The sequence below is a fragment of the Schistocerca piceifrons genome, chromosome 2 (assembly GCF_021461385.2).
Source record: "Schistocerca piceifrons isolate TAMUIC-IGC-003096 chromosome 2, iqSchPice1.1, whole genome shotgun sequence".
NCBI lineage: Eukaryota > Metazoa > Arthropoda > Insecta > Orthoptera > Acrididae > Schistocerca > Schistocerca piceifrons.
Window position 1 is genome coordinate 1078771609 of NC_060139.1, and position 144179 is coordinate 1078915787.

Here is a 144179-nt window from a genome sequence, read left to right on the forward strand (position 1 = left end):
ATCACTTCATATCAGTTTATCCCTCAGAATTGACTGATTCTGAATAGCTTTGTAAATGCATTCCCCTACACTTCATTTTTATGTGACTAGTGGAGGGAACAGAAGAGGAGAGTGTTTCAGGATTCAACAAGGGAGACGATTAGGGAGCTGCAATCATAAATATGAGCTTATTCGTTTTCGACAAATGGGGAAACTGCAACTTTAAATAAGTCTGAGGAAGATACTGAGCTCCAGGTGAGTAATAATGATGATGATGCTCTGACTAATACTCACAGTATGATTCAATTATTCGTGAACGTGCCTGTAGCTAAATGGAAGAAACAGGTAGAAATATTAAGGTGTTACGTTGATCTATTTTAAAAACACCTCGGCTGATCAGATGTTGCACTTGTTGAACTGTAGTTAAGAATCATGAGTCATTCCATAGCACATTGTATCCAGTACCCTTGCCCTAGAAAGCAGTAGTTAATAAAGTAATTAAGGGTAAGTTGGAGAATCAGGTAATTTAACACTCAGATATTGAATGTTCTAATCCAATCCACACTGTAGAAAAAAGGGATTTCAGTGTGCATTTACTAACTGATGCTTATGGTGCAGTGATGTGGTTTACTGTAAAACGAGATCAACTGGAAAATGAAGGTATAGCTGGAAAAATACAGACTTTCTGTTGAATGGAAGATGTTACCTGTTTAAATGAATACCCTTCAGTCTGTCAGGATCATCAGCGGCCTTTATAACAGAACTTACAGAAGTTCTAAGAGAAGAATTTTTAACACACTCAGCATTATGTAGGTGATATTCTAATTAGTGCTGCCTTTAAGGAGAACATTTAGACATGCTATTTAATTTAAGCATTTAGTGGAGCATTTTGTTTTTGTTTTGTTTTTTGTTTTGGTTTTAGGGCGCAAAACTGCTATGGTCATTAGCGCCCAGTCCGTGAGTTAGGAAACAGTAAAAAACCGAAAATGGAAACCAGCAGCAATGGGAACGAAAGTCATAAAATTGGAGAAACTAAAAGCAGAAGGAAGGCTTAAAAATCCACTACAGAAAGGGGTTGGTTGTCTGCAAAAAAAGCTTCAAATGACTGACGTCATTTCACTGGCACTAATAAAATCGAGAACGCGATCGGCTGAGCGCGTGTCATCTGCTAAAATCGACGATATATCAGGCGATAACTGTAGACGGGAGCGTAACTGATTAAAATAGGGGCACTCAATTAAAAGGTGTCTTACCATCCACAGCTGAGAGCAGTGGGGACAGAGTGGGGGAGGATCGCCGCTTAAAAGATGTCGATGGCTAAAAAGACAGTGCCCTATCCGTAGTCTAGTTAAAATTACCTCCTCCCGACGACGCGTTCGGGAGGAAGAGGTCCAAGCACACGGAAGAGCTTTCACGTCCCGCAATTTATTACGGGGAAGCATCAACCAATGAGCGTGCCATAAATGTACAAAACGATGACATAAAACGCTCCATAGATCGGCGAAGGGAATTGATTGAATAGCTGGCCGAAGAAGGGAGACCGCAGCCTTGGCTGCAATATCAGCCACCTCATTTCCACAGATACCAACGTGTCCCGGAAGCCAGAGGAATGCCACCGAGACACCCCCCAGGTGGAGCAAGCACAGACAGTCCTGAATCCGGTGGACCAGAGGGTGCACAGGGTAAAGAGCTTGGAGACTGAGGAGAGAGCTGAGAGAATCTGAGCAGATAACGTACTGTATCTGCTGATGGTGGCGGATGTAGTGGACAGCCTGGAGAACAGCGTAAAGCTCCGCAGTATAAACCGAACATTGGTCGGGAAGCCGAAAGTGATTTGGGGTGTCGCCAACAATATAGGCACTCCCTACACCTAACGATGTTTTCGAGCCATCAGTGTAAATAAATGTGGCTTCCTTCATTTGTGCACATAGAGCAGCAAACGCCCGGCGATAAACAAGTGATGGGGTACCATCCTTGGGATATTGACAAAGGTCACGGAGCAGGCAGATCCGGGGACGGACCCAAGGCGGTGCTGTACCCCAAGTTGTCAAGAAGGTTTTAGCAAAGCGGAAGGAAAGAGAATGGAGCAGTTGACGGAAGTGGACTCCCGGTTTAGTGGAGCATGAGTCACATTACAGATGGATAAATAAGAATTCACCAAGTCACAAAACAATTTCCTTGGGCACATTTCTTTGTGCAGAATCAAATCTGATCTGACAAAAATAGAACCAGAGAAATATTTTGCTGCACCAAAATATTGTAGACAACTAAAAGTCACACAGTAATTTTAATTTATATCACAGTTTTCAACCTCGAAATTGTTTATCTTCACAAGTCTATCTCCATTTGGAAACGGAATAAGAAATATCAAGAAGCATTTAAGTTAATTAAAAACCAGCTGCGTGAGGCACTGATACTTCATCATCCTGATTTAAGCAAAATTTCTATGTTGGCTCTGATTTTGTTTATTTTCCCTTGGTGCAGAAAAGTATGAGGGTAACTGAGTCATTGAAAATTTTACTGTAGCATTCACAATTAGTGTACTCACTAACTCACTCACATACTCACTGGGAGAGGTAGTACATAGGTACTGAAAGAGATGCACTTTCCACGGGAAAGTGTTGCTGTATCTGGTATGTCATTGTTACACATAATAGAACACTTTGATTCTTACTAAATTGGTAACTACTAACCAGCAGACCAAACCCATTGAGAGTTAGCATTTGAAGGTTGAGATTTTTAAATTCAGTGTATACCAGTGCAACGAAAATAATATCTCAGCAAAACCAAGTGATAATTCTTGTTGAGATAGATTTAGGAGGTGAGCATCTTACAGAAAATTTTTTTATGTAATATCAGATGGGAGCAGGTGGTTGTTGAAATTCTTAAGAGGAATAATAAAAATATGGTGATCCTGATGCAGAAAACGCTTTTAATTCAAGCATTATATTGTTGTTGTACAAAAAAAAAAAGAAAAAATTTGTGCTCAATTATAGTAGAAGAGTAGGAGAGTAGGAGCTTTCAAAATGTGGCTGAACATTTTACGTCAACTGCATTCACAACCACACCCCCCTCCCCAAACAATGAAGTGTGGGAGCCTAATTAGCAAATGTAAAACACAAAAAGTTTAGCTCTCACCTCCTCTCATTTTGAAACCTGGAAGAAGTAGTAGCATTTATTTCCCATCTCTATGGTGTTGACCTGTGTCACTACCGTGCGCAGGTCACTGGCAGTACCTCCATTATTTACCAAATTTAACATGTTTTTGCTTTTATATTCATTCAATAAGAAATTTTTGGATTAACATTTAAAGAAAGATAAATGAATAAAACAAGAGAAGAGTAAAAATTATCTATAGAGCAGATATCAAATTTTCAGTTCATGCAGAATATAAAATGTAACAATATGTACCTACAAAGAAATGGTGTTCAGTTACTACTACCTGAACAACTGTGTTCCTCACATTTGCAAATATTTGAAAATCCATATGAAATTTGGAATGGTGGTCAGGCATGTGCTGAGTGTGGATGAAGGATGTCATTGACAAGATAGTTGATGAGGGAGCAGGTCGAGGACGTATCGTCGTCGTCTTTTGGTCGCTGTTCTTGCCTGGGTAATGTATTAACAGCTTCAGCGTATGATGTGTCATCTGTGTGCTGAAGTGTTCAGTGCATCAGTTTGGAACTTGGTAATGTGTATTCATTCTGAATACTTATTTTTGGTACTGAATAGCAATTCAGCAATAATTATTACAAGTGATGAATTTCTCCTGTCAACGTTGTGCCACACAGCACAAGCACACTGGTGTACATTCAATGCTGCCTGTGCATGCTCTGCTTCTTCTGACTGCACTGATATTTCAAATTACATTTATTACACTATCTATAATATTAGCCTCTGTAGTTGTCAGTACATCCCTGTCCTAATAGCCTGTTACCATATCATCCAGTTTAATGTTTGACATTTATTGGTGTTTTGCAATTTGGTCATTGACTTTCCCTTGCGATTCTAATATTTCTTTAGAGCACAATGCAAGGTTACACAACCAGACACCTACATTAGTAGTGGAAACACTAAAGCAACATAATTTACTCGAGTGGAACTATATAGTTCCAGAGGCCTCAAACACAAATTATATATACATGGAGACTGAAAAGAATGAAAATTAAATATGAAAGGCAGGATTTGAACCCAGGCCTCCTGCTCATTAGGCAGATGTGCTAACCACTATAGTTAATAAGACTTCAAAGTGGTTTTGCATAACCTCACCAATTATCTTCCATGCTTCACTCCTCAATCGGAACTCCCATTCATGCCACAGCCCACTTGGTATTGCTCATAAAGTAACAGCATTTCATAGATTCCCAGTATGCAGTTCATTACTATAAAATCACTGGAGAACACAGAAACAATTGTGGTTTCATTTGCTTATTTTCACTTTACAATTTTGTTACTATGAACAAAAGAATTAGGTTTCACAGTAACCTGACAAATGCCAAAAGATGAATGAGATATGGACAACAGGTGTCACAGCTGCTGGCTCCTTGTCAGATCTTACTGCTGCAGCAGGTAAGCCCTCTAGTGCTCCAGTACTTTAAAGTAATTAAAGAGAAATAACAGGTGTGACCTCAGGAGAATGCTACCCCATGATGATTCCAGGGGTACCAAATCCCCCAAGCCATCAGAATCAGAACCCAATTTCATCAACATTCTTCTAATTCAAATGATGGAGGTCGAACAAAATTTTGGTCATCAACAGAGGATAGTACAACAGTAGCAAACAATGGAGGGTGCCATAATGAACAACATGACTCCCAACATTATGACAAGCTCCTATGGGTACGATCTTTTTCAGATTCAATATATTCATCATACAATTTGAGAGATCACAAAAAACTTGCATGTAACAGACTTCAATGGTTTTCAGTTCAAACTCTTCTTTTCTTGCCTGGAAATTTCAGGTATTTTGGAATGCTGGTAGTAATATCCACCTGAACACTTTGATAGAGCAGTTTGATTCCTCACTGTCTCTCTTGTGCCCTACCTGTCACAAGCTCAAGTTTGATGTGCAGGTCCTTAGAAGGGGAATTTAGTATCAGAATCTGGCCTCTTCCATACAAGTCACATGTCCTGTCATGTGTTCCTTTTGACATACTGATTACAACCAGTATAAGCTGATATCAAACAACATCATGCCCAGAAATTTCCAACATTATGGCTTTTTAGAAGTCTTGCCCATTTCCTCAGATACATGGTTCCAAAGAAATAATAGTTTCTGACAATCCATGTAGTCCTGCAAAACTGGTTATCACATATTTGACAAAGTTACTTGTAAGGCTAAGACACATGATACCAGAAAACCATTGCATGGGTGATATTTAAGCATTCCAAACCTTTCTACATGAACCATAATTTGTTAAATTGGGTTCCTGAGTGATAACATCAAGTAGCTACGGAGGGCACTCAAATATCTTGCTTCAGCCATACAGACCAAATAACTGAATCTCACTCGGTTATGATATTTATATACCATCCAATTGCCACACACATTGGCTCTTGTATCCCCACAAAGGAATAAAAACAAGTATGTCAGTTAAGTTCAGCAAAAACAGCTGTAACTATGTCCGTGTACATACCTTGTAAGTAAATTTTTGAATGTCTCGTCTACAGTTGATGCATATTATACAAGCAAGCTATTGTAAGGATAATATTTAAGCATTTCAAAGGTTTCTACAAGAACTGGAGTATTACAACTTGAATTTTTGATATTGATTCTTCGGTCACTGATGGAAGCTAGAGGTGTTGCCACAGCCATACATTTTTTTTTTTTTTTTTGGGGGGGTTTAAGGGCGCTCAACTGCTGAGGTCATTGGCGCCCAGTCACTGTTGTTAGAGCACATGGAATCTGTTACAACTCAAGGGGATGGGGGGACACCAGAAGGACCTGACAAAGATGCAGATAAAATAAGTAAAAAGGTTAAATGTCTTTGGACAAGCCAGTTAAAGTTAGAAAACGCAGAATACGAGCAGCTGCTCGAGCGTGATCAGCTAAAACATCCGGTAAAGTAGATGGCAGGGACAGGACAACACGAAATTGACTAAAATGGGGACACGACAATAAAACATGGCGCACTGTTAATGCCTGACCACAAGGGCACTGCGGGGCTGGGTCACCGGAGAGCAGGTAGTGGTGGCTAAACCGCCAATGCCCAATCCGCAACCTGGTCAGAAGGACCTCCTCGCGCCGAGATGGTCGGGAGGATGTTGTCCATACAGTTGGGAGCGGTTTTACTGCCCGGAGCTTGTTTCCTGGGAGGGATGACCAAGCATCCCACCACAACGACACAAGCCTCTTACATACATCCCCACGAACGTCAGATGACGGGACACAATGGGAGGCTGGTCGAGGCAGGAGGACTGCAGCCTTGGCTGCAGCATCCGCAGCCTCATTCCCAGGCACTCCTACATGTCCAGGAACCCACAGAAAGCTGACAGAACCACCATTATCAGCGAAAGAATGGAGGGACTGCTGTATCCGTTGAATCAAGGGATGGACCGGATAGGGAGCTCCAAGGCTCTGAAGAGCACTGAGTGAGTCAGAGCAGAGTACGTACGATGAATGGCAGTGGCGGCGGGCATACTGAACGGCCTGATGGAGAGCAAAAAGCTCGGCCGTAAAGCTGGAACATTGGTCGAGGAGCCGGTATTTAAAGGTGGCGGCCCCGACGACAAAGGCACAGCCGACAGCATCGTCAGTTTTGGAGCCATCGGTGTAAATAAAGGTGTGACCGGCAAGGCGAGCACGAAGTTCGACAAACCATGAGCAATACACTGCAGCCGGAGTACCCTCCTTCGGGACTGAGCTGAGGTCGAGATAAATATGAACCGGAGCCTGGAGCCAAGGTGGTGTCGAGCTCTCACCCTCTCTGAAGGTGGTAGGGAGGGCAAAATCCAATTGTCGAAGCAGGCAACGGAAGCGGACTCCAGGGGGCAGCAGGGCAGACACAACCCCTACTGACGGTCGAGAGAATCAGCGAAGAAGGACTGGTAAGAGGGGTGGTCGGGCATAGACAACAGCCGGCAGGCATACCGACACAGCAGTACGTCGCGCCGGTAGGTCAATGGTAACTCTGCAGCTTCAGCATAAAGACTCTCAACAGGACTAGTGTAGAAGGCTCCGGTCGCAAGACGTATCCCCCGATAGAGGATGGAGTTGAGCCGGCGTAAGAGGGATGGCCGAGCGGACGAGTAGACGAAGCTCCCATAATCCAGCTTCGATCGGACTATGGACCGATACAAGCAAAGCAGGACAGTGCGATCCGCTCCCCAAGACGAACCGCTAAGAACTCTGAGGACATTAAGGGAACGTGTACAACGGGCCGCCAAATAAGAGACGTGGAGACCAACACAGTTTCCTGTCCAACGTGAGCCCTAGAAACTTAGTTGTGTCCACGAATGGGAGAACAACGGGACCGAGATGTAAGGATGGCGGTAGGAACGCTTTATATGGCCAAAAGTTGATACAAACCGTCTTCTCTTCAGAGAACTGGAAGCCATTTGCCACACTCCATGAGTAGAGGCTGTCTAGACAACGCTGAAGGCAGCGCTCCAGGAGGCATGTTCACTGGGCACTGCAGTAGATCACGAAGTCATCGACAATGAGAGAGCCTGAGACATTAGGTGGAATGCAATCCGTAATTGGATTGATCGCGATGGCAAAAAGGGCTACACTCAAGACGGAGCCCTGAGGCACTCTGTTCTCCTGGAGGAAGACGTCGGACAATACGGAACCCACATGTACCCTAACTTTCGATCCGTTAAAAAGGAATCAATAAAAAGGGGCAGGCGATCGCGTAGGCCCCACCTGTGCATAGTGCGGAGGATACCTCCTCTCCAACAGGTATCATAAGCCTTCTCCAAGTCGAAGAACACGGCTACCATTTGGCGCCTTCGCAAAAAGTTGTTCATGATGAATGTCGACTAGGTCACAAGGTGGTCAACAGCGGAGCGGCAGCGTCGAAAGCCGCATTGGACATTAGTAAGTAGTCGTCGAGATTCAAGAATCCAGACTAACCGAGCATTAACCATGTGCTCCATCACCTTACAGACACAGCTTGTAAGAGAAATGGGGCGGTAACTAGAAGGAAGGTGTCTATCCTTCCCGGGTTTGGGTATAGGAACAACAACAGCGTCATGCCAACGCCTGGGGCTTGACCTTCGGTCCAGACGCGATTGTAGGTACGAAGAAGGAAGCTTTTGCCCGCAGGAGAAAGGTGAGGCAGCATCTGAACGTGAATGGCATCTGGCCCCGGAGCAGAGGATCGGGACAGTGCAAGTGCACGTTTGAGTTCCCGCATAGTAAAGGGGGCATTATAAGTTTCCAGATTCAGCGAGTGGAAGGAAGGTCGCCGAGCCTCTTCTGCCTCTTTCCTGGGAAGGAAGGCAGGGTGGTAATGGGCGGAGCTTGAAACCTCCGCGAAAAAGCGGCCAAAGGCGTTGGAGACAGCCACAGGATCAACAAAGACCTCATTACCTGAGGTCAGGCCAGGTACCGAGGAGTGGGCCTTAATGCCCGACAGCCGGCGCAGGCTACCCCAAACGACGGAAGAGGGAGTAAAACTGTTAAAGGAGCTGGTGAAAGAGGCCCAACAAACTTTTCTGCTGTCTGATGATTCTACGGCATTGCGCTCGGAGTCGTTTGTATTCAATACAATTCGCCAACGTAGGATGGCGGCGAAAGGTGCGTAAAGCACGTCGTCGAGCACGGATAGCGTCCCTACAAGCCTCGTTCCACCAGGGGACGGAAACGCGACGTGAAGAAGAAGTAGTACGAGGAATGGAACGTTCGGCAGCATTGATGATAACAGCCGTGAGGTATTCGACCTGACTGTCACAACTGGGAAAATCGTGGTCCGGAAAGGTCGCCAGGGAGGAGTAAAGTCCCCAGTCAGCTTTCAGTATGTTCCAGCTCGAAGGACGTGGGGATGGGGTGTGGTGCAGGAGACGAACGACACAGGGGAAGTGGTCGCTTGAATAAGTGTCAGAAAGGACATACCACTCGAACCGACGGGCAGGAGTGGTAGAACAGATCGAGAGGTCCAAGTGGGAGTAGGTATGAGTAGAGTCCGAGAGGAAAGTCGGGGCGCCGGTATTGAGGCAGACAAGATTGAGATGGTTGAAGACATCCGCCAAGAGTGAGCCTCTTTGACAGGAGGCAGGAGAGCCCCAAAGGGGATGATGGGCATTGAAGTCGCCAAACAATAAGAACGGCGGGGGAAGCTGAACGATCAGGTGCATCATGTCAGCCCGACTAACAGCAGATGACGGTGGAGTGTAGATGGTACAAACTGAAAAAGTAAAAGCAGAAAGAGTAATGCGGACAGCTATTGCTTGGAGTGGGGTGGTCAATGGGATGGGACGGTAATAGACATCGTCCCGAACGAGCAACATGACCCCACCATGAGCTGGGATACCGTCCACAGGGGTGAGGTCATACCGCTCCGAGGTATAGTGGGTAAAGGCAATATGGTTAGTCGGGCGCAACTTGGTTTCCTGGAGACCGAGGATGAGCGGACAGTGCAGGCGGAGGTGCAGTTGTAATTCCTCCCGATTAGATTGAATACCTCTTATGTTCCAATGAAACAACGCCATCGCTAGTCAAAAAGTTGGGGGAACGAGACGGGGGAAGAGCTGGTCACCTCGACGGCTGCGGAGGGCCAGGTTGCGAGGGAACAACGCTACAACCGACGGAAGGCGGATCCGGTTCCATCGACTCATCGCCAGCTGTGGCCACTGTCCCTGGTTGTGTAGAAGAGGCCGCATCATTTGCCAACGAAAGGCCGGCGGAGCGCCTGGCAGCAGAGCGTCACGGCGAAACTGAGGACGGCCGGGAGCAGCGACTCACGGATGAAGCATCAGACGAAACGCGCCGGGGTGGAGAGGGGGGATAGTGACTTCTTCTTGGAGGCCTTCTTGGAAGGCCGAGGAGGCACAGGGATGGTGGGCTGGACCCGAAGAAGGTCCTCACGCGCGGGGTCCGTTTTGGAGCGCCGGACCTCGGAAGCTGGGGTCCGGAACGTTTCCCCGATGGACGCCTGAGAAGAGGATCGCTTCTCAGGTGGCGTGGGGGGAGGGGGAGGGGGAGGAGGAGGAGGAGGAGGAGGAGGAGGAGGAGGAGGAAGGGTGGCCCCTGGGGCAGAGGGGGTGGGGGCCACGGGGGAGGAGGATTTGGAAGGGAGGGATTTGGGAGGCGTGGGCAGAGCCCCCTGATGGGCGGAAGAGGCGGAGGGGGGGACAGGATAGGGGTGAGGATACCGCGGAAGGAGTGGACACAACTGAGGCAAACGAAGTGGTCAATGGCACGGGATGAAGGCGGTCATACTTCTTCCTGGCCTCAGAATAAGAGAGCCGATCCAAAGTTCTGATTTCTTGTATCTTCTTCTCCTTCTGATAGGCGGGGCAGTCTGAGGATCTAGGCGAGTGGACGCCAGGACAATTAATGCACCGAGGTGGTGGGGTGCATGTATGTTCCTCACGAAGAGAACGTCCACAATTGCCACAAAGGGGCTCAGCCTCACACCGTGACGACATGTGCCCAAAGCGCAAACACCTAAAACAGCGCATAGGAGGCGGGACGTAAGGTCGCACGTCACACATCACACGTCACACCGGTAGCACATCACCTTTACCTTCTCCGGGAGAACGTCCCCCTCGAAGGCGAGGATGAAGGCCCCGGTGTCGATGCGACGGTCTTTGGGGCCGCGCTGGACTCGCCGGATGAAATGCATGCCTCGGCGCTCGAGGTTGGCCCTGAGCTCCTCATCAGATTGTAGCAGGAGGTCACGATGAAAAATAACCCCCTGCGTCCTATTTAGTGCCAGATGTGGGACAATGGATACTGGGATGTCCCCTAGGCAGTCGCATGCCTGGAGCGCCGCTGACTGTGTGGCGGAGGTGGTCTTGATAAGTACGGACCCTGAATGCATCTTGCCGAGAGCCTCGATTTCCCCGAAGATGTCCTCAATGTGCTGAACAAAGAACATGGGCTTGGAGGCGGCGAATGTCCCCCCATCGGTTCGAGAACAGACCAAATAGCGGGGGAAGTACTTCGCCCCAAGCCGGCGGGCCTGTCCCTCCTCCCATGGAGTGGCCAAGGGGGAAAGGGCAGGAGAACCAGGACTAGAAACGGTACCTTTTCTTTTGAAAGACTCGGCCGCAGAGCGACCTGATACATGTTGACGTTTCATCTGCGAAACGTCCGCCCCGATACCACCCAATCCGACCAGGGGCTCTCCCCACGGGCGCCACCCAGCCGCAGCAAGGGCCACCTGGCAGGATGACCATTGCCGGGAGTCCTGATGCCCCAAGGTGACGGGCATTTACCCCTTGGCTGAGGGTGCAGCTCAGGTATCGGCAGTATGATCCCTGTGTTGTCAGGGGGCTACAACCTAGAGGGTACATGACGACCCCACCACAACGGGCTGGCTACCGTGCTGGATTTCTGGTGCCATGGAAAGTCCATCATGATTGCTGGGGCAGATGGAGATGCACTATGGGCGTAACTTGGACAACCCATCAGGCGTTTAGGTCCAATTTGAGGAATAGTGGGTATGGTTACAACGCCGGTACAATACTGAGTGCCAAGGTCTTAGTGCACTTAGGACCAGTGGTACACCACGTAAGGTGTCCTTCCCCAAAAGGCTCATACTTCTGTAGAATTTTGAAAAATGGAGGTCAAACCCCAAAGGGGACCATCACATGGAAGGCCGAAACGGTTGAAACTCCTTTTATTCACCTCGTACGACAGGCAGGAATACCTCGGGCCTATTCTTACCCCGGACCCGCAGGAGGACAGCCATACAGACCAAATAACTGGAAATCAAAGATGAAGATTCCCAAATGAGTATGATTCAGAGAACAGTAGCCTCAGAACCCACAAATGCACAATAACAACAATTATGGCAATATGTTCAGTAGAAACAGCAATGAGTAAAAAAAATTTGTCGAGATTGGATCTGCAGAATGAGGAAATAATCCTATTGGAGACAGTACCTCATAACAACAAAAGCAACAACAATTACAATGATGATGGAACAGATGATAGCCTAGTCAAAAGTAAGGGGAGAACACATGATGATGATGATGATGATGATCATTATGATGATTTGTTTGTGTGGTGCTCAACTGGGCAGTTATCAGTGCCTGTACAAATCCTTAAATTTAATCAGTCCAATCTCACCACTTTCATGAATGATGAAATGATGAGAACTATACAAATGCTTATTCCACATGTGGGGAAAATACCCAACTGTCCAAAGAATCGAACCCAGGACCCTGTGATCCAGAGGCAGCACTATTAGCCACTAGATGGGTTAAACAGAACAGACTTAGGAGCAATCACTTTTTACATCATGATGGTATAAGGGATGGTATCTGATATATGTTGATTCATTTTGTATACATCTACACCTACATAAATACTCTGCAAGCCACGGTATAGCGCATGGTTGAAAGTAGCCCAGAACTCTAGTAGTCATTTCCATTTCTGTTCCATTTGCAAACAGAACAAGGGGAAAATAATTATCTGAATCGCTCCATTCAAGCCCTAATTTCTCTCTCTCATCTTATGTGAAATGTATGTTGCCAGCAGTAGGATTGTTGTGCCGTCAGCTTCAAAAGCTGGTTCTCTAAATTTTTTCAACAGTGTTCCACAAAAAGGAAGTCTCCTTCCCTCCAGGGATTCTCATTCAACTTCCCGACCTATAATACTTGCATGCTGTTCAAACCTACACATAAAATATCTTGCAGCCTGCTTCTGAATCTTTCTTCAATCTGACCTGGTATATATCCCGCAAAGTCATTCACCCGGGGATTATTTTTGTAGGTGAGGTCTTGCTGTTTTGCATGAAGTGGTGTTCTGGTTATCAGCAATATCACATGTGGTAAGTGTGAAGATGTGAAACCCCACTAATTCAATCATAAAAAGGAATTGACACTATGGACACAATTGTGGAGAAAGAAGTTTGAATTGTGGGAAGGAGAAAAATTCACTGCTAATTAGGTTCGCCCAGACATACCAAGGACATAAGCTCTCACATACATAGTTGTAGAAGAGGATCTATAAAATTAACACCAAGCAGTATTGAATTTCAGTGGTGCAAAAACAGAGCTGAGTTTAAATGGAATTTGTGTGTTATTAAGAGCAGCTGCATCAAACCCCTATTTGCACTGAAGCCCACAACAAGAAAATGGTTTGAAATCTGTGTTTTGGGAAAATATATCTGAATGGAAAGACTGAGGTTTCTCACTCCATCTAGATCATGAACTGAACCAGGATTCTTTGACAGGGGTAGAGGTGAGATCTAAATGTCATCAGGTTGAAAGTTCTTCAGATTCAGGTAGACTGTAACTGGTTGATATTTTGTGGTTCCAACATCATGAGAAATGGAGGTAGAGAAAGAACCGGCACTAAAAGGATGCAACATATTATTGGTGGAGGTAATGAATCCATCCAAATTTAAATGCCAACCTGGTATCCTGGTAGATTTCTTACATTTACCACTGGAGGGCATACCAGTAGGTCGGCACTGTGGTGTTCATGAAATGTATTCATTGTTTCAAATATGACCAGCCATCAGTTGTATAATGGAATGATAATCATGAAAATTTCTGCCGTACCAGGACTAACCCAGATTTCTCCATATTGCGCAAGGTAGCCTTACCATTAGTCTATCCAAGCACAATTCATGGGGAAACCCAAACTTCCACTTATTGTCAACCATGTGTCTTCAACTCCCTCTTACATTCATTATGTATACTCCTGTATGGGTGAAATATTTTGACTGAAGCGCACATTTTGATTCAAATGTCACTTACCTGGTGTCAGGGGAGAGAGATGCTCTATGTTGTTAAGAAGTACAGTCCAATGTTCCTTCGGACAGGCATGCATGTCCAAAGCAACAGTGCATCATACTTCTGAGCATCACAAGCACTGCATTACCCCTCTCCAGTGATCAGATTGCCACACTTCACACATTGTATAAGGAACCACAGGTTATTATGATTACTGTACAGTTATGACTAGCAGTTTTCTTCTGACTTCAATCAAGGCTGTCAAAGAATGTGCAACAATTTTTGTAGTTATGACATAATATATATGTGTAAAAAATATTCAGGTATGTGTTGATACAAAAACAACATTTTCTTAACCAAGACCAGGGGCTTTTTCTTCAATGTCACATCTGTGAAAGTTGTTGCGGAGTCATTTCACAGATAGAGGTATTGTGCTATGCAATGGACTGAAATTAAGAAGTTTCTGTACCATTTTCTTCATAACTAATCAAAAGAGTTACCTCATTAATGCAGTTTTTTAATGTTAGGTCAAACTTTAGTCTAACTGGTTGAGCAAGGCAGGATGTAGGGATGACATCATGCCTATTTTCATGATTAACAGTTCAGTCCTTGAAGTGTGTTCTATGCAAAGACACTAATGGTTACTCTACTGAAGTCATTAATGACATATTTTATGTACTGAACAACAGAATCCCAAAAGATAAAGGTTTACCTCTATTCAACGGACTTGCAGTCCGTCTCACAATTCAGGATAATACCATAAAAATTACTCTATGTCACATATTGACAACATATTGACTGGTACATTGTTAAGCTGAAGGCCATTGGAAGTCAGCTTTGGAACTAGAGGATAGGAAATCAGACACACAAAGCAGATAGCAGGCAGAGTGACAGTATTTAAAATAACATAGATAAATAGTATTCCTTGAGTTGTCCAAATAGCAGGCACTTTAACTGTCCCAGGGTAGAATGTTCTCTTCAGGAAATTAAATGGCAACTCCAGGGTTAACAGTGCTGCGACATCACTCCCCACTCACGAGATGCCTCAGGGTAGTGCCAAGTGACATAGAACATGGTTGTGGCTAGTCTTAATAGGAAGTGCAGTGACATTCAGCTTTCGTTGTTACAAAACTTGGAGTTAATTTAATGGCCAGATCACCACAACCTACACAGTAGGAGAAGAGAAAGGATACAAACTCGTTAGCCAGAGACACCAGGGAAGTACAAAGCCACAACGCACAATGCATGTAGTATCAGTGGATTGTTTGTCCAACTACAGGTAAGGAGAAATAGTGTGCTACCACTATCCCTTAAACACTTGCAGTTTTTTATTCAGGGCAAGTTCTCAATCTGACCATTGGGGCCGCAACTCCTTGACATTCATAGCCAGCCTCTACTTCTACATCTTAAACTAAATCTGTACTCTCCAAATCCACCGTGATGTGCATGGCAGAGGGTATGTCCCATTCTAATAGTTAGCGTTTCTTCTTTTACCATTCATATATGGAGTGTGGGAAGGATAACTGACTGAACGCCTCTGTGCATGCAATAATTTTTCTAAACTTACTCTCACAATCCCTATGTGTGGGTTATGTAAGGGGTTGTAGAATATCCCTGGAGTAAACATTTAAAGCCATTCCATGAAACAGACTTTCTAGGGACAGTTTACATTGAAGGAGTGATTTGTAGGCAATCATTTTTGTAGATTGATTGCACTTCTCCGGTATTCTACCAATAAAGTGAAGTCTACCATTTGCTTTACCCATGGCTGAACCTATGTTCTCATTCAGTTTCCAGTGACTCATTGATACAATAGTCTAAGAACATTCCATTCATTCATTCATTCATTCATTCATTCATTCATTCATTCATTTTGTGGAGTGCCAAATTTTCCATTTATGAACATTAAGAGCATTTGTCCAGGCTCTGCACCATGTAGGATTCGTATCAAGGTCTGATTGAATATTTATCAAGCTTCTCTCATGTATTACTTCATTATATGTAACTGCATCATTTGAAAGAAGTCATTAATACACAACATGAAAAGCAGGAGTTCCAACACACTTTCTTGAGGCACACCCAACATTACTTCTATATCTGAAGAAGACCCTCCATCCGATGTAACATGCTGTGTGGTCCCTACAAAAAGCTTCAGGTAAGCTTCAACAAATCTATTTTCTCACTTGGAGTGGTGCCCTCATTGAAGTTTGCCCTTTACAGTGCTGCAAGTGTGATACAGTCATTCACTGTAACCCTGCAGGCAGGAACACTGTCTTCCGTCATGCAGCCAGTTGCATCCTTTGCTTTTCTTAAGGTCTACAATTACACTTCAGTGTAATAATAAGTCTCAATTCAAATTGTGTTATTCAGACAGATGGGCTCCTAGAATTCCTGCAGCTAGTAGCCTTTAGAATTCGAAAACCTGTGCTGCTCATATATGCCCTGAGGCCATTTGATGCTGATGAAAGTAATAAACCCTGCTGTCACTCAAAGTTTGTCTTTCTGTATTTGCTTCCAATAGCTTGGGAACTGCAGACTGACCTATGACGCATGCCTTCCTTCTATCTGATGTTACGACAACAAACTATGGTGGTTGGTGATAAAGTGTTGCAGTTTCAAAAATGTTTCATTGCGTCAATAAAACTTTACTTTTAAGGGTTTAGAACACCAAAGAATATACATCAACTACATATTGAACTGTAAACTAAATCAAGATAGTTTTTTTTAATTGCATGTGGGAATGGTGTAATTTTGATAAAAATTACACAATTTGGTTTAAGGAATAGGGTGGTGTCTACACTAGTTCCACAGACTGGTAAGGTCACCCTATGATCTTGTTTGATACCTCAATATTGCCAATGTATCTCCTGTTCATTTATCATTTTGCTCCATCATTTGATCAGCTGACACCCACAAATGCTATGAACAACAGATTTAATTAAAATTTTAAGCTTTACCTTCTGGCCTATTCAGATAATTTGGTCAATGCTGTTTATGAGAACCATTTAACTAATGCTGCCAAGAACACATCAGTATGGACATATGGCAATGAAACAACTAAGGGCAAATTTCCATCCAGGGCTTGCACATCTAAATGACATAGTTCAATCCAGAAACTTCAATACAGTGTGAGTTTATGAGAAATTACCTGAGCTCATTATCTGCATACATAGACGTGTAAAGTCTGCTGTGCCACTTTGATTTCATTGGTGGACTGACTGATCTCTATTTTGGTGAAAAAATTACAAGATTTGAGTTAGGTGAGACAACGGCATTGCTCCAGCAGATTGCCACAACTTTGGATCTCTTCTTATTATATTGGCCACAGTAGTGGAGAGGGGATGGCCCACTTCAAATACAAGTGGTGGAAATTTGGGTCTCCATACCTGTACTGAGGGATTGCCGATCAATGCCCAAGTTTTGTGAAAAAATTCTCTCTTGTTTTTCAAGCACGTGAATTGTCTCAATTATGAACCTTGCATGAATGCCAGGATTATTGGCTTATCCCAAGTACACAATATCAAGTACTGATACTGCCTGGTCTCCATCATCACCCCTCTCACCAGACATTCAAAACTTTTCATATGCACACTAACATCCAATGGAAATTACAATGGGTTTATTACTCAAGTTTAATGAGAAGCAATCATATGACAAACTAATTTCCACTAGAAAAAAATCATATGCTGCCAGCTGACCCAATCTAGCACTTCTACAAGCATATTTGATAATGACCCGCCAGTAAGTTTTATTTTTTCATCCTATGCAGTATCATTTAATTCAGCGCAAGATGGTATGTGCAAACTTGCAACCAATGAGATCTGAACCTGAGCATATTTGACAGAGTTGTCAAGACCTAATGGTCTGTCTTATATCTATGACGTGTATCTTAGGTGGCTTTCCGTACCTTCACTTCTGCAAGATACCAAACAGCAACCCTCCAGCATCACGGAACGGTAGAAAGTTTAACATAAATTATCATTGTTCAGTTGGAAAAAGAAGCGTCTCCTTGACTGAAGTAATCTCTAGTTGTTAATCCATATGCCCAATCAAACTGAAGAGCCAATAACTCCATTGACACTAAGACCTGAAATAATAAGGAGAACAAGGTTATTTTATCACATCTCCTACACACGGATCAGCCAAACAGTACAGGTACAAGGCTGTAGACATTTTAAATACTAAAATTGAATGACAGTTGCATTACCCCGTACTTGGTTCTTAATAACTAATACCTGGTACAGATACTTGTCTGTAAATGCACCTGTTCTGATGAGAGAATTTTTTTCTACCCAGTCTCACAAGCTATTAAAAAGATTTCTCTAATAATTTTTTTCTGTTTTTATAGCTTTTTGGCACTAATATTGCAGATATGATTGTATCCCTTACTACCAAATATACTGACAACCCTGAAACAAACTAAAAATGTACAAGAGATTGTATAGTCATGGATAGGCATGAAATTATGGCACTAATTGGCATTTTGCATTTGACAGGTACAGAGAAAGGTCAGCATGTAAATGTAGAAGAATTTTGGGAGTCAGGCAGTACACGTATGAATATCCTGAATGCCATAATGAGCTAGGAGAGATTTCTGCTTGTAGTACATTGTCTGAGATTTGCTGACATTTCCACTCCAAATGAAAGGAAAAAACTTGACAGTATAAGTAATGTCAGAAAGTGTCCACATTCCTTTGCAGTCAACCTGAAGTGATTCTATAATCCTGCTGATTATGTGACAATTGATGAAATGTTGACTTGGTTTAGAGGCCACTAGTCCTGGACCCTATATATACCACACAAACCCACAAAATATTAAAATGAAATATGTGCCATGAGTGACTGAAAAAAGCTTTATACAAGTAATATTGAAGTGTATGTAGGAAAGCAGCTAGATGGACCATTTCTAGTATCAAACAGCCCAGCAATAATTGTAGGAAGGCTTGTCAGTAACAAAGGTACACACAGACATGTCATCATTGACAATTGGTACACAAGCTGCCAGTAGTGGAAGACATGTTGGAGAGAAAAGTGACAATTCTACGCACTCTTCACAAGAAGGAAAGGGAGATACCTCCTGAATTTTGCATCTAAGAGACCAATCTGTGAAGTTTCAAAATTTTGCTTCCAAGCTAATAAATTTCTTATTTGTACCCAATGAAAAGTAATTGTTCGCTGATACTCCTGTCCACAATGCATGATATAGATGATATCGAGCCCAAAACAGGGAAACCAATTATCATTATTGATTACATTCACACTGAAGGAGTAGTGGATACTGTAGATAAAATGATTACAGGTTATTCTGTTTCCAAAACAGTATAGTATGCTAAACGTATCTGAGATAAATTCGCAAATTTTTTATTCACTTTCAAAACCAAAAGGAACCATAAAAATTTGATGTAATTTCCTGAAGAATTTAGCGTTTACATTGGCAAATGAACACGTTGCAAAATAAATACAAAATAATATCACTGAGGACCGATGTCCGAATTGTTGTAGAAGGAAACTCCCTTCAGAAGCTGTCATTGACACACCAGTGAAGATGAAGAATGGGCATTACTGTGTGTGTGAAAGGAAAATCAAGGAAACCCCATGATGAAAGTTTCTATTAAGTGCAGTAAGTTTACTTGTCAAGCACATCTGACTACAGAGCCTGTGTGAGTTGCGTGTCATGAAATGGAGACTGCCTGGATGTGTTGTGTCAGTTGTGCAACAACACTCTTGTCAGTGGTCATGTTAATATTGTCACACCCATTGCATGGTTGGTTGGTTGATTTATTTGGAGGAAGGGACCAAACAACGAGGTCATTGGTTCTACTGGATTAGGCAATGATGGGGAAGAAAATCAGCCATACCCCATCAGAGGAACCATCCCAACATTTACCTGAAGTGTTTTAGGGCAATCACGGAAAACCTAAATCAGGATGGCTGGATGCAGGTTTGAACCGTCATCTCCTGAATGTGAGTCCAACACTAAACATTGCACCACCTCACTCGGATTGTCACTCACATGAAAGAGATCGTGGACCTACACACAGCACAGACATCTGTCTGGACAGACACATGGTAAGGGCAATAGTGGAAGATAGTACAGCTACCACAGCATAGGTAAGAGGGCTTGCCAGCCAAGATGTGCCAACATGAACCATTGCAAACTGGTTATTAGTAGTGGGGCTAGCCTATCTTCCACCCACGGCACAGCGTCGACATGCACTATTCATGCTATCAGAGGATCATTTGGAAGACAGAATGGTGTGTCACAGACTTCAACAATGAAAGCAGATTCTGCCTGTGAGCAAGTGATGCTCATTTGCGTGTATGACATGTACTGGTGAGTGATATCTCAAAGTCATTTCATTCAAGGCACACTGGTCTCACCACCGGTCTTACGGTCGGGGTTGCGATAGGCTACAACTCTCATTTATCTTTGCATTTCTGAAAGGGACATGAACCATTGCTCTGTCCGGGCAGAATGTTGTTGGCCTAGTTGTTTTGCCATTCTTGCAGCAGGAAATTAATGTGTCATCCCAACAGGTTAACACTAGCCCACACAGTGCCCATAGAACTCAACATGTCCTGCAAGATGTGCAGACTCTTCTCTGGCCAGCACTTTCTACACACTTGTCCCCAATGGAGCTGAGCAGGAGATGATTACTGCAATTAATCTGTATATTTTAAAAATTTTTTTTGTCCCATAGTAATTCTGAAAAATTAAGAAAATACTATAGCAAGAGTAAGTTTTTGTTAAGTGTAGTTTATCTATTTAAAATAACCTCTCTGACATACGTGGAATAAATGTATTAAAACACATTTTGTAAATAATTATGTAATATTTCAAGTTCAACTGTAATTAATTAGGTCAATTATGTATGTATATGTTGTCATTCTATTGTAGGTGGTTCATACTTAGGGTTTTTGTAAGCAGAAGTGTAAATTGAAAAGGTGTAGGGATCATAGGTAGAACGGAACTCCATTCTGTGGTGGAATGGAAAAGGTGGTGGGGCGTGCAATTGAGATTTTAGCGTTGAAGTGGCTGATACAGTCGGTAGCTGCACAGCAAGTAGTGAACACGCATTACGTTAGTCAAGCACTAGAGTCCCCGAATTTAACTGCAAGACTGGGTTTTGGCCTCTGACATGTTCTACATGGCTGGCACTGTAAGGCAATAAATTAATAGCTCAGAAATTTGCAATTTTATCATCGCCACCAAGAGGAAGACGGAGTATGTACATCAAGAGCCGTATACACTCCTGGAAATTGAAATAAGAACACCGTGAATTCATTGTCCCAGGAAGGGGAAACTTTATTGACACATTCCTGGGGTCAGATACATCACATGATCACACTGACAGAACCACAGGCACATAGACACAGGCAACAGAGCATGCACAATGTCGGCACTAGTACAGTGTATATCCACCTTTCGCAGCAATGCAGGCTGCTATTCTCCCATGGAGACGATCGTAGAGATGCTGGATGTAGTCCTGTGGAACGGCTTGCCATGCCATTTCCACCTGGCGCCTCAGTTGGACCAGCGTTCATGCTGGATGTGCAGATCGCGTGAGACGACGCTTCATCCAGTCCCAAACATGCTCAATGGGGGACAGATCCGGAGATCTTGCTGGCCAGGGTAGTTGACTTACACCTTCTAGAGCACGTTGGGTGGCACGGGATACATGTGGACGTGCATTGTCCTGTTGGAACAGCAAGTTCCCTTGCCGGTCTAGGAATGGCAGAACGATGGGTTCGATGACGGTTTGGATGTACCGTGCACTATTCAGTGCCCCCTCGACGATCACCAGTGGTGTACAGCCAGTGTAGGAGATCGCTCCCCACACCATGATGCCGGGTGTTGGCCCTGTGTGCCTCGGTCGTATGCAGTCCTGATTGTGGCGCTCACCTGCACGGCGCCAAACACGCATACGACCATCATTGGCACCAAGGCAGAAGCGACTCATCGCTGAAGACGACACGTCTCCATTCGTCCCTCCATTCACGCCTGTCGCGACACCACTGGAGGCGGGCTGCACGATGTTGGGGCGTGAGCGGAAGACGGCCTAACGGTGTGCGGGACCGTAGCCCAGCTTCATGGAGCCGGTTGCGAATGGTCCTCGCCGATACCCCAGGAGCAACAGTGTCCCTAATTTGCTGGGAAGTGGCGGTGCGGTCCCCTACGGCACTGCGTAGGATCCTACGGTCTTGGCGTGCATCCGTGCGTCGCTGCGGTCCGGTCCCAGGTCGACGGGCACGTGCACCTTCCGCCGACCACTGGCGACAACATCGATGTACTGTGGAGACCTCACGCCCCACGTGTTGAGCAATTCGGCGGTACGTCCACCCGGCCTCCCGCATGCCCACTATACGCCCTCGCTCAAAGTCCGTCAACCGCACATACGTTTCACGTCCACGCTGTCGCGGCATGCTACCAGTGTTAAAGACTGCGATGGAGCTCCGTATGCCACGGCAAACTGGCTGACACTGACGGTGGCGGTGCACAAATGCTGCACAGCTAGCGCCATTCGACGGCCAACACCGCGGTTCCTGGTGTGTCCGCTGTGCCGTGCGTGTGATCATTGCTTGTACAGTCCTCTCGCAGTGTCCGGAGCAAGTATGGTGGGTCTGACACACCGGTGTCAATGTGTTCTTTTTTCCATTTCCAGGACTGTATGTGCAATGTTACTACGCAGCACCACCTCATGCCACCGTCAACATCAGTAACAGGCAAAGTAATTTATTTAGAAGATTATCACAGTATGAACCATCCATCTTCAATCAGTGGAACATAAGTGTTAAATGTACCTCTATGTTTAACTGTAATTTTCCTATTTCATTTACCTCAGTACGGTCCTTACCTAAACAAATTTATTCTGAGTATCCTGATGTTTACTGAAGCTTGAATAATAGTAAATAACTGGCAGTAGTACTGTTTTGGTAGTAAATTCTGATAATCATTATTAAATTCTGAAGTTTGCACATATCACTTTCAGGGCCACCGCTTTGCGTGACCTAGCGGATAAGTTTTCAATAGTATTTGTGAAAGTAAAGTAACATAACTGTTTAACTGCAACAATCTTAACAGTAATTGGTCGTGTTGCTTCTCCATGTCAAAGAAAGCCAGACAAATATTGGTTTTAGTAAAACATTAACAAATAAGAGTCCTAAAGAAATGAAATTTAGTCGTGTTAAGTAATGGTTTTGGTCATATGAATTGTAGCTATAAGTTTTTTTTTTTTTTTTTGTTGAAACGTGTGTCTTCTTTAAATAATTACTGAAGTATAGTGATAAATTCCGTAAGTAGGAGAAAGTGGGATTAATAATACTTACTGCCAAGTGACAGCAGTAAGTGAAAGTAGTTATTTATTCAGTGTCAAAAATTGACTTCATCTTTTGTGTAGACACTGTGCCTGATTTGGGCTGGCAGCCATTTTATTAAGTAAAACAGTTTATTGTTATAACAGGCTTTGTGTGATAAAAGGTTTCCAAAAGTAATTATTCTCACTGCCTTTCCCCAAACTGTACGATTCGGAGAAAAATAGTTGATGGTTTGGAGCATTAGTGCTGCGTGATTTTGTGGTGGTGTTCCTGCCGCTACTTACTGCAGAGTTCTGACATTCCAAATTGCGGATCTTCCAGCTTTAAAGTGGTAGAACTTAAACGTTCTGGTACCGTACCAACGAGAACGTGAAAGTAATGTTGCAAAACCAACACAGTTGCTCTCTCAGCAGCATAATACATAATACACATTTTAAGTTTATGCAGCTATGTGTAGGGACAATAACACTTTGTCTCAAAACATTGACAGCATCATGTAAGGCTGATGTTAACAGGGACATTATGCAACTAATGCCGACGTCCACATCTTTCCAGTGTTGAAGATGATGCTGGGAGGATGGTTAAATGAACTTACATTGCAAACTCTGAGAATCATAATAACCAGGTAGGGAAGTATGAGGAGCCACCCCACATATGATTAGCGAACCAGAGGTTCAATCAGCTATCTATTACTTTACTCAAGTGTCTTGCACCTGTATGTGATACTCTAGTGACAAATGGTCTACTGAATCTACAATGAAGGACCTGTCCCCACAGATTGGGGCTCCTGCATTAACTCAATGGAATAACAGTGCTTGTTCGACACGGATGACTGGATAATTCTAATGTAATTTGAGTCTCATGTGAGGAATCCTTAGAGGAGCAAAGCATCTGCTTTCTGGATGAAAAGCCAATATTGGCTGAAGCTGGCAAAATTCCTTGGAAATCAGTGAAAGAACTATGGTAGAACAGTTTAGCCTGTTCAAAGAAAGTCAACCTCAAATTATGGGCTAATCAATGTAATTTTAGTTTCAGATTCACATAGTAAATGATAAGAAGTAAAAAATGACATTTGTCAGAAGAAAACTATCAGGTTTTGAAAATATAATGCAACTGAATAGATGAAAGATCTACTCACTAACACTCATATAGAGGGTATTACAGTTTGCAAGCTTTGGGAGCCAGTGGCTCTTCTCTTGGCAGAGGGGTTGAAGGGGAAGGAAGAGAGGTGATGGAGAAGGCCTGTTGAGGTGAACAAAAAGTGGTACAATTTGCAAAGACGTCCAAAGCAAGGGGGACCATTTGCGGCATTAAGAGTTCCAGCTTCTCCCAACTCCACCCCTTTTTTTCTAAACCTCACCAGTTCTTTTCCTTGGCCTCACTTTCTTTCCCTTCAACCTTTCTTCCACAAGGAAGGCCCATTGGCTACCTAAGCTTGCCAACTTAAAGACTTTCTATATAGTAGATCTTTTTATGTATCCAATTGCATTATAAATTATTAGAAGAGTAAGTCAAATGAGGACAGAAAATCAAGATGGACATTCAACACAGTGAAGATGGGACATTGGATGCATTCTGAGCATCATACAACCAAGAAATACCTTGGCCCAATTGAATTATGGCTCCTCCTCTTGAACACCCTCCCCATTCTGTTGTTACCTTCTTATGAGACTATACAACCACAACCTTAATTTATCCTGTTTCTTCTCTGTTTAAGTCAGCTCAACTCATCACCATTCCCTTACTCCAAAACGACCTGCTCTTTCACCAAAGTTCTACTCCAATTGCTCTCCTTACCTCGTTATGCAGAATTTAACATATTGGAATGCAGTTGCTCATAATTCATTTCAGACACTGATACCTTACTCCCAGAACAGTCTGGATTCCTCAACGAGTGTTTCACAGTCTACCAGCCCCTGCGATCAGCAGAGTGGATCTGCACAGCAAAACATCAGTGATAGAGCATCAGCAGAGTGTTCCTCAATACAGAGAGAGCATCCAACTGCATTTCTTGTGGGACCTTAAATATTTAACTTATTTGTCATATGCCAGTGAGGGTATTTGCTCATAATGACATTAGTTTCTCAAGATGAGGTGACTGTTTGGATTGCAAACATTGCAGCAGCATAAATCTGATTTACAGTTGTAATGGTGTAAGTTTCAGTTCAGGAACAAACTCACTGTAATATCTACAAAAAAACATCCCCAAATATGTGGGAAGGGATATTGCCCAGGGATACATGCCACAAAACTGGAAATAAATGCAATAAATGCTGTACTTCAGAATGTACAAAAACTGCAACCCTTATGACAAGTTTTATGAGACACCAAAAGAGAAAAAAAAAAAAAAATTCATGACACTGTTTATGGAGCACTGCTACAACTGGAGAGACAGTGCATAAAGATGCACTGACAAGTCAAGAATCTTCAGCTGGGTCGTCTGAGAGGAAGCACAGAGGTGTTTTCTAGAGCCCCAATAGGACATACCCTATACATACAGGAGCACCTAGAAATGTTTACCCACAAAAACACAGCTCCACAAACCAAGTCGAATGAAAATAATGAATTTAGCCCTAATGGGTTTTCCAACACACAGTCTGTGGCATGCTCTGCTGCTGTTCACTGGGCCACACCTCACCCCACACCTGCTGGTGGTCACACAGCCAATGACATACCTGGGAAAGCGAGTTGTTGCCTCTTCTGCACAATCGAGGGACTTCAAAAATATTTGAATTTAATACTAGAGTAGTTCTGGTTTTTTATAAAATATTCTTACATGTCTGTATCTTTTAGTGTATTCTTTGCTGAAGTTTTAGTTCATGAGGCACAGTGGTTTTTTTTCTTGCCAAATTGTAGAGGCAAAAACTACTTTTACAATCAAACTTCCCATTAAAGTGAAAGGTATTTAATCCGTAAGTTTCATGTGGGTACCATACAGGTATTATGGAATAGGCTAATAATATCTACAAAGCAAACTGCTAACAAGTTCTTGTTCTCAAGTTTGGGTATACTGTACATCGAATAAATAAACCATCCAAGGAGTTGCTGCAATTAGTATGCAATTTTATTCATTTTAATTGTGCTTTATAACACAACTAAACATTTTTAATTTGAATTGTGTGTGTCTTTTTATAATTAGAAATAACAGGGGGAAAATATAACATTAATAATAACAAGTAAAATCTAAAGACAGTGTTCCCCACTGCAGTTCCAAGTGTCAACTGAAGCTACATCTTAGTGTAATTCTTAAATCCGTTTTCAGTTAACACCTCAATAAGATGTAAATTTTAACATGGACACTGAACCTCACTTCACAAGTACAAATTTTTTGCTGAGTGATCCTCTCAAATTAGGTATTTTTTTATATTTTGGGAACTAGACTTATTAATAGAATGTATTATTTTCTTTGAAATTTTCATTGGAGTAGAAGCACGATTGTTGTACCTTCATTTCTACTAAAATGTACTCTTTGTGGAATTTTCCATTACAAATGAGAAAATATGAAAATCCAATGCAAAAGAGAACAGTGTCAATATGTGCAATTTACTTACAATGCATTTAAATCTTGCAGTCCAAACACAGATTTCTGAGCAGGAACAGAAAAATATGAGTACACAGATCATGGGGTGATGTGAATCATATGGAATGAAATCGTATATGAAGTCCATAGAAACCCAGGCATCACTACACCTCCACCACCACTATCGCTCATTTGAGTAGTGCCCTGTTCACCTGCTCTGGTTCCCAGACAGAGGCCACTGATCTCGAGCCTGCACCTCTATTGCCTGCAGCCGAAAGACAGCTCTCTCTGTTGGGCAAATGCTTCTCATACAGCCACCTACCTTGTACTTAAGCTGACACATCCTTACTCAATAACTAGAATGTATCTAACAGTCGCGCCTTTTATTGTGTTCAGAGTTAGACAACACGTGGAAACAAGTAGAAATTTCAACCACTAAGTTCCTGTGACTGTTTCTTCTTGTATGTCACCTATGAATGTGGTACCTCTACCACTTGTGTGGCAGCAGCAATTTACTATAACCACCTCAGAAAAACTAGTGGCTACACTGATGGTTCAGGTTCCACCAACAAAGGTGCACCAACCATGGTTTATGTCAGTCATACGATGACTATGCTGAAGAAGCGAAATTTGTGAAAAATGGCTACACCAACACCTCATTGAATTCAGGATAATGGACAAAGAGTCTTAAGTGTTTGTTGGGGATTCCTGCCATGTGTGCAACAATGGCTGTGCTTTAAATAAACTGGCCTCACACTTTTGATGAAATGTGTAGTTTGTCGTCATCTCATAGTCATGAGTGCATCCACATCAGTGTTGCCCGTGTAGAGTTTTACCAGTAACACAGGCAGTCACATCAGTTATCAGGATTAGATAACAGAGCTGAAGGGTTTGAGGGCTGTAAATGTCACTTTGTTACTAAAAGCTCCAAAGAATCTTATGCAGACTTTATAGTTCACAACGTGAATGTCTCGCTAATGCCTGATAAGGAAATTCATCAGAAAACCCTGCAATGTGAGGATTTGTCCTCAGAGGAAGTTTTACCATTGGTCACTCTCTTTAAGTAACCTCCCAAATCGAAGCGCCAGGCGACATCACCATCATACACAGTGAACTGCTTCAGCACATGGCACCAATTCACCAGATGTTGTGGAAGTCACTGCCCCTCAAACCGAAAGCCTAGCTGAGATGGATAAACTTGTTGATGATGATGAGAAGGAGACCCTGTGGCACTATGGACAAATCCCTCTCACTTCGTGCAGCATGAGGCGGCTCCATGCCCCAAATGGTGAGTTGTGGCATAACAAAATCCACATGGCTTCTATTTGTCACACACAGCCTTCCTTGATATAAATGGACCTTGACATTCATTCTATTTCATTATTGTCTGCAGGTTAAAATGATTTTTTTTATTGAAGTGTTTGTGCTGCAGAAACCATTATCTCCAAAACTGAACACCAGATCAACCGTTTCACTCCTCTGCTCTCAGACCCACACACAGATCGGCTCCCACCATCAGCAACCATCAAATGCCATGTGGTAAGCTACAAACAAACAGCATATTCCAATTCTCACTCAGTTTCTGTCCACCAGAGCTTACATGGTTGAATGTACTGCAGATGTTTATTTGGTTGTTAAAGGTACTGACACTGAAGATTTAATTGGGTTGCATGCTTTTGTTACCTTTGAATTTTTTATTAATGAAAATATGTATCTTTTGTCAGATATGGTTCCTTATCAAGACCTACATTAATTGCGTTCTGAAACTTCGGATTTGTTTTCTGTGGGATTACGGTGTGAACAACTTCACAGCACATATCAATCTAACAATTTGGTTTGGCTGCATATTTTCACGTCCTTACATGAATGAGCACAACTGAATCTGTTGAGTCACCAGGCATAATTCGACTGCTTTAGACAAATGGGTGGGCTATTCCATTAATGATCATCAAAAACACAGGTGTGTCACCTCCAAATTTGTGGGGACATCAAATATATCAGAGTCCTGTTGTTGACACATACCTTCTGCTATGAGCTGATGAGTTACTTGCAAAAATTGCACTAATCCTATTCCCAAACTAACTGGGTACGGTGTCCCTTGCAGGTTCCATTAAAAGACACAGTGAAACAATTTCACAAAGTAAGTGCACATTTTGGTCTTAGTTGATATGAACATTAAATATTTGGAGTACCTAGCCCACAGCAAAATTTCAATGCTCACCAGAGCAACATATGGTCGATGTTGCTCACTGCATCATCTGTTCCCACAATATTGCAGTAACAGGCACTTCAACTAAAGAACAGTTACATAAGCTTCATTCTCTCTAACATTTTTTACAGCATCTGAAGTGTAATTATACTGACCCACATTTTCTCCTTCCTCTGCTGTATATCTTGGACACAAAATTTCCATAAACAGTGTCCAAGCCCCAAACAGCGTGACACTGCTCTACAGTTCTGACCAATTTGCGAGAACTACAGGCATTCCTCAGAAGGAAAGCATTCCATCACCAGTTTATTTCAGGTGCAGCCACTCTGGGACACCCTCTGCACCAGTTTCTTTATAAAGTTTTTTTCTTTTAAGCAGTCTCTCACTTGTGATCACACCTTTGTGGAACTTTGTAACACATTATGCTCTAACCATTTGTTGGGTTTCTAATCCTGATAACATGTAAGCTTTCACGACCGGCGTCTTCATTAATTAAGACTTCTGGGCTGAATTGCCATGGTTGATATATAAAACTGCTTCTTCTTCCTGACATTTCGTTGCTTACTGCGGGCAACATCTTGTGAGATGAGTCACCTCAGAAGATCTTTCCCACAGTAGGCAATGAAACATTAGGAATGAGAAGCAGTTTTATATATGGACCACGGAAATTCAGCCCGGAAGTTTTAATTAATGACAATATGCTCTGTTCCTCACCTTGCGACTTTCCATCCTGCTAAATCTATAGTCTTGCCCAGAGGCACATCTTACTATGGGGTGGTGGCTGTTCTGCCCTATTGCCATGCAAACGGCTCTGAGCAACCCATCATTTAAGCATCCAAAACACCTAACATAGCACAGCATCACTATTCGCAACTCAAAAAAGATGCCCTTATAGTAGTTTATGCACCAAAAAAATTTCACATATTCTAATATGGCAATGAAGTTCCACTTAGCCACATGTCAATCTTTCAGTTTCCTTGTTTAACCCATCATCTGCTTTATCTGACACATCCACTCATCGCCTTTCACTATCAGGGATTGCTTTTGTCAATAAGAAATTTCCACCTCACATCACAGGATGCAAATGCTGATACATTGCCTTGAGTGCCCGTTAGGGCTCCATACATCCTTTGATTGGCAAGATTTGTTGGGTTTCCAGCTATAGACAGATGCATGATAGTTACCCTGTACGAGCTCCAGGACTGCACCTGCAGTAGCTGTGGAGCCAGGGCTTAAACAAGTTGTGTGCACGTATGACAAGGGCAGATTGACTGTCTGCCAGGACACCTGTCTGGCCGTTTTTGGATCTTGTACAATTTCAATCATCATCTTTCTCTGTTAGATTGTGTCATTCTCTTCTTAATGGAAGAGGGTACTACCCTCGACATGATTCTTACAACGTTACTTAGGGAGGACCTCAACCTGTTACTCAGAGGTCATCATCAGAAAGGCCACCAAACTAAACACTTGGCACATCTGCACAAGTTCTGGACAGCTATCAATCATGAAGTAGATTGCCCAGTCATGGCATGACAAAAGTGTTCAAATTGACAGGGGGCACCGTGAACTGGAGCCTCTCTGGATGCTGACTTACAATTCAGAATGTGTGTCAATGTCACAATGCCTGTCACAACAGATCAGGCCATTGGACAAATTACATAAAATGGTTGTAACATCAGCAGCTGCTGCCAAAAAAACACATTCCCTGTTTTTTTTCTGATCACACTTCATATCACCAGAGGATTGGGTGGATAGTGTAGAGGATCAAAGTTGGAGGGAGCACAGAATTGCTGTAAACAAGGTTCTCTACAGTGTCTTGCATGGCTGGTGTCAGTGAGATGCCTAGAAAAAAACTGTTTCCACTGCAAAGAATAAGTGAAGGAAAGAAGGTCTTTCAAAGGTCCAGCATGGTTAACATTAGTATTGGAGCAAGATGAGGTCTTCAGAAAGTACTGAGACTTCTGCAGAGATCAGAGCTGCAGCAGAAAGATTGGCAAGAATGTTACAGATTGAGTGTTCAGGAGTAATGTGTTTCATGGAGGGTGAAGGAACTTTTTGTCGATATGGAAGATGGAGTAAGACAGCAAGGCACTGTTGAGGAGCTACAAGAAGTTGATGTGAGTCTCAGATCACATTTTAAAGCTTTTTATTGGCTTTAGGAAGTCACACAGAGGCCTAAGACAAATGGGGAATGCTTTTCCAACAGTTTGAGTGAAAGAGTTTCTATTACACTGATGCCATTCTAGAAGTTGGGGTCACTGAGTAAAACGATGTTTTGAAAATAGTAGAGGGCTGTCAAGTATAGTTCAAGCTGTGCATCACTGCAAAGGACCTGACTGCTGAGGGTGAGGGACTGATGGAATTGGAAAAGGTGAAGGCTCTTACAGTAGGATGGGTAAAATCTTTAGGTATCAACTTTCATGGTTAGCCCATTAAGTGGGATACTATGTGCTAACACAATTTTAGAAAGCAAATGTGTGAATTTTAATTTCCAGGAATTTCCACTTCTAATCTGATGACACCTTCCTTTCCTAAATTGGTCTCAGCGAGTCCAACATCAGTCCACTGCAGCACACAGCAGTTCATAACTTGAAAACCAATCTGAAACTTATCATACTTCCCACAGACTAAGGATTTGAAATCTCAGTGACCCTGGCTCAGGGTCTCTCTCAGCTTTCTGAAATCTCAGTACACAAACCCAACAATCATGATCCTAGTCTAGAAGTCCTACAAGACCTCCAGCAGGTTTTTGAGGCTTTAGTTTCATCCCAAAACCAGACACCTGAATCCACCTCCCTCCTCACACCAGTGACTCCACGAACACCACAAACACAATCCCATAGATCTCCTTACTTGTCACCCATTGTGGCTGAGTGCAGTGCTACTATAGAATAAACTTGTTTCTCTGTTGACTAACACCTCCACATTATATAAGCAACCTACTATCCTACATTCAAGACAATGATCACATCCTTCACTGCCACTCCACAGTTCCTGTCCCTTTACAACCAGACCCTTTGCCGGTCACTGTTGATGTGACTTTCTTTTACACTGACATCTCCCTGCCAATGGCCATTCAACCATGGAACACTATCATTCCCAATGTCTTCCTGACACAAAGCCTACTACTCTTTCCTATTCCTTTTAGACAACCACATCCTTACCCACAATTATTTCACTTTCAAAGGCCAAATCAACAAACAAATCCATGCGACTGCCATAGGTACTCTGCATGGCACCATCGTATGTTATCTTATCTCTGGGCATTCTGGAGGAATCTTTCTCATCTAGTCAACAGATAAAACCTCTTGTCTGGTTCAGATTCAGTAATGGCATTTTCATGATCGACTCACATCAGAGGACAATCTTTCCTCTTTCCTCCATAAACTTAACACCTATTCCCAGGCCAAAACAAAACAAATTCTAAAATACCTTCAGCCATCTATATTTCAGATTTTATTTTACTTATGTGACCAATTTCGCCATTTCAGTACACCAATTTCAAGCCTCCTGATCAACATGTAAGAAGGATCCAACCTCTGGTCCAATCAAAATAGGAGACACCATTCAGCAACTGGTATCCCCAGACTACCTTTGTAACATTTTGATTGTCTATCAATGTGTAATTGACTATTGTGCATGAATCTGTGATTGAACAATGAAGGGATCACATTGTTAAAAAAGTAGTCTACAGATACTAATTACAGAATGCTGGCCTCTATTTCGATTGCACATGAGGTCAGATTCTTCACACACGTCAGCCAGGCAGCATGTAGATGGTATAGTGAAATGCCGGAACTGATTGCATAATTAAAATATAATCTGAAATATAGACAGCTGAAGGTGTTTTCAGTCTGAGACTTTATACTGAAGAGGTACGGGGAGATGGATTCTGGTGTCTGAATTTGGAATCTAAGGCCTTGAGGAGCTGCAGGAGTTCCTCAGCAATCCTGTATAAAGATGGACTTGAGACAGTTTGAAAGTTTTCTTCATGCGGTCCACCTCAAATAACAGCCTCACTGTCCGAGATGTGGATCTCGACTTCTCACTCTGCTCCATAATTAAGTCCATCAGTATCGAGTGCACCAACCACTAACACTTCCTCCAATTTGACAGTTGCCAACCATTCTACGTCAAAAACCTCTTTTGTACAGCCCCACCATCTGTGGATGCCACATCAGTAATGGGACAGGGCCATGTGTAAAAAGCAGCCACATACATGGGCACAACAGGTCTACTCACAACTGTCTACTTAGATAGATGGCTGTGGCTACCACCAAACTGTGGAATACTGCAAATTGATCATCCAGCTGCCAAATGTTCACATTGCGACACAAATGACTTCAACAACTGCTTCATTATATGGGCCATTTGGATACTCCCTTACGGCACACATTTCTATGAACTATTCAGTTGTAGTCCAGTGAATGGGTGCTCAAAAGGAGTGTAGAGTGTACAGAATATACAACAAATCTTTACTTACTGACTGTTAGGGACAGTTAGGAGGTAAGCATACAAGTTCCCACCCTTGGGAGGTGAGCTAGAAGTGAGAATTTTTTTTCTTTTTCGTCTCGCAAACAGTGAATTGTAAAAAAAAAAGTGTTCAAACATGAAAGCTAATTAAATTTACTATGAGATATATGTGTTTGTCAGATTCCCAATGGTTTCTGACATATGTTACTGAAAATCTATTTTCAAAAGAAATCATTTTTACCTCTTTCTTTTTGTCAATAATTTGTTTGTAGTGCCTCCCAAGATGGTTTCTCAGAAAGATTGTCATGGACAAAGTATTAGAGCATAAAATTTCATTCAATTTCATATAAACACTTGCAATTTTGTCTTCAACAAAGACAAATTACTGAAATTCCATGCTGTATGCTCAAGTTCGATGCCCCTCTGCAAGCGAGCATGTGGCATTTTAACTGCTGTAACTTGTGATCATGATGAATAATATCACTTTTACAATGGACAAAATGTTATTCCACTTGAAACAACTTCTTTTAAATTTATAGCTTTTACTATATCATTAGGAATCATATACTGAAAGTGACTTTTCATAGAATGAGTGTTTAAATGGACCAATAGTAATTCACAAATGGAAGAAAATATGCATTCAAGACGACATATTGGTTTTTTGAGGTGCAAGATTCGAGGCACATTGCTTTTCATCAGCAATGGAGATGCTGTCAAAGTTGCCCATACCTCAAGCATGGGAATACATTAACAATGGGGAGGCCCTTCACGGAACAACAAATGCCAACCACATGGCTTCTTCTGGGAGACTGTGTGAAGCGGAGTGGGGTTCTCACTCACTCCATTTATCTTCAGTTCACTTCAAATGTTCACTGTTGAGAGTTGAGAATGTCTGTTTTGTTTAATTGTCATACATCTGTTGTTCTATAAATATTTTAATTTACGCAAATGTTGACAGTGTAGAGCATGTTACATTTACTAGGTTCTTTTTGTGTAATGAAACAATTTATGGAGCAGGTAATGGTGTTTCCACAGTGACAAAGAAGGAATATTATCACTCACTGAAGTGAATAGAGTTAGAAGAGATGGAAATGCCCTTCTCATTCATACTCAACGTAAACAAATAAATAAAAAAATTAAAAGGACCTCACACCAGACCATCAATGCCCATTTGAACAGACAGGATCTTTCAATGTCCTCTGAATCATCTTAGCCTGCAAGTTTGAGAGCCAAACAATTAAAATTCAGTTCCAAAACAATGTGTCTTTTGTGCCAAAGGTGCTAATGGTGAGCAAAAGAAGCTCAGAGAGGCATAAGAGATATTTTCAGTTACTAACATCACAAAAGGACACAACAAAGCCAACATTCAAGTAATGAATATGGATGCTGCTGAAGCTAGACACAGTCAAAGGGGAGACAAAATGATGGATTGTCTTTTCTCCCTAAATTATTTAGTTGCAGAATGAGGCTGCATGTCATGATGAATGCTAGTCAGACTTTCTGAAACCATTATACCAGAGACTGTAAACATCCACAAATGAAGATTCTGTTTCAAATGCAATTGAAATGGTTGGTTAGTTACTGGAGGGGAATACTGCTACTCAGTTTATAGTAAACAAAATTATGTGCACCATTACTGACGTGAGTGGAGAAATATCATAACTGAACTGTTGAGGAGATATGAGGATCACACTCACTATCACGGGGTTCAACAGATTCAAGGTAGCAATGATTTGATGTAGAAACACTGGGTACATATTGTTAACCAACATTTTATATTATAATGAAAATGATGGAGCAGAACATGTCAAGATCAACTGAAAAGCTTCCAAGACAACAAGGCAAGGTATTCAGAATGAGGAGTCCAATTACAACACTTAGCCACCAAGAGAACTTCTTGAAGGATGTAGATTCTCTCCCCCAATCCCTCCAAAACTTTCTCAAGGCGATTACATTGGGGCAGGGGGTGGGGACTTAGTGATCAAGGAAGAAGTCTTGTTTTGTGTATATACTTGGGTAAGAAGAAAAATTTCCTGGATTTCCAAGGTGAAAATACAATACTTCCAGTGTGAAAATACACTTTATGTTAAATGACAGTACATTTTCCCCAGAGATGTAAAACTCACCAATCCTTTCAATGATGGACAATTTATACACTGTCAAAGAACTTCCTGGCACTTTAGAAAATGAAACAGGGAAAAAATATGTTTTAGGAAAATCTTTGATGCACAGCATCATGTACATTGTGTATTTTCTTATTGGCTCTGAGCACTATGGGACTTCTGAGGTAATCAGTCCCCTGATTTTCTTTTTATGAAAGGATAAATACACATTCTGCCACATACAGCACATTAGTTTGCGAATCACTGAAATTGAGATTGCAATGTGCTTTCATCAGCCAATCATAGCTCATGTTATGTGATCTCGCCAGCCTATGACAGCAGATATGAAGAGCATAGGTTATGTGATGTAGTTAGCCAGTAGCAACGCCATTGTTAGGTAACACTAACACACAAAAAGTTAAAACTAATTGTTTAAATTAATACACATACAGCATAGCTGAAAGCATAGCTAAGCTTTTCCACAGAATATGGGCCCTTTTTCATGTGTGTTACCCTTTAAAATGTATCAAACATAAATGTGCCAGTAAAATATTAAATAATGACAGAAATGGTTGGCACTCTGGGCCTCAAATTTTCCTAAGTGATAGGTCCTCAAAGTGAATAAGATGCAAATGAGATTTAAGAAATTCATCCCACATTCTCACATGTAACATGGTTCATCTTGCATAAAAGGAAATTTACTTTGAAAGTAATGCTCCTCAAATCACAATTAGCAATATTTTGCCACAACCTGTTAGAAATAGGTCCATCTGAACAGTTGACAGAGTGTACTAGAAGACAAGCATTACTATGCATGCACAGTCATTGTCATGAAGGGAGGCCTGCTTGGTGTGCACCTTTCATCGCATTTCGTCATATGATTTGGCCATACTGTTATCTATCACTTCCAATCAAGTATGCATTCACACAGCACAGAAAAAAGCTAATTAGAAAGAATTCAAATTTCTTTGGGGGGTGGCGGAGGGTAGGGGCATGGGGGGTAGGGACAGTTTATATTCTACTCCAAGAGTAAAAATAAAGCCTTGTGGGAAATTACAATGATAAAACATGATGGTGTGCTGCCAGTCTATAAGCCTAGAGGTGGTACTAGACAAGTGTTGAAACATTTGTGGTCTAAAAACAGTGTGCTTCACAGAAGGCTCATTTCTAAAATTCTGCTAAAGCTGTCAATATATTTAAAACCTAAAATTTTATTCAATACTACTGACCAATTCCACCTGCTTAGTGATCTTCACATGAACATTTATGTATGTTTGTATGTAACAGATCTTACAGTATTTCATAACAGAATAAGGACATCAGGAAACTCCAAAAGCATCAGAATTTTGTAAACCATACTGAAGTGCATAATTTGGCTTAAAGTGCAAATTTGTATGTCCAGTTTCATCTGAAGTAGGCCCCAACCTAGCATTTACGTTCTCAGTGCAGTTGTAGGAATGCGTATTTTTGGAGTACCAGTACTGTATTTCCTAAGGGTTGGACCTTTATGAAGGCATTATGCCATACTTGCCAGTAAATGGAAACATGCACATGAAATTCAACAAACAGTTCAAACTAGGCTATAGTGAGGGATGAAACACTTCATTACAAATAAGTTGATTGCCTCTGCAGAAAGGTTCATGAAAGCTACATTTCTTTATCAAATCAACAAAAAGGTTCGTTGTCCTGCAAGATAATGGTAAAAAAAAAAAAGTCTTCCATGACTACGTGAATGTGTTTTAATTCACATCATATCTACAAGCCAATGTGAGAGCTGCAAACAAAAAGCAAACAGCAAAAATGAAAAATAAACAGAAGTCATGTTGCGACTATGTACGCCCCACCCCCTCCCCCCACAAACACCAACCCTTCACCCACCCATAACAACTCTGACTGTGTTGTAACAGAGACCATTCCAGTTGCCGTGTTGCTATGAATGGAAGCATGGTGGGACTGAATGGGAGTGGCCCACAAACAAACAAGATGGACAAATGGGAAAGTGATGTGTGCACATCGTCCTAGCGGTTATTGATCCAATCTGGCATAAAGTTTGCCTATATAGCATGTGCCTCAGGTGAGGAATGAAGAGAGAGTGAACATGGAGGTGCTAGGAGGCATGAGTCTTGCATCCACTGTGTTTGGAAGCACACTGGGTGGCAGTATAAGCTGGCAACGCATAGAACTGAGACTGTTGGTACTGGTGTTGGTGATTCTGACATTCATTGGTGGATGGGACTGAGTGGACAGCCTTGTTTCTGCTCATGATGGCATTGGAACCATGGTGTTTTTTTTTTTTTATTATTTGGAAACAATGTGATTTATGTAATGCTTCCTCTTGTTGTCTCATTTGAAATTCTTGTCAGCTACTTCACTCTCTCCTATGGATAGTTGCCAACTGCCAGTCCTGAATGATTTCCTTAGTACTGAAATGCCATGTTTTGATGGTTTATCAAGTGTGATTAATTTTTTTTTTATTTTATTTACTGTACCAATTGGTTGCTTGAAGTTTTACAGGCCATTCTCATTATTGTCTGGCCTGTATTCCCTGAAGCACGTACGGACATGTTTTTGAGGCTTGTTGAATTAACACCGTCTGTTTGTGTGTTTTATAAGTTTGTCTGTTTTCTGTCCCATGTATACAATGACCTGCCTCAGGAGATGGGAGAGGTGGGCCATTTGATTGTTGTAGAGTAAAAGGGCTCATACCAAGATTGGCAGTTCATGTGTAATGAAGGGAAAGATGTGTAACTCTGCTTGGAGTACACGCCTCCAATTATAATCACTATCTCTTGATGCTTTTGTGGTTGCATGAGTGGTGGCTTAATTTTAAAACCTGCAATTTGCTTAATGTTATTTAATGAACCTGTGTTTAATTATTCCAGAAGTTAACTCTTACGTCATTTACTTGTCATCTTTAATTTCTTTTAGAGATTTCTGTATTTAACTACAGTAACGTTTTTATGAGAAACACTGAAACTTTTTCTGCTCTGTGTTTTATTTTTCTTTTCAATTGTGAGCTCATTGATAGATGCTGCATTGGAGTAAGACCAAAACTTATATTCTGGTCCAGTTATTTTTCTAGTTGAAGTATCAGGCTTATTGGAGTCTGATTGCTTTGGTAGTGGTTGTTTAAATATTAAAGCTTGGTAAAATATACTTTAGTCTTATTATTTTAATAGCTTACCTAAAATTTGGGCATGTGCTGAAGTGCATAAGGGCTCACTTGTGCAAACTAAAGCAGACATTGGGATCCCAGAAGCTTAGTGACAGTAAGACCCTTGGAGGAAGCAATTAATAGATTGCAGAGGTATTATGCGTGTGCAATTAGGCAAAATACAAGAAGCATTGAGAATATGAGGAGAGCAGTATAGGCATCATTTTTCATACTGCATCAACAAATGAGCACCCACAACATGCACTGTGCTTCACAGGTGATGGCTCATGGTGTAAGTACCAATCAGGAAAGGAATATGCCCATAGAAACTGTTTGCCAAATGCTGTAATTGATGTAATTAAGCCCATATTTAGAGATTTATCACAGCCAAGTTTATTGTAAGAGTGTTTACATGAGAAAACAGAAAATCCAAATGAAAGTGTAAATAATTTAATTTGGATTACGATTCCCAAAGAATGTTTGCACAAATACAAACATTGCATTTTGGAGTGTATGATGCAGTGGCAACATACAATGAAACAAACATTATCAAATGTGATGTGCTGAAACTTTTAGGATTCCAACCATGACACAACACCATTTCCACAAAGCACCTAATTGATGAAGAAAGACTAAGAGGTGCAAGAAGAAGAGACAAAAGCCTACAACATGCAGCCATAGGGAAGAAAAGACCAGTGAAAAGGAAACACTGGAAAAGGAAGAGGACGCTGATAATCCATCATATGAGGCAGGAATTAATTAAAAAGCTTTGGAAGCCATTTCCCGTAAATTTAAAATTTTCATCTTTGAGGAACATTTCCTCAAAAACTGCTAACAGTATATCAATGAAATTTATACACAATATTGTTTACTTCTTTTCCTTCATTTTTATAACAAATTGTAAAAAAATATTGTATAATTGAAAAGTTAAGGAAGACAAAGTGCAAAATCTTAAAGAAAAAAAAATCAGCATCTGTTTAAAAAACTGTAAAACAAAAACCAATAAATATGTCATAACATGGCATTATAACTTTCTAGATAAATATTCACTGAAGATGTAGTCCAAATTTAAGAGCAATATGTTTAATGGTTTCAGAAAAAATGTAGCTTATATTTGCTAAAATTAACATGGAGGAGATGGATCCTTCTGGCTCCCCTTAAGAAGTTAAAATTAAGTGATTATTGGTCCAGATATACACTTTTGTACACACCAGTTTTCAGCAAAATTATGTCCCAGGACTGTTTTTGTCTACTTCTGAGAATGTTACACTTCAGTGATAACTCTGAGTACTAGAGGTGACAGTCTATATAAAATTAAAACGACTGTTGACAATGTTCGTAAGACGTTTCATAATTCATTTCACCCAAATCACAAACTTTGTAGAGATGAAAGTCTGATGAAAGAAATATGTACTGTATGACTGTCAGATAGAGTATATTTCAGATTTTATTGTATATGCAGGCACGACAACAGAAATTGGGTTCCACAATTTGGGAAAAACTGGCAACGTAGTGGCAACTCTTATGGGACCATTTTTGGAACAGGGTCATACCCTATATGTCAATAACTCGTTCTGCAGCCCAGACATGTTCCTCTGACTTCACAACCATGGAATAGCCACATGTGGCACTGTTCGCAAGAATAGGGTCAACATGCCAAAACTGAAGAAGAAATTAAAACGAGGAGAAACCGAGTTTAGGACCACTGAAAGATTCTTTCAACCAAGTGGTGTGATAAGAGAGAGGTGTACATGTTGACCACAAGTCACACAACACAAATGGTTGAAACAGAGAAGACTGGCGAAGAAATAAGGAAACCGATATGTATTGTGGATTACAATTCGAGTATGGGTGCAGTTGACCGTTGTGACATGTTACTGAGCTCAGTGGGATCAGTGCATAAGACTGTGAATTTGTATCAGAAATATTTTTTTTCACATTCTGGATTTGTGCATTCTAAATGCTCATGCTCTCCACCAGTCGGTAACAGAGCAAAAATGGCACTCGCAGAGTTTCACCTATCTCTCGTAAGGGAGACTGTAGAAAAATATAATACAGAACGGAGAAAAGATGGTAGGCAAAGGCACTACAATGACAAGAATCCTCTGTGATTCACAGGGAGACATTTTATGGCTGTTATTGTGAGTAAACATTCACAGAATAGTACACTAATGCACAGATGCACAGTTTGCACGAAACAGAAAGCGTGCCGGGAAACTAGATACCAATGTAAAACTTGCAATGTTCCATTATGTGTTGCACCCTGCTTTGAGACCTATCATACAAATAAGCATTGCTAATCACTAAATCTGAGAAAATTTATTGACCCTTCTGAATGAATTACTAAAAAAAGGCAAATATGTAAAAAATAATATATAAATCTATATTTAACTTCACCAGTGTCTTTCCAATGCCCAGATCAAAGAGGTGGATGGGAAATAGATGCAATAGATGTAAAATTATATGAACAAAGCCTGACTTCTTCATATGAAGCAGTTTACTGGCAAATGAATGGATTGGTGATTGAGATGGCACAATATCTGTACAGTATGGCAAAAGTAATTACGCTAAGCACATTGCTCCAGTATAACAAAACCCATACATTAATCTGCATATGATACATTTAAATTATTAACACATAACATGGACAGTTATATTCTTTTATCCTTAGTAGCACAATTGTAGACCACACTATCAAATTGTATGAAACATGTTTTCCATAACTGATTTAAATGCCTTTGATCAATGAGAAACAACTTGCCAAAATTAAAACTCTCTTCTCCTTGTGACTTTTCTTGCTACTTTGCCTCTGTTGTTAGCCAATATTGAAAATTGAACTCATTGTTGTGGTGTGGGTGGAAGGGGGGGGGGGCGGGGGGGGGGGGGGGCTAAAAATCTGTTGTTCTAATGAGACTGGCTTTGAAGCATTAATAGAAAACGGTATTTGAAAAAGAAGTATTGAATACACACTGGTTTCATCTTTTCTTCAAAATCAACATCTTTTGAACCAATTTGTAGATTATTGAAAAATAGTAGGGGAATAAAAATTTTTATTCCTTATAGTTATGCAGTCAATCTAATGCACCCTAAATTTTAATTTTCATCATGCGTACACACTATTACACATGCTAACCCAAAGTTTACATTGTTTTCAGGCCTGATTTCTGTGCCCAACTTCCATTCCAGTTGTACAGCTTGGTACGTTCCATGGATCATAGTTTTTTAGCAAAATCAGAACAAAAATACCGCGTTTTTATGTTTTTACAAAATCTTCAATTTTGTGCTTAATCCATTCAATACTGGAAAGTGCTATGGAAAGAAATATTATATTTAAGAATCTTGTGTTAGGTTACTACACGCCAATTTTTACATTTGTCATAGCATTAATTCAAGAGATGGAACAAGCCGAAGTTCAAAATGTTTTTGGGCGCCTATGTTTTGGTTGATTTACCTACAATTTTCTGGCTCAATATGGCCCGTAAAATTATTTTCACATTATTATTCTTAAGGAAACACATAAAATTGTACAATTTTATTTCTTTACAAAAGCTATTGCCCAAGATATTACAGCTCAAAGCTGCCAAAAATTCATGCTTGCTCTGCGCGAGTCGTATTCAGCCAAGAAATATTCAGCACAGGGTGGGTTGAGCAACGTGGGCCAATTCAGTCCCAGTGGTGGCTCCAAGAGACAGGCATGCAGAGCAGGTCGATGGAATATGCCGCAGTCCATGGCGACTCAGCGAGATAAGCAGTCAAAAGATTAAATATGCGGACAACCCACTCTGCCGTGCCAGACGAGGAAGGGTGGAAAGGCGGGCTACAGATATGTTTGATACCGTTGGCCCAACAGAAGTCATGGAAGGAGGATGCCTTGAATTGAGGGCGATTATCAGAGACCAATGTGTGAAGTAGGCCCTCAATTGTGAGAAAATGTGCCACATCCATGAGTGTGGAATCTGTGGTGGTGGACACCATGTGGACGACATATGAGTGTTTGGAATAGGCATCAACAACAAGTAGCCACATCGACCCCAAAAACGGGCCTGCAAAATTGAGATGGATGCAATCCCAGGGCCGCGAGGCATGAGCCAAGGTGCAAACAACTGAGGGGGTCTTGCCTGGTGACACGCTCACATGTTGCACCCGCAGACCAGGCAGTCAATATTGCAATTGATGCTGGGTAATACACATGCCAATGAGCCAAAACCTTCATGTTGGGCATACCCCAGTGCCCGTAATGTAACAAACTGAGTACTTGATGCCTCAAATCCAGAGGGATGACCACCTGATGGGCATCTGACTCCATGGCCAACAGGAGGGCGTCATCGACCACAGAGAGCCTGTGGGACAGGTGGTGCCAGTGGCTGAAGTCAGTCCACATCTGCCAAGTAATATAAGAGGCCGACCCGTGGACCCTGTGGCGGAGAACCTGCTGCAAGATAGGTTCTCGGTGGGTAGCTACGACAATGTGAGCAGCCATAAGAAACAGACCATCCAGCACATCCCAGCGGGCAGAGTCAGTGTGAGAACAGAGGCCCTCCTGCTGGTCAAATGCAGGATCAGAGCCTGCTGGGAGATGTGACAGAGCGTCCGTGTTAGCATGGTGGCTGGTGGGCTAATACCGGATGGTGTAAGCTTATTCCGTAAGAATAATGCCCGTGCTGGAGACATTGAACTGTCTGCTCTGGAAGGTGAGAGTTGGGTCCTAAAAGTGTAACTAAGAATTTATGGTCTGTCAGAAGGGTGAACTTTGCCCCAAAGAGATAGGTGTGAAATTACAGCACAACAAGTGCCGAGGCCTCTAGTGGTAATCGAGGTCCATGCCATCTGGTGCGGATTCGAAACCCGTGGTGCTTGGTACCAGAGACTGCTCTGTGCATACACAAATCTGGCAGCCTGAACACACTACAGAATTTTTTTCAGATATCATCTGACTGCTTGCTGCTACTGCTTATAAATTAACAGCCACACTAAAAACTAATGTTAACAATTGTGACATCACACTCATCAGAAGCAATTTGTTGTTATTAAGTTACATTGGAGAGCCAGGGATATTGGTGCAGCTGCCACAAATACATCACACTCTGAGCTGCCTAATTGTGTTACATGTCTCAGCAGATTTCATCTGCTATTGTCAATACTGGGTTGTGTGGGGTACCTGATGATTCGAGCTGGTTTGAATGATGCTCTATGCGCTATAAATGCTCCATTATCAGTGGACAATTTCTGAAAGGGCACATCTTTGCCAGAGCAGTGTGGGGTCATTTTCTTCTTGAAAATATCTTCTCAAACACGCTATTAGACAATGCGAAACTCTCTGAGGAAGAGCAAATATGCATCACAATCTTCACATCACATATCCTCTTCATGCTTCACTCACTAAATTCTTTGAACAAAAACAAACTACTTGAATAAGTTGCTTCCAAATTTGTAAAAGTGATGTACATGGTCAGGAACATGGACCCACTGCAATGTTATGAATCCAATACTTCAGAATGGTGAATTTGATGAAGGAGTACATCCATGCAGAGTTCCTTGCTCATCTGAACTACTGTAAGTGAATGATAACCTATTTTCATGCTGCTGGAGGTTTCCTGTGTATCAAGTCTTCACATTTGTATGTACAGGATACAGAAAGACTCTGTGCTCTACTTACAACAGAGGAGTATGAGAAGTTTGTGAACAAACACTACTTCACTATGAGAAATAATGACCAGCTCTGGTCAGGCATGTGGCCAGACATGACATTGAGACAATTTTGGTCTGGCCATTCTCAAGCCATGGTTGCATGACCCATGGTAGTGGTATGACAGACAGTGCTCCCAGTAAAAGGATAATTTGGGTGACTACAATTCAAGACGTATGTGCTACACATTAAGAATATTGTAGTGTGTTGTTTTCATGAAGTGGGCAGCACAATAATTTTTGAGAATCTCACCAAAGTTAAGATGAAAATGACATTGGCAAGCTTACACATTAATTTCATAATCACCCTCATTTTCTGAGTACCAAGAAAATTGTGATAATAGTGACAGGAGTAATGAGAGATGATACAATCTTATGCCATGATGCACTTACAATTGCCAAAACAAGCAATGACAAAAATGGGAAACCAGCCATTCACAAGTATCAAACTGTCACAGAAGGCTCACACACTTCAGCTCTCCCAAGCAAATTCAACAATAGAGATTGACAATGAAACTTATCATCAATTCTTGCTGTTTCAGCAAATCTCCATTATCAAGAAATCAGATGAGTATTTGAAGAATTACATGCAATATGAACTGGCTCCCTAGCCCCAGCTTTCTTCAATGAAACTGGAATGAGGAAGTTCAAAAACTCAGCACTACACGCATGGGTTAAGCAAACTGATGAGGATATTCCATTGACTTTATTGTTTATTAAGCATTACTAGTCCACAAAGAGAGAACTGTATCAACCTTTTGTGATGCTTACATTAGGTTTCTGAAGACGCGTTATTAAGGGAGAGGTTGTACAGCAGTTTTTGATGGGTACACTGGCAGTTCAGTAAGCACAAAGGCACCAGAACAATGTTAACATTGGTCCCAGAGAGGAGATGGAGGTTGTCCCGCATGATGCACGAGGGAGTGAAACTGTTGAAAGAGGGAAATCCTGTTAGCTCTTTTGCTATCCTGAAGAATGCAACAAAACTGTGCATGCACTCTTTACAAAGAATGCAGTTCACCATCATAGAATGGAGGTTAAAAACATGAAAAGCACATCTCGATGCATGATTCGTGTCGTGGCATGCCTCAGCCCATTACAGGACTGGAACATGTTGCAATAAAGAAGTAGTGAAAGACATTGATATTCTGTGGCAGAAGGATAACATTCATAAGGAACTCTACCCAGTCACCACAGCTGGAAAAAATAATGTTCACTGGAGGTCACCAGGGAGGGGTGAAGCCTCCCGTCAGCCTTAGGAAGTCCTCACCTGCATTTACACGTAGGCGGGTAGGAGTCAGCAAACTGATAGTGCATGGGATATGGTCTCCTGAGAACATGTCAGAGAGAACAGAAAACTTGAGACTAAGAGCAAACTGGGCAGTGCAGAATGAGAGGTCCAAATGGAATTACGCACATGTAGAGTCTGAAAGGAACACGGGTGCTCCAGCATTACGACGATGAGACTGAGTTGATTGAGAAGGTCAGCCAAAATGGAACCTCTCTGACAGGTTCTCAAAGAGCCCCAAAGGGGATGACAGGCATTAAAGTCACTGAGCAGCAAAAAGGGGTGAGATGAGGGAGCTAGCCAACCAACTGGAGTAAGTCTGCCCTGGTGACAACATTGATGCTGGGGTGTAGAAATTACAAAGAGAAAAGGTGAAAATAGGAAAGAAAATGGGGACTACAACAGCTTGCAGCCTATGTGCAACACGAGTCTTCTGGGGCAAGGTCAAAGTGGACTGGAAGGAAACACAAGAGCTCAAAGTGGGCTGGAGGATGCAATTTCATTTCCCGGAGGCAGAGAACAACTGTATGCTGCGATTCCAAGTGCCAGACGATTAAACGCCAGGCCTTTGGCTAGCCAACAACTTGCGAGGAACAGAGTAGGGTACTTTCTCCTTCACATGGTGCCCTGGTCAGCCTGCTCATCATGATACATTGGGCACTCACAGGGTGAGGTGACAAGGTCACCATTACAGATGGTACAGTGGGGAGAGGGAGGGAGGGAGGCAGGCAGGCAGGCAATCACCCTGATGAGCATCCCTGCAAGTAACACATTTGATGGTGTTTTGACAGAACATGATATCATCGTTATAACGTTGACACTGGTAGAAATGCATTGAGTCTAGAATGTACAGCTGGGCTGTGATGATTTCATAGCCTGCCTTTATCTGCAATGGAAGCACTATTTGAACAAATGTGAGGAAAAGAGTGCTTGTAGGCATGAGAGTTTGCCTCAATCTTTTTCATTACCTGATGGATCACAGTGATGGCCTGATCGGAGATAATTTTGGCTTTGTCCCTTGGTAAGACCATCAAGCAGGTGAATGTAAATATCATTATGCAACATACTCACTATACTGTGTGGGAATTATTGAACTATATGAAATAAAATTATTATGACTTCTGAACAATTTGTGGTAGTACATTCAAAATGCACAGTTGGCTTAAGCACATGATGTGAATTATTATGAGCATGGTTTGGTTTGGTTTTGAAGACCACTTTCACTTGGATAAGTTAGTCGCTAAGTGAAATTGAAGCATTTGGGGGACTTGATAATGTGCATTTCGCAAGTGAGAAATCCCTTCACCCTCAACAGATGACTGGGGAGTGCAATGCCTAGTCACAAAATGATCTGTGTGATATTCCTTGATGGCACAGTGGCTATTGAATGATACATGAAGGTTTTGGAAGAGCATTTCATCCCCATTATCCAAAATGACCGATTTTGACAAGATGTGGTTCATTCAAGGCAAAGCTTGACCCCATCAAAGCAGAAGAGTGCTTGATGTCCTTGAGGGGCACTTTAGGGGCAGCAATCTGGCTCTGGGAACCAAGAGGCCACTGGCATGGGCCTTAATTGGCTGCCATATTCTCCAGATCTGAACACATGCTACTCCTTTTTGTGGGACTACAATAAAGACAAGGTGTGCACAAATAAACCTGTAAGTTCTGTTCACACACACACAAATTACTACACAACCACCAACACTGAACATACAACACTATATACACACACAATATGTTTCCAAGAGTAAGTCCGATATCTCAGTGTCTGGATGAACCAGAAACTTGCATGGGTTTACCACATCGAATATGTTGCCAACAGTGTGCACGTGAGGCTCAAACAACTTTACCCAATGCTCAAAAGGGACAGTACACTGAAAAGGAGGGTGTTGAGGTCCATATATATGACACTGGTTAGACCTCTGATGTTCGCAGCGCCTGTCTGGGGAAAAGTAGCTTCTACACACCTGCGCCGCCTACAGATCATACAGAACGAAGTGCTACACATCATTAGCAACACTCCACACTACACACACACTGTGGATCTTTGCAATGAATACTGCTTTGAAACCCTCAAGGATGTATTCAGGAAACACATCACACAGCTATACAGTAACTGAAGACACACTAACAATCATTTCATCTTTATTCTGGGAAACTATGATCACAACTGTAGGTGGAAGCACATACAGCCAAAGACACTAGTATGTAGGGCATATCCACCTAGGGCAAGCTAACGTACACCCACAAGTGGCAAATGTCAGCAAGACCCTGCATATAAGCAAGGTTGACTGGATATGACAGCTGCTATTAAAGCCGACCAACAAGCTACAGCATGGAGACCAACAAGCTCACTCACTCCTTTGCAAACAAATCACCAACATTATCTTACACTCTGAATCTGATATATGACCTATCAGACACAAAATGATGATGAACCCAACTGTTACAGGTATGCTATTGCTGACTAAGAAATCTACACTGACATCCAGCAGCAGCCTCCGAGTAACAGCACCACACAATGTCAAAGGTATAGATCTGAATGGTACCCACTAATAACAAAAGCCACCCTTGTATGACCTGCCTCAGTCTGCAAGGAAACTGCTATTGCTCTTACAACCCAACTCAACCCAACTATCACAGCAGTTTTTTTCCCCTTGGCTCTTGCCTTGGCACATTTTTCCCCTCTGCCCATCAAACCACTACACTTCATTCAACTTTTGACCCAAACTATCTCCAGATTAGTGCCTATTAATGGTTAACATTAAACAGACATATGCAAACATTACAGCACCCACATCCTGTGAGACCTGACTCATGGCAATAGACCTTTTGTGTTGGCTATCAGTTTGGTGTGGGCATTCATGGGCTCCACCTATTGTGTAAAAATCATATTGCTCAGCTGAAGGCAGCAATTCAGGAGGTCATTGACAGCATCAATGTTCTGACACTTCAGCAGATCATGCAGAATTTTGCTATTCGTCTGTGCCAAGGATGGCAGGTGTATCAAACATGTCATAACCTAAATACAAATATCCATAATGATGTTTACATGTTGAATAAAGTGTGAGCATACTGTAGCTCATAACTAATTAAAATGTTTTTCCATCTAGTTCAATAATGGTCACCCTATACGGAAGCCTCGACACAAACAGGATAGCCATGGAGAAACAAAGCCGTAAGCAGTTGTCGGGCTTGAAAATCACAACTGGTCTTGAGAAGCCATTTCCCATTATGTAAGTGAGAGTAGAACTTCACAGGGCACAAAAAATCATTCACACCTTTCTGAATAATAAACAGATCAAATGAAGCAAAAGACTGACATCCTTTGGTATGCAAGACCACGAGGACCTGAGGTGTACCTTTGAGAGTCACAGAATCTTTAGCTGTACATCATTTACATTTAATAGACCTAGACTGGGGCGAAGATGATTGACTCATCACAAAAACATCCACCACGATAGCCAGTGTCACCTAAGGTCACATCTCCCAAACTCCAGACAGAGGGACCAATTGGATATTGGGAAGGTAACAGCTAAGCAAATCACCCCTCCCTGGGCCTGGCCTGTACCGAGGATATGTTTGAAACCCACCTGCTGACATGGAGCTCGGAGTTCAAAACTTTGTGTTTTCCAGTCTCCAGACATGTAGCAAATGCATGGGCTAACCTTCAGGAGTACACAGAGAGGAAGAAGGAACAACAAGAAATCTCTAACACAAGTAGAGAGAGGAGAAGAGATGGAAAAAGAAAGGAAGGCAAAGGACTGTACAGATGCCAGACTACTGCAACTTCAGAATGCATTCCCGAATATATGCAAAACATGTTCCTCCAGGAAGGGGAAAAATAATAGCAGGAGGATAGACATTCAGCACAGAAAGGGAAGAGGTACTCCCAAGACTGGGGCCCTGTGGTGGGCAAGCATGTATTCAGGAAAGAGATGTGAGCCCCACGGGAGGAGCTTTGAAGGTGGTGCAGTGATTGCCAATTTGCCTAAGTGTTCAAAAAGGTAACATTGTGCACTTCACGAAGTGATAAAGCACAGTACACTATGAATATAGTACTAGTGAGACAGAGCTTGAATCTGTGAACTCATACAAATACGTGGGTGTGCTCAAGAAAGTTTACTGATAAAGTTTCAAGAAACAGCTTTAAATCATTCCTATATGAATATACAACAAACCCCCACAAATCACTCCAATAAGGTTCCTGTGGATAAGATTAGAGTAATTACAGAACACACAGAGCCATTTAAACAATTATTTTTCCCACACTCCATATAGGAACAGAACAGATAAAAGCGCTAATAATAGGTACAGTTACATAACTGGTGCACTTCACAGTGGTTTCCAGAATGAAAATGCAGACTGTGCTGTGTCATAAGCATGGGTTTTGTTCACCATAACAAATAATGTCCATCCAATCCAGTAAATGGCCAATAACACCTGGTGAATACAATAATCACATGTCTACAATGTATTAGAAGGTGATAAAATATGTGCTAGATGACCCGAGCATGCCACAGAGACAACAGGTGGTGAACGCGCACGATTTCAGCAATGATACAACTCAGCATTGCTGATTCCAGAGATGCTGCATTAGTGACTTGATGCAGCTGGCCGCTACCCATGTTACTCGATGGGCAAAAGGAATAATAATTTCAGTGTCAAAATTTGGTGTGGTGTTACCTGTTTGTTCACGTAAATGCTTCCCATTGTATGGCATCAGAAAATAGTGAGTTTCCCAGTAGACCTCTTACCGATAAAGTCAGAGAAAGGAAACAAATAATAATAATAATAATAATAATAATAATAATAATAAATAGTAGTAGTAGTAGTAGTAGTAGTAGTAGTTACCGATTCACTGCTGCCACTGCTGTGTCGAAATCTTCCAGATCTGTGGCATTCCAGCCCAGAGATGTTCCAGTATGTCTGGTGGTACATCTGAAAATTAAGAAAAATAAAAATATGTATCAAATATCTCCTCAAGGACTGCCACCTAACTGTGGCAAGGAAATCTGTGCACTCCGCTATGATGCAGATAGCTATATTGAGGGAGTGCAAGCTACTGGCAGGGCCACCCTAGCGGGACAGGTCTTATGGTTATGAATCAGATGAAGACCAGTCCACAATGTAGGAGTGGTGGGCAGGGGGAGACAGGTTGTCTTAGGCATAGAGAAACAGACCCTCCTAGAGGGGTCAACCTTGATTAATAACAGGGAAGGAGTCCCTCCAAAACCTGGAGAGATGAAGCCATAGCTGTAGTGAAGGCAGCCATCTAAGGAGAGAGAACCCCAGAGAAAAAGCAGGTGTACTAGGACACATAAATGTGGCAGCCCTGCCACCAGGCTACAGGTCTGTATCTTTTAATGGGGAATTACAAAACTACTGACAAAAATCAAGTAGCAAAAAACACTTATGACAATGACCAGTGAGGAAAAAATAATATAGAGAGTGGGAAAAATAAGGAAAACAACAACATGGAATGTTAGAGGAATAAGCAGTAATGAACAACAAATAATGAGGGAATTAAACATTTCAAAAACTGATATAGTTGTAATATCAGAAACAAAGAAGGAACTACAAATCTCTAAAGAAATTAGTTGTTATATTATGAAATATACCAGAGTAAGTAGAACTGAACAGGCAAGAGCTGGAGTTGCAGTTACAATCAAATTGGTTAAATCCATATATTTCCATAAATTAAGGATTGATATACTTAAGGTTTAAGACACTGGGATAAGTTGGTGAATATTATTGGTGAGAATACAGCCTACAAATGCATATACGACAATGATTGGTAGAATACCTAAAGCATATTATTTAATAATTGCTGGAGATTTCAATGCAAAGTAGATAAATCTGCCATTAAAGGCATAGTGGGGCCACATGGAGAACATACTAAAAACAATAATGTATATCAGCCAAGAGATTTTTTCTGCCTTTAAACAACTTAAGAATTACAATCAATACAACCCCTCTCCCCTTAAATAGAGATATTCATAAAATTACATAGAGTACTAGGGGTACTAGATCTATAACAGAGTATGTTATTGCACATAAAGCCATCCCACTTATAGAAGACACCATAGTCTAAAGAGGATATAATGTTACAACTGATCATTTTTTCGTAATATAGAGGGGCATTCTTAGCTATGACAGTAATAAAAACACAATAAAAAGCAGACACAAGGAGAAATCTATACAATACATTTGCAACAAGATCAAAGCATTACATGGTTATAGAAAAAATGTTTCAATGAAGTACTGAAACATCTGCAAACAGCATTATCCCATTATTAAATCAAAGGAGATCACTGAAAATGTGACAATTATTGAGATATTAGTCTTCTTAACTCTGCATACAAGATATACGCACAAACAGTAACAAACAGACTGAGGTACTGTTGGAAATATTTTTTACTGAAGAACAGAAGGGTACTAAAATGGTACAGTATTTTTCCAGTCTGCCAAATTACTGAGAAACACAAGAGAATATGTGGTGAAATAACATCTCTGACTGTGTAAACGAGGGTTGCTTCATATGAGGCAGCAGGAATTGGTATGCTTTGTACACTCCTAACACTTACGCATGTTGCATATATGTACTACTAATAAATAGGATGGAAATCTGGTCTACAACACCAGACCACTATTCTGCTATCATATTGCCGGCACCCCATCTCCCATAGATGTGACCCCAAACTCCCACAATGGGCCACTGTTTTGCTGTTAAGCTGTAAATATGCTGTGCTATTTATGCGATTGGGAATGCTACCATAACAAATGGTACAACTTCACTGTTCCTACAGTGAAGTCAACAATATCTCCAACAAGAGCTCATATATTCCATGAACATCCCGTGTACAAAATCGGTAACATCCACCAGGGCTTGGACGATAGTAGAGTGGCAAATGACATAGCAACTTCGCCATCATCATTGTTTGACACATCTTCAGACAAACTTCACATCACTGCCAATGCCAAGCACAAACTGTGCCATAACAAGTATAAAATTTATCTAGTGACTCCATAATAAACATTCCACATTTGATACCGAGAGAATCCATCCCTTGTATTTCATACAATACTGCAGCAGGCAGTCACAATAAACAATAGCTCGTTTCTCCGTAATGAATGTTAATCTAAGTGGCTTCAAATATCATGCAGGGCAAAACATCAATTGCTGCAGTACTAGTGATTACGAGCATTATGACACTCACATTGACAACCTGAACCAGACTTCTCCCACAGTGCCATTACAAACAATGGCCCACACCACACCACTACTTCATTCTGTTTCCATCACCTATCTGCCAACAGACTGCGGGATCCAGGTTTACATCACATTTCAGTACCTAGGCTTTCCAATTTTCCAAATCCTATGCCAATCATTGTGACTAAACATGAGTTCCGCGAGAGATACTATGTCACTCATATCCCAGCCACACTGGGCCTCACAACCATCTCACTTCTGATCCAGCAGTGTGCTTTCCATTTGAACCATCCACAACCAGCACTGAAAGCAACTACATCCTCCGAAAATACATTTCTCGTGACCTTGTCTCGGCAAGGTCAGATAGCTCTGGCTCCCTGTTCGGGTTATGTCACACCCACAGCAGCCACACCATGAATGACTGCACACCTGCACAAATGCAAAAACTCCATGAGACACACACAGTGCTGCTGGATACTAAATGGGCTACACGAGGATATCATGCGCACTCTGACACACATTTCCCACTGTCTCAGACACCGGACATTAGGAAAGTCTTATCTACCAACTTAGCCCCAGAATTTCACTGACACGTGCAAATACTCTTCTAACAACCATGTGAGTTCTAGACAAATTGCTTTGTGATGCTGACACTATCTGCACTGACGCATGATCCACCTCATTATTTACAGTCCTATGTAAAGCCACATTTCTTGCCTGCTGCACACACCGACAATCCTCCAAATGCAGCATCGCGCCGTGCCCATCTCACTGTGGTGCCTTACACTGTAACCACTGACAACCATCATATCATCCACCACCATCCTAAACTATCTTTCTCCTGCAAGGTGTTTTGCCCTCCGTGAGCATTTGATGTCAGCCAGTGTCATCATTGCAGATGATGAGAAGTTCACCACATGCCTTAACCACTTGAAAAAATGTGCAGATCTTAGTAGCGACTTGCTTTGGGACATTCTGGCCCCTCACACATACAAATCTGCTAAGACACTAGTTCTATACAGACTAACACACACCCAAGAGCAGCTGCAACATTTCCTGATCAAAGAGACAACTTAGTCAATAGCACACCATCTTTGTCCTAGCACCACATGCAAATTCGATATAACCCAACACTCCTACCTGTTCATGTCTTATGGACACTTAGGCTCCTAAATCTCCCACAGAACATCCAAGCAGCAGTGGTAGTAGTGCATGATGAGGCACCACTGGAGCTTCAACTTTCACTGGCTGACAAAATGAGGGCACTATCACAACACTGCATTCTAATTTTTTTTATTTGTTTTGGTTTTAGGGCACAAAACTGCTATGGTCATTAGCGCCCGGGAATGAAAGTCATAAAATTGGAGAAACTAAAAGCAGAAGGAAGGCTTAAAAATTCACTACAGAAAGCGGTTGGTTGTCCCCCAAAAAAGCTTCAAATGACTGACGTCATTTCACTGGCACTAATAAACTTGAGAACACGGTCGTCTGAGCACGTGTCATCTGCTAAAAATCGATGATATATCAGGCGATAGCTGTAGACGGGAGCGTAACGGATTAAAATAGGGGTACTCAATTAAAAGGTGTCTTACCGTCCACAGCTGAGAGCAGTGGGGACAGAGTGGGGGAGGATTGCCGCTTAAAAGATGTCGATGGCTAAAAAGACACTGCCCTATCCAGAGTCTAGTTAAAATTACCTCCTCCCGATGATGCATTCTGGAGGAAGAGGTCCAAGCACAAGGAAGTGCTTTCACGTCCCGCAATTTATTATGGGGAAGTGTCAACCAATGCGTGTACCATAAATGAACAACACGACGACATAAAACACTCAGTAGATCGGCGAAGGGAATCGATTGAATAGCTGGCCGAAGAAGAGAGACTGCAGCCTTGGCTGCAATATCGGCTGCCTCATTTCCACAGATACCAACGTGTCCCTGAAGCCAGAGGAACGCCACCGAGACGCCCCCAGGTGGAGCAAGCGCAGACAGTCCTTAATCCAGTGGACCAGAGGGTGCACAGGATAAAGAGCTTGGAGACTGAGGAGAGAGCTGAGAGAATCTGAGCAGATAACGTACTGTATCCACTGATGGCGGCCGATGTAGTGGACAGCCTGGAGAACAGCCTAAAGCTCCGCAGTATACACCGAACACTAGTCGGGAAGCCGAAAGTGATTTGGGCACTCCCTACACCTAACGATGTTTTCGAGCCGTCTGTGTAAATAAATGTGGCGTCTATCATTTTTGCACATAGAGCAGCAAATGCCCGACGATAAACAAGTGAAGGGGTACCATCCTTGGGAAATCGACAAAGGTCACGGAGCAGGCAGATCCATGGACGGAGCCAAGGCAGAGCTGTACCCCAAGTTGTCAAGAAGGTTTTAGGAAAGCGGAAGGTAAGAGAATGGAGCAGTTGACGGAAGCGGACTCCTGGTGGTAGTAAGGAGGAGGGGCGGCCTGCATACCCTACATCAAAGGAGGCATCGAAAAAAATGTCATGAGCTGGATTAGCAGGCATGGAAGACAGATGGCTAGCATAACGACTCAGAAGGATTGCTCGCCGACTGGACAGCGGAGGCTCAGCAGTCTCAGCATAAAGTCTTTCCACAGGGCTGGTGTAAAAAGCTCCAGACACTAAACGTAATCCACGGTGGTGGATAGAGTCGAGACGCCGAAGAATAGACGGCCGAGCAGAGGAGTAGACTGTGCTTCCGTAGTCCAATTTCAAGCGCACTAAGGCGCGATAGAGGCGGAGAAGGACCACTCGGTCCGTTCCCCAGGAAGTACCATTCAGGACACGGAGGGTGTTAAGGTATCGCAGACAGCGAGCCGAAAGATAGGAAACGTGGGAGGACCAGCACAGTTTTCTGTCAAACATAAGACCCAAGAATTTAGCGACGTCGGAGAACGGAAGGTTGACAGGACCTAGATGTAAGGAGGGCGGAAGAAACTCCTTACGTCGCCAAAAATTAACACAAACGGTCTTACTGGGAGAAAAACGGAAGACGGTTTCGATGCTCCATGACTGGAGGCGATCGAGAGAGCCTTGAAGACGTCGTTCAAGAAGACTGGTCCGTTGAGAGCTGTAGTAGATCGCAAAATCGTCCACAAAGAGGGCTCCCGAGAAATCAGGAAGGAGACAATCCCTAATTGGATTGATGGCAATGGCAAACAGGACAACAGTCAGCATGGAGCCCTGGGGTACCCCGTTTTCTTGGGAGAAAGAACGGGAGAGAGTAGTGTTCACCCGCACCCTAAATGTGCGCTCTGCCATAAATTTGCGAAGAAGAAGGAGCAGCCGACCTCGAAAGCCCCAAGAGAACAGTGTGCGGAGGATGCCTGTCCTCCAACAGGTATCGTATGCTCTCTCCAGATCAAAAAATATTGCTACCGTTTGGCGTTTCCGGAGAAAATTATTCATGATATAAGTGGAGAGAGCAACAAGATGGTCAACTGCAGAATGATGCTTTCGGAATCCGCATTGGGCAGGTGTTAAAAGACTACGGGATTCCAGCCACCAAGCTAAACGGTAATTCACCATACGCTCCAAAACCTTACAGACAGTACTCGTGAGAGAAATGTAGCGATAGCTAGAGGGGATTTTTGTCCTTTCCAGGTTTCGGAACAGGAACGACGATAGCTCCCCGCCATCGTCTGGGAAAAGTACTGTCGGTCCAAATGCGATTATAAAGGCGAAGGAGGTAACGCAGACTATGGGTTGATAAATGCAGCAACATTTGGACGTGGATACCATCCGGTCCTGGGGCGGAGGAGCGAGAAGAAGAGAGTGCATGTTGGAGATCCTGCATGGAGAAAACAGTATTGTAGCTTTCGCGATTTTGAGAGGGGAAAGCAAGATGTCGCACTTCCGCTGCACGTTTCTTCGGGAGAAACGCTGGCGGGTAATTTGAAAAGCTCGAAATCTCAGCAAAGTGCTGACCCAATGAGTTAGAAATTGCGACGGGGTCCACTAATGTATCATGCGCGACTGTGAGCCCAGAGACCAGGGAGTAACTAGGCATGCCTGAGAACCGTCGAAGCCGACTCCAAACTTCCGAGGAGGGAGTGAAGGTGTTAAATGAGCTAATAAAGAATTTCCAGCTTGCCTTCTTGCTACCGCGGATGACACGACGGCATCGCGCACGGAACTGCTTATAGCGGATACAGTTGGCCAAAGTAGGTTGGTGGCGGAAAACGCGAAGAGCACGTCGCCGCTCACGTATTGCGTCACGGCATGCTTCATTCCACCAAGGAACTGGGGGGGCGCCGGGGCAATTCGGAGGTGCGTGGTATTGAATGTTCCACAGCTGTAAGAATAAAGTCGGTAATATGTGTGACCTCATCATCGACGCTGGGAAAGTGACGGTCATCGAATGTCGCTAGAGACGAAAAAAGTGTCCAATCAGCTTGGGCAAACTTCCAGCGTCACGGGCGCATGTATGGCAGTTGAGGCTGCAGTCTAAAGACACATGGAAAGTGGTCACTCGAGTGAGTATCATCAAGGGTGAACCATTCAAAGCACCGAGCTAGGTGGAACAGTACCGACCGCAAGGTCCAAATGAGATAAATTTGTCGTGGAGGCAGACAAAAACGTAGGGACACCAGTGTTGAGGCAAACTAGATCCGCTTGGAGGAAGATGTCTAGCAATAGTGAGCCATGCGGACAAGGATGTGGAGATCCCCAAAGTGGGTGGTGGGCATTGAAGTCTCCAACCAGCAAATAGGGGGGTGGAAGCTGACCAAGAAGATGAAGGAGATCAGCTCGTGCCATTGGTGTGGACGATGGAATGTATATAGTACAAAGAGAGAACGTATATCCGGAAAGGGAAAGACGGACGGCGACAGCTTGGAAGGAAGTGTTTAAATGGAATGGGTGATAATGGAGAGTATCATGGAGAAGAATCATGAGTCCTCCATGTGCTGGAGTGCCTTCAACAGAGGGGAGATCAAATCGGACGGACTGAAAATGGGGGAGAACAAAGTGGTCATTGGGACGCAGCTTTGTTTCCTGATGACAGAAGATGACCGGCGAGTAGGATCGCAAGAGGATCGACAATTCACCCCGATTGGCTCGAATACCGCTGATATTCCAGTGGATAATGGACATAGGGTGAACAGAAAATGGAGGAATGTGACCAAGGTCGCTGTCAACTCAACGACTGCTCAGAGCTTGCGACCGACAGCATGGAATGGCATTCAGTCGAAGGCAGAAGATCCTGATCCATAGGTTGGTCAGGAGCGGCTCCTGCCACCAGCGATCGGCCGCCTGCAGTGCGCCTCGGCGACACAGAAGACTGCCGAGGGCGAGTCCCGCCAGGTGGTGCTGTAGGTGGGACACACCTTGGCAGAGAACGAGAGGAACTGGGTTTCTTTGTAGCCTTCTTGGCAGTATGATGTTTAGATGAAGGAGGAACCGATGGTTGGGAAGTTGCGGAACGTAAAATCTCTTCATGAGTAAGTTCTTTTTTCGAAGTCTTGATGTCTGACTTTTGGGCTCGAGATTTAGCAGAACCCGACGAAGGGTGAGCCAGAGAGTGGGCAGGCGAATGTGGTGAGGTTGAACGGGCGATCTTTGCACTGGCCGATCTGACGACCGTGGTACTAAAGGTGAGGTTGCAAGTCTGCGTGGCCGCCTCCTTTGTTGGCCAAGGAGAAGCAAGGACAGTGCTGTATATTCCTGTCTGAGGCACGGTGGCTGTCTACTGGCGAATAATTTTCGTGCAGCAAAGGTCGACACCTTTTCCTTCACTCTTATTTCGTGGATGAGCTTTTCGTCCCTAAAAACGGGACAATCTCGAGAGGAAGCAGCGTGGTCACCCATACAGTTGATGCAGCGAGGGGATGGAGGTGGACAAGCACCCTCATGGGCATCCTTTCCACACGTAACACATTTGGCCGAATTGGAACAGGACTGGCTGGTGTGACTGAACTGCAACACAGATAGCAACGCATAGGGTTTGGGACGTAAGGGCGAACGGAAATTCTCATAGCCTGCTTTGATTTTCGATGGAGTTGAACTTTGTCAAATGTCAAGAAGACAGTGCGGGTTGGAATGATGTTCGTGTCAACCATTTTCATAACCCTATGAACAGGGGTTATGCCCTGGTCAGACAGGTAGTGCTGAATTTCTTCGTCAGACAATCCATCGAGGGAGCATGTATAAACGACTCCACACGAGGAATTTAAAGTACGATGCGGTTCCACCCGGATAGGAAAGGTGTGTAGTAGTGAGGTACGCAGCAATTTTTGTGCCTGGAGGGCACTGACTGTTCCGAACAACAGGGTGCCATTCTGTAATCTGGAACAAGACTTTACAGGACCTGCAATTGCGTCGACACCTTTCTGAATATTGAAAGGGTTGACGGTGGAAGAGTCTTGACCTTCGTCAGACCAAGAAACAACAAGGAACTGTGGCAACGATGGAAGAACTGTCTGTGGCTGAGACTCCGTGAACTTACACTTGTGAGCAGACATAGTGGAAGGTGAGGAAACCATTGCGGAAGAATCCCCCATGATTACCGGCGTCTCCAATGGCGTGCTCCTCCCTTGTGGGGGCCCTCTCTGAGGGCACTCCCGCCTTAGGTGATTGTTCACACCTCAGGTCACACCTCCTGACAAACGGACGGAGGGACCAATCGGCACTTTCGGAAGGTATCAGCTTGGGTAATCACCCCTCCCTGGGCCTGGCCGTTACCAGGGGGTACGTACGTGTCCTACCTGTCTACCCAGGGCAGGGAATTACACGTTACCCCATCACCGGCTACGCATGAAAGTGCGTGGATTGGCCTTCAGACATGCACAGGGAGGAAAAAAGAGAAAGGGAAAGGAAAGAAGAAGGGTCTCAAATGCCACAGCGGAGAAAAGTGCAAAGAGAAGAGGGAAGGAAAAGAGAAGGACACAGGAAGGATGAAGACTTGCAAGTATTGAAAGCAAGGAACTTGTAACAGTTTTGAGCGTAGGCACAAACCATACCCCCAGAGGGGGAGAAAGGGAAGGAAAGAGCCAGTGGTGAGGTGCTGTCCATTTCAGATATAGAATTTTATCATCTCATAACATACCGTAAATGTCAAACCATTGATTTACTATACAGGAGACCCTTCAAGCTTGTAAGTGTAATATGTTGTACATGGAATACAACATTTACTAGAACTATAAAAATCTGAATACATATACTTTTAATTTTTATTCTGCTCGAATCGTCAGAGCATCACAAAAAATTCATTAGTCGAGAAATAGCATTTTTATTTCAGAGCACTATATGATTTTCTTTGTACTAATCAGTTTCAGCCTTTTGAATATTTGTCTTTTTAACCAATTGTGTATTTTCATCTTTAAATGTTGTGGAGTCTGTGCAAAAAATTTGAGTCTATGTGCAGGAAGCATGAAACTAACTTTGTTTCTAGTTTCATATCCATACTGGAAGTTGTTTGGAGCAAACAATTTCAGATTATTATTTGTGAAAATAAATATTTCATATAAATACAGTGATTGAACACTTAGCATGTTTAGGTCTCTTAACAATGGCTGACAAGAATCTCTTGACTTTGCACTGCCTATGTTCCATATAATCTTTTCCTTTAAAATTAATATCAAATTGCTAGCATCTCCCCAAAACAAAATGCCGTATCTCACCATTGCCTCAGAGCAGCTAAGGTAAACTACATTTTTTGTGTCTATGACAATGACACTGGCCAAGACTGACATAGCAAATGCCAGGCGGTTCAGTCTGTTTTTTAAATAGTTTATCAGTAAGCAACAATGACAGATATCTGTCCAACTGCATTCCTATGAATTTACCACATAGTGCATCACTTAGCTCCAGACTTCCTTGCATAATGTGAATGTAATTTATTTTCGATTGTTTTGTCTTAAACCACATAAGCTGTGTTTCTGAAAGATTTTGTTTTGCCCATTTAGGTGGAACCAAACATCTGGATTTTCTGGAGTTTTTCTGATATTTTCAGGAATTTCTCCTGTATTATCATTTTCTATCAGTACTGATGGGTCATCAGTGAATAAACCTGGATGATAATTTCTATTGAAAGGTAAGTCATGTATGTAAAAAGGAAAAGTATAGGTCCTAGAATGAATCCTTGTGGTACACCCTGTGATGTATTTCTCCATTTTGAGGAGTATTTTCCTTTGATGTTTTGACCTCCCTTTGCTGTCTCTGTCAAATATGACTTACACCACTATAAGGCACTGCCCGTAATTCCGTATTTTTGCATTTTACGTGTAATAATAATAGTAGTTCACACAGCCCAACTCTATGCCTCAGTACCAAAAGATTCCTGGAGCTTTTTGAGATTTATTTAAGGTGGAGCTACCTTTATTTATGAATTTGTTAATTGCATAAATTATACTTTTGCCATTTTGGAAGCCAAATTAATTTTTTGAGATTAAATTAATCTTATGACAAAATTTTTGAATATTTAGTTAAACAATCAGTTCCAATAACTTAGAACACACAGGAAGAAGGGGAAATTGGATGGTAATTTCCCATATCTTCTTTTTTAAATAATTGTTTCACTTCCACCCTTTTCAGGGCATCTGAAAAGTAATCGTCTTAAAGTTATTTATTAATTATTTCAGACAGTGGGTGTGGTATTATATTGGAGGCTGCTTTGGTAACTATGGCACAAATTTCATCCCATCCCACACAGTTTTTATTTTTTAGGTTTAATATAGTGTTTTCTACATATTTTATTGTTACTTTGTCAAATTTAATTAGACTGATTGTCACTAAGTTTATGCAAATAAATGTAGATTCTCTTGATAAGAGTCTACAACTACAACATCAGACCTCCTACAGTTATAAATTTTTTTTACAATTTTCTAATATTTGAACAGGATTTACAATCTTACATTGGTCGCCTTTTGTTACAAGAAGTAAATAGGATCTGTTTGTGCATATTAATAACTGTGGCATCTCCTGTCATCAACCAGTGCCGTGACATGCACGGGTGTTTGGAAGTACAGTGGTGCGAAACTTTCCCGGTGGGCCTCAGAGATGCTATACACAAGCAAAATTTGCTCTGTGTTTTATTCTTTTGTTGTTTATTTCTGATTCCACATTCTACTCTGTGGTGGAAGCATGAATCCAGATGTGTCAGATATGGAATAATTTACTGTACCGTACCGTACGGTACTCACACATTTGCACGAGTTATAGGTTGCAGTGTAATATAGTCTGTTATGACCACAGGGTTTTGTAAAAAAAATTATTCCATCAAGCTGAGACGAGTCTACTTCTCTTATTCAGCCTACAAGCACACGCATATGTTAAACCGTCGATTGCGGTAATTCAAACCAGTACCGACAGGGTGGTGACCCCGATGTGATCTCCTGCATGCATGCTGAATTTGCGACATGTCTTTGCAAGAAATTCAGATGGTGAATCCACCAGAGCTGACAAATACTTCTGTTTCACATCTAGTGGTTCAACTACCACCCTTCTGGCTGCACAATCCATCCATGTGGTTTGCACAACTTGAAGGAAATTTTTCCTATGCGTGTATCACGGTTGACGCCACGAAATTCACGCTGGTGGTCAGCCAACTAGATCACCAGTATGCTGCTGAGGTTCAGAACATCATAATTAGCCCACTAGTAACAAACAGTATGACTGATTGAAGGCAGAACTAATTCGGTGTGTTTCCGCTTCACAAGAAAGACTAATCTGGCAGGTGCTTATCCAAGAGGACATCGGCAAAAAGAAACCTTCACAGTATCTAGGTCATCTGCAGAGTAAAGTAGATGCAGGTACAGTCGCAGATAGCTTGCTGCACATGATCTGGAGCAGCCGGTAACCACTACCAGTGAAGGAAATCGTGGTGTCACAGACTGATGCGTCTTTAGATGCAGTGGCCAATTTAGCTGATACGATCCAAGAGACAATGATGCCGTCATAGTTAGCTAGGCCACTGCAGAGTGCGCCTGCATGGCGACAACTGTCTTGCACACTGACTATGATGTTCTTGTTAACAAAGTGGACTTATTATCACGGCAAATCAGCAAGTTGTTACACTGCCACGAGATGGACAGCAGGAGAAGACATCAATTCTGTCATCGCTCACGCAGCCTTTCATCGGCAGCTTCATCTATGACAGGGACAGAAGAAAACAGCCTGTTGGTACCATCGCAAGTTTGGCGAGCAAGCACATAAGTGTACCATGCCCTGCACCTACCCAAACAGCAGCAGCGATCGCAAGTGAGCACCTCCTAAAGTTGCTGTCCGACTTCCAGGTGCCTGTTCGTAAGAGGCTGAGGTTCAACCTGCAAGTACTTAGTAGACACTGGTTCCGATTTGTCAATATTTCCTCGCACCATGCTACAACAAAAGGGACCGTCTATGCCCATATGCCTCACAGCTGCTAATAAATCCCAGATTATGGTATATGACACGATGTGCTTGGAACTCTACCTCTGGTTGCGGCATGCTTTCGCATGGGACTTTACCGTCGCAGACGTTGCCTAACAAATCATCGGAGCCGACTTCCTTGCCAACTACAACCTGCTGCCTGACATAAGTAACTCTTGTCTGGTAGACAATACCACCGGCCTAACAACTTCCGAATTCCATTGAGGTGTCACTGTCCACACTGCTAAGGTAATTCAGGTAGCGGATGGTGAGTACATGGAGCTGCTGCAAGGATTTCTAGCCCTGATGTGACCATCCGGTGCACCTACGGAGGTACGACATGATACTGTCCATTATATTGAGACTGCTGATGGACCCTCTACCTCTTGTAGGCTGCAAAGTTTAGCCCCAGATCACTTCAAAATAGCAAAGGCAGAATTTAACTGCATGTTGCATGAAGGTGTAATCCGGCCTTCCAACAGCCCTTGTACATCACCATTACATCTAGTGCCATAGATGTAGGGTGCATGGAGACTGTGTAGCGATTATGGAGCCCTGAACGCCTGGACAATACCAGATTGTTATCCCGCACCCTTGTTGTGCGATTACAATTACGCGTTGAGTGGCTCAGTAGTGTTCACTGTGTTAGACTGTGCAAAGACCTACACACAGATACCTATAGCCAAACGTGACATTCCAAAAACAGCCATTGTCACTCCTTTTGGTTTCTTCAAGAGCATGTTCATGACTTTAGACTGAGGAGTGCCGCACAGATATGGCAGTGCTTCATGGATTCTGCACTACAGGGTTTACCTTTTGCTTTTACATACCTGGACGACGTTTTGGTTTTTTTGTCGTCACCTGAGGAACATCGCCACCATCTAAGTGAAGTATTGAAGCAATTGGAACACTACAGAATTGTGCTCAATACATGAAAATGTGTGTTTGGTCAACCTGAAGTAGACTTTCTCGGACATAGAATTTCTGCGGCAGGATCGATACCCCTACCTGAGAAGATGAAAGCCATTTCGGCATTCCGAGAACCGCTAGAGCCAAAGAACTACAGCGTTTCCTCAGGATGTTAAATCTTTACCACCGCCATTTGCCACACTCTTCTGAGCTACAGGAATCTTTAGTTGCTGCGCTAACTGGTCGAAAGCCAAGGGTAACGCGCAGTAACTTGGACTCACGAAATGACTGTCGCATTTGAAGTGGCCAAGAAAAGCATCGCCAAAGCAGCCCTGCTGGCACATCCAGATCCTACCACCACATTAACACTGGTAGTCGACGCTAGCCAGACTGCCGTCGGCGTTGTGTTGCAACAACAATGCAGTCACATGTGGCAACCACTCGCATTTTTTTCGACGCAAGTTGACAACCTCACAAAGACTTTGGAGTGCATACGACTGAGAACTTCTGGCCATTTACAAATCTGTCAAGTACTTCATACCGCAACTAGAAGCATGTGACTTCATTATCTTTATGGATCACAAGCCACTACAGGGACAAGAAAAATAAAATTCCCAGATAATTCCCGGATTTCTCCCGGATATCCCATTTAAAAAATATGCGTTTTCCTGGGTGAAAATACTCTTTTTTCATGCTAAATGACAGTAGGTTTTCCATAGATTTTCGTTCGGAACTGTAAAACTTATCAATCCTTTAAACGGTTAACATTTTATACAATCGCGTAGAACTTCCCTGAAATAGAAGAAATGATGGGTCAGAGAAGGTTTTGGAGAGACTTTTTGATGTGTCGGCAGCTGGGCCAACACCTTGTAGATCGAGAAGGCTGAAAATGCACGCTAGACTAACGCAGACGGGCGTGAAGTACGGAACAGGCTACGTAATTAATGCTATGAAGAAAAGTACGTAGCTGGATTAATACTTATCTTTAATCAATCATTGTGGTACATCGCTCTTGACTATACACAGGAGACTTTAATTACAATCACTGTAAGGCTAAGGGCGCCTTGCTAGTTCGTAGCCATTAACTTAGCTGAAGGCTATTCTGTCTCTCGGCTAATGAGAGAGAAAGGCTTTGTACATCTAGTCGCTAGCTAGGTCGTCCGTACAACTGGGGCGAGTGCTTGTTCGTATCACGAGACCTGCCTTGTGGTGGCGCTAGTTCTGCGATCACACAGTGGTGACACGTGGGTCCGACAGCCTGCCAACTATCCACCCTGCCAGCTATCCACCCTGCCAGCTATCCACCCTGCCAGCTATCCACCCTGCCAGCTATCCACCCTGCCAGCTATCCACCCTGCCAGCTATCCACCCTGCCAGCTATCCACCCTCCAAAGCACATTCAAGCCAGACCTGGATACTTCTTCAAGCGAATTGGTTTATAGTGAAGCATTGTGCCTGCAGGGAGAATTCGTAGCTACCGACATTCTGCCGAACCCTACTGGTGACTAGCTGGCATTTCTCCACCAACTGTGACAACTTGTGGCTCGCCTCCATCCACAGCAACCTCACGAACATGGGACTCTTGCCATGTTTGTCCATCATGATCTCTCCTCCTGCACACACGTCAAGTTATGAAGGGAAAGTATTAAACCCTCGCTCCAACCACCATATTCCGGCCCACATCGTGTCTTAACTAGAGGAAGCAAGACTTTGGACATCTAGATCAATGGGAAACGGACTACAGTCTCGTTTGACCGCGTGAAACCAGCGTGCATCTTTCAGGGAGCAACGAGGCCTTACCTACCACAACTTCCAGCCCACTCAGCAATAACTCCATCAATGTCGTCGCCGATGCAGCCAGGTTTCATCGCAGATCAACCAACACGCACCTCAAGATACGGACGACATGTCAAATTTCCAGCACGCTATTTGGGATGATGCTCCACTTCCACCATGAAATCAGATGTGGCGTCTGCTGTCATCATCCAGTGCCATGACATGCACGGGTGTTTGGAAGTACAATGCTGCAAAACTTTCCCGCTGGATGTCAGACATTATACACAAGCAATATTTGTTCTGTGTTTTATTCTTTGGTTGTTGATTTCTGGTTCCACGTACTACTCCATGGTGAAAGTGTGAATTCAAGTGTGTCATATTGGATAATTTACCGTACTGAACTTTTCTCACACATTCACACGAGTTATCGGTTGCAGTATAATATTGTCTGTTCCGACTGCAGGGTTTCGTAAATAAATTATTCCATCAAGCTGAGACGAGCCTACTTCTCTTATTCATCCTACAATCACACACAGATGTTAAACCATCCATCACAGTAATTCAAATCGGTACCGACAATAATCATTGCCTGAGAAGGGAATCTAACCCACATACTATGTATACAGGCCTACTGTTGACACATCAGACCACCAAACACCACACAGCCTGGCAATAATCATTTGGTAATGGAGTTACACTGTAACGGATGAGAGTTCTGACTCCCTAATTCCTTGCAGTGGATTTATGGTTCATTCCCTTGTTTGATCAAATCACAGTTACCCAGCTGGCATAGCGACCCAATATGTAAATTTGACTTGATTTTGTAATAACTGAAATAATATTACATAATGACCAGCTACACAAAGTGCTGACACTGCAGAATGCAGAAACTTTCGCACAAATTATGCCTTCCACTTTATCTACTCTGCTGAACTATCTGCATCTGCTAAATGTTGGACACTACAGAGGTCTAGCTGTGTTACTACCCCATTTTTTCTGTGATTTAGTAGACCAAATCTCATCTGTCTCCAAACAGTATCAATCTATTGGAAATTCAGATAAAATTTACTTAATTTTCTAACCTAACAGTAATAATAAAACCATGGAAAACATTTCTGAGAAAGAACTCATTGCGCCTGTCCTGATGAGAATAATTTCTATGCCACTGGACACTCACTGGATTCAGCCCAGATGATCACACTGCATCATGCCTTGCAGCTATAATCTGGAGTGGACATTTCTGCACTCACATGGACAAGCATCATATTATTTAATATTTTCAGCATGGATCACCAAAAATATCAAAAAGGATGTAGTAGGATAATTCTCTGTCACTTCAAGGTTGACAGGCACATTCTACAGTGTTGCCATGTAACAATCAACATGCTGCTGGAGGAATTAAGTTTCCACAACCACTGCATTTCTTGAATGGCCTAACAATCTAGAAATGCAGATTTTATTTTGACAATGCAGTGTAAGAGTTGCCAAATTGACAGAAGCCTTAAATATGACAGGTGTAAGAAAATGTGAATAAGCCACCCTAAAACCACAAATTGGAAGCAGGGAAATTAACTGGATGGTCCTCCTCCTCATAGCTATCATTGTTTTACTTTTGTTTCAGTTTCTACATTATTAGCATATTTATATGAGACATATCAAGGAGTGGTTGCTAGAATAGACTGTTAGGCATAAATAAGAAAATAACTAATCATTCTAATGCAGGGCTCAAAGACCTCAAGTTCTTATTTAAAAAGGAATTCAACCCCCCTACGATGAAACTGCAGGTTACCTCGTTTTTATAATTTTATCAGGAACTTCAACTGCTAGGTATACTTGGGAACTGAAGAAACTCACTCACTATTCTCTGCCCCCTCCCCCCCGCCACCCCAAAAAAATAAATAAATAAATAAATAACCCCCCCCCCCACACACACACACACGTTATTATTATTATTATTATTATTATTATTATTATTATTATTATTATTAGTGATCTTCCTAATATTGTAACTAATTATTTTGAGTATTTTGAGCTTTAAAAGCTATATAAATATACGTTTATATGTCATGTCCTTTGTTATAGGAGGTTTTCACTAATAAAAATGTATAGTGGAACATAATTTAAAAAACAATCTTATGTTGTCAGTCACATTTCAATTCAAATCTAATTTCTGTCATCTAAATAATTGCTCAACAGTGTGTGAACAGCATTGTCAACACTGTACCCTCCACACACCATACAACTCCATCCCATTCTAATTAACCACAACAACAAACCTAATGCTTCCATCTCTTTGCAGCCACTATGTGAATATGTTCATAGCAGACAGTCACCTCATTTTGGAAGTGATGAACAAGGGTACCCAACTATCACACCATCATACACCTAACACAGCACCAGTACCCCACATCCATCCCCAACCTCCATAGTGGAATTCTCTAACTATAATACCACACACAGAAACATATGTGAATTCTTGTGGTCTATCCACTCTAAATAAGATCAACATCTCTGTTTGAAGCTCAAATGTGTCTTGGAACATTAGCATACCATTACACAATTTCCATATCCTTCATCCCTCTGGGTCCTAAGGTCTCTTTTCTATTCCCTGTGAGGTATAACCATCAACTCCTGGATTACCTAAGTTTAAAACAGCTCCTACATTTGTTTAGGATCTATGCATTATTGCCAATCAATCACTCCAGTGGGTATAATGTTATTGTCATCTTGTATCACCCAGAGACCATTGCCCCTAGAAGCACTTCTCTGCAAACCTCAAATAATCTCCTCATTGTGGATATTAGAACAGTTCACTTGACATCATGGGGAACCCTCACATTAACTTTAGGACAGGTGACAAGTGTAGTGTTTTATGATTAACTGCTCTATACAAATGTAGGCAGGCAGCTTGTGTACCCTCAGCTCAAAGCTTGCTTAATTCATTTAAGCTCTCACAACCTGTTCCACTGTTAAGAGCAGTCACTTATAAACTATGAACAATAAACTAATTAGGAGGCATTCCTTTTCCACCCACTCATTACTGTAGGCATGTAGACAAAATCTTAGGCAGTATCTTGATATTTAAACTTCTTGGCAGATTAAGAATGAATATTAGACTGAGACTTGACCTTAGGACATATGCCTGCCCTGGCAAAAATAAAGCTCGTGAGTTGTGCTTGGCTAGCTCTGTCAGTAGAGCATTTGCCCATGAAAGGCAAGTTCAAGCCTTTGTCCGGCACACAGTTTACATGTTCTAGGAAGTTTCATACCAGCACACACATTGATGTAGAGTGCAAATTTCGTTCTGGTAGCTCAATATTCCCAACAGAATCAACTACAGCTACTTACACAATACCCTACATCATGCTTTCCATAGGACTTGTGAACTGTTGTCAGTTTTATATGTTACACAAGTAACTGTTAGTTGTAACACTGTAGTTTTGGCCCAAAAACAGTGCACACTCAGTATTTCAACATTTTTCGACTCCATTCCAAATCTTTCAGAATTCCAGTGTCATGAAACTGTTCTGCCATTTACAGTTAATTCAGTGGGTATAAGATATGAAACAACAGAAAACCATTCTAGGCTACTTGGGACTGCACATTCATGGCTTCCTAGTGGTAGTTGCATATTTACTCATTCTATAATTGTTTACCTATTCTAGCATGTACTGCTTTATCATTAAAGTGATAAATCACCAGAAATGGTTGCAGATTTCTACTTAATGTTATCAGCTGTTCTAACATGTTCTCCTCCTCCTCCTCTGAAAATTACATGAACAGCACATGACAGAAAATGCTTCCAGCCTTCCAACTCACTGTTAAAGAAGGTGAAAGTAATTGACAAAGAAGTTTCTGAGAACTAACATAACAACATCACTATTGTCATAGTACTAACTACAGAATTTTGGTGCATACCACTGTTCACCTGTTGAGTATCAAAAGTTGCCTTATTAGTCTGTACAAAACAGAGCAAACTCTCATATTTTCTTAAGATTGTGTTACCTAATTTCATTCTGGATCTTTTGATTTGCACTAGCAAAGAGGAAAACAATTGGCATTACATATACCACTTTTGCAGATGTATTTGGCCTTATGGCAACAGTTTAATTCATATTAACAAGCATGATATCACAGAGCTACTGAGATATCAATACTAGAAACATTTTCTCACTGTTGTAGAAGCAGTTATGGTTGAAGAATAACAGTTTGCTAACAAAATGAAAGATGAGAGAAATTCTTATAAATTATGAGTAAAATGATATCCTTTCATGCGAAATAATAAATTCTCTTACTGTCACTTATTATGCAAAAATTGCTCAGAAAATGTCACCAAGTTTACAGAAGTAGCTAATTAATTTGGAAGAATGATTCACCTCCAGTCTCAAAAGTAAGTCAACAATAACTGACTTGCCAAACAACTTAGAGATGTTTCCAAAGTCTCAGCTTTTCCAATGGCAGGAACGTATTGTAGTATGATTGTATGGTTAGTTGGTTAGTTGGTCAGTTGGTCGCTTAAAGAGACCTGCATACTAGGTCTTCAGGCCATTTTCCTCAAACAGGATGACAGATTTTTTTTGCACGCATTCTATTTAGTGACGAAGCGTCATTCACCAACAGTGGTAATGTAACCTGGCATAATATGCACTATTGGGCAACAGATAATCCACGATGGCTGCGACAAGTGGAGCATCAGGGACCTTGGCGGTTTAATGTATGGTGCGTCATAATGGGAGGAAGGATAATTGGCCTCCATTTTGTCGATGGCAACCTAAATGGTGCAATGTATGCTGATTTCCAAAGTAATGTTCTACCAATGTTACTTCAAGTAGTTTCACTGCACGACAGAATGGCAATGTACTTCCAGCATGATGGATATCTGGCACATAGCTCATGTGCGATTGAAGCGGTATTGAATAGCATATATGATGACAGGTGGATTGGTCATCTAAGCACCATAACATGGCCTGCACGTTCACTGGATCAGACCTCCACAGATATCTTTATGTGGGGAAAGTTGAAGGATATTTGCTATTGTGATCTACCGAAAACTTCTGACAACATGCGTCAGCGAATTGTCAATTCATGTGCGAACATTACGGAAGGTGAACTACTCGCTGTTGAGAGTAATGTCGTTGCACGTATTGCCAAATGCAATGAGATTGATGGACATCATTTTCAGCATTTATTGCATTAATATGCTATTTACAGGTAATCAAGCTGGAACAGCATGCATTCTCAGAAATGATAAGTTCGTAAAGGTACATGTATCACAGTGGAACAACCGAAATAAAATGTTCAAACTTACCTATTTTCTATATTTTAATTTAGAAAACCTACCTATTACTAACTGTTCATCTAAAATTGTGAGCCATATGTTTGTGACTATTACAGCACCATCTATCACAAAGTGAAAAAAGTGGTCCAAATAAAACATTCATATTTCTCTATGTACAACATGAATATGTAATAAAAATGGAGGTTCCTATTTAAAAAACGCAGTTGATATCCGTTTGACCTATGGCAGTGCCATCTAGTGGGCCAACCATTGTGCCATCTGGTTTCCCCCTTCAAGCTAGACAATTTCTGTTATCTGTAGCTCTTTTATTTGACACTTATTTCGTGAGATATTTGGCCCAGTCACGATGAATGGACCACCCTGCATATATGTAAGATAAACAAGGTGAATGGACCACCAGACAAATTTGGCTGGGTGTCAACAAGACATTCTAGTGTGGTTGAAACAATGACACTGGTAGCAGTGCATTGGGTTTAGAATAAATGGATGGGCAGTGATAATTTTATAGCCTGCTTTCAGCTTGGATGGAAGCACCACTCTATCAAATGTGAGAAAGAATGCAGTTGGGCACTAAGGATAAATCTATCTTTTTCAGGGGGCAGGGGGATGATGGAGAGGGAGAGGGAGAGGGGGGGACTGGGGGAGATTGGGGGGGAGGGAGAGGGGAAGATGATGGGGGGATTGGGGGATGATGGGGGGATTGGGGGATGATGGGGGGGATTGGGGGGATGGGGGGGGCAGGGGGAGGGGGATGGGTATAGTTCTATGGGTCTCGACACGAACAGGGTAACTGTGGAGAAGTGAGGCAGCAAGCAGTAGTTGTGCTTGAGAATCAGCAGTGATCTCCAAAAGCAAAGGGGGAGATGGGGATGGGGATGGGGATGAAGATGGTGGGGCGTTGAGGTAGAGCAGGATTCCACAAGATCCACAATTGAAAGACACTGGTAGGACTTTGGGGCATACAGATTTGTGTCACGTGGTTGTGTTGTGGCAGCAAGTCTCTTGCCTGAGACGCACCACAGGGGAGTGTTTCTGGGAGGGAGCCTCATTACCGGCAGTTGCCAAAGAAGGGGCCACTACTTCAGCTGGGGTTAGGAAGAGGAGAGAGTAAAGGGCGACAATTGGGGGGCAAGGAAGAGGGAGGCGAGGAAAGGATGTAACTGTGTCAAAAGTAGATGTCATTGACACTGAATGATGATCAAATTTCTGATGAGCCTCAGTGTAAGGAACAGTCCAGCAACTTATCTCCTTTTCTTTCTTGTACGCCGGGGAATCAGGTGGGTGTGAAGACTGATGGTCCTGACAACACACACAGCTGGTGGAATTCAGGCTCCCCTCATGAGGTGGGTGCCCTCTGTCACCACATGGACAATCTGCTATACATCAAGAAGACGTGTGCCCAGAAAGCAAGCACACAAAGGACTTCAGGGGTGGGGAATGTATGGCGTCACATCACACCAGTAACACATAACTTTGACTTGCTCTGGGAGGGTATCTCCCTCAAATGCCAGAAGAAAGGAGGTGATTGGTGTGATTGTCCTTATGACCTTCGTGCACAAAATGAATGCCCTGACATTCAAGATTGCCCCAGAGTTCCTTACCAGTCGGAACGATAATGTCCATATGAGAAACGACTTTCTGAACCATATTCAGAGACTGCTGATGTTTCCAAGATGATAACAAGCATGAAGAGCTGCAGACTGAGCAGCAGTAGTAGTATTGATCGACAGTGAACTTAACTGCACTGTACTGAGAAATTCCAGTTCGCCAATCTTGTCTCCAATATTACCTCAAACGATAATGTCTTTGTGGTGGTGGGTGCATCATTGTCCTTCCTAATGCAGATCAGGTATTGGGGAAAGTGTGTCACCACAACTCAGCGAACCTGGCCCCCCTCACAGAGTGTAGCCAGGGAATTTAAGGCTGCAGAGTGTTATGAAGTAGTGGTCAATGATCTTTTACCTCTACAAGAGACAGCCACAGGAGAATGGCCAGAGTTTTGGAGCTTGATATGTTTCATATGGATATCATCTGCCCTGATACCACCCTATGATCAGGGGCCCTCCCCATTGGCACCACCCAGGCACACAGTGGCCTTTGCTGGAAGTTCTGATGCACCAGAATGACAAGCAACCACTCCTATGCACACACAGAGAGGCAAAAGCTCTGGTATCACAAGTGTAATCCCTGTGTACTCAGGTGAGTACATAACAGCCCTACCACACAGGCTGACTGCACATACTTGTGACCTAGGGAGTGGAGGGGTGCTGTGGCAAGGAAGGAAGAGGTGAAGGACGGGTGGAGAGGAATCCAGACTATAGACTCAAGGGAGGGAGTTGTTCCAAATGGTTCACACTACAGACAGAAAATTTAGAAGTCAAGGTCAAACTCCCAAAGAGGGACCAAAAAGGGAGGATGAAAATGAAGGGGCAAGGGAAATAAAACAAGAAATACAAGAATCAATTGAACACCCAGATCAACATAACGAACAGCTCAGAGGATAGGCAAAGGCGCTGGTGAAGGAGCAAGGATAGCAGCATCAGCAGCCTTGTTTCCAGTCAGACTGACTTGACCAAGGACCCAGTTAATTGTCACAGTGCCTCCCTCAAGACTGAGCAACTGGACTCTTTCTTGGACCTGTTGAACTGTGTACAACATATGTAGGTTTGGAAGGGCACAGAGAGAATACGAACAGATGATAATTGAAAAGCCTGTGTTGCCGGATGTACAGCATGGCCTGATACAGGACCAAGAGCATGGTTGCAAACACTAAGCATTGCTTTGGAAGCCAATACCAAAAATCTTCAGTGCCAATGATGAAGGCACACCTGAAACACAGTCAGAGTCATCATGTACACATACATTCTTTCATTAAGTTCCCAGGGATGTTCGAGAGACTTACATCAATATATATAGAATTTGGATTAGTTTCTTTAGAAAGCCAATGAAGTCCAAGGTGAACTTGGACCACCACATGAAGTGAAGGTGGTGAATGGTTCACATCCATCAGAAAATTGGAGGGTAGCATGAAGTTAAGCTGCCAGAGTGAAAGTGAACTGCAGAGGGTAACAGAAGAGAGATGCTCACCAAACTGGCCATCAAAGGAGTCATTGAAGGAGGCATAGAAAGAGTGGCAGAGCATGGAAAACAAATGGCATGTGTGTCTGCTGACTAGAGCATCATGCCAGTATGACAGCAGTAGTTTGGCAGCTTCTTCATAGGTACTTTCAACCAGGCTAGTTTAAAATGCACCAATGACTGAATGGATTCCATGATGGTGGATTGTATTTAGATGACATAAGGTCAGTAGTCTGCGAGGAATGGTAAGAATGGTACTGTAAGTGCCATAAGGTAAAACACAGGGCTTTCAACTAGCCAACAACCTGTTAGCAACACGGTAAGGTACATTTTCCTTCATGTGGATTTCCTGGAGAGCCTGCTCATCAAGAGGCACAGGACATTCTTGTGACAAGGCGGCATCATCTCCATTACAATTGATACAGTGGGGAGGAGGAGGTGGGTAATCATCCTCCTGAGCATCCCTTCAACAAGTAAAGCATTTTACAGTGTTTTTACAGGAGATTAGAGTGTGGTTTTAATGTTGACATTAGTAGCAAAGCATCACATTTCAAATGTATGATCAGACTGTGGTAACTTCAAAACCTGCTTTGATCTTTGATGGAAGCACAACTTTATCAAAAGTGCATAGAAGTAATGTAGCATTAACCATTTATGTTACCTGATGCACTGCAGTGATGCCCTGATCAGAGAGGTAAGTATGGATTTCTCCCTCGGTCAGACCATCAAGTATTCGAGTGCAAAGAACAACTCAAGAAGAATTGTGTGTTTGGTGGTGCTCAACATGAACAGTATAACGATGAAGGAGAGAAGCTTTATGCAGTTGTTGGGCTTTAAAATCACTATTGGTTTCAAGAAACAAAATATCATTACGTAGACAAAAATCAAGATTTCACAGGGTCAGCAATTACACCAAAACCTTCTTGAATAATGAATGGACTAACGGCAGCAAAAAAATGACCACATTCAGTACATGATATCATGAGAAGCCAAATTGCAACTCAGAGTGCCTTATTTTTCAGCCTCATACCATTCATGTTACATAGAATGAAACTGAGATGAAGGTAAGTGGCACATTGTGAAAAAATTGCCAATGGCTGCCAGCATCTCTGATGGCGAGCTCATTCCAACCAAGCAGAACAACATTTTTGGTTCTGTGTCTGATGTCTACTTTTATGGAAGTTGCAACTAATGAATTTCGTCATTCAGATCTATTTTGAAGCTAGACAAATTTTCTCATAAATTCTGACCTTAGAATGGAGGGCAGTATAGGTAAATTAAGATAAGGCAGTATATGACTCAAATTTAGTCAGAAATGACTCAATCTCTGCATCCAGTTTTAAAAAAAATGTTGAATGAGCTGTCAGCATAAGGCAGCTAACACTTATGAATTTCGATAGTTACCTTAGGTTCTGATTTTACCTACTGATGTTCCTACTTTCTTTACACATTATTAAACAGCCTTTAATATTTTCTGAGCCCAGACTCTCACCATTTTATTTTCCACACACCAAACAGTGTGAAACATCTGTGGGAAAACAGATGTGATTGTAATATTATTGAAATCAATAAGGCAGGACTGAATGTTTTTAAATAAATTATGTAAAGCTCTTACACACTAGTACAACTCAAGTCAGCATGCACTATATGTAAGCCCCATATCCCAAAGTCCTTAAATGCAGGACCCTCTGGATTACCCTAGACTGTGAGCTCCACGGACACCTAACAACTTTTCTTTTCCATTTTAGCTTAGACTAGCATGCATCTACCTCAAATCCAATATTCTTTTAGTGCAATTTTTTTCCAAAAACACTGAAGTAAGACAGCTGCTCTGAATCTCACCCAACACTAATCCAAAAATGGAAACAAAACTGTACAAATAGATCAAACTCAGTCACTACCATGTCACAGGCGCCAACATTATCCTACAGTTGTTTGGTTAAAAATGCCTTAGTCTGAACATGATACTGTAATTTATTTTTGACTTAAAGATGCATTTTGGAGGCAACGTTACTGTCTGGGAATGCACTTGGTAAGAGATAAACGAGCTGCCAATGTTCCCAGAAGATAGGTGGTTCACAACAGCTAGACACAAATGTATCTCTGCCTCCATCACAGCACCCTCTGCAAGTAATGTAGCATCATTGACCGTTGGCCAGAAGTTCCTGCAGTAGGTGCTCAATGTCACTACTTCAGGGTAGTATCTACATAGTTGCTAGGACACACCGCAACTGTATGATACACTCCCTGCATGCACAACAGTAGGTGAATTAGAAATACTACTTTTCTTTACTGAAATTAGTAATGTCACACTACCTGCAATTCTTTCTTTCCATTTCTTATGAGCCACTTACAACCCACCCACTTTTTTTACGTATCTCCTTGACAGGGTCCAAAGACAGGCAATATAATTTTCCGTATGTACGTGTAATTGAAAGTGGTTTATGACGACTCACATCAACATTGGAAGTGTTAGCCAGTCAGTACAGAAATGATGCAAGGAGTTCCCACATAGTCCCATAGTCATCACTCACGCTGTGGCCACCTGAATTTCACCGTTGCTGGAATGGGCTTTAGCTCAATGTTAACTAAACCAACAACCTTATGCCAAAGACCAGTAACTGCTTGACATTGTTCTAATTACACTATTTTATTCCTACCACTGAAGAGCTATAATCACTTATTCATACACAATGCTATCAGAATTATTGCTTTTGGCATGTACAGCAGTAATTTTTTAATATATATCCAAAACAATGTACTGTGTGCATTCCTAGCACACCCTGAAATTGCTGGTTCAAAAGAAATTGATATGAATAGCCCACAAATTCCCCAAAAACAAAACGTTTGTGTGATTAAATTATATTAGCAAACAAGGTAATACATTTGGATGTATGTGAATACAAACAGCACCATATATTCCTGAATGTAAACATCGAATATTCATCACAACTCCTAGTCAGTCAAATCATGCTGCAAAAGCACAAGCACTAGTGTAACTGAGGCCACACTGCAGCGACAGGCATGCAATCCATTCCATATCAACAACAAACCTCCACACAGCTTGTCTGCATTCAGCCAGCCCAGACTCCCCAACTTAGCAACTGCTGTGGACTGCATGGGCGGGAGAAGTTGGGGAATGCCAAAGTCCCGACGGATGGTGGTTGCGAAGCACCGATGTGAGTGCGAACAGCGAGAGCAGCGAGAGCAGCACTGCATTGAGAAAAGCAGGGGGGGCAAGCGAATGCCTCTGCTCCAAGAAGCAAATCAAATACTGTGCCTTTTTAGGTAAAATGCAATCATTACTTGAGTTTCCCCAAGTTTCCCCACAACAACAAAAATTCTGGAGTCTTCCCTTTTTTCCAGGATGCTGGACACCCTGTTATCAGACAATGAAAGTGCCTCTTTGTGTGCTACCACTTGCAAAAACGTCATTTCAACATCTTGAACTGTTTATTAAGTATGACCTATGCTACTACCTAACAATTCACAATGCACACAAGAGAAACTGTCCTCCAGATATGAAAAATGGATGAGTTGCCATTCTGTTCTCCATTTCATGTGAAATATGATATCTACATTTCATACACACAGATTTAATCAGTCCTCTATTGAGCAAAGTTAGACCAACAGCCCAAAATCAAATTTTTTCACTGAACAGCTTTCTTAAAATCGGACGACAAGTAATTGGTAGCAGCGGGAGTGGCATGTCAGTAGAGGTGGCAGCATTACGTGAGCAATACAGTAACAATGAAGCCATGGTCAGCACAGATTGCAGCGATACACCTGTAGCAGTCTGAGGTTTAAAGCATTGGGATTTGTCAGCTGAATGATGAACAGTTGTATCTGCTTAATTAAAACAACTAAGAACAACAAATCAATACAGGAGATGAAAATTAACTGGTATATAAACTAGCAATAAGTGAAAATAGTTTTATAGGCTTTAGGAAGGAGTACAGATAACTTCTTACGACACTGTTGTGCAGCAGAGTATTATTTTTAGTGCGGTTAGAAAAACTTTAAAGTTGTTCCCCATGCAATGCCAGAAGCCGAGCAGATGTGCCACAGGGCAGGCAGAATTTCAGCAAAAGAGACAGTGCGACCAGTATCACAGAAGCTATCGTAAACCCGAATGGACGTATTGCTCAAGCAAGAGCTGTAGTAAAATGACAACATGGAAACAGAGGCTTATGTCATAATGGTGACTGCACAATATGTTGCAAGAAAGCTTAAACTGGACAAGATACTGGACATTTAGTTGCTGACAGCACATAAAGAGCATCTGCAATGTGAATTGGTCAAGCACTGAAGCAACTGAGATAGCCGATCAAATGAAAACACCAGAACAAATCGTGTCATTTATGCCTGACAAGAGCAGAACACACATGCCCATCCTGCACCAATCCTACCACTAATGAGACAGAGATCTGTTCAATCCCTGCTGTCCTGTTTAGACCAGAGACTTATGTCAGTAGATCACCTCATCTGGTCACCTACGCTCATCTACGTAGCAGCCAGTTCCGTCAGGAGCAGCTCGGTCACTGTGAGGTGCAGTAACTACCGAATCGAAACTGGCAGGTTTCTGTGATTGCCATCACCTGGAAGGCGTAACTGTCAGAGCCGGGATGAAGATGATCATTCGCCACCACGTGGGCGAGCCACTGCCACTGTTTGGTTCTGTTCCCATGGCGTACTCTTTCGCTACCGGTCTGTCTCTCCCATCTGGAGGCCACAGCAGTTCTTTTAAAGGTGTCCAGTATTCCAGGCAGCACTGTAGACACTTTCTCCATTTACAGTCAGTGGTAGGGTCATGGCTGCTCTTGCCACTGTCTCTCAGAAGACACATGCAGCTGGAGTCAGCACAGTTGTGGCCGAGTGCTGACACAGACCAGACGACCAGCCCCATAATGTCACAACTGCCGAGCCGACCCACTACAGACTGTGTGCCGACTGCTGACTAGTATATTCCACAGTGCTGTGCTTCCACCTGCCCTGCTCACACCAGCTGCCCCATCGATGAAGCTTCTGAGGTCCTATTTTGTGGACAATAGATATTCAACATTGTATTACTGTTTCACTTATCTACCACCTGAGTTGCCGAATACATCTACCTGAGGTGACATGTCCGTCTACATTCTGAGCTCCACACTGTTCAACGTTGCAACTCCTGCTACACCTAGCAGTGGTGCTAATGGTTGGTGACTGCATCTTTGGTAGGCTTTCATTTTGTGTGCTGTGGTCACAAATATAAGGAGATTCAATCAGACAAATTTGGAAGGAACTTCTGTAAAACCACAGGAGACTTCTCACCTGTCCCATTTTGAGAGCAAACCTGAGGGATGAAACTTACAGGCTGTAAGATGCCACTATTTTACAATGTATCTGGGCACATGCTGCCTGTACAAAGGCAGTGTCACTTACATGTAGGGTTAGCCATGAACCAAAGCAATGTACCTAATCTAGGTGGGCCATTATAAGGCGCAAAGTTTAGTTTACCAAATGCCTACAGCTGTGTACTTGCAGCACTATGCCTTCCTAATTTTTGTATATGTCAGATGGAGGCTACATAAATGGCAGAAACAATTGCAGCAATGAGGCATGAAGTAGTTTAGGTCTTTAAGTGGTAATTAGCCACATTGTTGGAAAGTTATGTCACATTACAGAGATGGATACCTTACAAACCAGTGGTAGTTGAGCACAATCCAAGTTGAAGGAGGCAAAAACACTTTTGAATGTACCTATCACTTCTGTAAACCCAGTATGAGATAGTCTCTTGACTTTTTCCAGAGGAAGCAACTGAGGATGTGTATGTATTTACTAATGAACAGCTCAACTGTCTGCTGTGCTCTGATAGACTGTGGACCTCCAGAGACTGTTTTCATTTAATCAAATTATGTTTTATGTTGTTTTCAGACTGCAACACCATCCAAGCATTTCATGCAAATTAACACCATATAAGTACAGTCTTTTCAGAACGTACTTTTTATCGAAAGTCATTTCTGGTAGCTCGAGTCTGAAGATTTGTTGATCATGCTTTTTCCATATGAACTTTCATTATGTATCAGCTATTTCTTCATATCTAACCCAGAACTCTAATACCAATTTTCATAAACTTAGCCTTAATTATTTTCATCCCCTATTTCACACCCTTAGGAGTGGAATTTCAGCCAATCTTCTCTTAAGCAATGCCTACAGTGCAAGATCCACACCTCCTTCAAATTTAAAGTTTCCATCCTTAGTGGTCTGGGCTGGACAATGATTCAGTCCGCTCACTCTGCTCAGTCCAGTCAGTCCACTCAGTCCATTGCCTTTGATACATAGATATTTGAAGGCTGCTGCTAAATTTGGTCATTGGAAATGCAAAATGTGCTTGCACATCACTCAGTGATGGTCGATGGGTGGCAGAGCAGCTTGCCTTGAAGGACTAAATCAGGGGCGGGCAGTTAACAGGTGTTCTGCGTGCACACAGGGGCAAGCTGGCCACCCGCTTACCTCCCGTCCCCACCATACCTTCAGTCCGCTCCTTCCTCTGCAATGCGTTTTGTTTCCTAGCTTGCTTTATTGATGAAGGAATAAGATTAGTAGGAGTGCTAGAAAGATGTCATGTTTTGAAAGAGTACCTATTACCTACGACACTTTTTATTTATCTATCACAGGCGGAGTGGTACAAAATTTCTACATACAGACAAACACAAACAGTTACTTAAATTTTCATCACTGATGTTTGCTCTTAACTGACACTTACTAATTCAGCAAATGGTTTTCGAGCTCTCGCTATATTAAGCGCAATCTTGTAACTTGCACGTACCGCTGAGCTATTATTCCTGTCATCCTGAAAAATTGAAAACAGTGCTCCATAAAATGTTATATCAGTTAGACGAGAGACATGACGAAAGGAAGTCGCAGATCTCTCGTGATGACAGCAACTACGACAGATTCATCTAGTATCGTCAGATCGCTCTTCTTAAGCTCAATTTCCCCATCCGCTCAGAATCCAACAGTAAATTGTACTCATCGTGAAATTTATTATAATGGCCTTCAATATTAAACTTCCGCTGACCAGCAAGAATACTGCCACATATTAAACATTTCGAATTTTCACGTTTTTGCACAAAGAAAAAATGATTCTCCCATTACTTTTTAAAAGATAGCAAATCTCCACTTCTCCGTTTCCTTGTTTCACCCTGCATTTTCCGGTTCTTGAAATACAACGTTCACTACGTAGTGGTCGCTTCGCATCAACGTCCACAGCTTAGCCTGGCACTACACTGCAGCAACCTGCCGGCTGTCGCCAACTGCCCCAGTCGACGATTGCACGCGAGCAGCACACGTGCAGTGCTGTGCACTCATGAGCCACGTGCAACGTTTGCCCATCCCTGGACTAAATAAAGCTCAAAAGTTTGAACATCTAGTTTTACCAGTGGTACCCTAACACGAAATATGGTTGGTCAAAAAAGCACATTGAGTCAGTAGAATCACTTTCAAGGAGGGTCATAGACGTAATGTGCGAAACTATTAACCGATTCGGAGTGAGGAAACAATTTTTCTGCAGGAGGCAGAGAAGAGGAAGTTAGATGTGTGTTGATGGGACTTCCAGCTGATAATGAGAAGGGTAAGAATGGGGAACTCTAGCAATGCCACCAACCTTCATATTACTAATGTGTAAGTATGATATAAGGCATGTGATCATCTGAATAGGAGTGTGTGTGGTATGAGTGTTCGTTGAATAATTGTTACGGTCTTTCACAGAAACAAAGACAATATTGGAAACAATCCAAAGAAATTAATTTACTCTAACAAGTGACTGAAGACTGCGGGTCCTTTGTACCAGGACAGACAGCACCCTAAACAATGTCTAGATGTTTGTAAGAGTTCTGGTTCACCCTGTACGATTTCACCATCTATGAACATTGTGGACAATATTTTTCACTTCAGTTTTATTAGATCATTTGATATCATGATTCTCAACATATATAAAAATTCACTGCTAAATAAAAATACACATGGCAAAACTTAAGCCCAATAAACAACAACTTCATCACACAGTGATTAGATCAGATTCAGTTTTCCTTCCATAGCCCCAAAAATGGGGTAATTCTCATGGGTGTGGAACAAGACAAAGTATGACAAACACAAAACATTTGAATGTTTGATACACCAATCATTTGTCAGGAGATTGTCAAAATATGACAGTACTTTACACTAAATTTGAACTGCTTGTATTTACAAAATTAATGCACTGTCAGCATGAAACATTTCTGCAATTTTAATAGATTTATCATACACAAAATACCTAACAGTGACTGTTGTGATGAAGCGTTAACAACACTGAAATCTGACATTTTAACTTAAGCCCATTTGAAAGTCCCTGTTACGATATTCATCTATAGAGCAGAAAGAGCTGTCTATTCAGGTGCAATTGAATAATCTGTTTAAACTGCTCTTTACTCAGAAACCAAGCTTTCAATGGGAGGATGCAGCAAGACCTACACCACCCCCTCAGGTAATCAATGAGGGCAAAAAGCTCTACATGAGTGGGACGAATGGATACCACCTTCAAGGGCAAAACATTAACACCAGGCAAGCCACTTTGGTGCTGTCTACTAGCACTAGAGGTAGTGTGTTAGGAAGATTACAATACCACCTCAAAGCAGCCAAATTTGAGCAGTCTGTGAGTAAGTGGCCACAAAAGGTGGGTTCTACACTGGCAACAAGGGGGATCCTCACATCAGAACATGGCCAAGAATCAGCTTCCAGCAATCTATGACATATAAATGGCTAAAGGTGCAGTTCTACAACTCAAACTTCCAGAATTGGCACACTGGTGGCCAGGTTGGCCAACTGGTCAGTTTGTTTATTTCTAAAAATCCCAAAATTACTGGGTGTCCAAGTGAAAACAACTGGCCATCCACCTTGATGTAGCTCCAAGACGAGATTCTGGATAGCCATAATTAGCAGGTGAGGAGATTAGTACTATTCTATAGCCTTAAGGCTGCACAGGGAGTTGCTGCAGATTAGGATACTTTTGCCAGTGCAAGAATGAATACGGCTAAGGGCTAGTTTAGCAGCCGTTAAAGCAGCAGTGAACACACAACAGCAATTTGGAAGAGAATAAAGTTCATTACACTGTGCATTTGCATTTGCAAAGCAGCTTTGTCAGCTGTTGAGCCATCAGTGAATACCTCGTCCAAGCTGTGATATGTCTTAAGGCCAGTCAAGAACAGGCAGCCAAAAATCATGGGCCGAAAAGAATCTTTTGGACAAAAGGAGACAGACAAATCAGAGTTCTGGGTACTAGCCATGGGGGCAGATGCTATGTCTCCCAGATCAGATGAAACAGTGGAGGCAGTTGCAGTTATGGGAGTTGGAACTCCCTTCCAGGGGAAATGACAGAGCAGTTGGGGTGTTCAGGGAAGTTATGAATGCATATAATGTAATTCAGTAGCTGTTTTTGTTGTCTGACAGGTAATGGAGGGAGTCCAGCCTTGGCCAGTAGGCTGTTCACTGGGCTATTTTGAAAGGCTCTCGTATCTGCAATGCTGAGAGTGTTACTGAACCACATGCAAGGCTTCTATAATTAAGATGGACAGAAACGGCTTTGTACGTATGTGAAACCATAGAGCCCTCTGCTACCAAACTAATGTTACTGAGCCAGTGGAATGGACTGAAGTGTTGCCAGCACTTTTGCTTAAGTTGGAGAATGTGGGAAGCCACACCAACCACAAATCACAGACCAATACCAAAAAGTGGTGCACCCCAACCAAAACAGCCCGCCGCGCACCCCCAAACAGCCCGCCGCGCACCCCCAAACAGCCCGCCGCGCACCCCCCAAACAGCCCGCCGCGCACCCCCAAACAGCCCGCCGCGCACCCCCAAACAGCCCGCCGCGCACCCCCAAACAGCCCGCCGCGCACCCCCAAACAGCCCGCCGCGCACCCCCAAACAGCCCGCCGCGCACCCCCAAACAGCCCGCCGCGCACCCCCAAACAGCCCGCCGCGCACCCCCAAACAGCCCGCCGCGCACCCCCAAACAGCCCGCCGCGCACCCCCAAACAGCCCGCCGCGCACCCCCAAACAGCCCGCCGCGCACCCCCAAACAGCCCGCCGCGCACCCCCAAACAGCCCGCCGCGCACCCCCAAACAGCCCGCCGCGCACCCCCAAACAGCCCGCCGCGCACCCCCAAACAGCCCGCCGCGCACCCCCAAACAGCCCGCCGCGCACCCCCAAACAGCCCGCCGCGCACCCCCAAACAGCCCGCCGCGCACCCCCAAACAGCCCGCCGCGCACCCCCAAACAGCCCGCCGCGCACCCCCAAACAGCCCGCCGCGCACCCCCCAAACAGCCCGCCGCGCACCCCCAAACAGCCCGCCGCGCACCCCCAAACAGCCCGCCGCGCACCCCCAAACAGCCCGCCGCGCACCCCCAAACAGCCCGCCGCGCACCCCCAAACAGCCCGCCGCGCACCCCCAAACAGCCCGCCGCGCACCCCCCAAACAGCCCGCCGCGCACCCCCAAACAGCCCGCCGCGCACCCCCAAACAGCCCGCCGCGCACCCCCAAACAGCCCGCCGCGCACCCCCCAAACAGCCCGCCGCGCACCCCCAAACAGCCCGCCGCGCACCCCCAAACAGCCCGCCGCGCACCCCCAAACAGCCCGCCGCGCACCCCCCAAACAGCCCGCCGCGCACCCCCAAACAGCCCGCCGCGCACCCCCAAACAGCCCGCCGCGCACCCCCAAACAGCCCGCCGCGCACCCCCAAACAGCCCGCCGCGCACCCCCAAACAGCCCGCCGCGCACCCCCAAACAGCCCGCCGCGCACCCCCAAACAGCCCGCCGCGCACCCCCCAAACAGCCCGCCGCGCACCCCCAAACAGCCCGCCGCGCACCCCCCAAACAGCCCGCCGCGCACCCCCCAAACAGCCCGCCGCGCACCCCCAAACAGCCCGCCGCGCACCCCCAAACAGCCCGCCGCGCACCCCCAAACAGCCCGCCGCGCACCCCCAAACAGCCCGCCGCGCACCCCCAAACAGCCCGCCGCGCACCCCCAAACAGCCCGCCGCGCACCCCCAAACAGCCCGCCGCGCACCCCCAAACAGCCCGCCGCACACCCCAAACAGCCCGCCGCACACCCCAAACAGCCCGCCGCACACCCCAAACACCCTGAGACTGAAGGATGCAACAATTGCTTGCTCACCATGCATCTGAACAAGTTACAGGTGACTTTGGTAAGAGTGACTGGACATTAACTGTCCATGTCTATGGGGTTGTTACCCAGCTTCAGTATTAAATCTATTGTGGTTTCTTACCACTGAGATGGTAACTCCGCCGTAGTCCAAATCCAATTAAAGAGGGCAAGGCTGTGTTGCAGCCTATCCACTGAGAGATGTTTAAGCATTTGGTTGTGGATGCAGTCTGGACACTGGGCTCTGTCAAGGCAATGGGGTAGTGCACAGGAGACTTCCCATTCACTAATTAGAACATTATATGGCTCAAGGTGGGATGTAGTGAAACTTAAGTGCAGTCCCTACAGCCAATATTTTATGAGCTGAAATGTGGGGCAGTAATTCTTGGGCACAGATGAGCAAGCATAATGCTCAGCAAATTGTTTAGCAACAGTGTCTCGATTAGTATAAATGGCACCATCTAGGGAAATAGTTTGTACACTTGCAGGGGACTGGAAGCTGTAGAAGCATCTGTCTTTGCCTAAACCTGTCATGGAGAGGTATGTGATCCAATGATAGAAACTTAAAATTCCCAGGACTCTTGCTTTCACCATTTAAATAGGTAGTGGATGTGGGCAGGGATCCATTTACAGGCAAAGAGAAACTCCAGTGGAGGATGCCACTTATGGTGCTTGAGAGCCCACCCACGATCTCTACAAGTCAGTGATCTCAAGTCCAACAGGGTACTATCTTCCAAAGGGAAAGGGGGTGGCTTGCTTTCATGCAGTTCTGTGGTGTACAGCTGTATCAATACAGCCATGTGATGGGGACCTTAAAATGACAGCAGATGTGTACCCTCCCTAGTCAACACTATATAGAACTGATCTGGCAGTGTGTCCAGGGGAGCAATGCTAAGGGACAGACAGAAAGATCAGGAAGTTTTCACTACCACACAGGTCACTGTTTGACAGTGATCCACATTTTTCTGGACTGTTCCAATCTATCAACACTGTGGCAGACTCTCAATCTCTGTGACTTGCTACCCATTGTATTAGGAGATGATGCTTCAATGGCTGACGTAGTTTTATGTTTTATTTGTGAAGGGGGCTTTTACCCCTCACTGTAAGGAAGGGCCACTTAGTCTTATCAGCCCACTGACAAGTTGGCAGAATGCTCTGTTGTCTACTTTGTCCAGAGTGTCTGCGGCTGTCCGAACTGGCCCTTGCCCTACCTGATCTTTTACTCTTCCTCCCCTCCCACCCTTCCATGTGGTCAGTTCACCTTGTTTGTCTTAAATCTATATACACTTTTCTTGCCCCATTTATGTTGTTAGTCTTTCCTAGACATTTCTAAGTGGAGTACCACTTGTATGACCGGAGGGAATAGTAGTAGTAGTAGTAGTAGTAGTAGGGGGATGGGGATGGATGTCCCCTCTTTGCAGTCTGTTTTTGGGAGCATCCAGCTGCTCCCTGGATAGGGCACTCCACCTGCCTTTTTTCCTATATACTCCCTGTCTTCTTTTTTGTTCCTCACCTAACCTTCATTGACCTTTAAGACAAGTCTGTTTGAGGAAAATGGCCTGAAGACCTAGTATGCAGGTCTCTTTAAGCGACCAACTGACCAACTAACCAACTAACCATACAATCATACTACAATACGTTCCTGCCATTGGAAAAGCTGAGACTTTGGAAACATCTCTAAGTTGTTTGGCAAGTCAGTTATTGTTGACTTACTTTTGAGACTGGAGGTGAATCATTCTTCCAAATTAATTAGCTACTTCTGTAAACTTGGTGACATTTTCTGAGCAATTTTTGCATAATAAGTGACAGTAAGAGAATTTATTATTTCACATGAAAGGATATCATTTTACCCATAAATTATAAGAATTTCTCTCATCTTTCATTTTGTTAGCAAACTGTTATTCTTCTACCATAACTGCTTCTACGACAGTGAGAAAATGTTTCTAGTATTGATATCTCAGTAGCTCTGTGATATCATGCTTGTTAATATGAATTAAACTGTTGCCGTAAGGCCAAATACATCTGCAAAAGTGGTATATGTAATGCCAATTGTTTTCCTCTTTGCTAGTGCAAATCAAAAGATCCAGAATGAAATTAGGTAACACAATCTTAAGAAAATATGAGAGTTTGCTCTGTTTTGTACAGACTAATAAGGCAACTTTTGATACTCAACAGGTGAACAGTGGTATGCACCAAAATTCTGTAGTTAGTACTATGACAATAGTGATGTTGTTATGTTAGTTCTCAGAAACTTCTTTGTCAATTATTTTCACCTTTTTTAACAGTGAGTTGGAAGGCTGGAAGCATTTTCTGTCATGTGCTGATCATGTAATTTTCAGAGGAGGAGGAGAACATGTTAGAACAGCTGATAACATTAAGTAGAAATCTGCAACCATTTCTGGTGATTTATCACTTTAATGATAAAGCAGTACATGCTAGAATAGGTAAACTACTATAGAATGAGTAAATATGCAACTACTACTAGGAAGCCATGAATGTGCAGTCCCAAGTAGCCTAGAATGGTTTTCTGTTGTTTCATATCTTATACCCACTGAATTAACTGTAAATGGCAGAACAGTTTCATGACACTGGAATTCTGAAGGATTTGGAATGGAGTCAAAAAATGTTGAAATACTGAGTGTGCACTGTTTTTGGGCCAAAACTACAGTGTTGCAACTAACAGTTACTTGTGTAACATATAAAACTGACAACAGTTCACAAGTCCCATGGAAAGCATGATGTAGGGTATTGTGTAAGTAGCTGTAGTTGATTCTGTTGGGAAGATTGAGCTACCAGAACGAAATTTGCACTCTACATCAATGTGTGTGCTGGTATGAAACTTCCTAGAACATGTAAACTGTGTGCCGGACAAAGGCTTGAACTTGCCTTTCATGGGCAAATGCTCTACTGACAGAGCTAGCCAAGCACGACTCACGAGCTTTATTTTTGCCAGGGCAGGCATATGTCCTAAGGTCAAGTCTCAGTCTAATATTCATTCTTAATCTGCCAAGAAGTTTAAATATCAAGATACTGCCTAAGATTTTGTCTACATGCCTACAGTAATGAGTGCGTAGAAAATGAATGCTTCCTAATTAGTTTATTGTTCATAGTTTATAAGTAACTGCTCTTAACAGTGGAACAGGCTGTGAGAGCTTCAATGAATTAAGCGAGCTTTGAGCTGAGGGTACACAAGCTGCCTGCCTACATTTGTATAGAGCAGTTAATCATAAAACACTACACTTGTCACCTGTCCTGAAGTTAATGTGAGGGTTTCCCATGATGTCAAGTGAACTGTTCTAATATCCACAATGAGGAGAGTATTTGAGGTTTGCAGAGAAGTGCTTCTAGGGGCAAAGGTCTCTGGGTGATACAAGATGACAATAACATTATACCCACTGGATTGATTGATTGATCGGCAATAATGCATAGATCCTAAACAAATGCAGGACCTGTTTTAAACTTACGGAATCTAGGAGTTAATGGTTATACCTCACTGGGAGTAGAAAAGAGCTCATAGGACTCAGAGGGATGAAGGATATGGAAATTGTGTAATGGTATGCTAATGTTCCAAGACACATTTGAGCTTCAAACACAGTTGTTGATCTTATTTAGAGTGGATAGACCACAACAATTCACATATGTTTCAGTGTGTGGTATTAGAGAAATCCACTATGGAGGATGGGGATGGGGAAGGATGGGGTACTGGTGCTGTGTTAGGTGTATGATGGTGTGATAGTTGGGTACCCTTGTTCATCACTTCCAAAATGAGGTGACTGTCTGCTATGAACATATTCACATAGTGGCTGCAAAGAGATGGAAGCATTAGGTTTGTTGTTGTGGTTAATTAGAATGGGATGGAGTTGTATGGTGTGTGGAGGGTACAGTGTTGACAATGCTGTTCACACACTGTTGAGCAATTATTTAGATGACAGAAATTAGATTTGAATTGAAATGTGACTGACAACATAAGATTGTTTTTTAAATTATGTTCCAATATACATGTTTATTAGTGAAAACCTCCTATAACAAAGGACATGACAAACTAACTTATATTTATATAGCTTTTGAAGCTCAAAGTAATTAGTTAAAAAATTCGGTAGATCACTAATAGTAGTAGTAGTAGTAATAATAATAATAATAATAATAATAATAATAATAATAATAATAATAATAATCCTGTGGAGGCCTGGGAAAAGAATAGGTCTCCGGTATGTTCTGCCAGTCATAAAAGTGGATGAAAAGAACAAACCACTAATAGGGCTAACCCCCCTTCTAGTGTGATGAGTTGGTTCAGGACAGAACTAAAGAAGCCTCGGACAAGCGCCATCATGGTCGGGGACGACGCTTGAACCCTATGCCCGCCCACAATGGTAACAACACTGCTAGCTAACTGGAAACTGATTTAAATCCAAATAGAGGTGTTTTGCAGGATATGCTTCCTGCAACCACCCTAGAAGGAAAACAAAGACAGAGGATGAGATGGTCAGATGAAGTTAATCGACATCTCATGTTCTGTTATTACCAAGCAACAAACCTAGGACCAACACAACTGGATACAGATCACAAGTATACACAACATATATTACCAGATACCCAGAATTAAAATTTTTAACAGAACGATGACTAGCTGATCAGATCTGTGTAATAATCAAAAATAACAGGATACCACAGTCAGAATTAGAAAACATCACACAACAAGTACAACAAATACTGGAACAAAATAATGTGCAGTCAGAAGAAGAAGAAGAAGAAGAAAATACAGTAATGGACTCAAACATCCCAGAGCAAACAAACAAAGAACAACATGCATCAATTAGACAGAGGAAAACGAAATCTTAAGACAGCCACCAGAACAAGTACAAATAGAATACGAAGTGACACACATGTTAGATATGGAAGAAAAATTTCAGCTGACATACATAGAATACAAAGACACAAATACAGACATTAGACCATTCTTGCATAGACTGCCAAATAACCCACAAGTCGAAACAACAATAACAACTATCAACACAATCATACACAACAAGCTAAATTAAAAACAACTATGGAAGAGTTACAACTACTGGTTTATGTAAAAGCACTTACTACACTAAATATACACACTAGGCAGAAACCAGAACCAACCAACACACAGAAGAAATCCACAAAACCAGCATGGCAACACAGGCTACAGATCAGAATAGAAAAACTGAGAAAAGACATCGGACAGCTAACACAATTTATAAGAAATGAAATGTCAGAAAAAAAAAATAAAAAAGGTTAGGTAAAATCTCAAAACAAGAAGTGATAGAGCAATTAGATGAAAAGAAGCAGTAATTACAAGCATTGGCCAAACGACTTAGAAGATACAAAAAAGTGAAAATAGAAGGAAACAAAACCAAACATTCAACACAAACCAAAAGAAATTTTACCAGACAATAGATAACACACACATTAAAATTGACAATCCACCAAACATAACAGACATGGAACACTTCTGGAGCAACATATGGACAGACACATACAAGATGATACCACAAATGCCTGAAGTGATAATTTTGCAACATGAAGTCACGCAAGCAATTAATTCTACTCACAATTGGAAAGCCTCTGGAAAAGATAAAATAGCAAATTTCTGGCTAAAGTAGTTCACCTCAATACATTCACATCTAACTAAATTATTTAACAGTTACATTGCAGACCCATACACATTCCCGATAAACTTACACAAGGAATAACTTATCTGAAACCTAAAGATCAAGCAGACACAGAAAACCCCATAACATGCCTACCAACAATATACAAACTATTAACTTCAGTCATTACACAGAAATTAATGACACATACAACACAGAACAAAATTATAAATGAAGAACAAAAAGGCTGTTGCAAAGGAGCACAAGGATGTAAAGAGCAACTGATAATAGATGCAGAGATGATGTATCAAGCTAAAACTAAAAGGTCACTACACTATGCATACATTAATTACCCAAAAGCTTTTGATAGTGTACCCACTCATGGTTACTACAAATATTGGAAGTATACAAAGTAGATCCTAAATTGATACAGTTCCTAAACACAGTAATGTAAAATTTGAAAACCACACTTAATATTCAAATATCACATCACAGCCAATACAGATTAAGCATGGAATATACCAAGGAGATTCAGTAAGTCCTTTCTGGTTCTGCCTTGCTCTGAACCCACTATCCAAGATGCTAAATAATACAAATTATGGATACAATATTACTGGAACATACCAACACAAAATCACACATTTGCTATACATGGATGATCTAAAACTACTGGCAGCAACAAATCAACAACTCAACCAATTACTAGAGATAAGAGAAGTATTCAGCAATGATATAAATATGGCTTTCGGGAAAGACAAATGTAAGAAAATAGCATAGTCAAGGGAAAAAACACACTAAACAAGAAGATTATGTGTTGGATAACCACAGCGACTGCATAGAAGCGATGGAAGAAACAGATGCCTATAAATATCTAGGATACAGGCAAAAACTAGGAATAGATAATACAAATATTAAAGAAGAACTAAAAGAAAAATATAGACAAAGACTAACAAAAACACTGAAAACAGAATTGACAGCAAGAAACAAGACAAAAGCTATACATACTTATGCTATACCAATATTGACCTATTCATTTGGAGTAGTGAAATGGAGTAACACAAGACTCGAAGCACTCAATACACTTACATGATCACAGTGCCACAAATATAGAATACATCACTTACATTCAGCAACAGAAAGATTCACATTAAGCAGAAAGGAAGGAGGAAGGAGATTTATCAACATAAAAAACCTACATTATGGACAGGTAGACAATTTAAGAAATACTTTCTAGAATGAGCAGAAACTAGCAAAATACACAAAGCAATCACTCGTATAAGTACATCGGTTACTCCATTGAAATTTCATAGCCACTTCTACAACCCTTTAGACCACATAACATCATCAACAGATACGAGGAAAGTAAATTGGAAAAAGAAAACACTACATGGCAAGCACCCTTATTATCTAACACAGCCACACGTCAATCAAGACGCATCCAACACATGGCTAAGTAAAGGCAATATATACAGTGAGACGGAAGGATTCATGATTTCAATACAGGATAAAACAATAAACACCAGATATTACAGCAAACATATTATTAAAGATCCCAATACCACAATAGATAAATGCAGACTTTGCAAACAACAAATAGAAAGAGTAAGTCACATCACAAGTGGATGTACAATACTAGCAAATACAGAAGACATGACAATGTAGCGAAAATAATATATCAACAACTTGCCATACAACAAACTAATAAAGCAACACGTTCCCACATACAAGTATGCACCACAAAATGTACTGGAGAATCATTAATACAAATTATACTGGAACAGAACCATTATAACAAATAAAACAACACCACATGACAAATGTGACATCATACTCACCAATAAAAAGAAGAAATTAACACAACTAATCGAAATATCCCTTCCCAATACAACAAATATACACAAGAAAATAGGAGAAACAATTGAAAAATACATCCAACTGGCTGAGGCAGTCAAGGACATGTGGCATCAGGATAAAGTTGACATTGTACCAATTATACTATCAACTACAGGAGTCCTACCACACAATATCTACCAGTACATCAACACAATACAGCTACAGCCAAACGTATAGGGACAACTACAGAAATCTGAAATTATTGATACATGTTCAATTACCCAAAAGTTCCTAAATGCAATGTAACATATGGAAATGGAAATGAAGTCCCTTGCTTCTTTACAGAGCACAGTGGAACGATGCGGGAGACTCGCACCGCCTTACTAGGCAAGGTCCTAATGGAGGTGGTTTGCCGTTTCCTTCCTCCAACCGTAATGGGGATGAATGATGATGATGAAAATGACAACAACACCCAGTCATCTCGAGGCAGGAAAAATCCCTGACCCCGCCAGAAATCGAACCGGGGTCCCTGTGCTCGGGAAGCGAGAACGCTACCGTGAGACCACGAGGGGCGGACATATACCGTTCAGTTAAAAGGAAGTCACGCTTGATCAAGGTCCGTGTCACTTTCCATTTTTAACCAGACATAACGTCTGAGAAAAGAAAGAAATATAAAAATAATAATAATATAACAATAATAATAACAATAATAATAATAGCATTGGTGGTGGTGGTGGTAGTTTTAGTAGTAGTAGTAGTAGTAGTAGTAGTTACCAATGCACTGCCGCCACTGCTGTGCCACCATCTTCCACCTTCGTGGCATTCCGGCCAGGAAATGGTGTAATATGTCTCGTGGTATATCTGAAAATAAAGAAAAATAAAAATATGTATTAAATATCTCCTCAGGGACAGCCGCCTAACTATGGCAAGGAAGTTTGTGTGCTCTGCTATAAAGCAGATAGCTATATTGGAGGGAGTGCAAGCTACTGGCAGGGCCACCCTAGCGGGACAGGTCTTATGGTTATGAATCAGATGAAGACCAGTCCACAATGTAGGAGTGGTGGGCAGGGGGAGACAGGTTGTCTTAGGCATAGAGAAACAGACCCTCCTAGAGGGGTCAACCTTGATTAATAACAGGGAAGGAGTCCCTCCAAAACCTGGAGAGATGTATCCATAGCTGTAGTGAAGGCAGCCATCTAAGGAGAGAAAACCCCAGAGAAAAAGCAGGTGTACTAGGACACATAAATGTGGCAGCCCTGTCACCAGGCTACAGGTCTGTATCTTTTAATGGGGAATTACAACACTACTGACAAAAATCAAGTAGCAAAAAACACTTATGACAATGACCAGTGAGGAAAAAATAATATAGGGAGTGAAAAAAATAAGGAAAATAACAATATGGAATGTTAGAGGAATAAGCAGAAATGAACAACATATAACAAGGGAATTAAACATTTCAAAAACTGATATAGTTGTAATATCAGAAACAAAGAAGGAACTACAAATCTCTAAAGAAATTAGTCGTTATATTATGAAATATACCAGAGTAAGTAGAACCGAACAGGCAAGAGCTGGAGTTGCAGGTACAGTCAAATTAGGTAAATTAATAGGTTTTCATAAATTAAGGATTGATATACTTAAGGTTTAAGACACTGGGACAAGTTGGTGAATATTATTGTTGAGAATACAGCCTACAAATGCATATACGACAATGATTGGTAGAATACCTGAAGCATATTATTTAATAATTGCAAGAGATTTCAATGCAAAGTAGATAAATCTGCCATTAAAGGCATAGTGGGGCCACATGGAGAACATACTGAAAACAATAATGTATATCAGCCGAGAGATTTTTTCTGCCTTGAACCACTTAAGAATGACAATTAATACAACCCCTCTCCCCGTAAATAGAGATATTCATAAAATTACATGGAGTACTAGGGGTACTAGATCTATAAGAGGCTATGTTATTGCACATAAAGCCATGCCACTTATAGAAGACACCATAGTCTAAAGAGGATATAATGTTACAACTGATCATTTTTTTTTGTAATATAGAGGAGCATTCTTAGCTTTGAAAAGAATAAAAACACAGTAAAAAGACAGACACAAGGAGATATCTATACAATACATTTGCTACGAGATCGAAGAATTACATGGTTATAGAAAAAATGTTTCAATGAAGTACTGAAACATCTGCAAACAGCATTATCCCATTATTAAATCAAAGGAGATCACTGAAAATGTGACAATTATTGAGATATTAGTCTTCTTAACTCTGCATACAAGATATACGCACAAACAGTAACGAACAGACTGAAGGTATGTTGGAAATATTTCTTACTGAAGAACAGAAGGGTATTAAAATGGGACAGTATTTTTCCAATCGACCAAATTACTGAGAAACAAAAGAGAATATGTAGTGAAATGACATCTCTGACTGTGTAAATGAGGGTTGCTTCATATGAGGCAGCAGGAGTTGGTATGCTTTGTACACTCCTAACACTTGCGAATGTTGCATATATGTACTACTAATAAATAGTGTGGAAATCTGGTCTACAACACCAGACCACTATTCTGCTATCATATTAATATGCCATTGAGAATGCTACCATAATAAATGGTACAACCTCAATTTTCCTACAGTGAAGTCAACAACATCTGTAACAAGAGCTCATGAATTCCGTAACATCCCGTGTACAAAATCGGTAACATCCACCAAGGCTTGGACGATACTGTAGTGACAAACGACATAGCACCACCACCGTTGTTTGACACGTCTTCAGACAAACTTCACATCACTGCCAATGCCAAACACAAACTGTGCCACAACAAGTATCGAATTTATCTAGGGACTCCTTACTAAACATTCCAGATTTGATACAGAGTGATTCCATCCCTTGTATTTCATACAATACTGCAGCAGCGAGTCACAACAAACAATAGCCAGTTTCACCATAATGTATGTTAATCTAAGTGGCTTCAAATATCATGCAGGGCAAAACATCAATTGCTGCAGTACTAGTGATTACGAGCATTATGACACTCACATTGATAACCTGAACCAGACTTCTCCCACAGTGCCATTACAAACAATGGCCCACGCCATACCACTACTTCATTCTGTTTCATCACCTATCTGCCAACAGACTGCAAGATCCTGGTTTACATCACATTTCAGTACATGGGCATTCCAATTTTCCAAATCCTGTGCCACCCATTGTGACTAATCATGAGTTCCGCGAGAGATACTATAAAGTCACTCATATCCCAGCCACACTGGGCCTCACAACCATCTCACTTCTGATCCAGCAGTGTGCTTTCCATTTGAACCACCCACAACCAGCACTAAAAGCAACTACATCTTCCGAAAATACGTTTCTCGTGACCTTGTCTCGGCAAGGTCAGATAGCTCTGGCTCCCTGTTCGGGTTATGTCACACCCACGGCAGCCACACCATCAACGACTGCACATCTGCACAAACTCCAAGAGACACACACAGTGCTGCTGGATACTAAATGGGCTACACGAGGGTATCACATGCACCCTGACACACATTTCCCACCGTCTCAGACACCGGACATTAGGAAAGTCTTTTCTACCAACTTGGCCCCAGAATTTCACTGACTCATACAAATACTCTTCGAACAACCATGTGAGTTCCACACACATTGCTTTGTGATGCTGGCACTATCTGCACTGACACATGATCCACCTCATCATGCACAGCCCTATGTAAAGGCACGTTTCCTGCCTGCCGCACACACTGACACCTCCAAATCCAGCATTGCGCCGTGCCCATCTCACAGCGGTGCCTTACACTGTAACCACTGACAACCATCATATCATCCACTACCATCCTAAACTACCGTTTTTCTCCTGCAAGGTGTTTTGCCCTCCGTGAGCATTTGATGTCAGCGAGTGGCACCATTGCAGATGACGAGAAGTTCACCACTTGTCTTAACCACCTGGGAAACAGTGCAGACCTTATTAGCGACTTGCTTCTGGACATCTGGCCTCTCACACATGCAAGTCTGCCGAGACACCAGTGCTACACAGAATAACATGGACCCAAGAGCAGCAGCTACATTTCCTGATCAAAGTGACTTCTTTAGCCAACAGCATACTGTTTTTGTCCTGGCACCACATGCAAATTCCAATTAACCCAACACTCCTACCTGATCATGTCTCATGGACACTTAGGCTCCAAATATTCCCAGAGAACGTACAAGCAGCAATAGTAGTGCATGAGGAGGCAACACTGGAGCTTAAACTTCGACTGGCTGACAAAATGCAGCACTATCACAACACTGCATTCTCAGTGACAACAGACAGTGGAACATAGCAGTAAACGTGCAGTACACCTGCCCTGAAACCAATTACGCGCGATCCTGGATGAGCTGCCATGACACTGTGCACAGCAACAGAGAGCCTGATGGCGGCTGGACTCACCCAAACTCTGCCACGTCCCCCCCACATCTACGACCCTGAGCACCTTTCACAGATCCAGCAGACAGAAATCACCAAACATGACAGCTGAGTGTCACCCTCCCAAATGGCCACTGTCATGACTGCATATAAAATAAGCTGCACTGAGCAAGTGCACCATCTGTTTCCAAACCCAAAACAAAACTATGCTACTGCCAGTTTCCCCACAAGATTTGGGCAGCATTCATTGCGCTGCAGACAACCCTATGCCTACCGAAACTTCTACGGTGACCTGACATCAGGCTGATCTTCATTAATGAGCCACCTCTACACAGCACAATGAAACAGTATTGACAGAACATTTTGACGGGCAGTTGGTCTCCAACTATTTGTCCAAAACAGGTGCCTGCATGTGTATTTCCTCACTGACACCATGGTAAGTGAGCACTCTACCACCTGCTCTCACACCTGCTACACTGTTGCCATCACTGCTACAAATGTGTGTGGCCAATGACTGATCACCATCGCACACTACACGGCACAGATACAGAAACTCTTCTGACATTCCTAGTGCCAGAGAAAGTTAAACCAGCCATTCGAGTTTACTTCCTACAGAACTAACTTCTACTGCCAGATTTAAATGGTGCACTCCTTCTTATGATGGTGGTGGTGGTTATTTGAGATGAGGGCTGCTCAACATCACATTTGTCAACACCCTGATGGAAAGTCAGCATGCAAATCTCATGGGTGGGGACAAAGGCCGTCTCCACATGTGGAGCATTTTATAATGTTTTAAAGTCTCCCTCCCTTCCACACCAATTGAGGGATGAGCTTTGTCAGCTCACAAAACTTCACCACTCTTAACACTGGAACCAGTATCGGTGAGGATGGTGGGCAGATCTCCATCAAGATTCACGGCTGCCCTACAATCAGTATATATGACACACATTGTCAAACTACACTGAACTGAAAGTGGCACACCACAAACTTCACACAGTGGTGGATCCTCTCACCAGAGAAGGAAGCTACGGGTTAAACGGCTATGCCCATCGCACAACCTGGTAAGCAGAACCTCATTCCAGCAGAAAGGCTAACATCAAACATTCAGTGTCCCACAGACACGATGCATCCATCAGAAAACGAGATGATGGCATTCAGCAGGATGGGACATTGACAGGCAGCACCATTCTGACATACTTCCTTGACGGCTTTGTCAGCCATGTCATTTTACTGTATCCCAGAGTGACCAGGTACGCAAGCAAACAATCACGTCCTTGCCACAGTGCTGGACCTGCTGTAAGAAGTCACAGATGAGCTGAATTAACTGATCAGCTAGTTCCATTTGGGGAAGTGCTTGTAGTGCACTATGCAACTCTGAACAGACAAGAAACCTTTTAATTGATGTCCTTTCATTTCAGGGCACAGATGAAGCATGGCATAATGGATCTCACCAGTTCCTGGAGCAGTGCCTCCAGCTCCAGACAAAGCTAATTCCAGTTCCCACATGGCAAACGGAAGGTTGTAGACTTCCCCATTATGCAACAACAACTTGAGCTTCGTCATCTCCACAGTCCAATAGAACACCTGAAAAGCAGGAGCTTGTCTGGATGATGTAGTGACAGTAGAAAAGTGTTCAGCTAAAACCTGAACATGCCTTCTGACATGTCCACCAAGGCCCCATTATTTGACAAATCTGAAGGTACGAGTACTGCCCTTGATTGAAATCTGCCTTAGTGAGTCCCAAACTTCCACAGTGGAAGTGGACCAATAAATGGAAGTCAAGGAAGTTGCAAATTCCTTTCAGGAAGTCCTCCTCTGTTCTTTTATCACTCGCCTCACATGTTCTCTCACAGATCTGAAAGTTTGAAGGGTTTCTATAGTTGGACAGTGTTAAGTTCTGTAGCTCTGTTTGTCTGGTCATGATTGCCAATCAACAGTCATCATTCCAACAACCTACAGGTCATCGTGTGAGATGGTTATAAGACCGGGAGATGGACTCTGTGGTAGTCCATTGATAAGGGTCACCATCTCCTGTGTACAGTCCTTCTGTTTAAAAATAGCCTGTTGACTGTACTGCATTAAATTTGAACTTTGTATCATCCATAATCCTTGTCAGCAGACAGATACATACTGGGAAGTCAACACTACAGTGTAAATCCATACCTGCTTCCCACTGAACAGAGTCTGCACTAGCTGGGCAACAAAAACAAAGTCAGTGGCTGATAAAGACTCTGTAGTTGTGGAAAAGTGCCATCTGACCTACATTCAGAATGCAGATGTCTCAAGTGGTAGTCGAGATGCACAGTACATTGTGCGCACTATAGTCCCCCACTAGGAGGATTGGGCGTGAGAGTGCCTGGAAGACTTCTATCGGTGCATCTGCATCGAGAGCATCATTAGGTGGAAGATACAAAGAACACACTGTGATATTAAAGGGTGCTAGAACACACACACTTACTGCTTGGATGGCGGTGGTAAGAGGGACAGAAGAGTGGCATCTGTCAATTACAGCAGCCACTCCACCTTTAGCACTGTCTCCAGTAATATCGTCCTTATTGTAGGGGTGGTAACCCCATAATGCAGGTATGTTGGTGGCTTCTCCTGGACCAGGAGCTGTAATTCTTCAAAATGTGGTAGGAATCTATTTAAATTCCACTGCACCACAGAAATCCTTGTGGCAGCCACTGTTCAGTGACGGTTGTCCTATTCTTTCTACCCTGGAGGTGGTGATTTATCTGGGATGTCAGGGGGGAATGTTAGCCAATTCAGTTCACAGCTTTCTGGTTCCTCCAATTGGAAGTCCATACCCTCAAAAGCATAGTCCCCATAAGAGAAGGAGTGAGCTTGCCAATCTAAAGGTTTAACCACCACATTCTATGAGTTGGAACTAATTTTTGGAGGACTTTTGGTTTACTTATGGGAGGAGGTGATTGCTTGGGTTGAGGGGCCTGCTTAGTAGGATTCTGATGTTTGGCAGTGATATGTGGCTTAGGTGATAAGCCCACTGCCAATGGCTTCTTAATGACTTCTGTTTTAAATGTAGCATTTCCCATACAGGTATACAGACAAGTGCACATGCTCCTACTTGAACCGGTGGTCCTAGTTTGAGTGCAGGCATCACACTTGGTGATTGGCGTCTTAAGGGCCGATGCCACAGAAGTAGCACAAACTGGAGGTTGCAAAGATTTGAAAGGTTTTAAAGGTTTTTGAGCTTTACCATAGGGTATGTGTCTCTTGACTTTCAACTCATGGATTTTCCTTTCCTCATTGTAAACCTCACACTTTCTGCTCCACACTGGGTGATCCCCAGCGCAGTTTACACATTTTGGAGGAAATGTGAAAGTATTGTCTGATTTACGAGGTCAACCTCCACAATTGACACATGTAACACTCCCACTATATCCCATATTGGTATAGCCAAATCTCTGACATTTGAAGCATCACACTGCATTAGGAATGAATGGGCAAATCCAAGATGGATATTGTTATGTCACTGCCAGACACCACAATTGCTAGGTGGTAGCCTTTAAATCGGCCGCGGACCGTTAGTATAGGTCGGACATGCATGTCGCCACTATCAGTGATTGCAGACCGAGCGCTGCCACACGGCGGGCCTAGTCTAGAGAGACTCCCTAGCACTCGCCCCAGTTATAAAGCTGACTGCTAGCGGTGGTTCACTGACTACATACGCTCTCATTTGCAGAGGCGACAATTTAGCATAGCCTTCAGCTACGTCATTTGCTACAACCTAGCAAGGCGCCATATTCAGTTACTATGTCTTCTGAACAGATATTATTGTGACTCATATACAGTCAAGAGCGACATTCATCATTAATGGATTAAAGTTAAGTACCAAACTAATTACATCCGCTTTCTGAATTCTAATTCCTTGTCATGTTCCAGACCTCACGTCAGTATAGTTCTTCCAACACGGTGTTGGCTCTTCTGCCAACACAACAGATATAGCCTGCAAGAATATGTTCAGGTAACTCTGCATTACTAAAGGTTAGAGAGAAAGTTGCAGATTTTTCCAATTTTCCATTGACTCTTCTCATATAGTTCTGCACTTATGTGATGTCCATATTTTTCCATACTTCATGGAACTCCGTAGGGTCCACCTCCAATCATATCTGAGTAGGTAACCATGCCTTCCTAAAGTTAACGGTGGTATGCAACTCAGCCTCAACTGGGTAGTCACTAAGGCTTACATCCCAGGAGGTCAGATACTTGGTTTGAATTAACAGTTTCATCTGGAAGTGTTCCATTACAAAGTCATTTAATACTTTTTGGGACCCAGCAATACCTTCCAACACCATGCAAATATAGAAAGTGGAGACCTATTCAAATATTGCCCCTGTTCTCTTGATTACAATGAATGTGTTATGACACACTAGAGCCCTATTTCTATAATTCTGAGGCTTCTTTTTGGGAGGATTGACCAATCGAGCTCTTATAGATGAGTGGGTTTAAGTACTACATGACTATACACCCATCACATCGGTAGTTGCAAGTTCATGAAAATGTTTCAGAGGGATCCCACGAGATGTTCAGAACACAATTATCAACCCAGGCAGAGCCCTGCATGCCTGAACAATCCTTTACCCCTGGCGGGGGTGGCATGTGCCCCAGAGGTTGCCCACTTGAAACTTTTTGACCTGAACACTCATTCACCTTGTCAGCACATAGCACACCTCGAGGTTGAGGGGTTTGTTGTAGGGGTCCAGGTGGTGGTGCCTGAAGTGTGCCCAGAGCTTACAATAACAGAGGACTGATGGTGCTTACCAGTTCGCAGATCAGGAACCTGGGGCTGCCAATACTGTACCCAGCAACCAAATGCCAAGCCCTCAGGGGCTTTAACACTCCTATTATCATGGGGCAGCCAGAAGGCCACCTGTGGTGTGGTCAGTAATACACTAACTGCTGGCACTACAAAGCCCTCAGTTATGCTGCTGCTGCTCAACAAACAACTCAACCTGAAGTTTCAAAGCAAAGCACTTTTCAACCAGCTTCTCTTAAGGGCAGCCAAGTACTCGTCATTACCATCATGACAATGGGGTTATGTGACTCACGAATAAACAACTATGGAGATGAATTGTGGATGCCACCTCATCACCGCATGCAGCCCAACGGCATCTCTAAAGCCTTTGTCATCTCGACACTGACCAGTGCCATGGCACCACTACTATGGACACTTCTGAAGTTACTGAAGTGCCACAAATCCCTGTTCAATTGCACACCTGATACAGTGCCATGTGACGTTAACAGCAATGATAAACCACATCATGCCCCACTTCCTGGACTTACACACTCACCCATTAAACCACATACAATTCTTGCCATATGGACAGTGCAGTCCACCACATTATAATCACACCACGTCCCCCTATCTGCTGCTGGCACCACTGGCTAGTTCCCTACAAACAAAGTGGCTAAGGATGTGGCAGAAGAATGTTTGTGAGCTGGTAAAGTCATGTCATGAAACAGTGTTCAGCCCTCCCCAATTGAACTAGTTTCTACAAAGAATGGTACTTTGTGCCTACACAGTGACTACCACTATGTCAATGCCCATAGAATCATTGACAGTGATCCCATTCCCGATTTGTACATTTTTCTTAAGTCTTGGCTGGGGAAAAAATTGCCATCATTGTCAGTTGCAAAATAGCGTATCAACAAATTTAGGTGGCAGACAAAGACATACCAAAAAATGCTATAATCACACCATTTGCTCTCTGAGTTACTCTACATGCCCTGTAGACTAAAATTTATTGATAGTGTACAGTGGGGTCCATTACTGAATGGATTTATTTGCATAAAAATCTGGTTTTATTTTCCACTTTATGTTCGTCAGTGCCTTCTGCCTTGTGGCTAGTTGCAGTGTCTCAGTCACGGTGCCCAGAACCAGATAGAACCACTCTGTATTTCACATGTTCAACGATCAGCAGCTAAGTTCACATGTTGCTGACAAGGTAACGCTATCAAACTGCTTGTCTTATGATCTGGCCTACCAATAGGGAGGTTGGAAGTGGTCAAATGGGAGTGTTACTGTGGCCAGCTGCTGGGAGCAGACATACTGTTTGCTCTCTTCTGCTGGCAGCTTCTGAACCGATCAGATGCCCACCTCTCTTGCTGTCTTGGGCGGTAATTCATTCAGTTCCAGCAGCTTCTCTAGGCCTGCATGTTTACGGCATTGAACATTCATGCCTACAGCTTTCCGCTCCTGGCCATTCCTGATGCTTTAACAACTGGTGTCAGAAGTGGGATAGATCACTGCTAGGCCCGCCTCATTTGAAGTTTAACCACCCATACCTAATGAAGCTGCCAGCAATACTTCACACTTGATGTGCCAGATGCGCCATGCGATAACAAGTACATGCATTCGTGGTTCACCACACAGCGTTCTGCCATATCGGCACCTTTTCCCAAGCAGTTGCCGCAGAGACTGCCAGGCCGCATGGCTGGGTGCCTCACTACACATCTCCACCAGTTGCCATGCTGCGGCTGCCCCAAGCAGTCTGAGGCTACGCTACGCAGCAGGAAGCCGCCCTCCATGTCATGCCGCAGTATAGTCACATGTTCCACCTTGCTAACAGACACAGCACCCGGCTGCTGACACAGCTGACGTCACCTTCACTGTCAATTCCTACTGCCATCACCCAGTGCACCACTTCACAACTTCTGAAAGTTTGTCGCTTCATTTTTCCACGCAACCACCTCCATGCTGTCAGCTACACTGTCGTCCCATCCAATATAGACACTTTCTTTTCGTGCTCCAATTGTAAAGTTCCCAGTGAGCTCTAGGTGCTCTAACATTGTAACTATGCTTCAAACCCATTGTACCTCCACTGGCAAAGACAACTACCCACCTATGGGAGAACCAGACACAGTAGCTGCCCTCCAAGCAGATATTGATAAGTTACTATTACGGAAGACAAAATTAATGGAAGAGTGCCAAAAATTGGCTCAAACCCAGTCTGCCAATTTGAGTGTGCTAGAAACACACCCTGCTGCACTGCAAATGACAGCTGCAAGCACCTCCGGTAGCATTGTACCCCAGCCATACATTGGAACCTTGGCTAACAGTTTCCCTTCAGTCAACTTTATCCTGATATTTTCCGGGAAACCCAATGAACAAATACACTCCTTTCTGCAAACTGTCCAAGATACAGGCCATGCTTGCACTTGGCCAGAAGATTTCCTATGGTATGTATTCCGCCCTAAATTGTCTGATGATGCCACACCGATACTAAATCGGTGCACACCGATAGAGACACCACCTCTTTCAACAAGTTAGAAGCTGGGTTGAAAGAAAGGTATTTGGACAGACGTGACACTTGCTATTACAGGCACATGTCATCCACCCTCTGCCAGAAGCAAGGCGAGGATGTAGAAGCATTTTCTGAGTGAATCTGCGCTGTGGCTTGCTGCACTTACACACTGCTTTTAGATCTCGCACATAACGAGGTATTAATTGAGCAAGTGCAAGCCCGGTCAACTGACATATTTATACATGGAATCGACCTTTATGTGGGAGGTGTGGTATAAATAGCATCACCCGCCTCATTGTATGATGCCACATGACTTACGATGATGCAGGAGGAGGTAGTGCATTTTATTGCCAGTTTGACATGCCTGGACAAACAGCTGCATCCAATTTTGAAATATGAGCAGGCATTTCAATGCTGCCAAAAGGCATGCCATGCCGCCATGCTGCCATGCAGTGCCATGCACCTTATTGCTCTCAGTGTGGAATAACAGGGCACACGAGTTCAAACTGCCCACAGAAGCTGGGCAATCAGCTGCCCCACCTCCAAACCAGCTAGTACAGAGTTTGTGACTGATTTCACCAAATGGTTCACTAGCTGCCCGAGAAGTTTCTCCTGTGCCCATCTATCTTGCTTTAAGGACATTGACCAGTTGTTCCAGAATGTATTGCATTATCATTTTTGACCTCCTCCACAACCTTGCACATCTGGGAGTGTGCTCTACTGTGTGGCTCATCACATAATGGTTTGTCTGGTCTGACATTAAAAAGGATTGTGCCACAGGCAAAAACTGGCTGTCATGCTCAGCCCCCTTTGGTATATTCTCGATTCCAAAGAGCAGTTGCAGCACATTGACATTGTAGAGCTACTTCTGAATCACATGGTTGCCATTACATTCCCTCAATGATAGATCACATAACACATTGGATGGGGTGTGTGCCCATTTATGACATATCACTAGAGACAGTAGAAAAAGCTTTTTCCAGTAGTAGCAGTGCCAGATTCAGCCACCTGGCCTCTAACATTGGACCAGGGTGAGGAGTTTGAATTCAAACTCTTCAATAACTTGTGCGACATATGTGGATGCCAACAATTTGAAACAACTGCGTACTACACCCAATCCAATGACCTCGTGGAATTGTGTCATTGGACAATGAAAGCTGCTCTCTTGTGCCACTCAGTATCATGTGTGAAGGCCTTTTCATGGGTTCTCCTCTGCATTCACACATAACAGTCCCCATTGATCAGGTTAGGTCACACGTGTGTGCACATAAGAAAAACATGCATGTGCCACTGCCCATCCCATCACATGACATAATTAACTTTTTATTCATATGGACCTGGTCACATGTTCTCATATTACACTACATACCGACTAAGTGAAACCGGTCTTACAATCAACGTTTACAGGAATATATTGAAACAAGATTCAAACAGTTTTGATATCACAATTGTTGGAAAATAAACAAAAGTGTTGGTGAACTGCCTTAAACCGGCATGGACTTTAGTGTTCCCATCTCAAAAGATACACTCTGACCCTCCACCTCCTATGCAACCATTAACAAATTTCCGGAAGTGTGCGATTCTGCACAATTTTCTGCCTATTAACATATGTAACATTTCATGATAATGACCTCACAATTACTACTACCTACACATATAGGTGGTTGGTTGTGAGCACACACTCACAGTTTTGGGCACACCACTCTTGTCCCACCAGAAGTCGACACGGCAGGACTCGCCTCCCATTTTTCAGCAGATGGTACAATCATCACCACCAACCTGGCTGGCCCTGCAGTGCCTCCTATGGACACAAAAATGCAAGGCAATAAATCCAACATGCTTCCCTCTTCAAATGCTGCCACTGAGCAGTCAATAATTAATGACATATATGATAATGCCATCGGAAGCAACGCATTTGTTGCACCACCAATATTGGCTGGCTGCACCCCCTGGTGCACTTTGCTGATATTACATTTCTTTCGCTGAATTCAACATCATACAGCTATCTACATCACTTCAGCCAGATAATGTCCTGCTGCAACATCTTTTCACAAGCTCCGCACTAAGGTGGGAGGGGAGGCAGGGCCTCTGTGGCAGCATAACATCTCTGACACTGTATACGATGCATAAGGATTACTTCCCTGTGAGGCAGCAGGAGTTAGTATGCCTTGCATGCTCATAACCCTTACACTTTTTTTTGCATATGTGCTTACTAATAAAAGATGTGGAAAACACATCACTATGCTGTGTAACTGATATGCTGTCATACTGTCTGTAACCCATTTCTCACAACTACAATCACCCGACAAACATAACATTTATTGAATATGCAAAAGCTTTTGATAAAATGAAGAAAAGTAAATTGTGAGGAATTATGGGAAATTTTAGAAACGAATGGTATATCCCAGAATCTAATAAGTGTAATTCAGTGCATGTATATACATAACAAAACCAAAGATTTTAGGCTATAGTGTCTAGGGGAAACACAAGAAGGGCTTCAGTCTCAAAGGGTGCAGGTCAAACACATGAAGAACATAGATCCAGAAACCAACAGTACAACAGTTGCAAATTCTTCTAGCTGTGTTGGCAAAATACCAGAGCTCTAAGCACTAATAGTGCTGCTGCTCATATCATTATAGGCACTGAAAGCTTGCAAAAATTGGACATTAGTTCAACCATAATTTTTGCAAAGAACCCAATGGTGTTCAGAAAGGATAGGCTAAACACAGTTAACATTATATTAACTGCGACCTGGACAGTCGCAGGGTTGAAATGATGGAAAGCGTGGTGGGACCCACAGAAAGGCCCACGAACAACAACACAATAGGAGGGGACAGACATGAACAATGAAGGACAGAATGAACAACAACAAGATCGAACAATGGAGTCACAAGGAAACCTAACAAACACGTCCGCTCATACACAGAACATAGTAAGTAAGCCGCCTAACGCAAGGCGATGTGTCCACAGACATACGGCTGGCTCAGTGAGAGGCAGGCACTTAAGTACTCTATCGGGGACGCCGCTATTGGCAGCTGGAACCATGTGTTCCACTGTGGTGTCCTCACACCAAAAGCAGGTCAGGAAGTGAAGACCGCCACAGCTTACAGCCCGATCGTGCAGAGACCTCTAGGGGTCTTCGAAGTGCATGACGTCTGGCAAGGATTCAAATTCCATGGTGCGCAGTACCAGAGGCAGTGGGGGTGTGTTTTTTTTTTTTGCTGTTGGAAGTAGTTTATCTTGTACCAAAATTGAACGAGAGTGCTCCTGTGAGTGGAAAGAGGTCATTGTTGGCAACTGGAATAAAATCATAATTGGATCCTTTTGCTGACCTCCAAACTCAGATGATACAATTACTAAAAGGTTAAAAAAACTTGTATTTAATTTCAAACACTTACACAACTTGTACGGTTATTGTTAGTGGTGACTAATTTATCCGCAGTACGTTGGCAAAACTACATGCTTAAATCCAGAGGTAAATGTAAAACATCATCTGAAATGGTGCTAAATGCATTCTCTGCAAATTATTTCTAGCAGATAGTTCATGCACCCACACGAATAATAAACATTTGTGAAAACACATTTGACCTCTTAACAATAAATAATCCTCAGCAAATAACGAACATCGAAATAGATATAGGGATTAGTGAACAGTGTTGTCATAGCAAGATTGAACAATGTAACCCCAAATCCTCCAAAAATGAATTAAAAATACACCTATTCAAAAAAGCAGATAAAAATTCACATTATACATTCCTGAGAGACCATCTTCACTCTTCCAAATTAATAATGTATGTGTAGATCAGATGTGGCTAGAATTGAAAAAAATATAATTGACAGCAGTTGAGAGATTTACAACAAATTAATAAACAATGGAGCTGATCCCACTTGGTAAACTACACAGGTCAGAACACTGTTGCAGACACAATGAAAAAACATGCGAAAATCTCCCAGATTGGCAATCTTTTACAGAAGTCCAAATTTTAGTGTGGACTTCAATGCTAGAGTTTCCAGAACAAAACTGCCTGAAAATCTGGCAGAACACCGAAAGAGATTTTGGCTATATGTAAAGTACATTAAGATCAACATACAATCAATGCTAATCTGTGCAATAACAATAGAAATACTATTGATGACAGCACTGCCAGCAGAGTTACTAAACACAGCTTTCCAAAATACCTTCAGCAAAGAAGACTAGGTAAATATCCCAGAACTTGAATTGTGAACAGCTGTCAACAGGAGTAACTTATAAGAAGTTATCCTTGGAGTAGTGAAGCAATGTAAATCAATTAATAAAAGTGAGTCTTCCAGTCGAGACTGCATACCAAGTAGCTTTCTTTCAGAGCAACTGCTCACTTGATGAAAGATCCATATCCAAACACTGGAAAGCTGCACAGGTCACATCTATATTCAAGAAACATAGTAAGAGTAATCCACTAAGTTTCAGGCCCATATCACTAATGTCAATATGCAGCAGTGTTTTGGAACTTATATTGTGTTTGAAAATTATAAATTACCTTGAAGAGAATGGTCTATGGATGCTCAGTCAACAAAGAGTTAGAAAGCATCATTCTTGTGAAACACACAAAGTGATCAGTGCTACTGACAAGGGATTTCAAATTGATTTTATATTTTTAAATTTTGACAAGGCTTTTGACACAGTACCACACAAATGGCTTGTAATGAAAATGCACGCATATGGAACAATTAGTTACGAAATTGTATTCTTGGGTTCCTGTCAGAGAGGTCACATTTCTTAACAATTGACGGAAAGTCATTGAGTTAAACAGAAGTGATTACCCAAGGTCCTGTTATAGGTTCTCTGCTGTTTTGTATCCATATAAATGATTTAGGACTTAATCTGAGCAGTCGCCTTAGGTTTCTTGTAGATGATGTTGTAACGTATAATTTTGTTAAGTCATCAGCTGATCAAAACAAATTGCCAAATGTTCAATGAAATTTTTCTGAGGTTTAGACTGCATTGTCAATATATTTAAAACTATTAGCATTTCACTCCCTATTGCAAGTGACCTCATTCAGGTCCCCGAAGGAGGTCGTTTGCAATAGGGACTGAAACATTGATAGTTTTATATATATTGACAATGCAAAACAAACCCAGAAAAATTTTATTGAATGTGACAATGGCCACAGAAGCCTATGTTCATTAATTGGAAAATGATTTAGAAGAGATGTCTATATCAGGCGAAAATTGGCAACTGACCCTATATAATGTGAAGTGCGAGGTCATCCACATAAGTGCTTAAAAGGAATCAATTAAACTTTGGTTACATGACAAATTGGTCGAATCTAAAGGCTGTATATTCAACTGAATACCTAGGAAATACAATTTTGAACAACTATAATTGTCAAAAACACATAGAAAACATTGTGGGGAAAGAAAACCAAATACTGTGTTTTATTGGCAGAATACTTAGAAAATGTAACAGATCTACTAAAGAGAAGCCTACGCAACACTTGTCCATCCTCTTTTGGAGTACCTCAATGCAGTCTGGGATCTGTACCAGATATGATTAACAGAGTGCACTGAGAATGTTCAAAGAACAGCAGCTCATTTGGTATTATCACAAAATAGAGGAGCGTGTGTCACTGACATACACAAATTCGCATTTTTTTGCTGCAGTGGAATCATTCAAGAAATTTCAATCACCAACTTTCTCCTCCAAATATGCAATTATTTCATGATGCCAACCTACATGGAGAGAAACAATTATCATAATAAAATGAGGGAGATAAGAGCTGACATGGAACGATATAGGGTTTGACTTTTCTTTTTTTAGTGCAGTGTTAGTGATTAAAATAACAGAATTATTGTGAGGTTGGTTCTCTCAACCTTCTCCCATGCACTTACACGTGATTTTCAGAGTACCAAGATAGACTTAGATGTAGATGTAGAAAGTACAAAAAGGAAGTCGATCTTTGAGAAACGTCTGTCAAAGAAAGAGTCAAGAATGTCCGTTATCACCAACATTAATATATACACAGACGACATCAAAGTCATTACAAGATAAAGAAGTGTAACATTATAAGCTTAATAATAAAGATATAAATATACACTCCTGTTTGCAGATGATCAAATAATTATAGCTGTCTCTGAAGATAAATTACAGAGGGCATTTTCTTCCTCGCCCAAGGTGGCAAACGATGATATAAGAATATATGAAGGTAAAAATAAAATCATCACATTTAACAGTAAGGAACACTTAAAAGCACACACACACACACACACACACACGCAGCGACACACACACACACACACACACACACACACACGCAGCGACACACACACACACACACACACACACACACACGCAGCGACACACACACACACACACACACACACACACGCAGCGACACACACACACACACACACACACACACACGCAGCGACACACACACACACACACACACACGCAGCGACACACACACACGCAGCGAGACACGCGCGCAGCGACACACACACACGCGCAGCGAGACACGCGCGCAGCGAGACACACACACGCGCAGCGAGACACGCGCGCAGCGACACACACACACACGCGCGCAGCGACACACACACACACGCGCGCAGCGACACACACACACACGCGCGCAGCGACACACACACACACGCGCGCAGCGACACACACACACACGCGCGCAGCGACACACACACACACGCGCGCAGCGACACACACACACACACGCGCGCAGCGACACGCGCGCAGCGACACGCGCGCAGCGACACACGCGCAGCGACACACGCGCAGCGACACACGCGCAGCGACACACGCGCAGCGACACACGCGCAGCGACACACGCGCAGCGACACACGCGCAGCGACACACGCGCAGCGACACACGCGCAGCGACACACGCGCAGCGACACACGCGCAGCGACACACGCGCAGCGACACACGCGCAGCGACACACGCGCAGCGACACACGCGCAGCGACACACGCGCAGCGACACACGCGCAGCGACACACGCGCAGCGACACACGCGCAGCGACACACGCGCAGCGACACACGCGCAGCGACACACGCGCAGCGACACACGCGCAGCGACACACGCGCAGCGACACACGCGCAGCGACACACGCGCAGCGACACACGCGCAGCGACACACGCGCAGCGACACACGCGCAGCGACACACGCGCAGCGACACACGCGCAGCGACACACGCGCAGCGACACACGCGCAGCGACACACGCGCAGCGACACACGCGCAGCGACACACGCGCAGCGACACACGCGCAGCGACACACGCGCAGCGACACACGCGCAGCGACACACGCGCAGCGACACACGCGCAGCGACACACGCGCAGCGACACACGCGCAGCGACACACACGCAGCGACACACACGCAGCGACACACACGCAGCGACACACACGCAGCGACACACACGCAGCGACACACACGCAGCGACACACACGCAGCGACACACACGCAGCGACACACACGCAGCGACACACACGCAGCGACACACACGCAGCGACACACACGCAGCGACACACACGCAGCGACACACACGCAGCGACACACACGCAGCGACACACACGCAGCGACACACACGCAGCGACACACACGCAGCGACACACACGCAGCGACACACACGCAGCGACACACACGCAGCGACACACACGCAGCGACACACACGCAGCGACACACACGCAGCGACACACACGCAGCGACACACACGCAGCGACACACACGCAGCGACACACACGCAGCGACACACGCGCAGCGACACACGCGCAGCGACACACGCGCAGCGACACACGCGCAGCGACACACGCGCAGCGACACACGCGCAGCGACACACGCGCAGCGACACACGCGCAGCGACACACGCGCAGCGACACACGCGCAGCGACACACGCGCAGCGACACACGCGCAGCGACACACGCGCAGCGACACACGCGCAGCGACACACGCGCAGCGACACACGCGCAGCGACACACGCGCAGCGACACACGCGCAGCGACACACGCGCAGCGACACACGCGCAGCGACACACGCGCAGCGACACACGCGCAGCGACACACGCGCAGCGACACACGCGCAGCGACACACGCGCAGCGACACACGCGCAGCGACACACGCGCAGCGACACACGCGCAGCGACACACGCGCAGCGACACACGCGCAGCGACACACGCGCAGCGACACACGCGCAGCGACACACGCGCAGCGACACACGCGCAGCGACACACACGCAGCGACACACACGCAGCGACACACACGCAGCGACACACGCAGCGACACACGCAGCGACACACGCAGCGACACACGCAGCGACACACGCAGCGACACACGCAGCGACACACGCAGCGACACACGCAGCGACACACGCAGCGACACACGCAGCGACACACGCAGCGACACACGCAGCGACACACGCAGCGACACACGCAGCGACACACGCAGCGACACACGCAGCGACACACGCAGCGACACACGCAGCGACACACGCAGCGACACACGCAGCGACACACGCAGCGACACACGCAGCGACACACGCAGCGACACACGCAGCGACACACGCAGCGACACACGCAGCGACACACGCAGCGACACACGCAGCGACACACGCAGCGACACACGCAGCGACACACGCAGCGACACACGCAGCGACACACGCAGCGACACACGCAGCGACACACGCAGCGACACACGCAGCGACACACGCAGCGACACACGCAGCGACACACGCAGCGACACACGCAGCGACACACGCAGCGACACACGCAGCGACACACGCAGCGACACACGCAGCGACACACGCAGCGACACACGCAGCGACACACGCAGCGACACACGCAGCGACACACGCAGCGACACACGCAGCGACACACGCAGCGACACACGCAGCGACACACGCAGCGACACACGCAGCGACACACGCAGCGACACACGCAGCGACACACGCAGCGACACACGCAGCGACACACGCAGCGACACACGCAGCGACACACGCAGCGACACACGCAGCGACACACGCAGCGACACACGCAGCGACACACGCAGCGACACACGCAGCGACACACGCAGCGACACACGCAGCGACACACGCAGCGACACACGCAGCGACACACGCAGCGACACACGCAGCGACACACGCAGCGACACACGCAGCGACACACGCAGCGACACACGCAGCGACACACGCAGCGACACACGCAGCGACACACACACGCAGCGACACACACACGCAGCGACACACACACGCAGCGACACACACACGCAGCGACACACACACGCAGCGACACACACACGCAGCGACACACACACGCAGCGACACACACACGCAGCGACACACACACGCAGCGACACACACACGCAGCGACACACGCAGCGACACACACACGCAGCGACACACGCAGCGACACACACACGCAGCGACACACGCAGCGACACACACACGCACACACACGCAGCGACACACACACGCACACACACGCAGCGACACACACACGCACACACACGCAGCGACACACACACGCACACACACACACACAGCGACACACACACACACACAGCGACACACACACACACACAGCGACACACACACACACACAGCGACACACACACACACACAGCGACACACACACACACACAGCGACACACACACACACACAGCGACACACACACACACACAGCGACACACACACACACACACAGCGACACACACACACACACACAGCGACACACACACAGCGACACACACACAGCGACACACACACAGCGACACACACACAGCGACACACACACAGCGACACACACACAGCGACACACACACAGCGACACACACACAGCGACACACACACAGCGACACACACACAGCGACACACACACAGCGACACACACACAGCGACACACACACAGCGACACACACACACAGCGACACACACACACACACACAGCGACACACACACACACACACAGCGACACACACACACACACACACACACAGCGACACACACACACACACACACACAGCGACACACACACACACACACACACACACACACACACACACACACACACACACACACACACACACACACACACACACAGCGACACACACACAGCGACACACACACACACACACACACACACACACACACACACACACACACACACACACACACACAGCGACACACACACACACACACACAGCGACACACACACACACACACACAGCGACACACACACACACACACACAGCGACACACACACACACACACACAGCGACACACACACACACACACACACACAGCGACACACACACACACACACACACACACACAGCGACACACACACACACACACACACAGCGACACACACACACACACACACACAGCGACACACACACACACACACACACACACAAAGGCAGCAGAGATGAGACTCTTAAGACCTCTCAAGCTGGTTACTAACATACAAATAAAATACAAATATACACCTTAAGTGTAAAGTGAATAGTGGGTGTCTTAAGAAGAGATCAAAAGTTCAGCTGCAATCTGCTTGAAATCTGAATGGGAAAGGATGCATATACCCAAAACTGGATATTATTAGGATCTATTAAATTTATGCTACAACTGTATCAATTGACTGTACACAGATTTTGCTTTACAGCAAACAGAGACAAAAAGAAATAAAGGACAGGACAAAAGTGATACAGAAATCGAGTTCCCTCCATTTAGCAAAAGAAAGGAATGATTTGGAGGAAAGACTGTGCTTGAATCAAGTCAACCAGAGGTCAATGTAAAGAGGCACCACAGCGCTACCTATTTGTCTCATTCAACAGTTGTAAAAATTTGTTAATTGTGTTAGAAGTGTGAAAAATCTGTACGGAATAAATGAATGAGTAATCAGTTAATTGGCATAAAATGTTTTCATTTAAAAAAGTTACCCTCCATTAAGGGCAAAAGCAATCCAGAATTTTCCAGTAGTGAGGAAACCAGTGACTCTTCAGCAAAGAAAATGGCTCAGTAACTGAGCTACACGAGATCTACAACCTGAATCTTTTGGACTATAAGCTTTTTAGGTTTGCTTCGGGAACAACAGTGTCACAATGGTAATAAGAGAAATAACTATCAAATACCAAAATGGATAATTATTAAGTTAAATGTTCTCAGTTGATTGATGGCCAATGAAGAACAAGGGTGGGTGAATCACTGACACATATTACAGTCTCTATTCCAGACAGTGGCTATTAGCACAAAAAACACATAAATCTATAAATACTTTTCCAAGATTTCCTAACTGTCAGGAGTCGAGGTCTCTGTCACATCTGACAGAATACTGTATGTTTCATTACAGTAGTTGCATGTATCTGCTCCAAAACCTACAACTATGACAAGAATTTTTTGGCAATGTACTGGACAATGCCTTCAAAGCACCAGAATTTATTGGCAATTGTGAACTCCAATATGTCCATTACAAGCTACCACAACAGACACACAATTGTGGAGTTGTAAAATAGCTTTTCTTTTATTACTACCACAAAGCTGTGTTTAAACCACAACAGTCACTGATATGAAAGCCTATGCGTTGTGTTAATGCACATAGATGAGATGTACCATACTGACACAGATGGAACTACAGTCATAATACTGCCCGACAGCATTAAACCAGTTTTCAGGAAGAACGAAGATCCTGGCATCAGAAAAGAGTAATTTTCAACAAAACATGAGGGTGGACAATATGTACCAACCAGTGATTACTACTCATCTGCCAACAACCAACAAAACAGTATTCACACATGCCAAATGAGGAGTGCAGACCAATCCTTGGTATCACTGGCACAAACAGGACAGTATTGATTGTAACTTTTATGTTATTTTCTATTTTATAACACTGACACTTTTATATTTACTATTTGCTCTTTTGTCCCTATTTTGTTTACTCTTTGGTTTGAATATTGTCTACATTCTACTATCAATGTTATGTTTCCAGCAGTGGGAGACAAAAAGCAGTGGTAGGCAAAAAGCAGTGGGTGTTTCAGAGGAATAATTTCAAGTATTAATTGGAATCCGTGAAAGCTATGAAACTGTATAATTGTGCTCAAACATGTCCTAATAACCTGAACTGCAGTCCACATAATGTAACTGTTGTACAGTTCTGTAATCTCTTTTCAGTACAGTCATTTGACTATGAAAACTGGTTACCACAACTGACCACTAAGGGACACTGCTATGTATAGTATTAACTCCTGATGTACATTAATAATATAATACTACAAATATCAGCTAACACCTTTTAGGTATGAGACAGTCCTTAACGCTTATAGTCTATCAATTATTGTAATCAGTGACATTTCCAAAATATATCATTCTCATTAGTATTTAAGACAAGTAATGGCCATAATTCAGACACACAAACTGTTCCATAACCCTTTCCCAACACTGAATCTTTTTCAATTAAATATTTTTGAAAAATATCTGGAATCAGCAGTGAAGTAGTTCTCATTCCTCCAAGATTTTCCAACCATCTATTAACTGTTGCTTCCTTGAAACCCTCACCATCAACAATGTATCACTAGTAACTCCACAGTATTCATGATGGTATGTGCATCTATGTGCAGCTCACATATCACCCTTGCCTTCTCACATAAAGTGACAGTAAAACATGTGACAAGCTAGCTGCAAATTTGGTTGAACTTTAATATGCATGACCAACCATTTTATTCTGCTTATGAATTGAAACCCATTATCTGTAGGCAATGCAAACTAAGGAAAGCTTGTGTGGCTGACCGAAACTAACACAGGACCAATCACCATTGCTGACTAGGCATAAAGAAATGTGATACACCTCATTTTACTACAATCAGTTAGTGAATCTGCACATGAAATTACATGATGAAAATCTTTATACTGGACTGTGACTCTTGTCCAGAAACCCTTGTTCCTATTAACCAACCAGATAAGGTATTATGTTTCATTCACAAGTAACAAAATTGAAATGACATGACAAAGTTCTCAATTCAAACTCAGCACCTAATTAGTTTGATAACTAATTAGAATCAAAAGTTACATGTTTGATTTTTTAGTAGCAGTGAGATGTATGAACATGAAATGTGATGGTCAAATTTTTTCTGGGGTCCCAGGATTTGAACCCAGCACCAATCAATCACCATTGTTTTCTAGTGAAAATGGATGTTAAACACCGATTTCGTGCAGCGAGATGTGAGCTTATTTGAAGAGACATTAATTATGAAAAAATTTTCCACCAGTAACTAGGGAGCTACGCGAAAACTTGAAATGCTGTTATGAATAGTTTTGTACATTACTGGAAGTCAGAATCTTCTGACAACATTATTGTTCACAACAAATGAATGTATATTAGAAATTAAAATCATTTTCTAGTAGCAGTTAGGTGTGTTAACACAAGAGCTCGAAAAAGCATAATGAAAATTTTTATGCTGCTCCAGGATTTAAACCCTGGCATGTTATGCAGACATTTTTGTCAAAATTCCAAAACTACAATGAATTAATAAATCTGGCCAATCTCAATCTGAAGTTAGAAATGAGAGTACAAATATAATCAAAGAAAAAGTCAGTGATAGCCATATCTAAATATTATGTTTCTACATTAAATTATTCTTTTACAGATTTGTTTGCATATAGTTAGCAATCTTATTGAGTACATGTTTAGCAGAGGCAAGTCAAATAGGGGGAAGTCACTGACCATTATAAGAGGCTGCTGTCCATTTCAGATATAGAATTTTATCATCTCATAACGTACCGTAACTGTCAAACCATTGATTTACTATACAGGAGACCCTTCAAGCTTATAAGTGTAATATATTGTACATGGAATACAACATTTACTAGAACTATAAAAATCTGAATACATATACTTTTCATTTTTATTCTGCTTGAATCGTCAGAGCATCACAAAAAAATTCATTAGTCGAGAAATAGCATTTTTATTTCAGAGCACTATATGATTTTCCTTGTACTAATCAGTTTCAGCCTTTTGAAAATTTGTCTTTTTAACTAATTGTGTATTTTCATCTTTAAATGTTGTGGAGTCTGTGCAAAAAATTTGAGTCTATGTGCAGGAAGCATGAAACTAACTATGTTTCTAGTTTCATATCCATACTGGAAGTTGTTTGGAGCAAACAATTTCAGATTATTATTTGTGAAAATAAATATTTCATATAAATACAGTGATTGAACATTTAGCATGTTTAGGTCTCTTAACAATGGCTGACAAGATTCTCTTGACTTTGCAGTGCCAATGTTCCATATAATCTTTTACTTTAAAATTAATATTAAATTGCTAGCATTTCTCCGTAACGCAATGCCGTATCTCACCATTGCCTCAAAGTAGCTAAGGTACACCACTTTTTTGTGTCTGTGACAGTGACACTGCCTAAGACTGACATAGCAAATGCCAGGCAGTTCAGTATGTTTTTTTAAATAGTTTATCAGTAAGCAACAATGACAGATATCTGTCCAACTGCATTCCTATGAATTTACCACATACTGCATCACTTAGCTCCAGACTTCCTTGTGTAATGTGAATTTATTTTCAATTGTTTTGTCTTAAACCACATAAGCTGTGTTTCTGAAAGATTCTGATTTGCCCATTTAGATGGAACCAAATATCTGGAATTTCTGGAGTTTTTCTGATATTTTCAGGAATTTTCAGGAATTTCTCCTGTATTATCATTTTCTATCAGTACCAATGTGTCATGAGTGAATAAAACTGGATGATTATTTCTATTGAAAGGTAAGTCAACTATGTAAAAAGGCAAAGTGTACCTAGAATTGATCCTTGTGGTACACCCTGTGAGGTAGTTCTCTCTCTTGAGGTGTATTTTCCTTTCTCTGATGTTGTGACCTCCCTTTGCTGTTTCTCTGTGAAATATGACTTACACCACTATAAGGCACTGCCCATAATTCTGTATTTTTGCATTTTGTGTGTAATAATAATAGTGGTTCACACAATCAAATACTATGCCTCAGTACCAGAAGATTCCTGGAGCTTTTTGAGATTTATTTAAGGTGGAGCTACCTTTATTTATGAATTTGTTAATTGCATTTATTATATTTTTGCCATTTTGGAAGCCAAATTAATTTTTTGAGATTAAATTAATCTTATGACAAAATTTTTGAATATTTAGTTAAACAATCAGTTCAAATAACTTAGAACACACAGGAAGAAGGGGAAATTGGATGGTAATTTCCCATATCTTCTGTACAACCTTTTTTACGTAATCGTTCAACTTCCACCCCTTTCAGGACATCTGAAAAGTAATCGCCTTAATGTTATTTATTAATTATTTCAGACAGTGGGTGTGCTATTATATTTGAGGGTGCTTTGATAACTATGGCACAAATTGCATCCCATCCCACACAGTTTTTATTTTTTAGGTTTAATATAGTGTTTTCTACATATTTTATTGTTACTTTGTCAAATTTAATTATACTAATTGTCACTCTAAGTTTACGCAAATAAATGTAGATTCTCTTCATAAGAGTCTTCAACTAAAACAACATCGGATTTGCTACTGTTATAAAAATTTGTTGAAATTTTCTAATATTTGAGCAGGATTTACAATCTTACATTGGTTACCTTTTGTTACAAGAGGTGAGTAGGATCTGTCTGTGCCTATTAATAACCATTGCCTGAGGGGGTTGGTTGGTTGGTTGGTTTGTTTTTGCATTTGATGGGGGCTGAACATTGAGGTCTTCAGTGTACTGTTCCAGACAGACATACCTGTGAAAGGCCTATACAGTAAAAGCGTAACCTCTGCACCCAGAGGGAGGGAACACCAAGGGGTACAGAGCTAAAATGAACACTGCAATAACACAAAATAGAGGACACTTAAAAGGAGCAGAGAAAATAGTTAACTAGAGTAAAAGAAACTACCGTGGTTGATGTATCAGGTGAAAGGTCAACCAATCAACTACTGACTAAGAACCTCCAGCTGGAAAGCGGTGATAGGGGTACCAACGTAACTTGTTCCCATAAAAGACACTATATTGGTATCCACGTCACAAAAGTCGCTGGAGTGGGTGTAGCCTGAGAAATCATGCGAGAGCTCAGACACTAGAGCGAGTGATAAAACCCAGCTGCATGGATACAATGTAAAACTGAGTCAGCAATAGAGGCATCGTCACTGAGAATTAAAGGAAGTGCAGCTGGTAAATTAAAGGACTGTCGCAAAGGGGCTAAAAGGGGGCAGTCCATCAGAAGATGGACCACTGTCAGCCCTGCATCACAGGGACACTTGGGCGGGTTCTCATGATGAAGGAGATAGCTGTGGGTCAACTGTGTATGTCCAATTCAGAGACGGCAGAGAACCATTGAGTCCCTATGCGTGCCCCTCAAGGATGAGTTCCATACGGCCATGGATGACTTGACCATGCGGAGCTTATTTGGCGTGTTCAAGACAGACCATTCAGAGCTACAGACATTGTGGACCTTGCAATTTAGGGCTGACTGGAGGTCTCTTTCCATGAGACCAAGCTCCAGGGGTGGTGAAATGGTGGCCTGCTTGGCCAACTGATCGACACGTTCATTTCCTGGAATGGCAATGTGGCCCAGGGTCCACACAAGCGTCACTGAATGACCACACTTGGCGAGAGCAGAAACAGCATCTTGAATACTGTGCACCAAAGGGTCCTGATAGAAACACTGGTCGAGGGGAGTGCAGAAGATGGGAAAAGGAGCCTGCAGTTTGGGTGGTCGGGCGACGCATGAATGCGGGTGATGTATGACATAAGCAACTGTTTTTGGCAGAATCATAGGGGAGGGATTCCAGCTTCTACAAGAAGGCTAGTCACTGGACTAGTGCGGAAGGCATCTGTCACCAGTCTGACACCGCAATGGAGAATCGGGTCAAGGATCCGCAATGTTGAAGGTGCTGCAGAGTCGTAGACCACACTCCCGTAGTTAAGATGGGACTGGACTAAGGCCTTATAGAGCTGTGCAGCCCCCCAAACAGCGTGGCTGAGACACTGAAGGATGTTGTGGTGCCGCCAGCACCATTGTTTATGCTCGCGAAAATGAGGTGTCCAAGTTAGCTGAGCATCAAACAGCATGCCAAGGAAGCGAGGAGTTCATTGGCAAGGTACAGCTTTGGATGGAGGTGGACCGTTCGACGACAGCAATCCTCAGGTCTTAGAGGTTGAGAACTGAAAACCATGGTTGGATGCCCAAAAATGTGCGTGACTGATAGCTTCCAGCAGCCGCCGTTCAGCAACATTTATGCTTTGGGAGCTGTAATAAAGACAAAGTCATCGGCATATAGAGAGGAACAGACCGATGAGCCCACCACAGCCGCAAGACCATTAATCACCACCAAAAAGAGGGGAACACTGAGAACCATGCCCTGTGGGACACCATTCTCCTGAATATGAGCAGAGCTAAGATAAGTACCAACTCTAACCTGAAAGGAGTGATTGGAGAGAATATTCCGTAGAAAAATCAGAAGTGGACCCCGTAAGCAATGTAGCAAGGATATGATGGTGCCAGGTGGTATCGTACGCCTTCCGAAGTTCAAAGAAAACAGCAACTACATGTTCTCGACGAGTAAAAGCTGTATGAATAGCCAACTCTAGCGAGTCTAAATTGTCGATCGCTGAGCGGCTCTAGCCCAGACCTCTGTTGCTGGTATAGGAGGCCCCAAGCTTCGAGGATCCACATGAGCCGCCGACTAACCATCTGTTCCAGCAGTTTGCACATAACGTTGGTTAAGGCTGATAGAGTGATAGCTATCAACCACCAGCGGATCTGCACCAGGTTTCAGCACTGTCAACGAGTTGGGAAAACGCCCTCTTTCCAGATGCGGTTTAACAGGGCGAGTAATTCACCCTGACAGTGCACCAAGAGATGGTGAAGAAACTGGTTATGAATTCGGTCTGGACCTGGAGAGGTATCAGGGCAAGCTGTAAGGGCACTTTGGAACTCCCATTCAAAACGGTGCATGCAGAACAACTGCGTATGCTCAGCCTGTTCTTTAATGGCGCGGAGTTCTGAGCTGTAGCCTGCTGTTGTGGAAATACGAGCGAAGTACTCTGCCAGATGTTAGGCGATGGCGATTGGGTCAGTACAAAGTGTACCCCAAAGAGAAAGGCAAGGGACAGACGCATGAGGGCGAAAGCCAAAAATGCGCCGAACCCGCGACAACACCTGAGATGGGTAGGTGCAAGAACCTATGGTGACAACATATTGTTCCCAGCAGTCCTGTTTGCTCCGCTGGATGAACCGTCAAGCGCGGGTCTGCAGCCGCTTAAAGGCAACCAGATTCTCTAGGGAAGGATGACACCAGTGTCATTGCAGGGCTCGCTGGTTGTCCCGGATAGCTTCTGCAATCTCTGGTGTCCACCAAGGAACTGACTTACGCCTTAGGGTACTGGTAGAGCAGGGGACAGTTGCCTCGGCAGCAGAAACAATGACAATAGTGACCTCGTCCACCACCAAATCAATGTCACCCGGAAGTGGAGTGATGGCCACAGTAGCTGAGGTGTCGGCTGCCCTGTCAGCTCCATGAAGAGACCATCGTGGCAGCTGGTCAGGGGGTTGGGATTGAAGAAGAGAAACCAGGATAGGAAAGTGGTCGCTATCACAGAGGTCATTGTGGACCTTCCAACTGAGGTATGGAAGGAGACCTGGGCTACTAAGAGAGGTCAATGGCTGAGTATGTGCCATGAGTCAAGTTAAAATATGTGGGAGCACCAGTGTTAAGAAGGCAAATGTCCCCAAAAGGAGGAATGGCAGAGGGAGCTGGGCCAACAGGGCAGCGAGGTCAGCAAGAAAGACAACCTTATCTGGGGGAAGGTAGAGGGAACATATGGTAAGCTCCAGTCCTGTCCAGACTAACAGCCACAGCCTCGAGTTCTGTGTGAAGTGGCACTGGGGCACTAGGAACAGTGGCAAGAACATAAACACCGACACCGCCAAACACCCTGTCATATTCTACATGGTTCTTATAGTAACCATGGTAGCCACAGAGGGAGGGGGTCTGCCAAACAAGTGGCAGGGAAGCGGCACAAAAGCTGTTTCAACTCAGCAAAGTAGTGGAAAAAACTATGTCAGTTCCATTGCAGGATAATGGTATCCGACTGAAGACATGGAAGAACCTGAGGGGGATAGGTCACACTTCAGAAGCGCTCGCCGCCACTGACTGTGACTTAGCCTGATCAACTTCCATAGGAGCTGCGGGTCGAGCAACATATAGCTCCTGAATGGACGCTAGATGCTCCACATCATCTTCAGGTGCAGTGGTGAACTTTTTTGTCTATGTCCTCCTCTTTTTGCTTCTTCTTTTCGGTAGGGTCCCATTTGTCATTCAGTTTATCAGGCTGGGTGGGCTTTTCCGACCCAGTCTCATGGACCAAGGAAGACCCGGAAGCCCTACGGCCCTCAGGTGGTGCCTTTTTCAGCCACTGGCTGACATCTGGAGGGGCAGTAACTGTGGAAGGGCGGGCACCAAGCGATCCCTTCTGTGCGAGGGGAACCGGAGGTGGCGAGCACTTCTCCGGCTCGGAAGTGGGGAATGAATTCCCCAAAGAAGGAAGGGGTTGCTACTCCCGCTGCTGATAATGGGAGCAACGGAAGAGCATGTTGCTCCAACTACCTGGGGCAGGAATAGACAGTTGGGCTGGAGGGGCCATAAAAAGTGGCTGAGCTTGGGTGCTCGTCACCAGGGATGGTGACATAGAAGTTGCTGCAGCAAACGTTGATGAAATGCGCACAGGGTGAAGTCGGTCGTACTTGCATTTAGCCTCTGTGTGAGCCAGGCTGGCTCTGAGCACTATGGGACTTAACATCTGAGGTCATCAGTCCCCTAGAACGCAGAACTACTTAAACCTAATTAACCTAAGGACATCATCCCACACATCCATGCCAGAGGCAGGATTCGAACCTGCGACCGTAGCAGTCCCACGGTTCCGGACTGCAGCGCCTAGAACCGCAAGACCACCGTGGCCAGCCAAGTGAGCCTGTCCAAGGTCTTATACTCCATGATCTTCCATTCTTTTTGATAAACTGTGCAGTCGGACGAGCAAGGTGAATGTTTCTGTCAGCAGTTGATACAAACAGGGGGCGGCGAACACAGGACGTTGTGGTGGGAGGCACGTCCACAATCCTGACAGGTAGGGTTGGCGTCACATCTCTATGATGTATGTCCAAACCTCCATCACTTAAAGCAGCGCACGGGAGGAGACACATAAGGCTTAACATCACATCAATATATCACCACCTTGACCTTCTCGGGCTGGGTGTCTCCCTCAAAAGCCAAGACGAAGGCGCTGGTGGTGACCCTACTATGTTTAGGTTCCCTGAAGACCTGTCGTACAAAGTGGATACCACAGCATTCCAAAATTGCATGGAGCTCATCGCGAGACTGCAACAACAGGTCACGATGAAAAATAAGTCCCTGAACCATATTTAGGCTCTTATGAGGTGTAATGGAGACTGCAACATCACGAAGCTTGCCACAAGCAAGCAATGCCCGTGACTGTGCTGATGATGCTGTCTGTATGAGGACTGCTCCAGACCTCATTTTAGACTTCTCCAAACTTTTCCTCTAAATTTTCCACAGAAAACTGCGGCTTTGTCGTCAGAAATTAGACTCCATCTGTTCCACTGCAAACCAGAAATTTAGGAGAATACATCTCACCAGGTAATCTATACCGCCGTTCCTCCCCTGTTGTGGACAGGAAAGGGAACGATTGGGGGTCATACTATAAAGCATTGAACTTTTCTTTCTTAGAGACTCATGCCTGCACACTATTCGTATTTCGTTTCATGGTGGTCCCATGAGCAGCTAGGGGAAAGAATGCCCACCCAGACAGAGCCCCGCTTGCCTGGGTAAGACTAATACAACCGAGGGGGTGGCAGATTCCACAGAGGCCACCCGCTAGCAACTGTTCTACCTCAACAACCATGCGTCTCCTCTGCATGCAACACACCTTGACACTGAGGTTTTTTTTATATAGGTTTATACCATCCTCGCAACCCAGGCAGGGAAGCCAATATACTGGGCTCTGTACCATACAATGTTCCACCGTCACACATTACAGTGGTAGATGAAGCACACTCAGAGCTTATGGTATGGAGGACTGGTAGCGCTTCCAAGCCCCCAGCTCATGGACCCCGGGGTTGCGAAGCCCGTACCCAGCAACTAAATGCTGAGCCACTGAGGTGGCCTGAGGTCGGAATCTAACCCAGATACTATATATACAAACCTACTGTCGAGACATCAGACCACCAAACACCGCACAGCCTGGTAATAATCATATGGTAATGGAGTTACACTATAATGGATGAGTAGCCTAACTCCCTGACTCCTTGCAGTGGATTTAGGGTTTATTTCCTTGTTTGATTAAATCACAGTTCACCAGCTCTCATAGCTATCCAATATGTAAAATTGACTGTATTTTGTAATAACTGAAATAATATTACATAATGGCCAGCTACACAAACTGCTCACATTGTAGAATGCAGAAACTTTCGCACAAATTATGCCTTCCACTTGATCTACTCTGCTGAACTATCTGCATCTGCTTAATGTTGACACTACAGAAGTCTAGCTGTGTTACTAAGCGAATTTTTTCTGTGATTTAGTAAACCAAATCTCATCTGTCCCCAAACAGTATCTATCTATTGGAAGCTCAAATAAAATTTACTTAATTTTCTAACTTAACAGTATTAGTAAAACCTTGGAAAACATTTCTGAGAAAGAACTCATTGCACCTGTCCTGATCCTAATAATTACTACGACACTGGACACTCACTGGATTCAGCCCAGATGATCACGCTGCATCATGCCTTGCAGCTATAATCTGGATTGGACATTTCTGCATTCACATAGACAAGCATCATATTATTTAATATTTTCAGTGTGGATCACCAAATAATATCAAAAATGATGTAGCAGGATAATTCCTTGACACTTCAGGGTTGACAGGCACATTATATAGTGTTGCCAGGTCCCAGTCACCATGCTGCTGGAGGAAATAAGTTTCCATAACCACTGCATCTCTTGAATGGCCTAACAATCTAGCAGCACAGATTTAATTTTGAAAATGCCGTGTAAGAGTTGCCGAGTTGCCAAAGTGACAAAAGCATTAAATATGACAGGTGTAAGAAAATGTGAATAAGCCACCCTAAAACCGCAAATTCAAAGCGTGGAAAATTAACTGGATGGTCCTCCTCCTCATAGCTATCATTGTTTTATTTTTGTTTTGCTTTCTACATTATTAGGATACTCATATGAGACATATCAAGGAGTAGTTGCTAGAGTAGACTGCTAGGCATAAATAAGAAAATAATCATTTTAATGCAGGGACCAAAGACCTCAAGTTCTTATTTAAAAAGGAATTCAAACCCCTTACCATGAGACCGCAAGTTACCTCATTCTTACTATTTTATCAGAAACTTCAACTGCTATGTATACTTGGGAAACTGAAGAACGTAACATAGAAAAATTAGGTCCTCCTTATATCCATTTCAGCACTGACAGTTAGGTGTTTGGCTGCTAGAGAGCACCTGGTCCTACATTTGTAACCTGGCTGTGGTGCACTCAGATTTCTTGTGACAACATTTGCTGAAGAAGAGTGTGTGTCTAGCAGTGGTATGAAATGAGTAATAAATACATCTATCTATTGGAAGCTCAAATAAAATTTACTTAATTTTCTAACTTAACAGTATTAGTAAAACCTTGGAAAACATTTCTGAGAAAGAACTCATTGCACCTGTCCTCCTGCTAGTTTAGAAAGAAGAAAAACGGAAAAAGATGGGGGGGGGGGGGGGGGGGGGGGGGTGGAGAAGAAGGGGAGGGCAGAGGCCTCAAGCTTTGCAATCGTTTAGTCAAAGTCCAGTGCACGAATATACTCAGAATATTATTATTATTATTATTATTATTATTATTATTATTATTATTATTATTATTATTATTATTATTATTTCTTTACTTTCTCAGACGTTAAGTCTGGTTAAAAATGGAAAGAGACGTGGACCTTGATCAAGTGTCACTTCCTTTTAACTGTACGGTATATGTTATATTGCATTTAGGAACTTTCGGGTAATTGAACATGTATCAATAATTACGGATTTCTGTAGTTGTATATATAAGTTTGGATGTAGCTGTATTGCATTGATGTACTGGTGGATATTGTGTGGTAGGACTCCTGTAGTTGATAGTATAATTGGTATAATGTCAACTTTATCCTGATGCCACATGTCCTTGACTTCCTCAGCCAGTTGGATGTATTTTTCAATTTTTTTCTCCTGTTTTCTTTTGTATATTCGTTGTATTGGGTATGGATATTTCGATTAGTTGTGTTAATTCTTCTTTTTATTGGTGAGTATGATGTCAGGTTTGTTATGTGGTGTTGTTTTATCTGTTATAATGGTTCTGTTCCAGTATAATTTGTATTCATCATTGTCCAGTACATTTTGTGGTGCATACTTGTATGTGGGAACATGTTGTTTATGTTGTAAGGCAAGCTGTTGATGTATTATTTTTGCTTCAATGTCATGTCTTCTGGGGTATTCTGTATTTGCTAGTATTGTACATCCACTTGTGATGTGATCTACTGTTTCTATTTGTTGTTTGCAAAGTCTGCATTTATCTATTGTGGTATTGGGATCTTTAATAATATGCTTGCTGTAATACCTGGTGTTTATTGTTTGATCCTGTATTGCAATCGTGAATCCTTCCATCTCACTGTATATATTGCCTTTACTTAGCCATGTGTTGGATGCGTCTTGACTGACGTGTGGCTGTGTTAGATAATAAGGGTGCTTGCCATGTAGTGTTTTCTTTTTCCAATTTACTTTCCTCGTATCTGTTGATGATGTTATGTGGTCTAAAGGGTTGTAGAAGTGGCTATGAAATTTCAATGGAGTAACCGATGTATTTATACGAGTGATTGCTTTGTGTATTTTGCTAGTTTCTGCTCATTCTAGAAAGTATTTCTTAAATTGTCTACCTGTCCATAATGTAGGTTTTTTATGTTGATAAATCTCCTTCCTCCTTCCTTTCTGCTTAATGTGAATCTTTCTGTTGCTGAATGTAAGTGATGTATTCTATATTTGTGGCACTGTGATCATGTAAGTGTATTGAGTGCTTCGAGTCTTGTGTTACTCCATTTCACTACTCCAAATGAATAGGTCAATATTGGTATAGCATAAGTATTTATAGCTTTTGTCTTGTTTCTTGCTGTCAATTCTGTTTTCAGAATTTTTGTTAGTCTTTGTCTATATTTTTCTTTTAGTTCTTCTTCAATATTTGTATTATCTATTCCTAGTTTTTGCCTGTATCCTAGATATTTATAGGCATCTGTTTCTTCCATCGCTTCTATGCAGTCGCTGTGGTTATCCAACACATAATCTTCTTGTTTAGTGTGTTTTTTCCCTTGACTATGCTATTTTCTTACATTTGTCTTTCCCGAAAGCCATATTTATATCATTGCTGAATACTTCTCTTATCTCTAGTAATTGGTTGAGTTGTTGATTTGTTGCTGCCAGTAGTTTTAGATCATCCATGTATAGCAAATGTGTGATTTTGTGTTGGTATGTTCCAGTAATATTGTATCCATAATTTGTATTATTTAGCATCTTGGATAGTGGGTTCAGAGCAAGGCAGAACCAGAAAGGACTTACTGAATCTCCTTGGTATATTCCATGCTTAATCTGTATTGGCTGTGATGTGATATTTGAATATTAAGTGTGGTTTTCAAATTTTACATTACTGTGTTTAGGAACTGTATCAATTTAGGATCTACTTTGTATACTTCCAATATTTGTAGTAACCATGAGTGGGTACACTATCAAAAGCTTTTGGGTAATTAATGTATGCATAGTGTAGTGACCTTTTAGTTTTAGCTTGATACATCATCTCTGCATCTATTATCAGTTGCTCTTTACATCCTTGTGCTCCTTTGCAACAGCCTTTTTGTTCTTCATTTATAATTTTGTTCTGTGTTGTATGTGTCATTAATTTCTGTGTAATGACTGAAGTTAATAGTTTGTATATTGTTGGTAGGCATGTTATGGGGTTTTCTGTGTCTGCTTGATCTTTAGGTTTCAGATAAGTTATTCCTTGTGTAAGTTTATCGGGAATGTGTATGGGTCTGCAATGTAACTGTTAAATAATTTAGTTAGATGTGAATGTATTGAGGTGAACTACTTTAGCCAGAAATTTGCTATTTTATCTTTTCCAGAGGCTTTCCAATTGTGAGTAGAATTAATTGCTTGCGTGACTTCATGTTGCAAAATTATCACTTCAGGCATTTGTGGTATCATCTTGTATGTGTCTGTCCATATGTTGCTCCAGAAGTGTTCCATGTCTGTTATGTTTGGTGGATTGTCAATTTTAATGTGTGTGTTATCTATTGTCTGGTAAAATTTCTTTTGGTTTGTGTTGAATGTTTGGTTTTGTTTCCTTCTATTTTCACTTTTTTGTATCTTCTAAGTCGTTTGGCCAATGCTTGTAATTACTGCTTCTTTTCATCTAATTGCTCTATCACTTCTTGTTTTGAGATTTTACCTAACCTTTTTTATTTTTTTTTCTGACATTTCATTTCTTATAAATTGTGTTAGCTGTCCGATGTCTTTTCTCAGTTTTTCTATTCTGATCTGTAGCCTGTGTTGCCATGCTGGTTTTGTGGATTTCTTCTGTGTGTTGGTTGGTTCTGGTTTCTGCCTAGTGTGTATATTTAGTGTAGTAAGTGCTTTTACATAAACCAGTAGTTGTAACTCTTCCATAGTTGTTTTTAATTTAGCTTGTTGTGTATGATTGTGTTGATAGTTGTTATTGTTGTTTCGACTTGTGGGTTATTTGGCAGTCTATGCAAGAATGGTCTAATGTCTGTATTTGTGTCTTTGTATTCTATGTATGTCAGCTGAAATTTTTCTTCCATATCTAACATGTGTGTCACTTCGTATTCTATTTGTACTTGTTCTGGTGGCTGTCTTAAGATTTCGTTTTCCTCTGTCTAATTGATGCATGTTGTTCTTTGTTTGTTTGCTCTGGGATGTTTGAGTCCATTACTGTATTTTCTTCTTCTTCTTCTGACTGCACATTATTTTGTTCCAGTATTTGTTGTACTTGTTGTGTGATGTTTTCTAATTCTGACTGTGGTATCCTGTTATTTTTGATTATTACACAGATCTGATCAGCTAGTCATCGTTCTGTTAAAAATTTTAATTCTGGGTATCTGGTAATATATGTTGTGTATACTTGTGATCTGTATCCAGTTGTGTTGGTCCTAGGTTTGTTGCTTGGTAATAACAGAACATGAGATGTCGATTAACTTCATCTGACCATCTCATCCTCTGTCTTTGTTTTCCTTCTAGGGTGGTTGCAGGAAGCATATCCTGCAAAACACCTCTATTTGGATTTAAATCAGTTTCCAGTTAGCTAGCAGTGTTGTTACCATTGTGGGCGGGCATAGGGTTCAAGCGTCGTCCCCGACCATGATGGCGCTTGTCCGAGGCTTCTTTAGTTCTGTCCTGAACCAACTCATCACACTAGAAGGGGGGTTAGCCCTATTAGTGGTTTGTTCTTTTCATCCACTTTTATGACTGGCAGAACATACCGGAGACCTATTCTTTTCCCGGGCCTCCACAGGATTATTATTATTATTATTATTATTATTATTATTATTATTATTATTATTATTATTATTATTATTATTATTATTATTACTACTACTACTATTAGTGATCTACCGAATTTTTTAACTAATTACTTTGAGCTTCAAAAGCTATATAAATATAAGTTAGTTTGTCATGTCCTTTGTTATAGGAGGTTTTCACTAATAAACATGTATATTGGAACATAATTTAAAAAACAATCTTATGTTGTCAGTCACATTTCAATTCAAATCTAATTTCTGTCATCTAAATAATTGCTCAACAGTGTGTGAACAGCATTGTCAACACTGTACCCTCCACACACCATACAACTCCATCCCATTCTAATTAACCACAACAACAAACCTAATGCTTCCATCTCTTTGCAGCCACTATGTGAATATGTTCATAGCAGACAGTCACCTCATTTTGGAAGTGATGAACAAGGGTACCCAACTATCACACCATCATACACCTAACACAGCACCAGTACCCCATCCTTCCCCATCCCCATCCTCCATAGTGAATTTCTCTAATACCACACACTGAAACATATGTGAATTGTTGTGGTCTATACACTCTAAATAAGATCAACAACTGTGTTTGAAGCTCAAATGTGTCTTGGAACATTAGCATACCATTACACAATTTCCATATCCTTCATCCCTCTGAGTCCTATGAGCTCTTTTCTACTCCCAGTGAGGTATAACCATTAACTCCTAGATTCCGTAAGTTTAAAACAGGTCCTGCATTTGTTTAGGATCTATGCATTATTGCCGATCAATCAATCAATCCAGTGGGTATAATGTTATTGTCATCTTGTATCACCCAGAGACCTTTGCCCCTAGAAGCACTTCTCTGCAAACCTCAAATACTCTCCTCATTGTGGATATTAGAACAGTTCACTTGACATCATGGGAAACCCTCACATTAACTTCAGGACAGGTGACAAGTGTAGTGTTTTATGATTAACTGCTCTATACAAATGTAGGCAGGCAGCTTGTGTACCCTCAGCTCAAAGCTCGCTTAATTCATTGAAGCTCTCACAGCCTGTTCCACTGTTAAGAGCAGTTACTTATAAACTATGAACAATAAACTAATTAGGAAGCATTCATTTTCTACGCACTCATTACTGTAGGCATGTAGACAAAATCTTAGGCAGTATCTTGATATTTAAACTTCTTGGCAGATTAAGAATGAGTATTAGACTGAGACTTGACCTTAGGACATATGCCTGCCCTGGCAAAAATAAAGCTCGTGAGTCGTGCTTGGCTAGCTCTGTCAGTAGAGCATTTGCCCATGAAAGGCAAGTTCAAGCCTTTGTCCGGCACACAGTTTACATGTTCTAGGAAGTTTCATACCAGCACACACATTGATGTAGAGTGCAAATTTCGTTCTGGTAGCTCAATCTTCCCAACAGAATCAACTACAGCTACTTACACAATACCCTACATCATGCTTTCCATGGTACTTGTGAACTGTTGTCAGTTTTATATGTTACACAAGTAACTGTTAGTTGTAACACTGTAGTTTTGGCCCAAAAACAGTGCACACTCAGTATTTCAACATTTTTTTGACTCCATTCCAAATCCTTCAGAATTCCAGTGTCATGAAACTGTTCTGCCATTTACAGTTAATTCAGTGGGTATAAGATATGAAACAACAGAAAACCATTCTAGGCTACTTGGGACTGCACATTCATGGCTTCCTAGTAGTAGTTGCATATTTACTCATTCTATAGTAGTTTACCTATTCTAGCATGTACTGCTTTATCATTAAAGTGATAAATCACCAGAAATGGTTGCAGATTTCTACTTAATGTTATCAGCTGTTCTAACATGTTCTCCTCCTCCTCTGAAAATTACATGATCAGCACATGACAGAAAATGCTTCCAGCCTTCCAACTCACTGTTAAAAAAGGTGAAAATAATTGACAAAGAAGTTTCTGAGAACTAACATAACAACATCACTATTGTCATAGTACTAACTACAGAATTTTGGTGCATACCACTGTTCACCTGTTGAGTATCAAAAGTTGCCTTATTAGTCTGTACAAAACAGAGCAAACTCTCATATTTTCTTAAGATTGTGTTACCTAATTTCATTCTGGATCTTTTGATTTGCACTAGCAAAGAGGGAAACAATTGGCATTACATATACCACTTTTGCAGATGTATTTGGCCTTATGGCAACAGTTTAATTCATATTAACAAGCATGATATCACAGAGCTACTGAGATATCAATACTAGAAACATTTTCTCACTGTCGTAGAAGCAGTTATGGTAGAAGAATAACAGTTTGCTAACAAAATGAAAGATGAGAGAAATTCTTATAATTTATGGGTAAAATGATATCCTTTCATGTGAAATAATAAATTCTCTTACTGTCACTTATTATGCAAAAATTGCTCAGAAAATGTCACCAAGTTTACAGAAGTAGCTAATTAATTTGGAAGAATGATTCACCTCCAGTCTCAAAAGTAAGTCAACAATAACTGACTTGCCAAACAACTTAGAGATGTTTCCAAAGTCTCAGCTTTTCCAATGGCAGGAACGTATTGTAGTATGATTGTATGGTTAGTTGGTTAGTTGGTCAGTTGGTCGCTTAAAGAGACCTGCATACTAGGTCTTCAGGCCATTTTCCTCGAACAGACTTGTCTTAAAGGTCAATGAAGGTTAGGTAAGGAACAAAAAAGAAGAAAGGGAGTATATAGGAAGAAAGGCAGGTGGAGTGCCCTATACAGGAAGCAGCTGGATGCTCCCAAAAACAGACTGCAAAGAGGGGACATCCATCCCCATCCCCCTACTACTACTACTACTACTACTACTACTACTATTCCCTCCGGTCATACAAGTGGTACTCCACTTAGAAATGTCTAGGAAAGACTAACATCATAAATGGGGCAAGAGAAGTGTATATAGATTTAAGACAAACAAGGTGAACTGACCACATGAAAGGGTGGGAGGGGAGGAAGAGTAAAAGATCAGGTAGGGCAAGGGCCAGTTCAGACAGCCGCAGACACTCTGGACAAAGTAGACAACAGAGCATTCTGCCAACTTGTCAGTGGGCTGATAAGACTAAGTGGCCCTTCCTTACAGTGAGGGGTAAAAGCCCCCTTCACAAATAAAACATAAAACTACGTCAGCCATTGAAGCATCATCTCCTAATACAATGGGTAGCAAGTCACAGAGATTGAGAGTCTGCCACAGTGTTGATAGATTGGGACAGTCCAGCAAAATGTGGATCACTGTCAAACTGGAACCACAATGAACTGGGGTGTGTCCTCATGATGGAGAAGATGACCATGAGTTGGTCAAGTGTAAACTATGTAGTGCTGGCAAAGGACAGTGGAGTCCTTTCTAGAGACCAGCACAGAAGACCTCAACCAATTTTTATTCTCCAATATCACCCATAGTTTGTTTTGTGAAGATAGCCTGACCCACTCTACACTCCAGATCCCTAAAACTTGACAGTTTAATACCAACTGGAGGTTGTCTTCCAGAATACCTATCTCAAGAATTGACTTGTTGGTAGCCAGTTTGGCTAAGCCATCAGCAAGTGCAGTCTGGTTAAGCTATCACCAAGTTCATTCCCCCAAACCCCAACATGGCACATTGTCCACAGAAAGGCCACTATGTGTCCACATTATTCAAGGGCACACACAGAATCCCAGCTAGCCATTACCATGTAATGGTTAGGGTAATACTGATTGAGAGCTTGCTAACTGGTCAGGGAGTCACTTCAGATGATAAAGGACTCACTGGTGCAGGAACAGACATGCTGAAGAGCACAAAACACAGCTACCAACTCCACTGTGAAAACATTTGTGTCATCCGGCAAGGAGCACAATTCAGTAAGTCCCACACGAGTATAAGCAAAGCCTACATGACAAGTGACCGTCACTATAGATTACTTCTGAACCCCAGAATTCACCAAGAATGGCGGGCCTCAGGCTGAATTGAGTCTTTCAGAACTTGTGACAGGTCAAGATGAAGCTGTGGCCAATGGATGCACCACAGAAGTGTAGATGTGTGGGCCTGGAGGAGAGGTTGTAGAAGTTCAAGAGACAACAGACCAGATGCAGATGGTTATCATAATCCCTGATCTGGGCTGCCATTGTGGGCGATGGATTTCCATGTTTGGAAGGAGGAGATGCTAGTTCAGATGCTTAGGGGACATGCAAACCTGTGTACCATACATGAAAACCAGTTGTTGGCACCCAATCTGCAATGGAGGGACCCAATCCTACATGAGTAACCTGTTCACAAGGCTAGTTTAGAAGGCTCCTGTCACAAGTCAATCCCTGCAGTAGTGTATCGAATCCAGTGTCTGCATTGCTGAGGGTGATGTCAAATGGTATGCCAGACCCCCATTATTGAGACGGGACTGTACCAGGGCTTTGTAAAGCTGTAGAAAGGTAGTGTGATCTGCACCCCATGTGATGTTACTCAGGCAGTAAAGTGTATTAAGGTGCAGCCAGCACTTTCACTTAAACTGGTGAAGATAGGGAATCCATTTAAACTGAGCATTAAAGGCCAGTCCTAAAAAGTGGTAAGTCTCCACAACATTCGTCAGCAGGGTGAAGTTCTGGTTTTGAACGAATTGTACAATATTGACAGTAGCGCGCAGTGTTTGTCACGGGGGCCAAAATCTGATAGCCAAAGGTGAGGGCCCATAACTGCGTGTATCATATGGCACCTGGCAGTTGACATTCAGTGATGCCCACATTAGAGGAGGAATAGCAGAGGCAAGTATACCAGAGGGTAATTTTGAGGACCCCACAGCTACTGCTAGACCATTGACAGCCACTAGAAAGAAAGGGAGACCCAGTACAGAGCCCTGGGGGACACCATTCTCTTTTATATGGAGGGTAGGAAGTATCATCTTGAACCCAGAAAGCACAATACTACAAGAAGTTCTGGATAAAAATTTCGAGCAGATCCCAGAGACTCCACTTGTGTTAAGTAGCAAGGATGTGATGTAGTCACATGGTGTCGTAAACCTTTCGCAGGTTGAAGAAAATGGCCATAAGATATCAATGTCAGGCAATAGCTGTGTGGCTGACAGACTCCAGGTAAACCAGACTACCAGTAATGGAATGGATTCGGCGAAAATTGCTCTGGGAAAGAGTGGGTAGACACCCCAACTCAAGGAGCCCAATACAGCTGCCCAGCTGCCAGCTCGCCACGTATTCAAGCAACTTACTGAGAATATTGGCGAGAGTAATTGGGCGATAACTATACATCTCTAGAGGGTGGTTTTAGTACTGGGATGGTGATGCTTTCTTGCCACTGCAATAGGAACTCGCCAATGCTCCAGATGTGGCTAAAAATGGCAAGGATATGATGCTGACAATCTACCAATAGGTGCTTCATAATTTGGTTGTGGATGTGGTTCCACCCTGGGGCTGTATCATGGCAGTGGACTAGGACACTGAAAAATTCTCAATTTCTGAATGGAGCATTACATAGCTGCAAGTAACATGTAGTACAAGATAACTGCTTTTGCTCTATCTGCTGTCTTAGGACACAAAAGGTAGGTCAATAAGTTTCAGACACTGAGTTTCAAGCATAATACAGAGCAATGTGTTTGGCAACTGCTTCTGCATCAGTGTAAACAGTACCATTTGACATAATACCAGGTACACATTGTACTGAACCTGCAATTTGAACCCCGGTGTCCCGTTCAGTAGACAGATGTGGCAAACACAATTCCACCTTGGCACAGTGATTCTGTACAACTACATGAACTACCCTAGTGTGCCTCCCTCCACAATGCAAAATCCCATTATGCCTCATCCTACTTGGTATTCCCCTTAGATACTGATAGCATTGCAGAGACTCTCCAACTGTATTGGAATATCACTTCAGCACGGAACAAATTTGGGGATCCTGGCCAAATTCCAGACATAGGTGCTTTAATAAAATGAATCTATACAGTTCCAGAGACATTTTTGAGTGTCAAACACATACAACGTATACACACAGACTGAAGCGGCAAATGAATATTTGTAACACAATTCTTGACACTGACTGAACAGATAAGAGGTCATGAGGTTTGTTTTCAAGTCCTGTAACATTCTAATGCAACACAGTAAGCTTATTTGAATAAGTTTATTTTGCCTGTGATTGTTCATTTATCTGAACAAGGCTTCTCCCCTTAAACAGGTAACGGGCTATTTCTGATCTTTAGCTCTCTTTCATCCCCATTCTTAGTTAATCTGCCGGCACTCTAAATTCTGTTTTTCACCTTTAAATTCTCTAACTGAATGTTTGCTCCCCCTGTCACAGGTTGAAGGACACAAATCTTTACCCCTTGTCCAGTGATCTTCATATCTTTTGACAAACAATTTACATAGCCCTGAGTGTGTGTCTCAAAGAATCCCTTCCCCTGCCCCTACTACAGTTACTCCACTGAAAATACAAAACAAGTTATCCACACATTGGTCACAAACTACTATTTCAACTGCATTAGCACACACCTGTCACATAATATTATAGTTAATTACACAGGTCGTGTGTTTCTGTATAATATGCCTGTAACAGTTGTGGATATGCATAAAGAATGAGGGCCCACTGGTTAAGTCTTACAACAGTCAGTAACAACCAAACCTGCATTAACTCCTACAGAAAAATAGAAAGTGAGATGATATTTACCACTTTAAACAGAAGGAATAAAAAAACTGATCAAAGTTTACCATGCATTCATTGTGAACTAATTTACACCTGAATTCACATTCCCCATATTGTGAAGTTTTCATTTCTAACAAGTGATACAAAAAGTAAAAGTATCATAATCTGAACTGGAAAAGGGACTAACACATGTTTTGCTACATTGAACGGGCCCAGACCGGCAGGGGGGGGGGGACAAAACTAGCGGGGACAAAGCTAACGGACAAAGCTAACGGACAAAGCTAACGGACAAAGCTAACGGACAAAGCTAACGGACAAAGCTAACGGACAAAGCTAACGGACAAAGCTAACGGACAAAGCTAACGGACAAAGCTAACGGACAAAGCTAACGGACAAAGCTAACGGACAAAGCTAACGGACAAAGCTAACGGACAAAGCTAACGGACAAAGCTAACGGACAAAGCTAACGGACAAAGCTAACGGACAAAGCTAACGGACAAAGCTAACGGACAAAGCTAACGGACAAAGCTAACGGACAAAGCTAACGGACAAAGCTAACGGACAAAGCTAACGGACAAAGCTAACGGACAAAGCTAACGGACAAAGCTAACGGACAAAGCTAACGGACAAAGCTAACGGACAAAGCTAACGGACAAAGCTAACGGACAAAGCTAACGGACAAAGCTAACGGACAAAGCTAACGGACAAAGCTAACGGACAAAGCTAACGGACAAAGCTAACGGACAAAGCTAACGGACAAAGCTAACGGACAAAGCTAACGGACAAAGCTAACGGACAAAGCTAACGGACAAAGCTAACGGACAAAGCTAACGGACAAAGCTAACGGACAAAGCTAACGGACAAAGCTAACGGACAAAGCTAACGGACAAAGCTAACGGACAAAGCTAACGGACAAAGCTAACGGACAAAGCTAACGGACAAAGCTAACGGACAAAGCTAACGGACAAAGCTAACGGACAAAGCTAACGGACAAAGCTAACGGACAAAGCTAACGGACAAAGCTAACGGACAAAGCTAACGGACAAAGCTAACGGACAAAGCTAACGGACAAAGCTAACGGACAAAGCTAACGGACAAAGCTAACGGACAAAGCTAACGGACAAAGCTAACGGACAAAGCTAACGGACAAAGCTAACGGACAAAGCTAACGGACAAAGCTAACGGACAAAGCTAACGGACAAAGCTAACGGACAAAGCTAACGGACAAAGCTAACGGACAAAGCTAACGGACAAAGCTAACGGACAAAGCTAACGGACAAAGCTAACGGACAAAGCTAACGGACAAAGCTAACGGACAAAGCTAACGGACAAAGCTAACGGACAAAGCTAACGGACAAAGCTAACGGACAAAGCTAACGGACAAAGCTAACGGACAAAGCTAACGGACAAAGCTAACGGACAAAGCTAACGGACAAAGCTAACGGACAAAGCTAACGGACAAAGCTAACGGACAAAGCTAACGGACAAAGCTAACGGACAAAGCTAACGGACAAAGCTAACGGACAAAGCTAACGGACAAAGCTAACGGACAAAGCTAACGGACAAAGCTAACGGACAAAGCTAACGGACAAAGCTAACGGACAAAGCTAACGGACAAAGCTAACGGACAAAGCTAACGGACAAAGCTAACGGACAAAGCTAACGGACAAAGCTAACGGACAAAGCTAACGGACAAAGCTAACGGACAAAGCTAACGGACAAAGCTAACGGACAAAGCTAACGGACAAAGCTAACGGACAAAGCTAACGGACAAAGCTAACGGACAAAGCTAACGGACAAAGCTAACGGACAAAGCTAACGGACAAAGCTAACGGACAAAGCTAACGGACAAAGCTAACGGACAAAGCTAACGGACAAAGCTAACGGACAAAGCTAACGGACAAAGCTAACGGACAAAGCTAACGGACAAAGCTAACGGACAAAGCTAACGGACAAAGCTAACGGACAAAGCTAACGGACAAAGCTAACGGACAAAGCTAACGGACAAAGCTAACGGACAAAGCTAACGGACAAAGCTAACGGACAAAGCTAACGGACAAAGCTAACGGACAAAGCTAACGGACAAAGCTAACGGACAAAGCTAACGGACAAAGCTAACGGACAAAGCTAACGGACAAAGCTAACGGACAAAGCTAACGGACAAAGCTAACGGACAAAGCTAACGGACAAAGCTAACGGACAAAGCTAACGGACAAAGCTAACGGACAAAGCTAACGGACAAAACTAACGGACAAAACTAACGGACAAAACTAACGGACAAAACTAACGGACAAAACTAACGGACAAAACTAACGGACAAAACTAACGGACAAAACTAACGGACAAAACTAACGGACAAAACTAACGGACAAAACTAACGGACAAAACTAACGGACAAAACTAACGGACAAAACTAACGGACAAAACTAACGGACAAAACTAACGGACAAAACTAACGGACAAAACTAACGGACAAAACTAACGGACAAAAACATTAATAACTTAATTTAATAGCAGCACAAAATTTATGTCATATCTATAATGAAGTATTAATTCCATTACATAAATTACTATAATCAATGTCAGAAGAGGAAAACTGCTGTGATTGGACTTTCTTTTAAATATAGCAGTTGCACATGGGTATCTGATGCTTGAACCATCTCTTGTCTTTGATAATTTATTTTCCATAAACAAAAAGTCACTAACTTTTTATAAAGGTGGAAAACAGCAATGGAATGCAAGACAAATTTAAATTATAAAGCTGTTGAAATGACCAGACCAGGGAGAATATAATTTATGATAAAGAGAAATATGGAGAAAGGTAATATTAAAAATGAACTTTTGGAATATTAATTACACAAATGCAAATAGAAGGCTTCACAGGTTCAAAAAATTAAATTATGAGGGCTTCAGTCATTATTAAGATTAGTTCCAGTGAAGTTTCATAATTCAGCAGCAAAACTAATAATACAAAAGTATTCATATACTATGAAACAGATAAAAAATGATACATGAGAACAGCTGATTAAGTGGTCAACAAATTGCATGAGAAGAGCTATCTTTCATGATAAGCAAATAATAATATTTGAGGCAATACTGATCATTTGTCGTACTGTAGTCACAAATGAGTTTAGATATTACTAGTAGTTTTAGACAACCACAATATCCACACAGGAACAAGTGAAAGTTAAACTTGATAGCAACTGGGACCCTGAAAAGCCATAGTCGCTGATTTTAGGCTGGGAAAACGTGACTATGTGGTGGAAAACAGACAATCTGGGACAGAAAAATCATATAATGAGGTCAGTGTATGATTTATGGGCACCGTGCTTGTGATCCTACACAAGCAGCAGAAAAGATGCCATGAGGGATTCAGATGACAGCTTATCAGATCTAAGCTATTCTCCCTGCAGGATAGACTTAATTTCTTATGGCACTTTCCTGCACAGACAGATCCAGGATTGTACAAGTTAGGATACGAAACTGCTATCAAACCCCACAAGGCACTAACACACAGACTACCTACCTACTTGTATAGTCTCCGTTACTTTTCAGAGATTTTTCATTCTTTTCCATTAAGTTCCCTAGACTGAAAATATTCCAGCCAGTAATTTGAGGCACCTGCACTGCAATTTGCCAAGACCATTTCACAACTGGAATTTAGCATCAGCCAGCTCTAATTGCAGTCCGTTCACACAATGCTACATATGTGATGAAGTGTTAACAATAGAACATACAAGTATGTACTTGTGTTACAAGTTATTCCATAGCTTCCAATTTTCCCTCTGTACATTTTGTATTTCCTCACAGATACACAAATGTAACATGGTAACAGAGTTGGTATTATCAAAAAAATTAATGAACTTTCACTTCAGTGAGTGGTCTCCCTCAATTCTATATTATTTCTATTGTGCCAGTATCAGATATACAAGAAAATTTCCAATACTCTTTCCCAGAAACATAATTCCTTCAAAGTAAGATATATAACCTTAGACATACTTACCACTGTCACTTGACATATCGCCTAGCCTACATAAGGCCCCGTTTCTGGTACGAATTAGATCTTTTTTTGGCCGCGATTTAATTTTTGTCACGGGAAATTCTCTTCCATTTTCACTGCATTGAAATAACACAAAAAATAAAAAATAAGTATATATGTTCACTATATTACAGACAAATTACATGCACTAAAAGAAGATATTGAAAGAAAATTTAGGTATAAAATACCTCGGGAATTACATAGTTACAAAACTGAAAACTTGTAACAGGCCACAATATGTTATGGTTGACATCACAGTAAAATGTAGACTTTTGCCTGACCCTTATATACATGTTCAATCAGTAAAGCGATCGTTAAATAAAAGTTGGTCATTTCACACTACTGGCCATTAAAATTGCACCAGATGCGAAATTTAACTGACAGGAAGAAGATGCTGCGATATGCAAATGATTAGCTTTTAAGAGCATTCACGCAAGGTTGGTGCTGGTGGCGACACCTACAATGTGCTGACATGGGAAAGTTTCCACCCGATTTCTCATACACAAACAGCAATTGACCGGCGTTGCCTGTTGAAACATTGTTGTGATGCCTCATGTAAGGATGAGAAATATGTACCATCACATTTCCGACTTTGATAAAGGTCGGATTTTAGCCTATCGCTATTGCGGTTGGTCGTATCGCGACATTGCCACTCACGTTGGTCAATATCCAATGACTGTTAGCAGAATATGGAATCGGTGGGTTCAAGAGGGTAATACGGAATGCCGTGCTGGATCCCAATGGCCAGGTAGCACTTGCAGTCATGATGACAGGTATTTTATCCGCATTGCTGTAACAGAATGTGCAGCCACGTCTCTATCCCTGAGTCAACAGATGGGGACGTTTGCAAGACAACAACCATCTGCACCAACAGTTCGACAATGTTTGCAGCAGCATGGACTATCAGCTCTGAGATCATGGCTGTGGTTACCCTTGATGCTGCATCACAGACAGGACCGCCTGTGATGGTGTACTCAATGACGAACCTGGGTGCACGAATGGAAAAACGTCATTTTTTCGGATAAATCCACGTTCTGGTTACAGCATCATGATGGTCGCACCTGTGTTTGGCGAAATCATGGTGAATGCACATTGGAAGCATGTATTCATCATCGCTATACTGGTGTATCACCCAGAGTGATGGTATGGAGTGCCATTGGTTACACGTTTTTGTCACCTCTTGTTCGCATTGACGGCACTTTGAACAGTGGACGCTATATTTCAGCTGTGATACGACCCATGGCTATAACCTTCATCTGATCCCTGCAAAACCCTACATTTCAGCAGGGTAATGCTAGACCGCATGTTGCAGGTCCTGTACGGGCCTTTCTGGATACAGAAAATGTTCGAGTGCTGCCCTGGCCAGCACATTCTCCAGATCTCTCACCAATTGAAAACGTCTGGTCAATGGTGGCTGAGCAACTGTATCGTCACAATACGCCAGTCACTACTCTTGATGAACTGCGGTATCGTGTTTAAACTGCATGCGTAGCTGTACCTCTATACGCCATCGAAGCTCTGCTTGACTCAATGCCCAGGCATATCAAGGCCATTATTACGGCCCGAGGTGGTTGTTCTGGGTACTGATTTCTCAGGGTCTGGCACCAAAATTGCGTGGAAGTGTTATCACATGCCAGTTCTAGTATAATCCAATGCATACCCATTTATCATCTGCATTTGTTCTTGGTGTAGCAATTTTAATGACCAGTAGTGTATATATTTATGTACTGTTGTTTGAAAATGGTATAGAATTGTGGCTAGAGGAGAGATGCTGACAAATGTTGCCTGTCTGGTGTCTCCAATTAAGCAGCCTCCCAAGCAGCAGAGAAGAGAACACAGGGCAGCCACCGAGAAGAGACAACAGCCAATGATTACAATACAAAAATTGTTACGAGTGGCAATAGTGCTCTTTGTTGATCATTTTAATGGTTCACATAAATTTTTGGACACAGTTCTAATAGGCAGTATTAATTAGGTCAGAGTATGCAAAAGCTGTCTGCCGCAGGTATCCTAACATCAGCTGTCAGGTAGGGTCAAATGTGTAAGGTCAGGTGAGTCTACTGTGGTTCAATAACTGAATTTTGCTAATTTCTTAAGAAGTCAACACAGGTTCCTAGGAGTATTTTGAGAATTTGACTTAACTGTGACTCAGAGCTGAATGTTATTAGAGATTTTTATGAATGTGAGAGTATTTGGAGGGCCAAAGTTGAGTTGTTAAATCCTGGAGGATTTATATTGTGATTGGTATACATCAATGAAATGATTGATTGAGGTTATTTCATTTCATGACTATTTGTAATGCTATTGGCCCCAATTTTTTTCCAGTCTAGTGTACTATTGATCCTATGCAGAACATTCTTGC

General features: G+C 42.7%; 1 protein-coding gene across 1 annotated transcript; it reads right to left on the reverse strand.

Moving 5' to 3' along the window:
- Positions 1 to 50437: 50437 nt before the first annotated feature.
- On the reverse strand, positions 50438 to 106375 carry LOC124776135 (glycine-rich cell wall structural protein-like). Its single transcript, XM_047250972.1, has 3 exons — positions 106224 to 106375; positions 83951 to 85377; positions 50438 to 50520 (listed from the first exon to the last, which is right to left on the reverse strand). The coding sequence occupies exons 1-3, from the start codon at positions 106373 to 106375 to the stop codon at positions 50438 to 50440; spliced, it is 1662 nt and encodes a 553-aa protein (XP_047106928.1).
- Between the last annotated feature and the right edge of the window lie 37804 nt (positions 106376 to 144179).

Excerpts from the sequence above, each read along its gene's own strand:
- LOC124776135 (XM_047250972.1), bottom strand. The coding sequence starts at position 106,375 with ATGTTGGATTTATTGCCTTGCATTTTTGTGTCCATAGGAGGCACTGCA. Across the intron at positions 85,378-106,223 it reads AGAGTGGTGTGCCCAAAACT|TCTCAGGGTGTTTGGGGTGT; the intron begins GTGAGTGTGTGC and ends TGCATCCTTCAG. Across the intron at positions 50,521-83,950 it reads TTGGGGTGCACCACTTTTTG|ATGTACCACCAGACATACTG; the intron begins GTATTGGTCTGT and ends CTTAATTTTCAG.